Source organism: Geospiza fortis, unplaced genomic scaffold (assembly GCF_000277835.1).
Source record: "Geospiza fortis unplaced genomic scaffold, GeoFor_1.0 scaffold34, whole genome shotgun sequence".
In the NCBI taxonomy this organism is placed as follows: Eukaryota; Metazoa; Chordata; class Aves; order Passeriformes; family Thraupidae; genus Geospiza; species Geospiza fortis.
This window is the reverse complement of record NW_005054474.1, coordinates 338,164-473,045: the sequence shown is the minus strand read 5'-3', so window position 1 is coordinate 473,045 and position 134,882 is coordinate 338,164. Positions and strand designations below refer to the sequence as shown.

Sequence of the window (134,882 nt, the reverse complement as noted above, 5' to 3'; positions counted from 1 at the left end):
GTGCCAAGGGAAATACAGGCTGGATTTCAGGGAAAAGATTTTACAGAAATGTGATAAAGTTCTGGAATGTTCTGCCCAGGGAGGTGGTGGAGTCCCCATCCCTGGGTGTGTTTAACAAAGCCTGGATGTGGCACTGGGTGCCAGGGTTGAGTTGAGCTGTTGGGGCTGGGTTGGACTGCATGATCTTGAAGGTCTCTTCCAACCTGGTCATTCTGGGAATTTTGTGAGGATGTGCCTGGGAAGGTTTAGGTTGGATATTTAGGAAAAATTCTTCACAGAAAGGGTGGTCAGGCATTGGAACAGGCTGCCCAGGGAAGTGGTGCAGTCACCAGCCTGGGAGGGATTGAAAAGATTCTGAGATTTGGAACTTGAGGACGTGATTTAGAGGTGAACATGGTGATGGTTCTGGCTTGATTCTTGGACTTGATAAGGTCTTTTCCAGCCTTAAGGATTCCAAGGTGGTGGCCATGCCCATGAGGATGCTGCCTGCAGGTGAGAATAAGGTGGGAATTAAAACCCTCCCAGATTTTCCAAGGCTTGGAATGCTGAGCTGTCAAACCAACAATGGATTAACTCAGGATTATTTCCAATAGGGCTGATTCCTTGAATTCAAGGAGCAAGAGATTGCTCTGCACCTTTTTCCCTAACAAAAAAATCACTTGCAAAATTCAGCTTAATTGCAGAGCAGCTGGATTGGTTATTTCATCACGAAAGAGTCATGACAATACATAATCATGGACAGCAGGATATTTACAAAGACATAAAAAAAGAGACCTTTTCCAGTGAATAACAGAGGGCAGGGATACATAGGAAATTATTCTGCCTTTCTTTAAATATGTACTTGAAAGAATCAGCTTTATCCCAGCTCCTTCAGTGTTCATTTTTTCAGGGGAAAATCAGGGTTTTGCTCAGGTTTCTTGAATACAGAACTGTTTCTAACACTTGCATATTGATGCCTGCAGCATTGCAAATTTAATAGATGCACCTCATTTGCATAAATCATTGAAGAGCACAGCTCCATGGGGGAACAGAGAAAAAATTAGCCTCAATATTTGATCCAAATCTTAATGAGGTCAATGGAGAGACTCATCAGGGCCCCCCACTCCATTCCTGCCTCAGCTGGGAAGCCCAGTGGCTGCAGTGGCTGGATTGGGGTGGCAAATTCTCACCTTGGACTTCTGGATGACCTGTAACTATCTGTGCTCTTTCTTTATGTCTCTAATTCCTCTGTCTGATAAAGGAGAGAACTGTTAAAGAGATTCTTGGGAAATTATTTGGGGTTGGTTCTCAACGCATCAGATTTGTTAATTTATCCTGAAACTGGGGTCTTCAAAATTAATGCTTAACCCTTGCTGGCTACAATCAGGTGCTGAGGAAAGCCCAGACTATTTCAGCTGCCTCATTCCAAGTTAACTTTGCTGCCTGCAGGACACAGCAATTTGCCATAGAACCTTGCTCCCAATTCCATGGAGAAGCTCTTTTTCTGGGGCATTTTCCTTCCTTCACCTTGCAATCTGTTTGAAGGATTCCAACCCTGTTCCCCTTTTTTTTTTTATGGGGTATTACCCACTGAAGTTGCATTTCAAAAGCACTTTTAAAACTGCAAAGCCAAACCTTCAAAAATTGGGCAACACCAATGGGACTTGGGCAATGCTAAAGAGAAGGATTAGGTGAAAAATCCTCTCCCATCTGCCTGCTCATGCTGCCCCCGAGGTGAAATCCCAATAAACAAGTTACAAACCAGACCAATTCATTTACATGGCTTGTCTGCCTTGAGGAGATACTCACAGAAAAGAGGAATTACAGAGGGCTGGAATGAGTCACTGCACTGCCTGCAAGGCTGAAGGGAGATGTGATCATTGAGCCTGTGAAATATCTGCTGCTAAAAGTAGATAATAGGAATATAAATATCTAAGCATCAATTTAAATATAAATATAAATATGAAATAAGCATAAATATAGATATATTTCTTATAAATAAAACATAGAAATAGAAATATCCTATAAATTCAAAGCTGTACCAGGAGTAGAACATCCACGGTCACCTCATCAATCCTACATGGAGCAATACATGAATTTTAATGCCCATTTATGAAAAGTTTGGGGAGAGGAGAAAGAAAATCATAATCCATGGAGAGCAGGGGTTGCCCTGAGGTCAGGTTTCTTCCTCATGAGTGGTTTTGGTGGCACTTCAGACACCCTAAAGCCAGCTCAGGGATGCTGTTCATGCCATCCTGCTGCCCCAGCAATGCCCTTATGACCTGTAAGGTCTGACAGTGCAAAGGGACCCAGAAAAAATGTGGAATAAACACTAAGGATACAGCTACTGCAGTGGGTGAAATAGGTTTGGGATCCTTCTCTGGTATTGAGCCTGGCTGGAATGGCCCACTTCTATTTTATTAAACTCTGGCTTTCCAAAATGTTTCCACCCAAAATGTTCATCAGCAATGACCCACTCCACCTTCCCCCATGAGACACTCCCACAAATCCTTTGGGAATGTGCCATTTATCTTCGGCACAAGGCACACCAAGGAGTATTGGAGCAATATCACTACAGGATTGATCAATTTGGGTGTCTGGAAGCGTTCCTTGACACTTTGTGGACAATAAATTCAATGATGATGATGATGATGATGATGATGATGATAATAATAATAATAATAATAATAATAATAATAATAATTTCAATTGTTAACAGGACTGCCTATGTGGTTAAATCCAATTTTAATCAAACCTGGTCTTATGGTAGCAGGGTCACAGGGCAATGCACCAATGTCACTGTGGTCCTTCACAGAGCCACAGAATGGTTTGGGTTGGAAAAGACCTTAAAGATGACCTCATTCCACCCCTTCCATGAGCAGGGGCACCTTCCACCATCCCAGGCTGCTCCAAGCCCCATCCAGCCAGGCCTTGGGCACTGCCAGGGATCCAGGGGCAGCCACAGCTGCTCTGGGCATCCTGTGCCAGGGCCTCTCCACCCTCACAGGGAATAATTTCTTCCAAATATCTCATCTAAACCTGACCTCCTCAAATCAAAGCCATTTCCTTGTAAATGTGACAAAAGTCCAGCAAACTGTCCTTGGATAAAAAGAGAGTCTTTGCTGCAATAGCAGAAGATGTTTTGGAGAAGGAGCTGTAGCACCTGAGTGAAACCCCTTGATTCTCTGTTTATTTCTGCTCTACCAGCACTCAGCTGCTCCTCAGGTTTAATGCAGGGATACAGCAGAGCTTCCAGACCAGAAATCACCCATTGCTCCTTGAGGGAGGGCAGGAATCAATGCAGCCCCTCCTTTTCCACAGCCTGGTGCAGAGATGTGGAAAAAGCTCATCTGAACCACATCCAAACCTGCTCCTCCTGCTGTGTCTCCATCATGGCAAAGCCCAGAGACAAAGATTCAGAGAATTAAGGAGTGATTTGTGTTGAAAGTGACCTTAGGGATCATTCCTGCACTCAGGAACAGTTGCTTGAGGTATCATTCACAGGAAAGAAAGAGAAAGATTTTTCTTCCTGCTGTGGAAATGGGGAATGGGAGAAGGACAATGAGTTAATATGCTTTGATCTCTCTTTCAAGTGCCTCCAACAGCTGCCAGGCCCTTCTCCCTCCTCCTTTTGGGCTCCCTGCCAGTGCACTGCACCTCTTGAGCGAGGAGAGAGCAGCTCCTGTGCATGTTAATGTCTCACAGCTCCTACAGGGGCCAGGCTGGGCGAGGACGCCCCTCTCACAGAGTTCTTTTGATTTCTGGCATGCAGGAAGGGCAACGTGCTGTGCAACCCTCTGGGACACTGTCATTATCACCCCCAATAATGAAGGGATGGGGCTATTTTTGGGCTAAGAATGATTTATTGCTCAGATAAACAGCAGTCTCAGAGGCTGTGAGATTTTAGAGGAGCAAGCAGTCGGCCATAGCTCAAAGTAGTCACAATTTCTTTGTTACAAGACAACATAGAACTTTCTAATCCAATGGACAGTTGTCCCAGGGTTTATTTTGCTTTTCTAACCTATCACCTTTACTTCTCCTGCCCTGTGGATACTTTTATCCAGTGGGCTTTTGTCTCACATGCATAAATATATTTCTATTGTAACTTCTAAACTCTTAGCTCACTCCATACAACACCACCCCTACATTATAAACCCTTCACCATTTTTTCAGTACAGTTTCTCACTTACTTAAAGCATATTCCTACTTACAACTACAGAAACATAAATTGATGATTTTTCTGCTTAGTATCTGTGTTTTGTACTTCTACATCAATCCAAGCTTCTCCCAAGGCTGCAAATCAAACCTTTCCATGTCTGTGGAAGTTTCTGTTTTTCTGATACGCACAGGACACCCCTGTGGTGCATCCCCCTGCACAAAGGCTCCAACACAGCCCGCAGGAAAGTGCAAAGCTGCAGCACACCCTGCATGTCCGAGCCCAGGACATTGCTCTGGCTGCCCTGGAGGACTCGAGACCCTGGCAGGGGCTCAGAGACCTTGGCATGAAGTCACAAACACCTGTGCCTTTGATTTTAGCCATGGAAACAATTACCAACATAATTCAGCATATTTTGGTCAATCTTTGTGGTGCTGCAAAGTCCTCCTTGGGCATTTTGTCTTGGCTGCACCCCTAATTCCAGCTCTCATCTTGCTCAATTAGCACAAGTCATTCTCTGGAAGATAATGCTGTGATTCTGTGGCAGGATTTCTTGCAGCAGAGGTCCTCCTCTGCTTGTCAAGCTCTTCTTTCTCTGCTTTAATTCACCTTCTAGGCAGAAAAAAAACCCCTCACTATTGAATGGTTTTATTTCAACAAAACTTACCAATATAGCCCATTTCAGTGAATGAAAAAGGATGGCTTTGCCTGTTTCTGTGTACTGAGATCATCCCAGTGTCATTGGATCAGAAGGCTTCATTATTAAAAGATGTAAATAAATTAATAAGGAAGCCTTCAAGTGCAGCTTTGTGACTGTTCCAAGGGTGAGAGTGCTGTGTTTCTCAGAGTAAACCAGGTGTGGCACAAGAGCTCAGGAAAATTAAAACCACATACACAAAACCAAACCTCCCCTTTAAAAGGCTGCCTGATATGTTTTCACACAAGGTCATGTTAACCAAGCTGCCATGACTTAGAAAAATGGTCTCATTTGTTCAGATTTTGCACAGAAAACAACGCTGGTCTGGCCAGTGGGCAGAAATGACGGTGTCTGGAAGAGGACAAATCAAAACAGCTTTTTTGCCTCAAACACAGAGCCACTCATGGTTATTTTGTGGGTGAATGGAGATCTGTGAGTGCCTCTTCAACGTCCTCGTTTCTCTGTGGTTTTTGCTTGGTAGACAAATATCAGGCATTCCCAAATGATGCTGTGAGGAGATATCCCATGGTAAAGGAGATATCCCATGGTAAAGGAGATATCCCATGGTCAAGGAGACATAATTGCACCAAGACAATAAGGTCAGGGGATGAGTGAGAACAGGGACAAAAAGAGGTGAAATGTGTTTGGCCTTTTTTACTTACTCTGTACTTGGAGTGTCTTTGTAATTCTTTTTTACGTTGGATTTCAAGCTTAGCTCTACCAGCAGCTGTGAGTCAGCCACTCCTTCCTACCACTGACTCAAGCCTTTAACAGCACTCCTTGAATTTCTGCATGCTCTAGAAGCTGCTCTAAATCCCATCAGTGGCTGGGAAACTAAATCTCAATTACCTGATTTCCAGTTGGATTTTGTGGGGGAAGTGTTTGTGAAAACGCTTCTGGGAGCCAGTATGGAAAATGTGCCTTTTCCCTCCAGAGTCAGAAAGTTTATCTGTGAGGACACAAGCTGTCCTAATTTCTCTTAGGGCCAGAGAAAATGAGTCTTTCACCTTTCTATTAGGGCTCTGGTGAGGTTGTTCAGTCAGCTTCTTCCTCAGCAAGACCATCTTTTCCCACTTTTACTTCCTTCTTTGTCATCCTACAATGTGGATGCTGAGAGTCTGGCCAGAAAAAGAGTCAGATAAACTTTCCCAGACTGTGAAATTTTAGGAAAGTTCAGAGAAAAAATTAAAACAATTCCCAATCTTTACAACTAGTGTTGTTTTTTTGTAAGATGTTTACAAGAAGGGTGTTACTCCTAATTATATTCTATATTCAATAGAGTGAAGAGTGTTAATTGAGGACCAGTCAGGTCCAGCTTTATTTTAATTGTCTGTAAAAAAATGTGTGGTGTCTAATAAACTTTACATTTACCTTCTGACTTAGAGTTTTTATGTCACTTTATTCACTCTTCCTCAGTACAACAGTGACGCTACAACTCTATGGACGACTTGCAGCTACTGTGATGTATTTTTGGAGCCCAAAGCTAGTTTGGAGAAGCATCATCAGCACCAGCACAGGCTGCTGTGAGGACAAGGAGCAGCAGGGAAAAGCAAAAGAGGATTCTGGCCATTTTTAAAATTCAAAGACATTGAGGTGGGTGACCCTTTTGCATACCATGCTCCTAGATGGTGCGAGGAACTGAGCCAGGACAAAATCTCCCAGCAGCAAACCCTTCTTCTTGCATGAAGTTCTTGGTGTTTTGATGGCTGGTGTTTGCAAGGTCACCCTGTCTGGGAGCAGCCCCTTTCCTCCCCCTCGTGCCATCTCTCATGGTCGTGGGCAGTGACATAACGTGCAAAAGCATTTACATCCTCCTGGAGAGCACGAAACTGGAAATAAAACATGGGAAAAATGCAATTCCAGCTCAGTCACTGAAGTGCTTTGATAAAAATGAGCAAAGATATCAGGTAAATATATTCCTAAGTCACCAGGGAGGGATGAAGTGCTCTGAAAGCCACATTGGGTAATGGAATGATATAATTCCCTATGATATCCAGTGGTTGTCCATTCCATTGCTGTCAGTTGCCTTTTCCAGACATTTAGAAAGTGCAGGGAAACAGTTTTAAACCTTCCTGGGGGAGCTGAGAGCAGGCTGCTCTTCATGTGCAGGAAGAGGGAGGAAATGGAGAAGGTGGAGGAAAGCAGCTGTGTGAACATCCTGGAGGCCACAGATCTTGGCTCCATCTTCAGCCACAGCCTCGTTTCTCCCACACTGGCAGCTTTATCCAAAGGTTTTTTTTCTGTTTGGGAACTTGGAAGTCATAGTGCTGCCATTGGACTGTACTGGCTTGCCCAAAACTGTCCCAAACTGAATTAAAATGCAGATTAATAGATTTTGCACCCAAAGAAAAAAAAGGCTCCTTGTTTTGTATAATTTAGAGTAAAAAAAAAAATCACAATATGCAACAGTGGGTGGATTGTCCTGGCCAGGCATCAGACATTGCCACTGCTGACATCTCCAGCTGACATAGTCCCAAGGAATCCTTTGTTCAAGGAAAAGAAATGGGCACTTTGGGTGAGGTTTTCAACTGCCCAAAACCAGGCTTGGAGAGTTGTAGCAGATGCTGCGGGGCTTGAAAAGAGAGTAGATTTAGATTGGATATCATGAAGAAATTCTCCCTTGTGAGGGTGGTGAGGCCCTGGCACAGGATGTCCAGGGAATCTGGGGCTGCCTCTGGATCCATGGAAGTGTCCAAGGCCAGGTTGGACAGAATTTGGAGCACCCTGGGACAGTGGAAGGTGTCCCTGCCCATGGCAGGGGTTGGAATGAGATGAGCTTTGAGCTCCCTTCCAACCCAAACCATTCAGTGATTCCATGGTGCTGACCAAATCTCCCATGATTATAAAGAGATTTGCTGTAAAAATGCAACCCAGCAAATGAAAACACGATTTCAACTTGAACAGATTCGTGACAAAAAGGAAAATTAGGCCTGAGAAGTTTTTCTGAGCTGGTTTCATGGATGCTGAGCTGTTTTTTGTAGCCACAAAATGAACCTGTGGAAAAATGCCTCGATGTAATCGTGCATTGGAGAGACACAGAGTCAGCAGAGAGCAACACACAGCTCTTGTCACACGTGCAGCAGGATAAATGGAACAAGCAAAGGTCTGGTCCGTTATTGCTCCCATCTGGAGGGTAAACCTGACATTTCTATCTGCCAATAGCAATTTATTGTGAAGCAGAGCTGCAGGGAAGGTTTCCTCGCGCTAAATCAACGAGCAGGAGAAATGAACCTTGCGTTACAACCAAATGAGAAGCTTAATCACAGCCTACATGTCTGGCTGCATAAATAATTCAACTACATACAGCTGCAATTTCAATATATTAAACCCCAACCTCCCAAACAGCCCTGTGAAAAACAAAAATTAATATTCCATTAGTAAAGAAATGGAATAAATTGAAGTTTGGGTTTGTTCTCATTTTGTCTTTGGGGAAGAAAGGACTTTTTACAACCCACAAGGAAAATAACTGTATTAATGATCATCTGGGGGTTACTCCCTCCCAGTTAATCTCTCTTTCCTGGAGCCACAGTCAAATTCTCTCTGTTGAGCCCACAGTGCCCCAAAGAATTATTCCTGTCACTGAGCCAAGGTCATGAGTTTTAGGTGTATTAATGGAGGTAGAAAATGTTTACTTTTTTTAAAAGTTCTGAATTTATGTTTTTCTTACAAATGGGAACATTTACTAAGTGTCAATGTAGTAAAGATAATTATGTTCTTAACAACAGCAGTGTCCTTTTGGTGACAAGTGTTTTTTAATCCTTTAATTCAAGGTTTCTTTATGCATTGCTCACCAAAAAATTCTTATTATAAGAATTTGATTTTGATATTAATGTAGAGCAGAAGCAAAATCCAATTATTTCTTTAAGGAGAGGGAGAGAGTACTGGATATCCTCTGAGGTGTGCAGGTGTGTATTTCAAACAAAACTATAATTGTTGTCAGTTTCCTCCCCTGGCTCTGAAGTGAAATGGGTTTGTGCAACATCTTCTTCATCACACCAACACAAGATGTGGTGTTGTTTCCCACATATTTCTTCACAAGAACTTGTTAGCAATTTCTGTATTCACTAACCTGACAGGAAGCAGAGGAGCTGTGCCTCAGAAGGCCAAGGACAGCTGTGGATGCTGGTGGTCCATCCATTCCTTGGATGTCCAGTTGGAACCCTGGCTGCAGAGAATTTCAGATTTCTGTGCTGCCAGGCACTGACCCCCAAGAGAACACTACATTGTCCTGAGGCTGTGGAGAAGCTTCCAAAATGGAATGATAGAACTGGGATTGTGGGTGTGGAGTTTGGATAGAAGTGTGTGAGATCACAGGGTGGGAAATTCAGAGTTTAAGGGTTTAGAATCTAGTAATAGATAGAGAGCAAGATGGAGCTTTTAGGGTGCTTCTTCTTCACCTTCTTCTTCTTCTTCTTCTTCTTCTTCTTCTTCTTCTTCTTCTGCTTCTACTCCTCCTCCATGAGTTTGGGTGGTTTTGTGTAACTGGATAAAAAGTCCCCATTGCAGCCATGGGTGGTTGGTTATTGGGTTAAAAGTAAAAATAATTGAGGTGTCATTTCTTAATTGGACAGTTTATCCTTCAAAGGCCTTGTAGAGAGAGAGATGAGGCTCCATTTTTAGTTTGTGAGAGTGAAGTGCTGCAGAACTCAGGGTTTGTGAGACTGTGACAGAGATAAGAACTGATGAACATCTGAGTCTGAACACAAAATATCATCTTGAGAGCTTTCAATCCCAACCCTGACAGAGGCAGAAAAGAAGATAAAGACCTGACAGTCCAGGTTCTCCTTGGCAGCACCTCTGTAGTCATCACCTTAGACCTTTGCAGAGGAGCTCACATCCATCAGGAATCCCTAACCCCCTCCTTTATGGTTTCCATGCAATGCATTCAGCAAGAGGAGGACTTTGTGTGGGGCACATTTTGCCCCTTGAAAGAGAAAAATTGGGAAATTTCAGTGTCTTCTCTGTCTTTTAGTTTCCAGAGTCTTAAATCAGACAACCCAGGGTTATTTAAGTATATTTAAATTGAGGATAAATTTATCTGCTGCACCTGCACAGATGAATTTCACCCTAAACTGAATTAACTACATTGACAAGAGCTTCCTAGAAATGAGTTCCAATGAGTGGCTCTGGCATTAATAGCTGCTTAATAAACACCTAAAACCAGGTGAGAAGATTTTCCCCCAGAAAGTCAATACTAAAGTAACAAATATGTAAAAATAAAACAACCATTCTCTTTGTGTTTATAAAGCTGACAATAGTTTTTCACACCCTGTCCCACCCAGCAGAGGGACACCAGCATTGCTCTATATGCAATGAAATGTACTTTTTCAGCTTCTCTCTGTAGAGACACATTGTTTTTCTGTAGAGAAACACTGGGTGGAAGTTTTGTCCACGTTCTATGGCTGAATTCTGCCTGTGGGATCTATTTCTGAAGTGAGGAATTTGTTCTCACCCTGCTAAGACTGGATGAGGAAAGCAAACCTATCCAACTGAAGCGCTCACACCTGGAGAAGGTCAGAACAGCTTTAAATCAGGGTTCAGAATTAACAGGAATTCAGAATAAGGGAAATTTTCACTGTCCACCTCACCAAGCTGTGCTGTGTTCATTTTAATTTGTTTTTTTTTTTATTCCTGAGATGTAAAAGCTTTGGTAGTGAGCTTCTGCAGCCAGATGACAACAGTGAGGACTCTCATTTATCTTCATTGCAGAAGTGCTTCAAGCCTGTGTGTCAGCCTGCACTTCTCCAGCACCCTGCCAGCCCTTGGCTCCTCAAGGACTTCTTTACCTCCTGACAAGAGATGTGTCCAGCTGTGTGTGTGGGACCCCATCTCAAAAGCTCCCTGGAAATTTCTGCTTTAAACTTTGCCTTAATGACGCCTGAAATGCTTTTTCTCTGTGAACAGATCATAGCACTTGATGTTGAATCTGAAGAATTTCACTCTTGTTCAAGGCTTGGGCAGCTTCCAGAGCTGGCATATTACTATGGATGTGAGCAGCTCTCCAAAGAACCTTGCATTAATTTACATTTTGCACTGTAATTAGACTGGATTTGAATGATGAGAGTTGCTGAGTTCTATACATGGTTTTTTGGTGTTAGAAAAGGTGCTCATTGACTCTTGCTGCTCCTGAGCTCCACAGAACAACCCTTGTCTTTCTCACCTGCCACGGGAATGATGTGTATTATAACTACAGACAAATAAATCATTGTGTACATAGAATAAACGAACTGATGCAGTTGGATATTAAATACTAGAATGGTTTGGGTTGGAAGGGGCCTTAAAAACCACCTTGTTCCGCCCCCTGTCATGGGCAGGGGCACCTTCCACTAGAACAGGTTGTCCAAAGCAAGGACTCAGTCTTGATCTGAATTGTTCTCACTTTATTTAGTTGGCCTGACTAAGATGAGTCAGTGGGAGGGAGGCAGTGCCATCCTCTTTTCTTTTCTTTTTCTTTTCTTTTTCTTTTCTTTTTCTTTTCTTTTTCTTTTCTTTTTCTTTTCTTTTTCTTTTTCTTTTTCTTTCCCTTCCCTTCCCTTCCCTTCCCTTCCCTTCCCTTCCCTTCCCTTCCCTTCCCTTCCCTTCCCTTCCCTTCCCTTTTCCCCCCAGCAGCCAAACAAATGCAATCAGTTGTTCACACAAGCCCTAATCACTGATCCAGCTGATGAATTCCAAATCTTTCCTTGGAGATGGGGGAGCTGTTGAGAGCCCAGAATTGAGTTGTACTCTATAATTTTGATTCCAAGCTTAATCCTTGCACAGTTCTGGCCAAAATTACAGTAATTGTCTCAGACACTGAGGGTTCCTGGCCAGTAATGGAAGCAGGGAGAGGATAAAACCATCCAGTCTTCTCCAAATCAGGTAATTTGCAAAGATATCCTTGGAAATGTGACCATCACCAGCTGGGAAAGGGCTGAGTTCCCACCAAGCCGAGAGGGACCTTCTCCCATCATGGACCAACGTGTTTGGAATTATCTCAAAAGCCACAGAATTCCTGGAGCTCCCTGTTTAGACCCCTACCTGTGAAGTAAACAGGACACGAGGAGAGCTGGAATTTAGTGGCCAGCTAGATCACACATGATGGGAAATACTTGATGGGATGGAATGAAAGCCTGCATGCATTCCAACCCAAAAAATCACATTACACGCATAAATCTATTCCACGTAATAAATTCCTTCATCACTGCCAACTGAGATCATATTTCTTCCAGATCCCCGTATTTTTTTTAGCTGGGAGCAGATAGGACATAATGAAATATTATGGGTTTTAATGGCTTTATGCCAAAGAGCTCAGGATTAAGTGGCTGATAAGGAACAGCCATTGAATTAGGTATCCCAGAGCAGTAAATCTGCAAGAGCTGGGGGAGGCAGACTCTTGGCAGCAGTGCCCAACTCAGTGTTGGGGTCTTGCTGCTGGTATTTTACTTCCTTTGTAAAATGAATTTCATAAGTGGATTCAGGTAAAAAAAAAAAGATGATTGGGTGCAGCCACTTTTCAGGAGAGAAAGACAAATCTGTGGGTGTTGGTTCAACCCTAGTTTATTTCACATCAAATATTGGCATCCCTGTGCTTTAAAAGCCACTTCCTTGATTTGGAGCTGATATTAAGTGACAGAATTCCCGTTTGTCACCCAGGACAATTCAACCCAATTGAATTAATAGTCCCATCCCTGGACATTCATGACTGCAATGACCAATCTTTCATTGGTCTCATGGGGTCGTTTTTAGTTAATGGCCAGGTTGGATGGAGCTTGCAGCCACTTGGTCCACTCACCGGCCTTTGTTCTTCTGATCCAACAAAGGAGTAAATGCATGAGGGGCTCTACAGGAGGAATGATTTCCCTGTGAGCACTGCCAGTGTCAGAAGAGGTTTTTAGGCTTTCAGAAAGTGTTACACCTGTGACACCATGCCTGGGCTCTTTGTGCCACATGTCCTTGGGGTCCTTGGACAACCCTCTGAGCTGATGACAGCCAAATTCCCTCTGTAGGTTGTACTGAGGCACAATTCAGTTTATATCCCCAGTGTGAGGGTGTAGATACAACTGATTGCATGTGGAGGGGAGATGATTTCACCACTAGGATTGATCCACTACATGGGAAATTGCTTTAATGTCATGGAGATCACAAAATTCCTCATCCTGGTGTTTTGCCAAGGAAACCACGGGGGATCAAAGGAAGAGGATGTCATTTGCCATCTTTAAACATGATTCTTTCTAATAGAGAAAGATGCTTTTGCAGTCATGAAAACTGAACTTGCACAGAGAGGCCCCAAAAGCCAAGCTCAAAACCTTCCAGAGGTTGTGATGGCATGTTCCATCAAATTCAGAATAATGGAGTGTGCCTAAGAAAAGCTATGCTTTGTTCTTTGCCAGCCAGGAAGGACACAGAGGGGACCAAAGAGGCTTGGGCTGATTTTTTTTTCCAGACTTCTCAGGTGACCTTCATCAAACCCACCTATATTAATTTCTGAGCAGTGATTGGAGTTCCTCATGTGGATGATGTTTTTTGGTGGATTTGGGATTATCCTCACCTCTACAGACACAGAATAAATGTAATTGTCTGCTTTTCCCTTTCCCCAGCCCTCACAAGCTGTTTGCCTGATTTCTGCCTTAACCCACAGAGAGATCCAGCGGAAGTCAGCACAAACAGCTTCACTTCTCAGAACAGCCCAGAGCATCAGACCCCTTGATTTTAAATTAAAATGGTTAATCCATGTAGAAAGAGGGACAAATATAGCCTAGACCTGTCATTTCCAGTTGTAGGTTTGGCCTTTATCAGCAGTGTCAGCACTGGGTGTAAATCAGTTTAAGGAGGGGGTGAGTGGCCAAACTGGCCCTATGGACATGGAAAAGCTCACTGACCTCTTGCTGAGATCTATTTTCACTGCCTGATATTCGTGTGCACCAAATAATGTCTTTGATATGAACAATTATGGTTCACTCGTGGTTGCCTGCTGGGCTTTTCTCCAGCACAGAGGAAGGCTCGTGCTTTGTTCTGAGCAACAAAGATGTTTGCTGGAGGATATTCCAGCAACAATCTGTATTTGTGTGGGGGGTTGTACATTGCTGTGAATGCAGGAATCATCTCACACCTGTGGATTGTGACAAAATGACCACAATGTGTTCATGATTTCATGGTTGCCACCTCCACGCATCAGCCCTGCCTCCAAAGCACCATCCATGCACCCAGCTCGTGCAGTGGAGGTGGTTTTGGGGTCGATTATGTTGGATTTGGTACTGGTCCTTCTGCTGGCACAGATGTTCTCAAATAAGGTCTCCTCAGAACTCCCATTTACTTGAAGATGTCACTGCTCACTGCAAGGATTAAATGGCCTTTAAAGGTCCCTTCCAACCCAAATATTTCTATGATTCTCTGATTTTAAGAGTGATTTGGTCTATCTGGTTAACCTTTCAAAGAATGAAGTCATTATGCTTAACTCTAAGCAAGAACCTCCCCAGTTTAAAACTTCTTTCTTAGTTTTCCTTCACTGTGTCTTCTCCAGGAACAAATTAAAATATCAGGTGGAACACCTCAGACACAATGTCTTCACAATGGTTTTATTGCTTTTTTTTTCAGCAGTGTCAACCACAGAGAAGAACCCCCTCTGAAGCAAGGAGGTGAACCAAATACAAAGGAAAAAAAAATTAAAAGAAAAAAAAAATTAGCCATTTCATTGCATATGTACAGAGTCAGACCAAAAATAAATAACATCAGGCAAAAGGCCATGGAACAAGGCAGAGATTTCACCTGTGCTGAGCAAGCAGGCCTGTTCTTGCTGGCATGGAGGGTACATCACAAGCACCTGGTACAGAGGAGCCCACAGAGACAGAGATTCTCTGCTCACAGCCCGTGCCCATCACCCTCTGCTGCCAAAGCCTATTTACAGGAGGGCAGAGCAGAGGAGTTCACAGCTGGAGTGAGAAGGGTCAGTTGGCACCAGCTGCTGACCCACAGCTTGAGGTGTTTGAAACAGGCTCTGAAAAATGCACTTTTGAGTTCAAAACTGCCTTTTCGAACTCGATTTATCATCATCATCACCTGGGTATCAAAAATGTGGTGTTTGTTTAATTTTTTTTTTCTTTTTAAATGTGCTCTTCAGATTTCCTCTATGTACAAAATGTACAATATCCACAAAACTTGGGTATAAAACACTGGCGCTCTGCTGCTGCCAATGTGTGTGTCCATAAGGTCTGGTCCTCAGAACACAAGTGGGCATTATTTTCCTTACAGACCTGTCCCAAATGTTTGCTTTCTCCCCTGTGATTTCACAGTATTCTAGAAACAACCAGAATTTCAAACCCAGGGCTCTTCAAGATATAGAACATCATGCAGGTTGGGACATTCAGGAAGAGTTGGAAAAGATCTGTGCTCCCAAGAAACTCCAGATTAAAAGCCACATTTGCATCTGCACAGGTCTCCAGGGGAAATAACAAGGTCAGTCACTGTAATTATACATAATAACATGGTCAGTCACTGTAATTGTACCTCATCAGACTCAAATGCAAATATTGATTTAGAGAGGGGGTGAAAAGCTGACTGACTGAAAGGAAATGGATTGAAATCCACATTTTGGGACATCTCACTCCATTTGCTGTCATGGACGTATTTTCTGAAAAATACTTTTGCTGGGATTTTTCTCCTGAGAAGCCTCAGAGGAAAAGAAAAACAATAATTATCTGCTGCTGTGGCATGCGGCAGATGCATCTTTGATTGGTCTCATGTGGTTGTTTTTAATTAATGGCCAATCACAGTCCAGCGGTCTCGGACTCTCTGGTCAGTCACAAGATTTTATTATTGTTCCTTTCCTTCCTTCTGATGAAATCCTTTTTTTCTATTCTTTAGTATAGCTTTAGTATATAATTTTCTTTTAATATAATATATATAATAAAATAATAAATCAGCTTCTGAAACATGGAGTCAAGATTTCCATCTCTTCCCTCATCCTGCGACCCCTGCAAACACCACCTGCCAGTCTGGGACTTGAATATTTTCCTTTTTACAGCAGTTTAGCGTCTGAATGATGCCAGCAGAGTCCTTCTGGATGGATGTGGGTGTGTGTGAGCCCCTGCTCTTTGAGGTTCATCTCCAGTGAAGCAGCTTTGTGGTGCTGGCCCCATCAGCACCGGGGTGGGAAAAGTGCAAATTTGCATTGTGAGCCGGGGAATTCAGGATTGCAATCCCTGTCCCCAGGAGTTTGGCACATTAAGGGTGCAGAGATGCCATGGGGGGAAGCCCAAGGCTGGGAGGGAGCCTGGGCTGTGCCAAACACCCAGTGGGACACAGCAGGAGGAATGTTTTATTGTGGGCTTTCCTGTTATAGCTGCACTCACCTGCCAGAGAAGGGACATTGCTTCTGGTCCCCCTGTGCTTCCACAGGCCATTTATCAAACCAAGATGCACCTGTGTGGTCAGAGTAAAATAACCTTCATGGAGACACACATTGGCACTGCCCAGTTTGAGAGATTCCCTTCTAGTCAGAAATTATTTTGTATTTCCTTTCCCTCTGTTTCCTTTCCCCTTGTTTAAACCCTGAGGTGAAGCTGGAAGGAATGGAGACAAAAAAAATCCCCCCAAACCCCTTTAATCCCTGCCATGGAGCCAAGTGGTGTTCATTCACTCCTGAGCTTTCTTTGGAACTTCATTTTGCTTTTGAAAAACTGCCATCAACCTTTCATTAATCAGCAGGTGCATTTCTCTCTGAAAGCATTTCCATCAGATTGGAGCAGAGATTTGGGTTTAATCCCTCTGCCCTGGGGCACAGACATGACCCTCATTGCTTTTGAGATGAATGGGAACCCAGTGGGATAGAGAGAAAAAAGGAAATAGGATGATTAGTTGATGTATAAAATATCTTTTCTCCAGCAACACCTTCCTGGAGAAAAACATGACTTTTTTCCTAGCAAAAAACCCCAAACAAACCAACAATAAAACAAAATGCTCAGATCTTTCATCTTCTGTCCTTTCCCCCTTTTTCATTCCACAACTGCAGTAACGCTGCTGCTCCTGCATACATAACTCTGATTTTAAAAACCTGTTTGATTTTAATGCCCCTAAAATTCTGCACCAGAATTTCTTTTCTAAACCCTAAACATGGTCATATTCTCATTTCTTGTGGTTTGTGAGAGGGTCATAAAGCAACACAGGTCCCAGCTGAACAGAAATATCTACAGTCTAATGTTAGCATTGAACCTGCTACCTCTAGACCTTGACAATAATTTGTTGTTTATATCTTAATTGTTCTATACTTATGAATGAATTTAATAATTCAATCCCTGAAGTATAGAACAGGAGGGGCTTATTCTATCCCTGATGTGAAAAGGGAGTAAACAGCTCCAGAATGAAGAAAAGGGAATTGTTTTGAAGGCCAATCCCAGTTTAGTGCTGGTGTAATTCAGGAGTCACTGCCATGAGCTGACTGGTGCAAGCAGGATCAGAATTTGCCTTTATTTCCATAAAGAGTTTTGGAGCCCAAATCCATGATCCTCAAACACATCTGTGCCTTTTGACAGAGACAGAAGAAGCTTTCACAGAATTCCCAGAATCACCAGGCTGGAAGAGACCTTCAAGATCATGGAGTCCAACCCAGCCCCAACAGCTCAACTGAACCCTGGCACCCAGTGCCACATCCAGGCTTTGTTAAACACACCCAGGGATGGGGACTGCCCCACCTCCCCGGGCAGCCATTCCAGAACTTTATCACTCTTTCTGTAAAAACTTTTTCCTGATATCCAACCTGTATTTCCCTTGGTGCAGCTGGAGGCTGTGTGCTCTGGTTGTGTCAGTGCTGCTAGAGAAAGAGCCCAGCCCCAGCTGAGCACAGGCACCTTTCAGGAGCTGTGCAGAGTGATGGGGGCAGCCCTGAGTCTCCTTTTCTCCTTTAATGCCTTTTAAGAGGCACACCTCTGATCTTTGATGCAGCAAATGGATGCAATTGCCCTGCTGGGGTCAGTTTTGGGGTCAGGCTGGAGCTGGGGAAGCAGCAAAAGTGATGAGCTCTGTTCTGTGCTCTGTGTGGGGCCAGGACAGCTCACTCCACGTTGTCATCTGCAGTGAAGTCCTTGAATTCCATTTTATTGATGAGCTGGATGTGAAACAGAGTGGAGCTGGATGTGAAACAAGTTATGGAGCCAAATTCCTGCACTGAGCCAGTCAAACAGGGCCCAATCCCAATGTCATCATTCACTCGATTGCTCACGTCCCCAGAGTGAGAAGATTTCTCTCTTTATGAAGTGATTTCACTCCCAGCTCCTCTGTTTTCCTGGAACACAGCTGGGCTGGCAGCTCTGCATTGCTGACACGGCCATGCCTGTCACAGCAGGTCCATTCAGCAGGTTCATTTAACCCCTCAAACACCCCTGAGAGCAGAAAGGAGGCGGGGTTGGATGTTCAGTGATGAAATAATTGTGAGTAGGGTGCCTGGGGGCACAGCTCTGGCATGCTGTGATGTACTCCACACTTTTTGAAGGAGCTCCCTCAGCTTAGGGAAGATCCCATCTCCAGGTTCCTGTGCAGAGCAGCCTGGTGGGGAACGTGACAGGCTGCAGAGGAGCCTGTGGTGAGGATAAATATCCAGCTGGGGTTTTTTCTCTGTCACATCTCCAAAAGGCAAACCCTTCCTGGCTGCCTTTGGCATATGGCTGGTGCTGGCATGGGTTAGCACAGGACTGGAGCACAAAAAAAGCTGCAAACACACAAATTTCCTCCTGCAAATGGAGAGGGAAAGGGAGCACAGGCAGAGGAAAGGGAAGGTGAAGAGCAGAGGGAAAATGCTCAGTGTGTCTCACAGGATGGCTCACAGTCTGTCCCCCCAGCAAGGCTGCCTGGAACAGATGGGAAGGGATTCCCTCACTCACATCCCACAAAGGAGGCTGCTGGCAGTGCTGCTGCACTTCTGCTCCACAGCTCTGTGCTCCAGCTCCTCTGCTGCTTGGCTGGGACCTGAAACTCCAGTTCACACCTCAGTGGATGCATTCCCAAGATTGGGCAGTGCTCCTCTGCAGCCCAGCAGTTTTGTTGGGTGTAAATATTTACCATGACAGATGAACAGGGAGAATGGCTTTGCAGCCTGATGAATCCAACCTTTCCCAGTCTGAAATTGCTGCAGAACTCTGAACCAGTGAGACAAAGCATTTTACACCAAGTGGAACAATTTGGAAGCTGAGACAGAATTTTCCTTTGCTTCTTCTTGGCTTCCTTGAAGTTAATCATTCACCTGGAAAAATGCAGGTCAAATCCTTGCTTTGAACCAGGCACAGCAGCAGAACTGGTGATACTGGTGGGATTTCTCCAGAATTTCCTGCGTGAGTCCTGATCCAGGTCTGAAAATGCTCAGCAGAGCAACACAAGTGCCAAACACAAAGAGAATCACAGAATATCCTGAGTTAAAAGGGACCCACAAGGACCATCGAGTCCAACTCCTGGTCCTGCACAGGACAACCCCAAAAATCACACCAAGTGCCTGAGAGCATTGTCCAAACTCTTCTTGAACTGACCAGGACCACTTCAAAGGTTCCTGCCTCTGAGAATACTGTGGGTTTCAATGGGATATTGTTTGAGGGGTGTCAAGGCATAAAGACTTCAATTGAAGAAAAGTGGGGAAAATTTGAGCATCTTCTTGTTTTCTCTGCATTTTGTGAATCAGGGAGCTGCATTTTGATGATCTTATGACACATCAGAGTTGGATCCTCACTGCTGATGTGGGCTCAGTGCAAAGTAGCCATAACAAAGCTGGCTTACACCTGGCCAGCCTGGGATCACCAGCACTATAATTCCAGGAATTTTCATGTCTTCCTAATGTTGTAGGACCTACAGGCTGGGTAGCCATGGCTGTACTGTGTGCTGGCTCCCTGCAAACTCAGGACTGCACGTTTGCCCTTTGTGGATCACAGTTCCTCATGGCCCTTTACTGACCCCAGCCCCCCACGCTGTTATCAGTCCCAGAGCTGCAGAAATACTTTGGGAGCATCCAGCTCAGCTGATAACAGGCTCTGGCAGTGATTATGGCATGGAACACTGTCCTGTCGGGACTCAGAAAGGAGCTGGAGCTGCAAGTCTCCTCCTGGGCTCAGCGTGGTTTGTTGGCATCCTTTGCTTAAGGCCAACAACCCCCAGCCCCACCAGGCTGCAGGTGCTTCCCTCCACTGAACTTTCATTTCATTGTGGAGAAATAAAGCAGGTAGAGAGATCTCTGAGCTCTAAAAGAGGAGCTCGCCTTCCTCTCCAGGTGCCTGTGTTGGTGACCCAGACATTCTTTTATGAGGACATGTTTTAGTAGGATGGCAGCAGCCCAATTGCTGAGGGTATTAATGAGCTGGGCAGGGATTTCTCACCCTCACCATAAAACTTTTTCAACCCCACTTGATGCAGTTGAGTGGAACACAAAAATGAGAATCTGTATCCCTGTATTTTGAGTTTGGGACTGTGGGGTTGCCTCAAATGAGCAGGACAAGGCTTTAGCATTTCTCCTTTGCCCCTCCACCACAAAAACAGGAATTAAAAAAACCATTCTCCCTTGGTTTTAATGGGATCCATGTGCATTCTTCAAGTAGGAATTGCCCCTGTATGGAAAGTAACAGGCCTTCAGAAAAGAGGTAAAATGCACAGACACATCTTAAATATCTAACAATGCCTTCTTATAGGTTGAAAGCACCCCAGAAAAGATGAAGAAGAATCCATTTAATAGCTCCTTCAGGCCTCCCTCCCTCCTGGAGTGCCAGTTGTGTGCTGAGACAACCTTGTCCTGACGAAAGCAATTTCACCTGCTGCTGTGACACTAATTTTTTTCATCTGGAGAGTGGCTCCTTACGGCAGCTCTGACTCAATTAAGGATTACAGGGCCCTATATTTCCCTTTCCTGACAGAATGTGCTAAGCAAGTGCAAATGAATTACAGCCCAATTATTTCCCCCAATCCCTAATGATCCTGAGTGCATCCATGCACCAAGATCTATGGGACAACTTAAAGAGAATGAAGAAAACACAGCCGTGCTCTGCTTTTGGCATCTGGCCCTGCTTTTTATACATGCAAATCGAGTTTCCTGTTCATGGAACACAACCAAGCAAAACCATGTCACCAACACAGTCCTCACACTGCTCCTTCTCAGTGATCTGCTCTTCCACAGGGTTCCTGGAAAGCTTCTGCTCCCAAGGGTGGTGGGGAAATAGCAGAACACACTGGGGCATCCTCTGAGGGGCTCTCCTGGTGCTGCAGCTTCACCTCCACCTGTGTAAAACGTGGGGGCCATGTGCTGGCCTCTCCCTTCCTGCTCATGTTCCTCCTGTCCCTTCTCCCCATGTCCCCAGCACCATCTTTGGTGCTGTATCATCACCTCTTATCCACAGGAATTTTGGCACATTCATATGTTTGGTGTTTTTTTTTCCTGCTTCCTGCCTCTGTCTCTTCTTACTGGCTCATTTTTTTTTTTAAAAGTGCAATTTGTCTGTTGGAGAGATGCCAGTTCTGGTAAAGCCACCAAGGACTGAGGCTCTCCCTCCCTTACCCCAGTACTTAATTATTTATGACACACCAGCATCTCCCAAGCTGTCCTCAAGCAAGTTGGACAATTCCTCAGAGTTATCAATTCCTGAGGGCTTGAAACTGAAGAGTGAAAGGCCTGAAAAGAGGAAGAGCAAAAGTGTTCCTCTGCCTCTTGGCACGTCCGATCTCATCCTGGATGCCAGCGGCTTTTCCAGTTGTGTGTCCTCCATTGGCTCATGTGGAGCAGGGCATTTCACAGGGGTTTGTCATGGGATCACTGATTCCTGGGGATCCTCATGTCTCAGTTTGGGATGCTCAGTGCCTGGGGAGCCTCTCACACCAGGGAGAACTCGGCCTGGAAGCCGGAGCAGCGGCGCGTCTTTGGCGAGCACTTGGTCAGCATGGAGATCTGGGTGCTGAAGTTGGTGCCGTTGCTGCCCAGGGAAGGGTGGTGGTACTTCATGTCCGAGCCCAGGAACCGCTCCAGGTGCCACCTCCGCCACTTCCTCTTGAGCTCAGCTTGCACCTGGGCATGGGAAAGAGAAAAGGCAGCACAGGGCATCACTTGGTGTTCACAGAATGACAGAATGACCAGGCTCTTCAAGATCATGGAGTCCAACCCAGCCCCAACAGCTCAACTCAACCCTGGCACCCAGTGCCACATCCAGGCTTTGTTAAACACACCCAGGGATGGGGGCTCCACCACCTCCCTGGGCAGCCATTCCAGAACTTTATCACTCTTTCTGTGAAAATTTTTTCCTGATACCCAACCTAAATTTCCCCTTGTGCAGCTTGAAACTGTGTGCGGCCACATTTCTCTACACAGAGAAAAGCAAGATACAACTTCCCAAGGATATTTCTGGGAATCGCAGCAAGCAACCTCAGAGAAAGAAAAAACAATTCTTATCTCAATTGCTGCTCCTCTTGCTCACAAGTGGAATGCATTGTGGAAGATTGTTTACCTGAAGGGAATTGGTAATTGGATTCTGGTGTGTTTTGATTCATTGAGCTATTGAATCCAGGTGTGTGTGTCGGGACTGTCACTGACAGTCCTGAGATTCTGTGCAATTGAGTTGAGCTGAGTGCTTGTGCAGATTCAGTTGAGGTGTAATGTAATATAGTATAGAATACTATAGTATAATAAAGTAATCAATTAATAATATAGTATAATAAAATAATTAATTAGCCTTCTGATATCAGTGGAGTCCTCCTTGTCATTTCTCCCTGCCACAGGGGTCGTTTTGATTTCCAATAACCGTGTGCTCTGGTTGTATCAGTGCTGCTGGAGAAAGAGCCCAGCCCCAGCTGAGCACAGGCACCTTTCAGGAGCTGCACAGAGTGATGGGGGCAGCCCTGGGTCTCCTTTTCTCCAGGCTGAGCACCCCCAGCTCCCTCAGGGGTTCCTCACAGGGTTTGTGTTCCCAGCCCCTCTCCAGCCTCGCTGTCCCCTCTGGATGTGCTCAGTGTCCCAAGGTCCTTCCCAAGCTGAGGGGCCAGAGCTGGGCACAGCACTCCAGGTGTGACCCCAGCAGTGCCCAGGGCAGGGGCACAATGACCTCCCTGCTCCTGCTGCCCACTCCATTCCTGACCCAGGCCAGGAGCCATTGGCCTTCTTGGCCACCAGGGCACTCTGCTGGCTCATGGTCAGTCACTGCTGACCAGCACCCCCAGGTCCCTTTGTGTCTGGGCACTCTCCAGCCACACCATCCCCAGCCTAGAGCATTGCAGGGGTTATTGTGACCAAAATGCAGGACTGGGCACTTGGATTTATTAAACTTCACCTTGTTAGACTCTGCCCATCCACCCAACCATTCCCAGCCCATTCTGACCTGATTATGTGAGCAGCCTTGAATAACCCACCCACCCCAGGGCCAAGAATTACTTTAAAAAGGCCACTGAACTTGACTTGGCCAGAACTTTTAATCACATAAAGGGGATACTCCAGTCATTAAATTACTGGAGCAGAAATCCCTGAGCTTCATCAGAAAGGAAATTCTTATTGATACAGTCAAGGTGCCAGACTACTTCAATGACAACCCTTGGTGAGTATAATTAAGATGCTTTCTTTTTCACTGCCCTGTTTTTGGTCCAAATAGAAATGATTTAACTACAGCTTGTTTGTAAAGCTGTCAGTACAGCTGTGCTTTTTTTTGACAGAAGCTGCTTGTTGCTGCTCAGAGTGTTTACAGAAATAACCTGGTTTATACTGTCCCAATTCAAATCCTGAACAAACCTGGCCACTCTCCTTGTCCCCTCCTGCAGCATTTTATTTTCCTCCCCTCCAGTGCAAATTTTTAGGTAACACCTGCTGAAGGTGGTGCTTTGGGATTAGGGATTGTGCAAGTTCACACAGGAGTTCTGCTGATGCTGTCTCATGAGGAGAAGGTGGGCTCAGCAGCAACGCTACAGTGCAAGCTCAAGTCCTGATGTGTTTATTAATTGTTGTTATTAATTGTGCTGAAAACTGTCAGGCAAATGGTTGAATTGTTTTCCTGGAGAGAGATGTGATGTGGATGCTTCCCCCCAGTATTGTAACATCAGGATCAGGAATGGGACACTTCTCAATCCACTCTCCACATGCATTCATTCTGTCCTAGCTGCAAACATTAACCAAAAAAAACCCTGATGGTCTGGTCTTACCTCTCCATTGAGAAAGCAGTACAGAACAGCCACCACAAACCCCTGGGGAAAGGAGAAAACAGGATTTTAGCACTACAGACAAGGACAGAGTGCAGATCCATTCAGCTCCCAAAGGAGAGATCACACAACCACAGAAGTGTTCAGGCTGGAAAAGACCTCTAATGTCATCAAGCCCAACCATTCCCCCAGCACAGCCAAGTCCACCACTGACCCATGTCCCCAAGTGCCACATCTGCAGTTTTTGAACACTTCCAGATGCCAGATGTGCAGTGATGATGATGATGATGCAGGCAGGGTTGTTAATAATTCACCACTGAATGAAACTTGCTGCTCAGAGCCCCATCCACCCTGGCCTTGGACACATCAGTGATACAAAATCTGAACTGAGCTGTTTATTTTTCTCCCTTAAATATGAAAAAACAGAGACACCAATGTACAGAGGAACATTTTCTTTTCATTTCCTAAAATGAGGGAAGAGAATCTCCTTCTGGAAGGCGAAATATAAATTTATCTTTCATCCTGGCCAGGCTGGAGTGAGTAGATTTTCCACAAAGGTACAAGAGCAGTATGGGGCATGACTAGAAAAAAACCATGTACAGTTTGTTGCATTTCTCCCTGGTGACAAACCTGGTGACCCAAATGGTGGCTTACCTGGAACGACCCCACCACGAGCTCAAAGACCAGCTTCACTTCTGCTTTGAAATTGTCAGGGAAGAAAGCAAACATGATGTAGTGAATGCCAAAGAGAGGGATCAGCAGCAGAGTGGACTTGGCCAGCCTCCTGTTGGAAAGACAAACATGAGCAACGAGGGGAGAGGGGAAAGGGTAAGAGGCTGAGGAATCCTGCAGCTGAGCCCTGAAATAAACCCTGAAAATTTATTATTTCTCCTTGTCCCACAGACTGCAGATGGCTGGTGATTTCAGACCTGGTGGCACCATAAAATGTCACATTTTTATTCCCAGTAGCTCCACTGGAGGTATTTCTTCCTCCCTCCTCTCTTCTTCCCCTCCCACCAGAGATCTTTTTTTCATATCCACAAGCTAAATCATCATCTACCAATGTCTTTGTTTGCCTGGGATTTCTGAAAATTACAGCTTCTGGGAGAGAAATGGTATGTTTAGCTCGGAATAATGACAGGCTACTGCACAATGAATGTCTCCAAAGGAAGGGGATGAACAGTATTAGTGCTTAATGGCATCATGCTGGGTAATCAGGGGTCTAATTAGGAAGAGATGATAATGTATTAAATGTAATCATTATGTAAAAAGTAGCTGGCAGAAAGAAAATGAAATCAAGGGTCTAAGGATGCTTGTGGGGGTTTTGTCTCCCTTGGTCACTCCTATCTTGTGACATCTCCCCCTCCCTCAGAGGCTTCTAGAGGGAATAAAGCTAAGGCTGGGATGTTGGAAACATTCATTTTTCTACCTGCAACCCCTCCACCTTCAAAGCCTCATCAGGCTCAGACCTCTCAGACCATCTTCATTTATTTGGCACCTGCAGGAGCCGACTGGGAGGCTGATGTGGCAGCTTTGTGCAGAGGATGCTCATCCCTGGGCCTCCCAGAGCTCATCTGTAGCTCTCCCTGGGCCTGGCCCCGAGACAGCTCAACATTAAGGCTGTGATTGGAGGTTGTGGCTCATCCCAGGCAAAATGAGAGCCTGCAGAAAGATGAGGAACTTTACAGGAGTTTGCCTTTCTCACATCCCTCACTAGCAGGCACATCCCTGCTCATGGAGATCCAAAATCAGAGTTCTCTGAGGAACATCAGCCTAGAGGAGGAGATGTGGTGCTAAATGTGTCCCACATTGACAGAGATGCTGTTTGCAACTTCCAGTGGATTAGAAAATTTTATCTTATCATTGCAGACCACACTGGGGCCTTAATAACAATATTTCCTCTCCTGGCTGGACTGTGGTGATAAAAACGACATAAATGACAAGACTTGAGCCCCCTCCTCCAATTTGCACACCTCACACCAGTCTCCTGCTCCCAACACTGAGCTTCACCAACTACTGAGTTTTAGATTTTATTTTGGCATCAAGGCAAGGGCCCTGTGATTTTTTCTTTAAAGACTCCACCACCTAAACACTGCACTCGGGAAAATCATCACCCAGTCCCAGTGTCATTTCTCCCAGGAAGCTCAAGCCTGGCTGTGCAGGAGGCAGAACTGCTTGGGGGATTGTCTGAAGCTGGTTAAATCTGCTGGAACCATGGATTCTCAAAACCCTCATTACTCTGACTCCCAGCACATCCCAGACCTCCCCTCTCTGACATGTCACACCTGGTGACAGGTAATTTTGGGAGAACATGTGTCCATTAACCTGCATGAACCTGCTCCTGTCCTTGGGACTGGGCAAGAGTGAACCAACATTTCAGTCATGCTCCTTGAAATCATAATGGAAAAGTTACTCAGAGGAATTTAATGACAATATTGATCCACAGACATGGACAGAATGGAGAGATGAATTTTGCTCAAGTTTTCTGTTGCAGAAGACAAATTCCATTTGCCTGAAATATTGCTGTCCCATTCTTGCACACGTCCCTGTCATTTCCAGAAAACTGTTTTGGGAGACTTGTTTTTACAGCTTCCAGTACATGAAAGCCCAGTTCCCTGCCTGCAGCATTAATGAGGGAGTCAGCAGCACACCTGAACTTCCAGCCTGCAGCTAAGCTCAGACCTTTTGGAGTTGAACAATGCTGTCAGCAGGCTGTGTGTGTAGAAAATAAACAATATGAAATACACATGAGAAGGAGGGAGAAATGCAAATGAGATATCCAGGATGCTGTTAGTTTAAAACAGATTTGTCTCAGATTTGGCAGGAGGGATGCACAGAGAATCACAGAGGAATTTGGCTGGGAAAGACCTCCCAGCCCATGGAGTCCAACTGTGCCTGATCCCCACCTTGTCCCCAGCCCAGAGCTCTGAGTGCCACCTCCAGGCCTTCCCTGGACACCTCCAGGGATGGGGAGCCCACAACCTCCCTGGGCAGCCCCTTCCAATGCTTCACAACCCTTTTGGTGAAGAAATTCCTCCTGACGTCCAAACTGAACATCTCCAGGCACAACTTGAGGCCATTTCCTCTCATCCTGTCGCTTGTTGTCTGGGAGAAGAGTCCGATCCCCATCTGGCTCCAACCTCCTTTCAGGGAGTTATGGAGAGCAATAGGGTCACCCTGAGCCTCCTCTTCTCCAGGCTAAACACCCCCAGCTCCCTCAGCATTTCAGCAGCAGTTTTCTGCTAAGAACTGTTGGGTCCTGCAGTCAAACCCCAGAAGTCTCCACAGATTTCTGTCTAAAAGTAAAAATCTTGGGACCATGTTGAGAACTCGTCTTGGTGGGGTCCAGCCTTCAGTTTCAGACAATTAATATTTGTTTTCCTAGGAAAGTGTGGTGTCTTGTACCTACTGCAGTGAATTCAGTCAACAGAGTTTTCCAGATGTGGCTGGTGGCCAGGTGCCACTGTACAAGGGGACAAGTGTCCCATAGGTCCTATGTCCTGTGTGACAGGTCTGTGCAAGGACTGGAAGTGTCCTACAGCACCTCATGTGCCTTCCTAAAATTTTAGGGCCAGGTTGGAAAGAGCTCTGAGCAACCTGGGATGGAGGAAGGTGTCCCTGCCCATGGCAGTTGGTTGGAACTGGAGGAGCTTTAAGGTCCTTCCCAACCCAAAATGTTGTAGGATTCTATGACTCTGTGAAGTGAGCAACTGATTCATTCCCTGGTGGAACTGAGCCATCTTTCCAGGTGGTGAAGGAAGGTGAGGATCTGTGGATGTCAGGATCAGCTGTCCTTCAGCAGAACCCCCTGTTGAGCAGGTCAGTGAGGGGAACTCTGTGTTTTACCAACATGCCCTATGTTTGTTTACAAGGCAAAAAGAGCTTTCCTGGCAGCTCCACCTCACTGGAAAATGTGTCCTGAACCCAAAGGCCAGCATGATCTCTGAGATAATGTGGGCATAACTCATCAGGTGCATGCTGGCAGCACTTTTGCTGAGGGGAACAGGAGCCAGCAGTGCCAGGACAATGCTCAGTACTAGAAATTATTTAAATATGCTGATTTAATCTATGCACCTGCTGCAAACCTGGGGTGCAAAGATAAAATTCCCAATTGGAAATCCAGAAGGGCAGGTGGTAGAAAGCACAGGGTCTGCTAAGGTAGGTGTGTTGTGATGACAGAAAAATAGGTAATTGGCTTTGGCTGCTGCCAGGAAAATTAAGGTCAAAAACTGGCATTTCCTTTCATAAATCTGAGAATCTCTTGAGGTAGATGAAATGAATAATTCACCATCACCAGAGAGAAAGTCTCAGTGCTGTGGCTGGGAATGATTTAAGGAACATATTGTTACTTTTTTCCATTGTGCAGGAAGATGAACTGAGATTTTTCAGGGTACCCAAAAGCACAGCTCCCTCAGAAGATGAAGATTTACAAGCAGTGGCCATGCAGACACTGGACTCTTTTATTGAATTCTTTTCTAGGAAACATTTAATAAATATCTAGGATAGCTGAAAAGTGGAGCCAGAACAGTGGGAAGAGTCAAAAATAACCTGGTCTGGACTTTTATTTTATTTGTATTGAAGCCAGAATAAATCTATGCAGATAGACATTTCTTTCACTCTTAAAATACTGCAGCTGAGACCAGCCTTGGCCACTGAGAGAGATGCTGATCTCTCTTGCATGTTGTTCATTACATAAAGCCCCATTAAGGTCAACCTCATATCCCTGGAATAAAAGTATTAAGTCAAGTAAAACTTCTAAGACAGTGATCCTTCTCAACAGAGAAATGTATTGAGTTAATCCAATCTTGTTTAGAGATCTCTTTTAGGATGAGGAAAATTTGTCACAGATGCTACTGAATGGTAATTTTCTAGATCTCTCCTTTGTTAAAACTGAGGGTCAGGAAAATAAGCTTGTACACTGTGAAGAGCAACTTCTTGTTTTCCATCAGGGTCTTTCTGCCTTCAGAATCCAATAAATATTAAATATTCAAAGAAAAACTATATTTGGCTTCATCATCATTATTATTACTCTCATTTCTTCATCATTAATCCCAGGAGAAATCTCTCTCACCTGCCACAAACTGATGACCAGCTCTTTTAGCAAATGCTCCATCTCCTGATTTCTAATCTGCTTTAAGCAATTAAAATTAATTGATTTGGATCAGTGCAGACAGTCACAATCATGAATCGAGGTGCAATAATGAACTATCAAGCAGCCAGGCAGGTTTCCCAAAAAGCACTTTTAGGGTAGGGTCGGGAAGGTCTGGGACTTACGAATATTGACTGGTTTCGTTGTGCCCAACATCTGGGGAATGCAGCTTCTGGACTAAGATACGGATGATGCAGATGAAGAGGATGAAGTTCACCTGTGGAGGTGGGAAGAGAGGGGTAAAACATCAGCATTTTCCTCCAGGGAAAAGAGCCCATCACTAGAGGGGAACTCCTCTCACTGGAATGGCTTTTGCCATGGAAGGAGCTGCCGTTTAACAAGCCATGAGCAGAGAGAGCCCCTTCTCGGGGGCGGGGAGCACATGGAAAACCGACACAGGATGATGGCATCTTGGGCCTGACATCAGCCTGCTTGGGACTTCGTGTCATACATCCCAAGTATGATGATGTCAAGCCCATAGAGCACAGCTTTGCACGACGTCCTGGAGCGCGCGCGGGAGGAGCCGCGCGTGGCGCCCGGCGGCTCGCCAGGCGGTGTAGCAGGCCCTGGGTCTGCAAGGGCCCCGTGGCGTGCAGAAGCCTGAAGATAGGAAATGCCAAGTCATGGTGAATGGGCTAGAAAGACCCTTTTTCGCCTTTTGGAACCCCTGTTTATCTCTCTGTAACCCTGCAGGTCACTCGCCAGGCGGTGTAGCAGGCCCTGGGTCTGCAAGGGCCCCTTGGTGTGCAGAAACCTAAAGATAGGAAATGCCAAGTCATGGTGAATGGGCTAGGAAGACCCTTTTTCGCCTTTTGGAGCCCCTGTTTATCTCTATGTAAGCCTATAGGTCACATTCCTTTAACCCCTGCCATTGGACCATTTCTGATCCCCCTGTACCCTATATAAAGAGCTGTTTTAGCCTGGTTTTGGCAGAAGAGCTGTCACTGGAACCCTTCTCAGAAGATTCAATAAAGACATGGCTGTGGAACTCTAAACAGCCTTCTCCTATCTCTCTCCCTGCAGGACGCCCTGGAGCGCGCGGAAGACCCTTTTTCGCCTTTTGGAGCCCCTGTTTATCTCTATGTAAGCCTATAGGTCACATTCCTTTAACCTTTGCCATTGGACCATTTCTGATCTCCCTGTACCTTATATAAAGTGCTGTTTTAGCCTGGTTCTGGCAGAAGAGCTGTCACTGGAACCCTTCTCAGAAGATTCAATAAAGACATGGCTGTGGAACCCCACACAGCCTTCTCCTCTCTCTCCCTGTGTCTGCCTGCCTAGGCACCTTGCAAGATGAAGGGCTGAAATCACAATGAGCTGATAATCTCTAAAGAGCTGATATCGCTTCAGCTTGTGTCCTAGGGTGACGTTATGATGCTTGTATCCCCATTCATGTGTTCTGTTTATGCTGGATATCATGTTCTGTGCCTTCAAGAGTGGCTCTGAAGAGTGAAAGTTTTGTTTTGGTTTTGTTATCAGCCGCTCCCCTACAGCTGGTGGGACACACAGACGGGGCAGTACATGGTGCTGCTTTTGCTTTTTTGCTTTTGCTTTTCACTTTGTTCTTGCTTCTGCTTTGCTCCTGCTTGCTCTTGCTTCTGCTCATTAGTTAGTTTAGCTAAACAGTCCAAATTTTTTCCTGGACTGTTTCTCCTTTCCCCTTTTTTGGATCTACTCGAACCTACTCCAGACTGGGGCCTGGGAACACCAAGAGTTTGCATCTTGTGGCTGCAGCAGCTGCCCCAGCGCCGGAGGGACTGAGAACAGAGTGACCACCCCCAGGAGAGACTTTCTGAATTTGTCATCTTTTTCAGAGTGGGGAAAGAGAGGTGTCATCTGGAATTGTTCATTTTGTGTGCTGGGGGGTGCTGTGCCTGTTAAATAAACAGGTTCTTTCCACTTCTCTCCAAGGAATCCTTCCCAACCTGGTTGGGGAGAGGGGCCCCCCTTTGGAAGTTTTCTCTCAAATTTGCCCTAAACCAGGACATCTTGCTAAGGTTGCCTGTGGCTGAGAACTGCCTGGGAACTCGACAGTCTGTCCTGAACAGGACTGTGTTATTTGGGACCCTGCAGCCTGCTGGGGACACCCTGAACCCAGCAAAGACTGATTTAAGGCAGTGACACAGGGCCAGCTGCTGAGTGTGGTGAGCCAGGGAAACCAAACCAAAGCACAAAGCAGGATCCACTCCAGTGGGCCTCTGCTCAATTCTATTTGATGCTGTAGGTTTTAGGTTTTATGTTTTTTCAGATCTTTTACTGCTTTAGGGTATAGGTCTGCAACTCCATGGACTGTCAACTGCTGTTCCCCTGTTTTATTCAGATAAAACAATTCCTCTCTGAGCCTGAAACTCAAGGGCATCTGACTGTCTCAGGCCCTGAAAAGTGTAAACAAGAGTGAGCAGACTGGGGGTATATGACTTCATTACCTGAAGCTGCAATTGGAGGATTTGATGCCTTGTGTTTTAGTTTTTTTGTGTTTTTTTTTTTTTTTTCCCAGGTTCTGTGCTGCTTTAGTGGGTGGGTCTGGGCTTCATATCAGGGGATGCTGAGCTCTGTGCACAGAGCAGGGAGACAAAACAATTCCTGCTCCAGCTGGGCACCAAGGACAAATGATCCAAATCTCAGCCCCAAGAGCACAAACACCATGGGCTGAAGAGAGAAAAAAAAGGAGGATGGGACTTCATGGGCTGGAGATGTGGCTGGACAATTAACTCCAATATACAAAATGAGCCAGAACTTATAAAAATGTGAGATCCTATGATCAAGCCCCCTTTTGCTTCCATCTTGGAGCCATCAGGCAGAGCCATAACTGTGGCTCTGGTATTGCCAGGGTGTGGCCTTTGAAGGCTCTTCAGTAAATATCCGCTTTATTCCCCTTTACTCTCTCTAGCCTCTGTTCCAGCTGCTTAGGGCATCAGTATAACCCCTGGTATGTAAATGGACCAAACCTTTAACTGTATGAAAAACTCATGACCATTGTCCATCCTGGGTGTAGCCCCTCTCAGAGGTTTCTGACTGCCCAAGGTGAACCTTTGAAGGTCTTTAGTAAATACCCACTTTTATTCTCTTAATCTTGTCTAGCCTCTGTTTCAGGTAGCCACTCCAAGGCATCATGTTGGCCATGTCCTGTCTTATGCAACAAGGGATAGACCTCACCAAGGCAGCAGGGGATGTTCCCTCCTGGGATGTTAGACCAGAGCAGCCTGGCTGATTTTAGGTGGTTCTTTTCACCCCAAAATCTCACAGTGCTCTACCAATGTACTCGAGCAATGTGAACCTTATTTAATAGCAAAGGTGAAGAGCTAGGAATAGGAATGTCCTAATGGCATGAACTGAATGCAAATCTGCTTCTTTCAAGGTCCTCTCTATTGAGTCATCCTGTTACTCATGCAACACAGACAACAAAAAAGCAATGACAGGTTTCTGGGGACTTAGTTCAGCTTTAGTTTGGCACACAACCCCTTTCTTTATCCTTTTATGGTCAGTGAATGTGCAAATGATTCTAGTTTTTAGAGGCTCAGCAGCTGGAAGGGATTGTGTTAAACCAGCCAATCTGATTCCCTGCAAAAATAGATGATAAGATTTCTTCCAGCAATTCCTACACTTATCACAACAATAGATGAATAAAACAGACTGAAGCCCATCTCTCAAATAGACACTCTTTTTTCAAAGCCTATGAGTGATTGGATATCCATTGCATTTCTTGGTTATGATGCATTGCTTAATCACTTCTCACCTATCTGAGCAATTTATCATAGTTTCTGTTTGTATTTATTTCCTTAAAAAATGGTTTGTGTGTCTGATTTGGTGAGAAGTGCAATTTATTAGTCCCAAACCAGCATTATCTAGATCAACTACACAAATGATCATTGATAACACAAACTGCTGCAAGGAAGGCAAGAATGGAGCCATTAAATTCTGACTGTGTTGGCTTGGAGAGGTCAAGAACAAAGACACAATGGAGTGTGTATATGGGCTTGGTATAACCTTGGAATTCCATGGCGGAAAATACAGGAATCAGGATATTGGAGAAGGGGTTTAGATTATTTTTTTAATCCCTAGAGTATAATCAAAGATAATCAATGTGTTCCCAGCGCTTAACACCTTGTACACAAGATATATCTCATGAACCTTAAAGATCTTACAGATCTTGTATATGTATTTCTTTCTTGTACACAAGATATATCTCATGTACTTAAAGATCCTATAGACCTTGTGTATGTATTTCTTCCTTACACTGAGATATCAGCTGTATTCCCATGGATTTGGAGGAAATGCTGCATTATCCCCTGGAGAAACCAGCTGTTCATCAGCCAGTGGCTATCATGCCTTTCCTTTAGGACAGATTTATAGGATATCTGTTGAAGGAAAATCAGGAATTGCTGGGTAAATTCTGTTCGGCAGTGAGGGAAATATTTATTGGCCAAAAGAAAATACAGACCCATTGATCTGAGGAGAATAAAAAGGTGTGTTTTTTGACTGAAAGCTTCTCTCAGGAAAGGGAAAATGCTATCTAGCTTTCCAGGATGATATAAATATTTGGAGATGTGTCATCTAGGTACTCTATTTCTTTCCAGTGAGGTAAACAGAGCAAGATGTCATTATTGAAACTTTCAGTCTAGAATCCCTGCATGATAAATGCCACAGAAAAAAAGTCTTCTTGTAAAAGTTATGATGTACATGGTATATGAAGGATGTCTAAGGAAAAAGTTCTGTTTAAAAGACATATATTTGATTTGATTTCTGTTGCAATTTTTACTTTTTGCTTCCCTTGCCACATCGTTGGCTTCATTTAAGAAAACTCAAAACTAAGTTTAACTCCAGTTTATTTGATTTTAAGGCTTGGATCCATGTCCAACAAAACAATGTTCAACAAGTATGGAAGGACCCAGAGTTCCTGAGAAGTGCCCTGGTTCCTATGGCCAGGATTGATCATATCCAGAGAATTAAAATAAAACACTTCTGATGATTTTTCTGGAAATTAGCCAAACTTCTCCAGAACTTACTCCAAAAATACACAGCTGGAATGCAACTCTGTGCTGCATGAAAGAGGCAAATTCCTGAGGGAATTCATCTACTCCCTTTTTATCTAAGTGGAAATTCATGGTAGGACTCATGTTAATTTATAGTGTTGACATCTACAACTGAACAAGTCATCCTGGTCAGCTCAGAGAAACAAAACCCCTCCTAGCATGGGTCATCTAATGGAATTCACTGATTCCTGGGTCAAAATGAGCCTTTCCTGGATGTCCAACCACATTCCTCCACCTCCCATGGCCACCCCACCAAGGAGATGGAGGTGGTCAAGGCTACATCAAGTCAGCTCCACCCTGGTGGCCTGGCCACTGAAATTCCTCCTGTGGTCAATGCTGCAGTTGAGGGTGTTTATCTGGAGGTGGAATTTCATCATCCTAAAGCAAATGCTCAATGTACAGTGGGATTTTACCTGTCAGTGCATTTTCCATGGACATTTATGGGACATTTCTCAACACCCCTTCACCCCTCCCCAGTTAGGACTAAAGATGGCTTTGCAGCCAGCAGAACGTGCTGATACTTTACCAAAATAGACACCAAAATAGGAGTTTTAATGATCCACCAGAATGGGGATTCCACTATTTCCTCCCAGCACCTAAAAAGAAACAAAGCCAGACTTAAAACATCAAGCAAGAAAGCAAGCAGGTCTGTAACCTCCTCAGTTTTCCTTTAAATCTAAGTTTTGCTAGGGTGCGTTGTGGAAAAGGACTAAACCTCATGTGTATGGACTGGGAATGGCCAAAACTTGCTTTGCATTGGCTGTGAGCACTGGTAGGTACCAAATATCCCAGAGGTGATGCCAATTTTTTTCCCCTTGGCCATGGAATGGGCTGGAGGATGTTAGGCAGGGTGAACGTGGGGGAGGATGGTGATTTTTCTTAATTTCTCCTACACTGAGCTCTGCTGCAGGGAAATTCTATGGAAACCATGAAAATCTATCAAAATCTATGAAAAGATTCACCAGGGCTCCAATGCTGTCCATCATCCTGGATGGAGGGGGTTTGATAAGCACAGAGCAATTGGCACCAGCAGAAAAATAAAACGAAAAACCATCACATCCTTCTGAAAAAAAATACCAGCCAGTGGTGGGCTTAGTCCCATAAATCCAGCAAGCTGCACCTGAGCTATGGATGGAGTTAGAAAAGTTAAAAAGGGTCCAGGGTCGGATTTATTTCATCCTGAAGCCAGAGCTGTCTGCACACAGCACCCCTCACCTGGGACTGCATTTTAAAGCCAAGAAGGAAATGAGAGGAAAGGACAGATGTGGAAATGCCTGATATTGCTTGGGACACCTTTATCTGCACAGTCAGGTGATAGAAAGTGCATTTTTAGGAAAGCATTCATGGAAATTGGGCTGCTTTCATGTAAGAACAGATTAGTGGTGCCTACTGTAGACAATTTCACCCAGATTCAGCTCCTCTAATTCCAAATGTTGGCAGGGAAGGCAGGAGGAGATGAAGAGGCACTTTTAGGGCACAGTTCCTGAGACCTATTTTAAGCATCAACTTCAGGGTGATAAAAATTGCACTCTGTGGACTACACTGACTAAATCTGCCCTAACTCTGCAGGGAGATGGAGCAAATTTCTCACATGCAGATGCTTCCAGTTAGGTGTGTGCTGCCCTTTCATTTAGAAGTAAAGTGGCCCTAATTTTGTCTAGTGCACTTCATTTTTGAAATAAATTGAGACAGCCTGAAGGTCACTTGCACTTGGAGTTAGAATGTTTAAATAAAGTCTTAGTGTTGTTTAGCCAATCTTACCTAATTAGGGTTTATTTAATCTGGATTAATTTCCTGTATTTTTTCTCTGCAGGTAATGAAAAAAAAAAAGTCTGTATTAGGTATTAATATATTCTGTAAATTCATTCTCTGTTTCACTCAGCACAAAAATGTAGGGCTTTAAAGCCCCCAGAAAATGCAAAGAATTCTGTATTTTATTAAGAATTTTTGGAGCTGAATGGGAATATATAGTAAGAAAAACTGGTATCCAGAATGGTTAAATGCTCCTGTCTGTGTCTCATTGTAGAGGCTATTTATTAACAGAGTAAATAAGGTCAGCTTTATGCAGATAGAGTGAAACCATAAAGGAAGTGAGTAGCCCTCAGGAAATGTGCTGGCATGACTATAAATCAAAAATGCAGTGAGAAATCTGAGCTGCTTCTTGTAGTGAAAAAGGGGCAAATCAGGACACATTTGGAGGGGAAGAATGCATGGGAGAAAATGGATTTAACTGCAGGATGCAAATGCAAGAAGTGAGGGAATGCACACTGAGGACAGAATAAGCACTTGATTCTGCCTCTCTCTGGGGTGTTTTCCTATAAACCCCTTTCCAATTACTGCAGTCTGACTGCTTGAATAAAAGCAAGAATGAGGATTTCAGGATCAAATCCTCTTTACTTGCACATATCCTTGGATAACTCTGGTGTCTGCCTCATTTTCTTAGCTGCATTCTATCTGCTTCTTATACAAAATATCAAAGGCTGCTGCTAGGTTAAAAAGGATGAAGAATAGATTCTAAAATCTGCTTGAGAAAAAAGAAAAAAAAAAAGAATTTTTAGCCTTTTCCTGTGGGAGAGAATTGGGTGTGTGTATAAATTCCCTGCTGCATGTTTAGGGTCAATTCTGCATGGTGCAAAGCTCTGCTCTGAGCATGGGGCCAAATGCAACCATCAAGGTCTGCTCACAAATGCCCTGCAGATATCCTGGCCAAGGCACTGGGAAGTAAAGAGGGAGAATGATTGGCCTAAAATGACATTTCAGGGAGACCTTGGAGAGTTTCTTGGTTCCTGGTGGCAGGAGAGAGGTGCCACTGCTGGTGTTTTTTTGGGTTGCTAAGGCTGCAGGACTTTCCTTGGCCATATAAGGGATTTATAAAGGAAAATATAACTGATATAATTTCCTTATAAAGGAAATATAACTGAGTGCACAGGCTTACCCAACATCGAAAAAGTAAATCCTGACAATTGTCCAGGCAGTGATGAGAACGGAGGGGGCACCTGAGGAGAGAAGAGATGGTGCTGCTGTCAGAAACCATGATCAAATGCTTCCCTGATTTCATTACCAGATTATTTAAAATCTGCCTCGTTTCTCAGGGCTGCTCTCCCTCGCTCTCCACCTCTCCTGACTGACTGAGGGGATGCCTTCCCTCAGGGGTGGGAAAATTCTTCACATTTTCAACCCTCACATGCCAAACTGGCAACGTTGCCTTTCCCTCCCTGTGGCCATGCCAGATCAGCTCTCTGGAACTGCTCCCAGCCCGCTGAAATTCCTGTTGAAGTGCCTGGAGAAACCTTCCAGGGGTGAAAGGCAAGGAATAGGGGTCACTTGAGCCACCTACAGTGTGGACACCTGTACCTAAGGAGGTCACCACAGGCTCTCCTCAGCATCAAGGGGCAGAATTGTGTGTTTCTCACACACAGGTCATCCAGCTACATTAAATGTTTGATTTAGGACAATAAAAATGAAATATCCCTGGACTCTTTTCCCCTCTAAATGCCAGGTTCACACACAGCTGTCTGTAGCTGCCTCTGCTCCTCACTCCATGATCTGCCACATGTGTGGTTTGAGTGGTTTTGTCCCATCCTTGTGCTGGCTCTTTTCTCTCTCTTCTGTTTGGCTGGATTTAGGTTGGAAATACTCCAGGAAGGACATGTCTCTTTGCTCTGTGTTACTCACAGATTGTGTACACTTTATTACCAGTGACTTCCAAGTGCAATCATAGTAAAACCAGTAAAAACTGTAATTAGTGCATATAAATTATTAATTCATGCATAATCCATTCCAGACCCATCCCTGATGTTCTTGCAAATGATGGATGACTGAAAGGCCAAAAGTTCCCTCAAGCACTTGCCATGTTCTGGAATTGCCCTTCTGCACCCAAGCAACCTCAGGACACATTAGGAGTGCAAGAAATTTCCTTTGATTTAAATCATTACCTCCATGCATTTTTCTTTAAAACCTGCCAGCTCTCCAGTGCTGAAATAAAGACTATCTGGAGCACAAGGTGAGTTTAACAAAGGTCTAACCTGAGGAACTGAAACAAGACCTGCTCCCATCATCCCTCCTTCTGCCCAGAGCATGGAGAATCATCTCTGCTTTGCAGTGTGAAGTCAAGCATAGTTCCTGCCCCTTTCAATGGGAGCTGCTCCATGGATAATTGAGCAAATCCTGAGTCCTGGCATGTCCCTGGACATGGCACAATTTTATTTTACTTTTTCTTCTCAAGATTCTTCCCTGCTCTTATTATTTCTCAGTTTCAGCTATTGAAAGCAGGCAGTAGAAAGTTATTTGCTTACTTAAACATAAATTTTCAGCTAAATAGAATGAAAGGAGAAAAAAGATCTCTGTTTGCTTTTTGGAGAAATAAAAGAAGTTGATCTGGTAGGATTAATTTGCATAAGTCAGCAATTCAGTTGTGAGTTACTTTGTGAAGAGCTTAATTCTCTCTTCTTTACCATTTCTCTAATTTTATTTTGTTTTGCCTTTTTTCTTTTAATTTTCATTATATGATTTTAATTTAATTTTATTTGATGCGTTTGAGACCAGATTTGCATTAAGGCTGGAGAAATCACCAATGCAGTGAGCAGAAGGTTATCAGCATTAGCACACAGGTGATGGGATCTCAAGGCAGCTGGCTGGCCTGAATTCAGTGTCTGGTTCAGTCCAAGAGTTCTGCTTTGCTGGGATCCATCCTTACAATTTAACGTCAATCCATGATATCAAACTTGGAATTCCTTCCCAATATCCAATCTAAACCTACTCCCTTTCAGTTTGAAGCCATTCCCTGTGTCCTGTCCCTCCATCCCTTGTCCCCAGTCCCTCTGCAGCTCTCCTGGAGCCCCTTCAGGCCCTGCAAGGGGCTCTGAGCTCTCCCTGGAGCCTTCTCCTCTCCAGATGAACATCCCCAGCTCTCCCAGACTGGCTCCAGCCCTGGAGCAGCTCCGTGACCTCCTCTAGAGTTGCTCCAACTGCTCCACAACCTTTTTATTTTGGGGACCCCATGGCTGGCTGCATCTCTGCAGGTGGATCTCAGATGAGGAGAGCAGAAGGACAGAATCACCTCCCTCAGCCTGCTGGTCACGTTTCTTTTGATGCAGCCCAGGACTCAGTTGGGTTTTTGGGCACATTTTGAACTCATGTCCAACCTCTCACCCACCAACCATCCCAAATCCTTCTCGGGACTTAGAAGGGCTGGGTGCTGTCTACAACATCTGTCCTAGGGTGATGTTATGATGCTTGTATCCCCATTCATGTGTTCTGTTCATGCTGATATCTTGTTCTGTGCCTTCAAGAGTGGCTCTGAAGAGTGAATGTTTTGTTTTGGTTTTGCTATCAGCCGCTCCCCCACAGCTGGCGGGACACACAGATAGGGCAGTACATAGTGCTGCTTTTGCTTTTTGCTCTTGCTTTCGCTTTGCTCTTGCTCCTGCTTTGCCCTTGCTTTTTGCTTCTGCTCATGAGCTAGTTTAGCTAAGCAATCTGAATTTTCCCTGGACTGGTTTTCTTTCCCATTCTTGGAACCACTCGAGCCTGCTCCGGGCTAGGACCTGGGAACACAAGAGTTTGCACCTTGTGGCTGCAGCAGTGCTGGAGGGACTGAGAACAGAGCAACCACCCCCAAGAGAGACTTTCTGAATTTGTCATCTTTTTCAGAGTGGTGTCATCTGGTATTGTTCATTCTGTGTGCTGGGGGTGCTGTGCCTGTTAAATAAACAGGTTCTTTCCACTTCTCTCCAAGGAATCCTTCCCAAACTGCTGGGGAGAGGGGCCATATGGGTTTGCTTTCTGCAGGGGCCCCCTTTGGAGGTTTTCTCCCAAATTTGCCCTAAACCAGGACAACATCTCTGCCCCACCTGAGTGCCCAGGTATCTGTGCTAAATTCCTGCTACAAACACCAGTCAGGATCCCCTCCTGGAGGAGCCGCGTACCCCAGCCGATCAGGATGTACCACCAGAAGTATTTCCTCTCCGAGAAGAAGGAGATGACCAGCAGGGTGTGAAGGTACAACCCCTCCACCAGCAACCAGAAGAAGTTGGCCATGACACAGTACTGGAAGAAAACCATCATGGCCTTGCAGCCCACCTGGAAGAGAAGAAATGAGCAGTGGTGAACTGTTGGAGCCCTGGCTGCTGAGAATTTCAGATTTCTGTGCTGACCCCCAAGAGAACACTGCATCGACCTGAGGCTGTGGAGAAGCTTCCAAAATGGAATGATAGAACTGGGATTGTGGGCGTGGAGTTTGAATAGAAGTGTGTGAGATCACAGGGTGGGAAACTCGGAGCTTAAGGGTTTAGAATATAGTAATGGATATAAAGCAAGATGGAGGTTTTAAAGCAGAAGCTGGTCCTTCTTCACCTTTTCCTTCATGAGGATAAATAATAATGTGCAATTAGATAAAAAATCTGCATTACAGACCACGAGTAGTTATTAGGTTAAAAGTAAAAATAACTTGTGTAATTTCTTAATTAGACAATTTATCCTTAAAAAAACCTTATAAAGAAAAAGATACAGCTCCATTTTTAACTTATTAGAAAGAAGTACTATTTAACTCACACTTCATGAGACTGTAATATAAATAAGAACTAATAAACATCTGAGTCCAAACAAGAAATAACATCTCACACATTTGATCCCAACCTTAACAAAGAAAAAGACCAAACCAAACCAAAACAACAACAACAACAACAACGAAACACAAGAAAAAATCCACACAGTGGTGCCCTGTGTTAGGAACTGCAGCACATGCCCACAGGAAAGAAATTTCCACCAAATTACCAGTGACCCTTGGTCTGGATGTATCTTTGTGATTGCTTTATGCAGTGCCTGAACGCCTCATGGAATGAATTCTGTGGTGAAAAGTCTACAAGAAGTTGCTCCTCTTTAGGAAAAGAAGGACTGGGATATGTATTTTTAAAATAAAGGATAGGCAGGAGAAGCAGGGCAAGCACACAAAAGCATGCAGAGGTTTTATTGCTCTGGAAGGGGAGAGATTTGGAAAGGGAAGGTGACTTGTTTACCTTCAGGAAATGAATAATTAAACACAGTAACTTGCTGTGTGGAGATTTCACTGCAGCTCAGGTAATGGGAACAGTTCCCTTAGCAAAGAAATAAATACAAATGGAAATTTCTGACACTTAAGAGAAATTTCTGACACTTGGCACCCACTGCATCATGTCACATCCTCGAGATGCTGTCAGCAATTGCCCTGCTGCTTTCAGTGGGTCTGGCTGGGTGACACCCTGCATTTTCTGGGGCAAGTGTTTGCTCTCACTCCCTGCTTGGTGGCACTTCCCTGGTGTCCTGCACGTGTAGAATGTTTAATTTAGAGCAACAATTTTAATTTAGAGCACCAGTGACAAGACCCCATTTCCCCCTCCACTCCTCCGCTGCTGAAAGCAGTTGCTATGAAACACTGGTTAAAAGGAGAAGTGTGGAAAGAGTTTTTTCAGTGCCACGTGTTTTGGGGGGGACTGTCCCCACCCTCACCCCCAAACCCATCAGTGTGTGACCCTGGGGACCCTGCTGGGCCCCTGATAACCAACTTCTGTGCACAGCAGCTCCCTCCTGTGAGGCACAGCATAGACACAGGCTTGCTGAGGGGTGCTTATGGGGGAAGGTGGAGGCAGAGCAGGAGGTGAGCTCCCTTCCAACTCAGAATATTCTGTGTGTGACTCCAGGGGCTGCCAGGGACGAAAGGTGGCACAGGGCTGGGCTGGCAAAGCTGGGGATGCAGCAACTTCATCCCAATGGCATCACTGTGGCATTCACATTCTCTGAAAAATCCCTTCCCCCAGGATTTTTCTCCTGGGAAGCTAAGAAGCCTCAGAGAAAAAGGAAAACAATTTTTATCTCATTTGCTTCTCCTGTGTTGTGCTCATGTGGAATGTGTTTGGAGATTGTTTACCCACAGGTGATTGTTTCATTGGATTCTGGTGTGAGTTGTTTTCACTCATTGGCCAATCAGGGCCAAGCTGTGTCAGGACTCTGGAAAGAGTCAGGAGTTTTCATTATTATCTTTTTAGCCTTCTGTCTGTATCCTTTCTGTATTCTTTAATATAGTTTAGCATAGCATTCTTTAATATATTATAGTATCATAAAAGAATAAATTAGCCTTCTGAGAACATGGAGTCAGATTCATCATTCCTTCCTTTGTCGGGGATCCCTGCAAATACAATACACCACCACACCTTTGGTTTCTCTCTTATTTTGTCTGCACATGGTGGCTGTGTGACATTGCCACCCCTCCTTCCTTTCCCCCAAAGCCTGCTTGGTGTGTCTGCAGCCAGCAGGGATCCGTGTGTGAGTGAATTCCTTCATGGTTTCACTCTGTGGGTGTTTGGCCCTAATTCAGCAGCTCCCAGATGAGACACTGTCAGAACCCAGGGCATCCCTCTGGCTGCCCTGGAGGACTCGAGACCCTGGCAGGGGGCTCAGAGACCTTGGCACGGAGTCAAAAACACCTGTGCCTTTGATTTTAGCCCATGGAAACAATTACCAACTTTGTGTGAAGATGTACAAGCCACAAGAGTTTGAGAAGAATGATAGTGAATTTGTCACAGGGTGAAAAAGTAGAATTTTGGGGTTTAGAATGGGGGTTCAAGAGGCAAGATGGAGGAATCTGAGCATGTCCTGTCCTTCTTCTTCTTCTTCTTCTTCTTGTCCTCCATCTTCTGCTGTGATGGTGACACTTCTGGATTGGTTTAGAGTAGAGACAGACTGTCTAACATAGGTGATAGGTATTGGAAAATTATTGTAAATAAAGTACATGTAGTTTTTAGTATAAAAAAGTTAACACCACCCCAAGGGGGTCACTGTGCCACAACCCAACCTGCCAGACAGACCTCAGCAGGTCAGAGAAAGAATGTCATAGATAAGAGAAAATAAACAACCTTGAAAAGCAAAGCCAAAGAACCTCGGTCGTGGGGCTGGGAAAAAAGACTTTTCAATACCTTGGGAGCCATTTCAATCACAGAAAACCTGAGAAGACACGAGGTTTGAGGGAGCAGATCTGATGCATCTCAACCACCTGCCTGTAAGCCAAGGATTTCCTTTGGGGATTGTGCACCAGGGGATCACTTCTGGATGGTTGCACTGAACTCATGGCAGAGGCAGGAGGCTGGAGCACAGCACAAGGGGCTGCAAGGCTTCACAGGACAAGAGAAGGCTGCTCACAAATAGTGCACGTGGTTTCTGCCCAGCAGTAAAGAAAAGGAAATCCCTCAGGAAAGGGATTTCCAGCCTTACTTTGCAGAGCTATGGCTGTACAGAGAGAAAGCCGTGCTGAACTCAGGCTGTGGCAGCAGAAATTGCAGATCCAAATCCATCTCCTCTTGTCCCAGCACTGGCAAACATCAATTTTGTGGCAGTCTCTGGGCCTAATCCCTCCCTAAAAGGGATATGGGCTTCTCACAAAGCTGAGGTGGATCATGGTTAGCAGTTAGATCTGATAATCTCTGACGTCTTTCCAACCTTAATGATTCCATGGTTTTATTAAATTCCTTTTTTTATGGTTTTATTTTTCCATGCACATGGGCAGCAGCTGGGTTTTGGCAACTTCTTCTTCTCTTCCTGGGTAGCAGATCAATTCTTTGCTCTAGGCTGAGAGGATATTTGCTTATTTGAGCAGTTCCTACCACTCCTGGAATTTTTGATTTTACCTGGAGAAAAGACCTTTTTGTGCAGCATTTTGAGTGCATGGCAGTAATGTCCTGCAACCACCCCCTGTGGCACTGAACAGAGGTGGATGCACTGTCCTTAAAATTAAATAATGACATTTTTCCACTGCCTGGGCTGGCTAGTGCTGCCTAAAGTGGGTAAGTTTAAAAGAGGTGCAGTTTGATTGTTGATGATCCAATTGGTCCTCTTTGACAGTGGCACATTTGGAAAACAGCCCTTCCTGGCTTTTGGGAGACCTTATTCCATGCAGCACTTGGTAATGGGTCTCCAGCTTCCTGACTTATTAAATTCAGCCTCAGAGAGGCTGGTTTAATGCTGGGGAATAAAATCCTCTTTTATGTAAGATATCTTACCCTTTAGATGACAGGCACAGGGCAGAGATGAGCCATTACATCTCTAGAATTTATTTTTCTCCATAAAGAGCAGACCTCATGATGTGTCACTGTTGAAAGACTAACATGGGCTATTTTTAGATCAGACATTTTCAAGAGAAAAAGCTGAATTACATCACTGATTTTGCTACTCTCTCTTCTCCCACAGGCTCATTTACAGATTATTTCCTTGTCTTTCCTCAGGGATCTTGCTCTGCTCATGTCCACAGCAGATGTGGCAGTGAGATGGTTTCTCCCTTGGTTTTCTGGCTCCTCTCTTGTTCCTCTCTTTAGAGTTCCATCAGGGATGTGCCATTTGCTTTTCCCATGAAAATCCCTCCCTTTCCACATGTGTTTCCAATGGCTGAGCTCTGGGAAGGGCTCTGCCTCCAGCCAACAAGGCATAGGACTCGACTCCTCCTGACAAACTCCTGGACCCCAACACATTTGTGCTTCTCTGCAGATTCCTCACAGCCAATAAGAAAATTTAATTTTGATTGTCGTAAAAGAAAAGATTATTTGTATTGTAAAAAAAAAAAAAGATTATTTGCTTGAGGATGGGGCCTGTCTTAGACCTGCTTGAGGGCTTTCAAGAGGAAGAACCAAAGAGAAGGGACACAAGGGTGGGGACAAGAAGGCTGAGTGAGAAACAACCCTGCCAGGCTTTTTCCTTGTGCCCATATTTTACTTTTGGATAATGTTAGCCCTGAGAAAAATATCTTTCTTTTCATTTTTTAGGTGAGTCAACTGGTCACTACATCAGTTTTATGACCCACCTATAAAAGTACAGTTCAGGTGCTGGAGGCAGTAATTAGCTCAGAGCTGAATCTGCACTAAATATACATTTATCATTCTCCTAAGTGGCAGTAGCTCATTCATAGCTCCTGAAATTTGTCAATGTGGACCAGCTGATGAATTTATCAAGCTCAATAAGAGCAGCTTAGTTGGACAGGAATTGTTCTGAGTTTTTGAGGTACACACATGCCCAACACGCATCCATCATCAGCCTCCTGTGAATGCAACAAAACTCTATAAAAAAGGCAATTAACTTCACAGAAATGCCAGCACAAGCCTCCCTTGCCTTCTTTAGCAGGGATATGGTTTGTTACAGATTTAGGATTTGGGTTCAGGAAGGATTTAGGCCAAAGAAGTAGAAAGGAGCATGAGAGTGATCGATACCCCACAATCTGCCACAGCTGGACTGGGAACTCTGCAATCTCATTGCCCCAGTCACAAGAATCCCCATCTCCTTTACAGAATCATGGAATAGTTTGAGTTGGAAGGGACCTTTTAAAGGTCCCATGCTGTATGGCCTGTCCTGTCTATGGACACAACCCCTGTGCAGACCCCATGTTCATCCCTCGTACCCATAAACAGTGGTTTCCTGAGGTGTGGAAGGTTTGGGGCAGGACACCAAGACTTCTTTAAGTCAGATTAAAGATATATTGAAGACATCCCATACAATCCTGGTCAGTGATGCAGCTCCTGGCATTATTTATGGAGTTGGGAAGGTGCATCCAGCAAAAAAATGTGGGTCCAAATTTGCCTCAATCCACCAATCATGAAACCTTGAGACCTCAAAAGTCTCCTTTAAGGTTCTTTGATGCTGTTACCTGGGCTACCACCAGCACTGCAGCAGGAAGAGATTTACACTGAGATTCCTGCAGGTATCTTCCATAGAAGACTGATAAAAACTCATTTTCCCAGTGACAGATTTACCCAGCACTTTTGCTTTATGTTGCCCAGACACGAGCTGTGGAAGGGCTGCTGACTGACTGGTGCTGCATTTGCACACAGCAAGAGCTGATCTTCTTCCCAGCCTGGTCAAAGAGGATTCCTTGACCTTATTTAAAAGCTTTTCATAGATCCCACTCATGACGTGGAAGAGGGGACTGCACTGGGCAGGTATTGCCTGCTTTGGAGATGCTGAAATTAAGAATTTCCAGCACAGGGACTGGCCCAAGCCTGCATGTCCATATCTATAGTTCCACTTTAGACACTCATAATCATAATTAAATTCAGGAATCACTTTTGAGCTGTTCCTACCCCACCTCTCCTTTTGAGACATCCATTTTAACCAAAGCATAATGAAATCTTTAATAATGATTCAATAACCAAATAATTGCTCTGCTCGTAAGGCTACACAACATGGTTAATTCCCCATCTCACTATCATGGCACTGGAACTCATATAGGTGTGAAATTCCCAATAATTTTATAATCTAACTGCTCTGTCCATGGCTTAACATGGTCCATTAATTTCTGTGCATGTGGCATGGAGATGTCAGGATGGACTCGGCTTCCAAACACATTTTTTCAATTTTCACAGGGGATTTTTCTCTGCTCTTAACTTTTAGTTCACAGAACCAGAGAATCATTTGGTTTAGAAAAGACTTTTATTACCATAGAGTCCTACTGTAAATCCAGCACTGCCAAGGACACCGCTAAAATATGTCCCCAAGAGAGGGAGAGAAAGAGAAAGAAAAACAGAAAGAAAAATAGAAAGAAAAATTAGAGGAAAAGAGAAAAAAGAAAAAGAAAAAAAAAAAAGAAAAAGAGAAAGAGAAAGAAAAAGTGAAAGAGAAAGAAAAGGAATGAAAAATAGAAAGAAAAATTAGAAAAAAAGAAAAAGAGAAAGAGAACGAAAAATAGAAAGAAAAATTAGAGAAAAAGAGAAAAAAGAAAGAAAAAAAAGGAAAAAAGAGAAAGAGAAAGAAAAAGAGATAAAGAAAAGTAAACTAACTTATGCTAACTTGTGTAACAACAGCAAAAAAGCAAATTAAAAACAAACAAGCCGGACTGCCTGGCAAAAAGCCATCACTTTAATTTCTTCCCTCAGTTTAATTGCACTTGTAGACTGGGTTCAAACAGGTGGGCTATAAAAAAGCCCCACAACGTTTATGTTTGATAATCAAAGTGAATTGTCTTCAAAAACTCAAACGAGAAAACTCCTTCTAAATCAATTTGTTACCTTTGACTCCTTCCCTTCCTCCCTATCACAGGCTGTGACAAGCAGGGAATTTCCAACAATAAATTGCTGCACTAGCGGGTGGCTCTGCAGCTTCTCCTGGGAGATGCACAGAAACTTAGGATGTTAGGAACAATATCTATGAATGAAGAAATGTGATTGAAGAAATTCTTAAAATGCCATCTTGACAGAAGCAAAGTGGCTCACGATGGACTCCACTGTGAAAGTCTCTGTGAAAGCAATTTATGATCTATCAGGACTTATGAAAAATAAAAGACTTCCATGGGAATAGTAATCTTATGTCTTGATGATGAACCTTTCAGAGGCTTCAACTCTAAGTGTAAAAATGTGTTATTAACAGCACAGGCAGATCAGTTTAACTGGATTCATGGCCACTGCCTGCCTCAGGCACAGGAAGAAGAGGTCCCAAACCCACATTTTCCCTGTTAGCTTCCTGCTCCGCACCCATGGTGCCTCAGAAACATTATGCAGGAGCATTCTAAAGCCTTATCAATGGCTAATTAATTCCATTTATCTTAACCTGCTTTTCTTCAGGTCACAATCCATTACATTTTCATGCACCCATCGTTGCCCTGAGAGCATGCCCTGCAATCCTTGCCTCATGTCAGCTGTCACTGGGCAATTTATGAAGCCATTATAACCTGGATTTGTGTCTGGGCTCGTGGATTTGTTACCACTTCATAAAGCAGAAATGCCATTCCCAGATGGATGAGCTGGGCTGTACAGCCTGACCCAAGCACACCCCCCTGCCTCAGCCAGGTAAGGCTTTCCTGCTCCCATCAAAATGTGGAGCAATGGAGACATCAGGAAGAAGCTTTTGGATCAGTTTCTATCTATTTCTATTTCTATTTCTATTTCTATTTCTATTTCTATTTCTATTTCTATTTCTATTTCTATTTCTATTTCTATTTCTATTTCTATTTCTATTTCTATTTCTATTTCTATTTCTATTTCTATTTCTATTTCTATTTCTATTTCTATTTCTATTTCTATTTCTATTTCTATTTCTATTTCTATTTCTATTTCTATTTCTATTTCTATTTCTATTTCTATTTCTATTTCTATTTCTATTTCTATTTCTATTTTTCTATTTCTATTTCTTTCCTATGCCTACCTGCAATAAAAGTTGGGCTACTAATGAACCCGTATGGAGCATTGTACCCCTCATTAGGGAATTATTTCTGCAGAAGGAGCTCAATCCAAAGTCCTAAGACTTAATTTAAAGCTCATTTAAACTTGGTTTTTCTCTGTATTTTTACCTCCTCAGTGCCAGCTGAAAATGGCAAGGCATTTATAGAAACAGAATCCCAGAGTGTTTTGGGTTGGAAACCTTAAATATCAACCAGTGCCACCTCCTGCTATGGTCAGGGACACCTTTTACTGCCCCAGGGTGCTCCAAGCCCTGTCCAACCTGGCTTTGGACACTTCCAGGGATGAGGTGAGGATTTACAAGGAAATTACACGAGACAGCCTCTAATTCATGTGCAAAGCATGGCAGGGGTAGATCCTGCAGTGATTAAAATAAATGGAGTTGCACCAGTAAATTTTGTCTTGAAACAAATTGAGTTGCACCTGTGAATTCTGTATTAAAATAAATGGAGTTGCACCTGTAAATTTTGTATGAAAATAAATGGACTTGTACCACTTTACACTGATGAAAAATGTGGTGCACATGGCTGGTCTTCATGCCTTGCCCACTTCCCATGCAGGCTTCCTCAAATCCAACACTGGATTCAGGATTCAGGAAGAAACTCTTTTGTCTGCTTTCCTTCACTCAAGAAGCAGCTTTAAGCCCCATGACTGTGATCCTCGAGGCTATTTAAGAATTTCTCTTTGCTGATTTTAACAGAGGTTATGTAACTGCCAGTCTTGAAGGACTCAGCCTTTCTATTTTATCTCTCAGGAATTCCTGTTTGATTTTTGGGAGCTGTCTTGTGAGTATTTCTAAGATGCTGATTTGCTCTGGCTAGTCTAACCTGGGTGTCAGATGACTCAGAGTTGAGTTCAGGTGTAAAAATAGAATTATTTTGGTAAATGGGTTAACTGTGCCTGTTTTGTGCTCATCAATCACAGGATAAAGGCACTCATAAGCACACCTGCCAAGTCAACCACAAGGCAGCAACTAAAAAGAGAAGGTGATCAGGGCTTTAATAAAGCCCTTCCTCTCATTTTTTTCATTTTCCCTCTTTTTTGGTGTGTTGGTGCCAGCCCACGATGGTGGCACTGCTGTGTCCAGGATTACAGAAACACTTAAGTAAGGAAAATTCCTCCTCCAGAGCTCTGCCAGTCTCACCTTCATTCCTGGGTTATTTCCTTCTGCCTCCGTTCCTGGGTTATTTCTTTCTGCCTCCATTCCTGTTTTATTTCCTTCATCCTCCATTTCTGGGTTATTCCCTTCTGCCTCAATTCCTGGCTTATTTCCTTCTGCCTCCATTCCTGGGTTATTCCCTTCTTCCTCCATCCCTGGGCTTTTTCCTTCTGCCTCCATTCCTATTTTTTTCCCTTCTGCCTCCATTCCTTCCCTTTGCTTTCTTTCTGTTGTTTTGCATGATTTACAGGACCTTTCTCTAGGGCTTGTTTGGGTTTTTTTGTTTCGTTTTGTTCTTTTTTTCCCTTCCCCTCTGTTTTGCTGTAAACCTTAAGATTGTAGCAGTGATCATCAGATATCACCCAAGGAAACAGCTGACTCTCTAATATTTGTTTTGCTTTAACACAAGTGCATAAAAAAACTTCTACTGTTCCATTTCTCCATCAGCCTGCAAATTGTGGTGCTCCCACATGGATCTGAGTGGCCTCACTACTGGAAATGAAAATGTATCTGTCTTCAACTTCCATAAATAAAATTCATTTAGGGGCCTGTAGCTGTTCTCAGTTTGTCCTGAGGGAATTACAGTAAAAAACCACCAATTTTTCACTCTGAAAATATGAGATATGCATGCAAATTCTCAACTGGTGAACTCCCACTCTCTTTTGCAAAGAATGATTTTTGTGTTGGATTTTTTTTTGTTTTACTGGAATAACACAAAAGGGAAAAGATAAATGATGTGATCTCCCTTGGCTGAATCTCCAGCAAGGGCAAACTTGCAAAGCTCAGAAAAAAATGTCAGCTTGAATTTAATCTGTAGAATCTGATCTTTGTTTACAGCAAACTGTTGGCTTTGTCTTCAGCAGGGCTGGAAATGTAAGTGGTTCATCATTATTATGCCATCCAGATATGGCAGTAATGAAACTATATCAAAACCTATCCCTAAACCCACAAAAAATTAAATAAAACGACTATTGAAGTGTTCAGTTCAATCCTTCTGCCACATTTGTTGTTTTGACTGTTGTTTTTTACAGGGTGTACCCCAGGGAGAGAATGAAAGGGGAAGATAAATTGTGGGAATGCCAAGAGGGAAGGGCACTAAACCTAAGGAAATCAGGGAGAAAAACTGAAACTTCTAAGGAGGCCTCTTGAGCCTGGCAGGAAAAAACCAACCAACCAACCAAACAACAACAACAAAAAAACCAGCCAAAAACCAAACCAACAAACAAAACAACAACAACAACAACAACAAGAACAACAACAAAACAAACAAAAAAACCCCAACAAAACACAACAAACCAACCAACCAAACAAACAAAAAAACCAAAAAACCCAACAAAACAAAACAAAAAAAAACACCCCAAAAACCAAACCAGAAAAAAAATGAAGGCAAGTCCAGACTGTAAAAATTTTTCACACGCAATGAACAATTTGCAGATGTAACAAAGCCACGTGTGGTGAGTTGTCCATCAGAAATGACCAATTAGTGAGACAGAACATAACCTGAGTGAGTCAAAACCAATACTGAGGATGCTGAATTGAAGAATTATTGAAGAACTCAGGGTGGGTGATTCCACAGAACCCTCTGAGCCTCATCATCTCCACATCCAAGTGCTTAAAGCCCCAGCTGACAAACACACTCGAGCAGATGCCTGCTTTAATCCATTGAAGCCAACAGGATGATTCAGTTACACATAATTACAATTCAAAAGCTACATAAGTACTTTATGAGAAAGAGGGAGGAAGTAGGTTTGTTCTCCCCATGGTACCTCGAGCAGAATGTTGTGTCTGTGCATGGCCATCACACCTCTGTAGAAAATTCCCTGCAGGGTTTTGTTTCTTGCTGGAAAATCCCCCAGAAATCCACTTTTGGAAGAGGTCACTCTAAGGATTCCCCATGAGCTTTAGCATAAGTCTCTGTTAAGTTGGTGAGAGTTCTTCTCTACTTGACTTCTTATAGTATGTGTTGTGAATCTGTTAAGATTGTGGTGGTAATATATTTGCAGTCATAAGGTACTAGATCATAATAATATAAAATATTATATTATTAATACAATATAGTCCATTAATATAATATATTAATATATGATATATAAATATATTACATATTAATATATATTATTAATATAATAATTATTAAAAGTGTTTTTTAATATTAGGGAGAGCTTAAGCTGATCTCTTTAATTGTTTCTCTCAAGTCTTTAATTAATTTCATGTGTCAGTGGTACATAATTGAGATTTGTGTTTTGTTTGCCATATTTATTGGTATGGCTATTGTTTGTGTTGATGTAATGTCAAATCTCCTTCCTTTCATGTTTTTTTTTCCTAATCTATGCTTAATTGGTAGAATTTGGAATGTCTCTTGAAGGATCTTTTGTATTATTACTTGAGCTGACTCTTGGTATACGAGGAAATGGGACTAATTCTCTGTTTCTATTCTGTGGGTTTGTGTCTCGCAAAGATGCTCCTTCTTCAGGCTTTGAGGCTGTATTCATTCCTTCATTCACTGTGCCTAGGCACAAATCTAACAGATTGGGATGCCTAGGAGGAGGAGAAGGAGTGAGAGACATTTACAAAGCCACCAGTGCTGAGTTCCCTTGGTGTGGGACAAGGGGCCTTGTGCACGTTCTGGGTTTAAAGATCATTTAAACCTGCTCCATTTAAAAACAAGCCCTGCTTGTCAGCTCAGGATTTCTGACTTATGAAAACAGGTTGATTTTTTCACTCAAGCAGCAAAACTTTCTTTCTCCAAGGAGAGAGTTTATCCATAAAGTAGGACCAAGGACCAGACATCACTCTGCAAACATCACCCAGTGCTGTCTCACACCATCACTCAGTGATGCTCATCACATATATTTTCTATTTTGGCTGCACTGGCCCTGAAATGCTTACAGCCACATTCTCAGGCCCTGCGGCCCGTACAAATGCTCAATAAAATAATTTTTTGTGGTGTTTGTTCATGCTGAACTCAGTAGCAATCCAATTCTCTTTGAGTTTAAAGTGGTGGAGAGTTTACACCACACCTGAAGTGTCCTAAACTAGGTAAAATGAAATAAAAATGCAGTAAAGCCTATTAAAAAAGGGTTTTTTATTACACATACATCTTTCTGTGGTGGAGTTTCTACTTGATTAAAGCATTGACACATTTGTTGGTGGAGAGTTGAATGTATTTTTGTGTGGCTGGAGCACAAAACATAATTTAAAGTCTTCTTACTGCAGCAGGTAATATCAAATTGAGGACTTTGGTGCCTTCATCAGAAATGCTGGGAGAGGTTTCTGCTCATTTGGATTTTATAGCCCTTAATCTGTTCTGTCTTAACCCTTTCATTCCCTAAAGGAACAGAGTCTGGTGTTTCTCTTCTAACGAAACACTTTTATTGCTTTGGGTTTGCCCTGTTCTAAACCAGAGTAGCAGTGAGAGCATTCAGCAAATTGCTTGTTCAAATCTCTCCCCAGACTGAAGGAGCTCAAGGCCACATCCATTACACACACAACTGCAGTGAATTGTGTATAAACATTACACACACAGCCTGCAGCGAATTGTGTAAAAAAATCCTGACTATATGAATTAGTACCAGGTCTCCCAAGCCCAGCTTTATCCTGCAAATTTAACGCACAAACTTAGCTCAAGCCAACCTAACCTAACCCAACCAACCCCACAGGAACACAATAGATTTTATAACAATTTTTCCTAACAGATTAATGTTAGGAGAGGCATTTTGTGTCAGTGTTTTTAGACTGTGACCTAAAAAGTTGCCGAAAATGCTGGTTCAAGACTGCAAGGGGTATGCTCAGCCTAACGTGGTGGAGACAGATTTGTCCCACATAATTTTATAACTGGTATTTATCATGCAGCCATTCACCCTGAGCTGGCAATTAACTGAAAAAATCCTCTGATAGGGAGAAACACAAAAATGTTGTAGCCATGGGGCCACCTGAAAGTGCAGGTATTTTAGGTTTTGCAGGAAAATTCTGTATTTACACCCAGAAATGTTTCTGCATGGATGAGAATCAAACACTTTTAACCCAGCTCTCTGCAGCTGTGCCTCAGTCCTGATCCAGCAGAATCCAGTGCAAACTCCCACAGGGATGAGAGGTGGATTCACACTTCATGGCCTCTCCTGGCACTCCTTGGCTCCTCTGCCAATTGGCATTGACAATTAATCTGTGGCAATTTATTCCAGTTTCCATGTCTTTCTACCCATTCATGGACCTTCACAAGAAAATCCCATTCCAAGAATCCAGGTCCTAGTGAATCACAGGGAGGAAGGAGCACACAGGGAAAGGAATCATGCTGCACACAGTTCTTGGGAAAAGCTGAGAGGAGGCTGCACTGGGTTTCAACTCAGACATGCTCAAGCAGAAAGGTCTTTATAACAGCAGGGACAGGACTCAGGGTAAGGATAAAGGAAAGCCAGCAAATGAGGAAAAAAAATGGGTAGATGGTATATGGAAAAGAAAAGAAAATCTTTTTTTCTGGTGGTGTATGACAAAAAAAAGGTCCAGAGGTCTCAGCAAGCAGCTCATCTAATGCTCTGAATTTACTATGGAGGGTTCCTGCTTTTTCCTTTTTTTTTTTTTTTCCCTGGATAACTTCTGATCACATATCTTCATTTTGGTGATTTCCATTTCCTGCCTAAATTTATTCATGACTGGTGTCCTCTTGCGTCAGCGTGGCCTTTAGATAAACAGCCCTTCTCCCTCCTTAATGTTTGCTCCAGCTGATAACACTGAGTTTGAAAGGCAAAAAAATAACCCAACTCCTTTATTCCCCTTATTTATCATCCCAGTAGGGCAATCTCACAGTTGCAGACAGCGAGCGTGGGATACTGATTCAGATGAAAAATGGATGATGATGGTGTCTGCACAGAGATTTCCTGCCTGAAATCCTGCAGGGATCTGGTCACTGGAGCCCAGAGAATTATCCACATGCAGGGGCCTTCTCCCAAAGGGCTGAACAGCATTCCAGACTCCAGGGAACAGATTAATCAGAGCCCACTATCTGTGGATGCACATAACACACACAGCTCATGTGGAAGTACTTATCCCATAGATAACTAAAATTTGTTATGTGAATTTGGATCTGACTCCCATCCTCATGGAAGGAAAAGGTTTTATTGAATCCCTAAACACCTCTGACCAGGATATACAAGAAATTAGCATTTGGCTGGGAGATGGACACAGGACTGACAGGAGCCCCACAATCCTGTACAACCTCATTGTGGGTTCGACCTGATAAAATCCTTAAGGTTTGAAAACACCTCTAAGACCATCAAGTCCAACTTCAGAAAGGACCAGATATAAAATATAAATATATATATTATGGACTCTGATAATCAATTTATTCCTTCTCCATAGAAGTCAAATGGCAGTAATCACGGATTTCTTTTTCCTTTCAAATGAGAAGAGGATTTGAAATCTTCTCAAAGTACCACCTCACATGCATTTGCAAGGTAATTATTGGTGCATTGCTTAAGAGAGGCAACAAAATGAGGTGGAAATTTCGAGGCTACTTACTGAACTCACAAAGCAGTGCTCAGGCTCCCCACTTTCAAACAGGATGACATCCTTGATGAAGACTGCGATGGCTCTCATGATGAAGGACATGAAGAGGTGCATGTGAATGTAATTTCGAGTACAGTGTAGTTTTCTGTTGGGAGGAAATGAAACATTTCTGAATAGCAAATCTTCTCAAAAGCATTCTTTTTATATTTACGCATTTCTTCTACTATGACATAGAGTCCCAATTAAACATTAGAAACCCTGAGACAGGCTCTGGTCTGATGAACATCACCACAAATCCACTTAAGCCTCTTTAATTCCACAGAATGTGGCAATCCTTGTTTTTCAATCCTCAGAAAAATAGGAAAAAATACAGGATGACAGAAAACAGGTCCATCCCACTGCTCTCCACTGGAAAAGAAATGTTTTTGACTGAGCAGACTGTGCTCATAATAAAGGGCTTTTTTTTCTACAGAATGTTTCTGCTGCAATAATTCTTTTCAAAGTGAAATGTCTTTTCAAGCAGGCAAATAAATTCTTAGCATCTGTTGCCAGAATTAACACATATTACAGACTTTCTGGAATAATATGAACTATATTTTCACTTAAAAATTACTGGTTGTTAACGATACTGAGAACTACACCAGAGTTTTTCTATCCCTTGCCTGCTAATATTTTGAAGATGAATTCTGATCAAGTAGGACATTTTTTTCAAAAGAGAATTTACACCAGCTAAAGTGAAAGGCCTAATAGTCTGGAAATGGGTGCTTTGTACAGACACCAGAACCACACCAGACCTCGCTCAGCAGCACAATGAAATTACCACCTCTTAATGAGCCACTGTGCACTGGCAGAGGTTGTGCTGCTAATCTCTGATGATGGCAAAATAATGGGGCTGAGCTGAGTCCTCTGTGCCTGCAGACCAAGGAAAGTCAAGTTAAGCTGTTTCCCACCAAGGATAAACAGGATCCTCAATGGTTTCGCCAGCCTGGCTGGCACTTTGTACCTTGTGGAGGTTGTTGGCATGTGTCTGATTGACTCCTCCATTGTAAGAGGAGTGGAGAGAGCACTTGGGAAGAGAAGTGCTGAGTTTCTGAAGGGTGAGGCCAGCCTTGGTGTGAGTTACCCTAGAAAATGTGCTCTGTCCTTAGTGAGGAGATGGAACCTCATCCAAAGGGTTCTTCCATCCCAGCTTTTTGCTGATCTCCCTTTACATAAATTAATTTATAATAAGAGATGACATATATGCAGACTTCTTCAGTGGAAGAATCCAAATTTAGATGCCTGAATCTATTGCAAAAATATAGAGAGCAAGAATTAATCCATTTGCTGCAGTCTGGGATTCCAATGCCACTTGGTGAGCTGCCCATCCATCCATGAGGCCCTGGGAATCCTGCAGGCCCTGCATCCTATCTGCCACACTTGTGCACATCTCAGGGACACCATCAAGTTTAAATGGCCCTGGGTGTCTCTGTCTTGCCAAAGAGTGACAGCAGGAAGTGTTTTTGGAAAAGACTTTGGGAGGAAATGGGCTGCCCAGAGAAACTGCGGATGTTCCATCCCTGGAAGTGTCCAAGGCCAGGTTGGATGGAGCTTGGAGCAACCTGGGACAGCGGAAGGTGTCCCTGCTCATGGCAGGGGATGGAATGGGATGATCATTAAGGTCTCTTCCAACCCAAACCATTCTGGGATTTTGTGATCCTGGATATTTTTGGATGCAATTTTGGATACCATTTTGAATACCTACTTTAGGTAGAAATTCCCTGGTATCCATATACAGCACTCTATGGACTGTAACCCTCTAACAGAGATCCATCATAGAACAATCTGCCTTTGGTGAGATGAATCCACTTAAAGGATTGGATTTGGGTTACAACTCCCACACAAACGTCACAAATCACACACAAAAACACAGTGACATTGAAAGATGGAGGAATCTTCATCCCCTATCCAAAACAGACAGAAATCTTGGGCATCTTCCTGTGACACTCAAAACCTGCACAGCTGTTGCCCTGTTCTTCCAAGTTCTTCTGAGCCTTCTGATGTTTACATTCTTGTAATGAAGATTCTCACACACTTTTCTGTAAATAATTACTGTTTTACATTCTTTTCTGGAAGAGGAGAAATTTGATGGACTGTTGGTTTGCCCAGCGTCCCTGGAGAGGTGGCACTTTCCTCCTCCAATCCACTGTCACTTTTGGAAATCTATAAATATTGGAGTCAGAAATGAAATTTCCCTTCTTTTTACCTTGGAGGTTTCAGCGTGCGTGTCGTTTTATTTCGTGTCCTATTGTGACACAGCCTTATTTCGTGTCCTATATCCACACAGCCTGTAAATCACCAGCCTTTGAGCCCTTTCCCTGTTTTTTTTCTGCTGGTGGCCTTACCTGAAGAGACACAGGATGATCATGGCAGCTGTGAGGGCGATGAGGGACAGGGTGTGTCCGATGGTGTAGCCAGTCTTGACCGTTCCGTAGAACGCCGTTTGCTGGCGTGAAAGAAAGAAAACAGAGCTTTCAAAGAGGTCAAAAAAAAAAATCCTAAAAGCATCACTGACTGCTGGGACAAGGAAATCATCCTTCTCCTTTCTCTTAGAACACCTCTGTCTCCTTCACCCTTTAAAATCCCATCCAGTAATGAATGTGACTCAAACACCGCCGGTGTGAGCGTGGAGCACTCATCAGATTGCAGCAGGGCTTGGACCACTCCAAACCTGAGTTAAAAGTTACACAAGGGAAAGGTTCCTGCTGGAAGGAGGCTGATTTGACACCTGCTCCAGCCTAAAACCTCTTGGAACAGGAGTGATCAATGTTCAGCTAAAGAGTGCATGACACCGGGTCTGACACAGTGAGAGCAGTGAGATTAATTTTATTGAGGAAGTCTGAGGGCAGAACTGTCTGGGAAATTGGTTTGCTTTTGTGGGATTTGCACTGCTGTTTAGGCAAGTAAAACGTTCTCACTGTTAACTCAGAAATATGTGTTAAGTTGGAAATTGGTTCATGGTTTTTCTCTTTGACAGCACACAGTGGGAATCTCTGAGCATGGCACACCACAGGGCTTGGATTCAACAGGGAATCCCAGTCTAAATAAAACGGGCAAATAAGCTCTCCAAAGCTCTCTAGCAACACTCCAAATCAGCAAATTTTCATTTCCAGCTTAAAAAAAAAAAAGAAGAAAAATACAAGAGGTAAAATTTTTTTTGATATTTATCAATTAAAAAAATAATCAAAGTTTTTATGAGAATCTAACTCAGTTTATGGAAAATTTTATTTTTTCCAGCTCTTGATTGACCCTCCTCTGCTCACCTTGTCACCATCTTCTATAAACAACCCAAACAACCAAAATCACAAAGAGCAGGTTAGGCAGAAAATCAAAACCCAACCTTGTTTGGAGAAATACTCTTCCATAACATTCAGAGTTGACATTTTTATGTGCTATTTTCCCAGGCTTTGACAAGAATTTGGTACTTTACAGAAGCAGGGAGGTTGGGATGAGTTGCAATCCTTTAGCATTTGCACAAGCCAGCTTGGAGGGGGGTTAAACAAGAGATTTTTCAGAGATAGCACTGGTCATATCTTTGACCACAGATATCAGAGATGGTTGAAGCACCATGTCCTTCCAGCCACATCGCTGAGAGCTTTGGGTCACTCTGAATAGATAATTCGAGGGTTTCAGGACAATTGATCTGCCTGGTCTTGCCCAGATAAAGCTCTGCAGGTGAGGCCTCACCTGAGGGGGGCAGAGGGGCAGAATCCCCCCTTTCCCTGTGGGATCAGCCCAGGATACAACTGGATTTCAGGGCTACAGGTGCACATGGTCAGCACGTGTCCAGCCTCTCATCCACCAGCACCCCCAACATAAAGTCTTCTTTCCGGCCTTCCTGGAGCTTGGGATCCCAAAAGTAGCTCTGACTTTTCTAATTAAAGCAGTCAGCCTCCCTCATGTTTAATCTTTCTCTATTATCTCTATTTTTGATGGCACTAGAGCAGAACTATTCCAGGAGAGACTTGGCCACCAGAAGGAAGGAGCTCTTGGCAGGGGACCGTAGGAGGAAGAGGTTGTCCCACACTTCATTTAGGAGGGCAAAGTAGCCATTCCGCTTCTTAGAGTTATTCCCAGGAGCAAGTTATGCACAGAAAGTTCCTGGTGTTATTCAACAAGCAATTCCTTGCTTTCCCCTCCATATTTTATAGTGATTAATCTTTCTTGTGCAGAGAGGGATGGTTCTGCATGCAGCTTTAATGCAGGATGTGGGGTCATCTCTGCTCTGGAAACAGCACATAATGGCTTCTCACTCTTCACTGCACTTACTAATGACAGTTGGTTCCTATTTCAGAGATATCAAAGCAGAGAATTTGACCCAAGATCATAAATGAAATTGAAATTTCACTCAGGGTCCAGACTGTAAAATATTCTTATTAGAAAAGAAAGGGATGTACATAAATGGAGGCAATGCATGCCAGGATGCCTGGCTGTTTTACAGAATGAAATCAGGCAAATTCATCATTGTCTCTTTGACTTCTAAAAGCTTCTGCTTAATTTCACAGGAGTGTGATAATAACAATTATTCGAGTTAGGTGCTAAATTGAGATTAACTGAGATTTATTTTCCTTGGTTTCTATTCAGTAACCTCAACATTTGTCCCTTGGTTGACAATGGGAAATATTTACAATTTTGAGAGAAAAAAAGAGAAATACTGATATGAAGTCTTTCAGGAGCCAAGTGTTTTGGGGTTCATGTCATCCAGCCCAAAGTCGCTGGGGTTCCCTTGAGAGTAAATGAAAAGGAATTTCTTTGGAGAGAAATGTGGGCTGAACTGACCTCTGGAGGTGTCTTTTTATTTCACCATTTTCAGGCAGAACCTACAGATAACCAGGGTTGGAACCCTGGATACTGAGAATTTTAGAGAATTTTAGAGAATTTTAGACTGTGTTGAAAGGCACTGACCCCCAAGAGAACACTGCATTGACCTGAGGCCGTGAAGAAGCTTCCAAAATGGAATGACAGAACTGGGATTGTGGGTGTGGAGTTTGAATAGAAGTGTGTGAGATCACAGGGTGGGAAACTTAGTGTTTAAAGTTTTAGAATATAATAATAGATATAAGGCAAGATAGAAGTTCTAAAGCAGTAGCTAATCCTTCTTCTTCACCTTCTTCTTCATGAGTTTAAGTAGTAATTTATAATTAGATACAAGAGTCCACATTGCGGAACACAAGTAGTTATTAAGTTAAAATAAAGAAAATTTAATTTCTTATTAGATAGTTTTTCCTTAAAAGACCTTATAGAGATAAATACAAAGCCATTTTGTAACTTATTAGTGACATACTGTAAAACTCACAACTTATAATACCACAATAAGAATAAGAATTAATAAACATCTGAATCCAAACATAAAATACCATCCCTACACATTTAATCCAAACCCTGACCAAAGCAAAAAACAAAATGAAACCACAATACCTCTGGGGTGGCCCCTCTGAGCAGATGGAAACACAGCAGGGAGAAGAGCATCACATCTGACAGAGGAGCAGGATAACAACCCCGCTCCCCATTTGCTAATGCACCACTTTTAAAGGTCAGCTTGGAGAAGGGCTCATCATCCCTGCATGGACCCCAAGAGCAGCATTTTGGTGCCTCCATCATCTGCTGCTGTAGGGACTGCCAGAATTCACAGCTAAAACCTCACACACTGCCCTTATTTATTTTTCATATTTTTTTTTCTTGCTGTTTCTGACCTGGGACCAAAAGTTCATGAAGTTTTTAACTCCTGGAAGCTTATCAGTCTTTCCTGGACCTCATGTCCTGTACAGCCTGCTGGTTTTTTTCTCTTCCCTTCATTCTTGCTCCCCAAACTCACTGCCAATTCAACAACAAGAAAACAAAAATCTATTCTTCTTCACAGGCTGCTACTGCATGTTCACCCCCCCTCAGCCACCTTTCACACAAATTGGAAGAAAAAAAGCAAGAAAAAACTGTGGAAATCAAGGGAAAATAATTAAGAAAGAATTAAAAGAACACAATAGAGGTTGTCCTGGTAACGCTGCACTCTGGCAGCGCCGCAAGCTGTTGGGTGGCAGGGGCATGTCCCAGGAATTCCCAAATCCCTGTGCAGCAGGAACACTCTTGTGGTCTCTCACTGCTCAGAATGACCCCGAGATGTGTTAGAAAGTCTCTTTTCCCAGCCTGGTGGTCAAAGAAGGAGTCAGAGCTCTTCATTTCTTGGTCTCAAGGTTGTTTATTGTATCTTATCTATAAAATTCTTTCTCCTGTCCAGCTGAGGTCCACTCAGCAGGACAGACAGAGGCACTCTGCCTGCCCTGGGCAGTGTTATCTTTTTATACTAAAAACTGCCCATGTACAATATTTACAATTACTTTCCAATACCTATCACCTATGTTAGACAGTGAGCTTCTACTCTAAACCAATCTAAAGATGCCAACATCACAGCAGGAGATGGAAGCCAAGAAGAAGAAAGGCTGGACATGCCCAGATTCCTCCATTTTGCCCCCTGAACCCCCATTCTAAAAACCCCAAAAAATCTATTATTCACCCCGTCATAAATTCACTATCATTCTACTTAAACTGTCATGGCTTGTAATCCTTCATGAAAGGTTGGTGATTGTTTTTTCCAAGGGCTCAATCAAAGGCACAGGGGTCTTGGGCTCTGTGCCAAGGTCTCTGAGCCCCCTGGGCAGGGGCTCGAGTCCTCCACGCCAGCCAGAGGAATTTCCTGGGTTCCTACAGAACACCAACCAGAGCTCTGGGCGAGGGCCCTTGCACAGCAGAGCTGGAGCAGTGGTTTCTGCAAGAACACAGCTCAGCCTGAGGGAAGGACTCTTGAGGATGTGAAGTGCTGGCTGACCCTGCAGGCAGACTAAGGCTCTCTTCAGCACAGCCCTCAAGTTCTTTGTGCACCTCTGCCTTTGCTCTTTGCTGTTTTCTTTCCTACTCAGAGCTGGCTCAGTTCTGCTCGGATCCCCTGTTAACTCTTGGAGTGCCTTGGCAATGTGTGACCATGCACAGAGACCTCTCACTGTACTGAGTCACAGAATCCCAGAATGGACTGGGTCAGAAAGGACCTTAAAAATCATCTCATTCCACCCTTGTCCTGGGCAGCGACACCTTTCACTATCCCAGGCTGCTCCAAGCCCTCTCCTACCTGACCTTGGACACTTCCAGGATGGAACAGCCACAGCTTCTCTGGGTAACCTGTGCTGGGGCCTCCCAATCCTCTCAGCGAAGAATTTCTTCCCAATATCTCATCTAAACCTGCCCTCCTTCAGCTCAACACCATCCCCCCTTGTCCCATCACTCAATGCTCTTGTGAAAAATCCCTCTCCAGCCTTTTTGTAAGCCCCCTTTAAATACTGGGAACACATATTAATTAATTCTTGAGATTCCTATGTCCAACATTCACTAACACCGAGGTATGTTTTAAACAGCAACAACAACAAAAAAAAAGCATGAGCAGAGGTTTAATATCAACACATTAACCTATTATATAAAAACATAAATACTGCAACATGTGATTGCAGTGAAGTATAACTTTCCATGCATAAGCTTTTTCTTGTTGACTGTGGGGCTGCTTCAGGTGATTAGTTTAGATTAGATGCTGAACTTTGAGTTAGGTGAGGTGAATCTTGCTTCTAACATTTGTTATCCTCTTTAGACTTTACCCTTCATGTCTCAGCATGCAGCAAACCAGTAACAAACTCCTTCCCGTGGAATGACAATACTCTGCAAAGCTAATTATACCTAGGTCAGTGATTGCTAATTTATACACAAACAATATCCCAGAGAACTTTGAGATTTTCTATCAAAATTTAGTAAAATTTCATGAAAATATGTGTTCTCTACAGTGATGTACATATTTAGCTGGTTGAGATGTGCAGAGCAGCAAAAAATAATTTTTATCCCTTTAGAGTTTTTGATGCTTTTGTTGCCATAGAAAGACTGGAACCACAACATCTACTTAAGCATAAATATAAATGTGGAGGGCTTGTTTCAAAGTGCACTGTGGAAAATAAAACACCTGAAGTTATGTGAGGGCATCACATAGACAATGGTCTGATCTTCTCAGGTCTTGACATCCTGGAAGTTTTGGATGTCCCATCCCTGGGAGTGTTCAAGGCCAGGTTTGGAACAGCCTGGTCTAGTGGAAGGTGTCCCCGCCCATGGCAGGGGGTGGAATGGGATGATCCTGAAGTTCCCCTCCATCCCAAGCTGTGGAAATCCAGGGCACTGGGAATATTTCTCTGCTCTGGGGTGCCCTGACCCCCAGGGCAGCACTGACTTTCACCCTCATTCATGGAGAAAGTTTCCCAGACTTCAAGACAGACTGGAATCCATAAAAGTGTGAAATAGATTATAGAGAGCAGTGTAGGTGTGTCACTGGGTGAGAAATTGAGGGTTTGGGATTTTTAGTGTGTTGTGGATGGAAGCAAGATGGAGGGCACAGGGTGTCATCCTGGGTTTCTTCTTCATGCTTCTTCTTCCTCCTTCTCCATGGGTTTGGGTGGCATTTTGTAATTGGGCAGAAAAGTCCCCATTGCAGCTCTGTGGGATCAGTTATTGGGTTAAAAGGGAAAATAATCCAGGGGTCAGTTCTTAATTGGATAGTTTAGTCTCAAAAGCCCTTGGAACAAGAGATTGTTGGCCATTTTGTGCCTTCTAATGAAAAGCTGCTGAACTCCCAGTAGTGAGACTGTTTTACTGATAAGAAATAATAAACACCTGAGTGTGAACATGAACTACTGTCTCAAGTGCCTTCAATCCAGACCCAGAGAAACCCACAGCTGGAACCACCACCCCAAGCCATTCCATAATTCCATGAGTCTATGACATCAAAGGGAAGATGATTTCCTTGACCAAACATTTGAACTCTGCTTCCAAGGATCCTCAAGAGGATTGAGGATTCTTTGAAGGATCCTCAATGAGCAATCAGAGGGGGAATGGGAAAAATTGGGCATGGGAGGATCATACAATTTGGATATTGATTGCTGTTAAATCTTCATGTTCACCCACCCAAGTTTACAAACCTCTTCCCCTGGAGTGCTGTTGGAATCATATCCACAGGCTACAGTGTAGGGTGCAGGGTACACATCTGACCAGCCCTGGCTTGTACAATTCCTGGTCACATTCCCTGGAAGAAAAGAGAAAAAAAAAAAGATTTAAAAAGAAATCTTCAGCTCACTGTTAAAACAACTTCTGCCTGTTGTGGTATAAATGCCAAAACACAATTTTGTAACACTTAGAGAAAAACTTTCATGCTTTTCCCCTGTTATTAATTTTTCATATTACAAAGAGCTCATAAATGGGAGTCATCTATTCTGTTTTAAAGTCCAGACCTCAGTAAAATGTCCATTTTAATACAGAGGTGCACACAAAACATCCCTTCAAGTGGTACCATGCTGCCAGTTGTACCCAGACCTTTGGTTCCTGGCACTGCACCAGTATTGTTTGAATGTTTTATTGTCACATTGACTTTGTTCCTGGAAAATTTTTATCTAAACAGAGCAGTGAAGTATTTATGCCTTTCACTGTGCCTGTGAGAAGCCAGGACAGGGATAGATAAAGGGCTCATTTCACACCATGCAGATAAGGCTGGGGGTCTGGGAACTAAATCCAGCACTCCACACCCAGACCTTGCCTACAACTGAGCCCTGAGCAAATGTGATTCCTGGAAAATGTACTGCACTCTGGTTTGTGAACAAAACACTTCAAAATTTGGCTGTGAAGGGAGAAAATCCACACACTGACAACCTGTATTGCCTGTTTCAACTTGCATACTCCAGGGCAGGAAGATTTCCTGGACTGTCAAGCTCGCTGAGTGCCTGGGGCCTCTGACCAGCTAAAAAGAGCTTTAATTAACACAAGAACATCTCACTCCCTTCAGCCAAACTGTCAAAACTGAAGTTCACGTGGCTCTTTGGTACTCAGAGCTGCCTGATCCATCCAGGATTGTAAGAGCAAAGCACTTCTCACTTTGTAAAGCATCTCTGCTCCCTGTCCCAGCTGGATCTCAAACCACAGCAGCTTAATCCAGGCAAAGGAGGAGAGAGCAGCACTCAGGCTAAGCCTTACCCCAAGAGGTTTGTAGGTTAAAAGGCCAAGATATGGGTTTGTCAAAAATAACAAAGCAGAAATGCACCCAACAGCACATTGTGAATTCCCCCAGCACCTTCCCTGACCACCAGTGCCCACCCAGCCCACCTCACTAAAATCCCATTACTGGGGCATTCCACTGGCGCCATTCACCTCACAAAACTGGAAAACTGGTCAATACATCAGAATGAACAGAGAGAAGTCAAACTTTGCTTCTTAAGGTGAAAAATGACACCAGTGAAGCTCAAAGAGCTTTGCAAACATTTCCAACAATTGAGCTCTTTGCACACAAGAGTAAGAAAACTCCTGCAAATGGGACCAAATCAATTATGCAGCTGTGAGTCACAAAAATATTTGAGTATCACCTCCAGCAATTTCTGACACTTGAGTCATCTGAGCATCTTCCCAACCACGGGCCTGTTCTGCACTGAGAACAATCCCCAGCCTGAAGTCACTTCTCCAGTCCCTGTCGCAGATGGATTTTGACGTTAAACTTGCCCCTCTAATCTGTCTTTGCAGCAGACCTGAATCTGGAGGGTATCATAAAAGCAGGGCCCCCAACACAGGGAAGAATGGTGAGGAGGACTCCATTAATATCAGAAGGCTAATTAATTACTTTATTATATTATTATTCCGTACTATATTACACTGCATCTAAACTGAAACTGCACAAACACCCAACTCAACCAAATCTCCTGACCAACCAACAGGACACAGTTTGCAGAGATTGGTCAAGAAAACAAAACAATCACACCAGAATCCAATCAAGCAAATTCCTTCAAGTAAACAATCTTCCAACGTGTTCCAAAACACAGGAGCAGTAAATGAGATAAGAATTTATTTTTGATCATTCTTGTCTCTGCTTCTCTCAGGTTCAGAGAATGTGAATCCCACAGGGAGGGCTCTCAAAGGTGCTTTTTTTTCATTTTCACAGAAGCAGCAAGTTCAGCCCAGCTCTGTGGGCTGCTGGCCCAGGCTTTCCCTGCATGGCCACTGTTTGCAGTTCCTTCCACCAGGGTTCATATCAGGATCATAAAGGATCTTGTGCAAACAAATCAAGGACATGACTGGTGCTTTCAGCTTTCTTGAGTTATGCAATTTCTGTTATTTCTTCTTTGTTACAATGGATCCCATTATCTGAACTTCACTGCTTCCCACTTCCTGCTCAAAACTCTGTTTGGGGAAGGCTTAAGATTTCACGGTGGTTTTAAATCTCTGTTTCTTACTCTCAGCGAGCTAAGGTGTGTTTCTTTCAGTTTATTTTTCTCCTATTTCTTCTTTTCAATTGCACTTCCTCACAATTTTATGATTATTTAAAAACTCTCACCTCTGTCAATACTTTCAAATGTTGTCCCAATGCTTTAGCAGATGTGGAAACCAAGGTAGAGGGAAGATAAATGACAAAGCATCAGTGGGATTAAAAAAATAATAATAAAAATTACTCTGATTTTAGGGAAACTCACTTCCCAGAGAAATTTTTCTGCCACCCTTTGCAGCTCATGTCACTTTTAGATGTGGAAATTCACACACATGTTGTGACACAAGACACCTTTCTAAAACCTCTCATGTTCACCTGACGTCTGAGAGGCACAAAAAGTACAAGGTTAGAAAACAAAGATTTCATCACACCACAATTTGCCTTAAAGTAATGGATGATGTCTTTCCTCAGGCAAAATAACATTTCTAATTACTACTAAATGTCCCTTTTTATACTGAAAATGAGCATAAAATTTGGGAAAGTGCCCCACAAGCTTGGCTTTCCTCTGAGGTTTACAGGCTCAGGTTAGGCTGAAGTATCACACAGATTTTCATGTTCTGCTGTCAAATCCCAGCTCTGCCACACATCCCTGATGAAAATGAGACATTTTTTGTGGTCTCACTGGCTCTTGTTTTTTTCAGACTTCGGTCATAAAGTCTAATTATTTGTCAATGGACAGGCAAATTTTTAAAGCACCAAAAGTTGTATTTGCCCTTTTCCAGAGCTGTTTCTCAGTAATTTGTGTAACACAAGTTCTCCCTAAAATGAGCACCAATGGAGTACATTGAAATCTGGAGTACATTGAAAATGACAGTATCAGAAAACACAAACTTTCTGTACTTGGAATTTATCTCCAGCCTTTCAAACTTCACTAGATTTCCCAAATGTTCCCATTTCCTATCAGACTGGAGCTAAAATTTTCAAACTGTACTCCTGGAGATTTAATGAGAAAGGAGACCAGGGGTTTATAACTATATGTAATTAGTAATGCAGAGTGGAGGAGATTCACTGAGAGATGGGAAGCATCCCAGTGCCTGAAGTTTGTGCTCCAGGCTCTCCTCTGTGTTATGGAAAAAGAAGAGGAAAGTCCCTGGTGAGAACAGAGTCCCCTCATTCTCATGGTATTAGTTAAAGCCATGAATTAATCTGGGTTTTTTTGTGGGGTTTGTATTTAATTTTATCAATGTTACCACTGTCAAACTGGTGTGTCTGTTCCTAAAAGCAATGAGGTGAGGTTTTCCACTAAAAAAAATAAATCGAAAAAGACACAACTAACTCTCATTTATTTTAATAATAACCTCATAATGCCCTGCAAGAGCTCAGTTCCTGCTTTTGTAGCATCCCAGAATGGCTGAGGTTGGAAGGGACCTCTGGAGATCATCTGGCCCCAAACCCCTGCTCAGGTGTGGTCACCTAAAATTTAAGCATGACCAGATATGGATATTCTTGGAATCCTTCAAGGATGAAGGCTGCACAAGCAAATCTTGTCTCAGAATTCAGAATCATGAAATCATCAAGGAATGAATTGGGTTGGAAGGGGCCCTAAAACCCAGCTCCAACCTCCCACGAGACCTCCTTGTTGTCACTGAGAGGAATTTCCTTCCATTTAATGTGATTTATTCATGACACAGCAGAAGAGGACGGAGGAGTTTGTGGAGCAGTGATAAAGCCAGAACATTTTCTTTATCAGAGGTGTTTGATCTGGGTGGGAGTCAAACACTGAACAGATGAACTGAATAAATGCACAGAGCTGCTGTCTTGCTCTCATTTTTTTTCTCCTACTTAATTTCTTTCTGCATCTGTTTCAAACACATCCTTCAAACTCTGAGACATGTCTGAAAATTCATATTACAGGTGAAGTTTTACCCCTTTGATCTTCTTGGAAAAAACCTTTATTGGCTTTTAATGGGAGTTTGAATTCAGACAAAGAGATCTGAGGTCAATCATGGCTCAGAGGTGTTGGGTTTTGCCCCCCTCTTGCTTTCCTTGCCCTTTTCTGTAACAACTTCTAAAGCAGAGGGGAAGGTGTGCTCCGCCAGCAATCAGTGCTGCTTCTCTAGCACCAGGTTCCATGGACATAAATCGATTTTTTCAAGCAGAAACTATTAAAGCAGTAACACTTCTATTATTTACCATTCCTGAGACACTGCTGAGCCCACTGGCACATCTCTACTTTCATTTTTATTATTGATCTGCCCCACTGCTCCTGGGAAACACTTGAAACTTGCAGACAGCTTTCACTTAGCTGGATGCTGTAGTGCTTGGGCCTGGGAATAACTTGTGGGAAAAGTCATGACAGGATAATTTCCCAATTTGCTTCCTCTGCCTCAGTCGTGGTCTCACAATTTCACTCCTTCAGTGCAATTTCTGCCCACTGTTTAATGTTGTTTTATACTTTTGTATTTCATAACTTCATGTCATTGTAGAACCTGTGGCATTGGGTCAGCACATCAAACCAGATTAATTAAAATTAACTGAATATTCTTCCTTTGTTGATTTTCACATCACTTGGCCTGTAGAGATTGCTGCCACATGTCCAGTGCCCTGAAACTTCCTGCACCCCGTTTTTGTAGCAAAACTCAATTTTCCCTTATTTTCCTTTGCCCTTCCTGCACATTTCACTCCTAAGAGTGAAGATCCTGATCCTAAAGATAATTCCCCCTTTATTAACAATAGCAATGTTCCCCTTGATTAGACATGTTTTGGAAACCATTTTTCTCATCCTAAAAACAGAGCTGTCAAATTTTAGGACAAAATTCTCATTAGATCTTTTGATCCTGCAATTACAGAATTCCTGGAAACATTCAGGAAAAAAAGATGCACATTTTTGGGTAGAGGGGGAAGTGTAGCCCCAATCCTTCAGAGGAGTGGGGCACAAGCATTGCGACACCTCAAGTGCAAATAAATAATGGAATCATAGAATGGTTTAGGTTGGAAAAGCCCTCTAAGATCATCAAATCCAATAATTAACCCCACACTGCCAAGGCCACCATCAAACCTGTCCCAAGTGCCACATGCAGATGTTTTTGAGCACTGCCAGAGATGGCAATGCCCTCTCTGAGCCTCCTTTTCTGCCAGGAATTTTGTATGAAGACACATGTGGACAGCAAGGCACCTGAGCAGGTCAAGGGTTCTCAGTGAAGAGAACTCCACAAAAACCACACTCAACTTCTTGGGTATTTTAATGACCATTTGTAGCAAATAAATAATGGGTATGGTCAATTTGGGGGTTCTTTAGAGAGGTGGTGTTGTCTTCTTCTCATCTGCTGCTCTCTGCTCATCCCTATCCTCATTTTATTCAATTTTTGCTCCAGTTTCAGAAGTGATGCAGAATAAAGAGTGTTCATGAAGGAGGGGGAAGGAGAGGGGAAATAAATTTAGAACGCCCGAGGAAAAAAGGAGTTTGGCAAGCCCAAAACTCAGATGGATCTCACCTCTCTGAGTGGGATTCCAGAGCTTGGCTGTGCCCATCCCCACCCGCTTCGGTCAATTAATCTCAGAGCTGAAGCTTAAAAACTGTCAGTGCTAATTTAACTTGTGCATGGTGGACAATTTGCTTTTGGAGAAACTGTGGGACATAAATCCCAATTACAAATGTCATCTTCCACGTATGGAAAGAGAGCTGGAACACCGTGGTCAAGGGGTGGAAAGCGATGCACTTTAATAATGAAAGGTGCTAAAAATATTTTCATCCATCTCCCGCACGTGGCACTGATGAACGTCATGAAATAATGAAAATTCTCTGGATCTGTGAATGCCATAAAAAATTAATGTCAAATGACATCAGGACAGTTTAAAGTTTTAAAATGCCACAAGACATTTTATCCTTTATTAACCATGAGATGGGATATTAGTCATTTGAACAGCTTATTCTCCATGAGGAAGGAAAATCACATTAACTCTTTGTTCCCTGGTATTTCACTCTTTTCCTGCTATAAACACATTAAAAAGATTTTCTCTGGCTCACAGCTTGATAAAAGCTTTCCTGTTTCTGCAAAGGGATCAAAGAATAAGACACAAACATTACCCAGATGATTGAGGTCCTTGAAAGCTGCTCAATGACACTCACTGCTACAAAGGAAGAGCTGCTTCACAACATTTAATGGCATTAATTTTGCAGCAAATCCTATAAAACAGGAGGCAATCTTCCCCTCCCTTTATTTAAGACCATCACTGCTTTCCCTGTTTGTTGATGGTTGTGTACAAAGTGTCTGACTCAGAGAGAATCAAAGCTGCTGCTTCTGCTTTGGGAATGGCATCAGTTGTTCTGTTGGTGCTCTGCTGAGGTGGAATTCAATCCTGTTGGAAGACATTCCTGTCTGCCAGAGCCACTCTGCAATATTTTGATTGCAAATGGAGAGAAATATGTGGTTTATGGGTGGTATTAAACTCATCCTGGAGTGGGAATCTAAAAACCAGCTGAACTGTACCTCTAAAGGAGCCTGTTCCTCACCTCTGGCTGTAAAACCAGCACAGAGTCCTTGAGGTTTAAAAAGATCTCTAACAATGTCAAGTCCAACCATTAACCCAGCACTGCCAGGTCCACACTAACCCATGTTCCTATTTTTGAGCCCTTCCCTGGACAGTGAATCCAGCACTTCCCTGGGCAGCCTGTTCCAGTGCTTGACCTCTATATATAATCAAATATACACAATATTCTCCTCATGGCTCAGCTCTGGTGGGATGATGTACTAAAAAGCATTTTTAAGAGATTTTTCTTGGTGTTTTACTAACTCTGCTGCTATATAAAACCCAGTGAGTGAATGCTGTGCTCAGGGGAGGGCAGAGAGGAGGAACAGCAGGAAATTATTACACACAACTGACCCCATGCACAAGGCCTTGTCCTGCAAGATGTGATACCACAGCAGCTTCTGCCTCTTCTCCCTGGGTGTTGAGACAGGAGTGAGGAGCTACCAGGGAATTTTGGAAATGAGGAAGTCAGGGCTAGGATAGTGTTGGAACCCTGGCTGCTGAGAATTTCAGATTTCTGTGCTGCCAGGCACTGACCCCCAAGAGAACACTGCATTGACCTGAGGCTGTGGAGAAGCTTCCAAAATGAAATGAGAGAACTGGGATTGTGGGTGTGGAGTTTGGATAGAAGTGTGTGAGATCACAGGGTGGGAAACTCAGAGTTTAAGGGTTTAGAATATAGGAATGGATATAAAGCAAGATGGAGGGTTTTGGATGGAGGCTGGTCGTTCTTCTTCTTCTTCTTCTTCTTCTTCTTCTTCTTCTTCTTCTTCTTCTTCTTCTTCTTCTTCTTCTTCTTCTTCTTCTTCTTCTTCTTCTTCTTCCTCTTCATCTTTGTCTTCTTCTTCTCCATGGGTTTGGGTGGTTTTGTGTAATTGGATAAAAAAGTCCCCATTGAGGGGCATGGGTGGTTGGTTATTGGGTTAAAAGTAAAAATAATTGAGGTGTCATTTCTTAATTGGACAGTTTATCCTTAAAATGCCTTGTAGAGAGAGAGATGGGGCTCCATGTTTAGTTTGTTGGAGTGAAGTGCTGCAGAACTCAGGGTTTGTGAGAGTGTGACATAGATAAGAACTGATAAACATCTGAATCCCAACAAGAAATTCCATCTCACACATTTAGTCCTGACAGAAAAAAAGAAGCAAAGAATCTGCAGGATAGGACTCAAAGGATTTTGAATTTCCTTTCTGTGCCTGCAAAGAATTTTGGTGTGGCCTTGGGCAAGTCATGTAATCAGCATGTGCTGGTTAATGAGTGCAGTGCCCAGGCCAGTTAAACAGGGATGATATTGTGCCCCTACCCCCATTCCTAATTTATTCTGTGTGTTTACACTACAGGCTTTAAAAATGGAAGGTCAGCTCAATGCAGGATCTCCAGTGCAAAAGAACTTAATTCTCTGTTAAGGCCTTCAGGGCTTCTATTATAAAAATAGTGAAAAATAACTGTACACTACCAGGAGGCATAATCAGCCCTGTTGCTCCATGGCCCCTTGAGACCTGAGTTTTAAACTAAAGCTTCTCAGAGCATCCTGAGCAGTGAGTTAAGCTACCTCCTCCATTAACCTCCCCTACCCATTATTTGTCAGGTTAATTCCTTGGCCTGTGGTCAGATTTGCCATTCCAGCAGAAAAAAAAACCAACCCAAATTTATTACATCCAGTTCCAGCTTGTTCATTTTCTGTCAGAGACTTAATTAATGATTGTCCTAAACTGCTTATTTTGCACAACAAACACAACTGTTCCACAGGTTGATTCAATTTTCACTGCACAACATCCATATTATTGGATTTCACCAGGAGCCATTTTTTGCATCCCTGTGGTGCACAGCAGTGCTGCTGCAAGTGCAGGGAGATGTTTTTGATGTTTGGGAATTCATGAATGGCTTGGAAATCTCCTTCACTTCATATCCAAACAGGACAACCCCCGTGGCAGGGGAATGATGAGGAGGACTCCAGTGATATCAGAAGGCTAATTAATTATTTTATTATACTATATTATTCTATATTATGTTACATTACATCTAAACTGAATCTGCCAAGCGCTCAACTCTGCACACACTGCACAGAATCTCGTGGCTGTCACCAACAGTCCTGACACACACACACCCCTGGCTCTGACAGGCCAAGGAACCAAACCACCATCGCTCTGGGTAAACAATCTCCATATTGCATTCTACTTTGGCACAAACACAGGCACAGCAAATGAGATAACAATATTCTTGGGGAGAATTGTGCCTCGCTTCTCTCTGAGAAGAGAAATGTGGGGCTACACACCTGGCCCTGACAGGCCAAGGAACCAAAACACCATCACTGTGGGTAAACAATCTCCATATTACATTCTACTTTGGCACAAACACAGGCACAGAAAATGAGATAAATATTGTTTTTCCTTTCTCTGAGGTTCAGTGAATGCGAAACCCAGAAATATTCTTGGGGAGAATTGTGCCTTGCTTTTCTCTGTGAAGAGAAATGTGGCGACAAGCTCATGCTAAGAGCTGGTTTCTCCCCCTTTATTGAGATGTTCCCCCCGTGGGATGATGAGAAACATCCCTGGGAGTGAAGCTGTGGAGCAGATTTGGGATTTGCTTACCCAGGTAGGAGGTCAGGAATCTGAAGTACTTGGGGCATGGCCGTACCACGACTTCTCCCACCTCTGCTTCAGGCCAGCACGTGATGTTGTCCCACTGCCTCCTGCAGCCTGGGGAAGACACAAAAGCAGATGGTGGGGCACTCATGAGTGCTGGATGCAGCAGAGCAGCTCTGCAAAGGTGTGCAGAGCCCCCCACCTCAGCACAGACACTTTTTGGAACGAAACCCCATTGAATATTTCCTTTAAACACTCAGCTTTTGGCTCCCCCAGTCCCTAAAATTCAGCACTGTAATTTTCCAGAGATCAGTATGGATAGAACAGCAGATGAGAGCAAAAAAAAAAAAAAAAAGAAAAAAAATGGCAAATCGGGCTTGATACAGGAACAGTGTCTTCTCCTAGATTAAAAAGGCAGAATTTCCTAATTAAATATCTCTCTTCCTTGCCTTTGTCACTCCCTGTTGCATTAAAACACCTGATCTGAACCTGTGAGACATTATCCCCTTCCTTTTGTGTTTCCCCTAAATGCCATCATCTTTTCCTCCCCATTGCAGTGATTGTGCAGCTCTCACAGAAGGAAGGGGACACAGATGACAATCAAGGGGTCAAGGACCAAAATCCCTTCAGCAGAAGGAATTTTCTTCTTAAAAAGGGAAAAGGCACAAAACACTGCTGGAGGCTGAGCAGGGACAGTGCTGTGGCCAGGAAAGGAGTGAGGGAAGGTGGCACATCCAAGCTGGGAATGAAGGAATAACCAACACAGGGAGAAAACACAGGGCTTTGTCAAAATGAGGCATTGCTGAAGATTTTCTGGGGAGAATCAAAAGAAAAAATACCATGTCCTTTCCACAGATTTTTAATGTTTTGATTTTGCCCTTTTATTTCTCAGAAGGCATTAATAACACCCCATGCATGCTGCATTGTTGGATCCTGTAATGTTAATGCTGAAGCCAAAAGGAGTTGGCAGGTTTGAATTAAAAAAAAAATAAAAGGACTCAAACACATTTTTACATTGATATGTCACCATTTTAGAGTTCTTAGCAGAATTTTGACATTTTCCCCCCTGCTTTATATTTCCAAGAGCCAGGCACTGCTGCCTGGGTGAGATGGATGGGTTGTCAGCAGAGCTCCCTGCTTCCAGCATCTCTGCTCTCAGTTGTTTGTCCCATAATAAATGTTATTTAACATTTCACAGCCCATCAGATGGAAACACTCCCCCAAATGTGACTCAGAGCTGTTGAGGTCACCAGCCCCACAGGAGAGAGTCTGGGTTGTGAGGAACAAAGTGGTGACAAAATGTTGAGGAAATACTCCTCATGTGCCAGCAAAGGGAGCTATGAAAACCCCTGTCAGGCTGCACTTGTTGGTAATTACACCCAAATTCCTCCTTTAAATCATCTTTTACTCCTTGAGCTAAGGAAAGGGCTGGTGTCATCACCAGGCAGATCTGTCTCAGATCAATAGAGAGCACACAGAAATGCTTTGAAGCTGAGAAAAGAACCCTTAGCTGGCTTTCAAAGTGATTTTACAGGTTTTTCCTCCCCTCTCCTTTCCTGAACAAACGGAACTTTTCAAATAATGAAGTCCTGAGCTGAGTTTATCAGAGCCTGAAAAAGGGAATAACTGATGGTATCTCCTTCATGCAGAGCTCATTAAAAGTCAGGTTTCAGGTCCTTGTATCAGGTGCCCAGCTCAGCTCTCACAGCCTCACACTTTATCTCCCACCAAACAGCCAGCAGCTCCAACAGGGGCAGGATATTAAAGATTCCATGGAAAATGATTCCATGGTGGAATATTTCACGTTCTACAATCTTTCCCTCCACCAAGTGCAATAAATTAGAGTGCAGCCATTACCTCATGATAGGTTATAATACAAAATAAAAGCCATCTGATAGCATCAGATGGCTTTTTAAATGCCCTGAATTGTGCACTCTGAGAGTTTTGGTGATCTGTATCTTTTTCTCTGTTGACATTTTTCAGCACCACCTGTGATGTGTGAAGAAAGCTTTTAGGTGCTCACTTTTGTATAAAAAGCTTTTTTTTTTTTCTGATAAAAGGAAAGTGAAACTGGCCTTGCAAGACACATAAAGTGTATTTTTACAAATTATTGCTTCTGTAAACACACCCTGTACCTGCCTGATAGCTCTTACCACACCAATCTTCCTCATTGCTGTCCCAGACATGCTGAAAATATTTCTGCAATAAATAAAGAAGGGAATGGAAAGCAGAACTCTGGCTGGCATTGCATGCGAGGATCAGTGAATCTTGGGATGGTTTGGGTTGGAATGGACCCTAAAAATAACCTAATTCCAAATCCCTGCCACTGTCCCAGGCTGCTCCAAGCCCTGTCCAGCCCGGCCTTGGACGCTTCCAGGATCCAGGGGCAGCCACAGCTTCTCTGGGCATCCTGTTCTGTGTCTTTCTTGTGCTAACTATCTGCAGTTCAGGAAAATCAGTAATTTTTAGTGAGTAGAAGAGAATAACTGGAGTTTAAAGAATAGGAACAATCGAAGATTGATACCTGCAAAGTGCTTTGCATGCACAGTGCAGTGCTGTAATAATCCCATCACAAGTTCAGGTAAAACTTTGTGCCCTTTCATCTGACCCAGCACACAGACAACGTTTACCAAAGAGCCTTCCAGAAAATGCTTTTCTTCCTCCTAAACTGATAGACTTTTGTGGTGGTGTTTGCAGGGGTCCCAGGATGAGGGAAGAGATGAGAATCTTGACTCCATGTTTCAGAAGGCTGATTTATTATTTTATGATATATATTATATTAAAAGGAAATGATATATTATAACTATACTAAAAAAATAGAAGAAAGGACTTCATCAGAAGGCTTGAAAAGAAAGGAATGATAATAAAATCTTGTGACTGACCAGAGAGTCCAAGCCAGCTGACTGTGATTGGCCATTAATTAAAAACAACCAACATGAGACCAATCAAAGATGCACCTGTTGCATTCCACAGCAGCAGATAATTATTGTTTTTCTTTTCCTCTGAGGCTTCTCAGCTTCTCAGGAAAAAAATCCTGGCAAAGGGATTTTTTCAGAAAATATCATGGCAACAGACTTTATCTTGGAAAAAAACTGCTGGAATTTGGGGCTTGGCAGGCAAAAATCCATCTGAGAGCAGAAAGAGCTGCACTGTGCCTTGAAGGAAGGAAATCCCTCTCTTCCCTGTGGCATCACTTGGATGCAGCAAAGAGAACAAGTCTGGCCTGATCACATCGTGTTTGGGGATTGATAAGTGCTTTCCCATTAATTAATTGATTAATATAATAATTAATTTTATTTAAATAGTTAATTATAATTTAATATAATTTATTTTAATAGAATAGAATACAATTAATTAATTATAAATGTTGTGTTCTACCTTGCACTCAGTGTCTGCAGGGAGCATACAAATGTGTTTTTCCATCCTCACCCAGTGCAGCAAGTGCCAATGAGTTAAAAACACACCTTCTCTCCATTTCCATCAAGAGAACTGCTCTGCTCACATGCCTGTCCCAAAAACGAGGGGATGCACGCTGCCAGGGGCTGTGCTTTGCTTTGGGAAGGATCCCAGGTGAACCTGGAGGAGCTGTACAAAAACAAGTGTGTGGCTTTTCCAAGTCAGCAGCATTTCCCACCTCTCTGGGTGCAGTCTCTAAAGTCAGGGCTAGGATAGTGCTGGAACCTGGTTACTGAGAGTTTCAGATTGCTGTGCTGCCAGGCACTGACCCCCAAGAGAACACTGCATTGACCTGAGGCCGTGGAGAAGCTTCCAAAATGGAATGAGACAACTGGGATTGTGGGTGTGGAGTTTGGATAGAAGTGTGTGAGATCACAGGGTGGGAAACTCAGAGTTTACGGGTTTAGAATAGAGTAATAGATATAAAGCAAGATGGAGGTTTTAGGGTGGAGGCTGCTCCTTCTTCACCTTTTTCTCCATGGGTTTGGGTGATTTTGTGTAATTGGATAAAAAAGTCCCCATTGCAGGGCATGGTTATTGGGTTAAACGTAAAAATAATTTAGGGGTCATTAGTTTATCCAATTAAGGATAGTTTATTTTTTATAATGACTTGTCATTATAAAAATAAACTTTAAAAATTAAATATTTTTAAAAAGAAGAGGGTTCTTTTTCTCCATTTTAATTATTTTAACTGTGACTCCCACAGCCTCAGCTTTGCCCTGCCCTCCCTTGCCAGACCCTGAAGTGCTCTCTGGAGCTGAATATCTTCTGGAGGGCTTCAGGGAGAAATCCTTCATGCTTCTAAAGAAGCTGGAGCTCAGATCCCTCTATCCAGCAGCTCAGCCTTCCTCTCTGCACGCCAAATACCCCATCAGCAAGCCAAGGGCTGCACCAGCCTCACTCAGAGCCCTCCTCTGGGAGGTTCTGGCTCAGAAGTAGCTGCAAGAAACACAGTGGCACAAGAGCTCTCATTTCCTCTCCCTTTGAAAGGTTAATAAACAGAAAACAGGTCAATTCTCACACTGGTTTGCAGAACTGGCAGACTGGAGCATTAAAAACCCATTTATTGGATTCGTATCTACACTCACAGCAAATTGTGGTCAAAGCTTATCTAGGAAGCAGCAGAGAAATAACTTTCCCTCATGAATAAACATGAATTCCAGAGCTTTGGCACAGCCCTGAGATGGGACTTGGTGTGGCTGAGGAAAGAGATGAATGGCAGCAGCCTGGCACTCTCTGAAGCCAGGAGAACTCCCAGTTCAGGGAAAAACCCTTTGAGTGCATCAGTCTTTCACTAAATCAAGGAATAATTAAGGCTGGAAAAGACCTCCAAGGGCATCAAGCCCAACCCCATCCTCCAAACCCTCACACCAAATTCTCCCTAATGCTTGGGGTCACTCCAGGTCTCTTCTGGAAGACATTCCCCCACATTTTGCTCTGGAATCCCTGTTCAGATGCAGAGATGCCCATCTGACCCCTGGGGTGTCTCAGGAGCTCTCAGCACCCTCAGGGACAGCAGCAAGGCCAAGGCACAGCTCAGTGAAGCCAGGCTGAGCTATCCCAGGGCACCCTCACAGCCTGGTGTGCTGCAATAAAATCTCATTTTCACTCCAATTTCATACCAGCAGGCAGTTTCCAAACTCTCAGGACTGTAAACAGCCACAGGGTGACATTTATTGTCCCCCTGACAGACCCAGCCTTGTGGTTTGCCTCGTTAAAAGCATCTCATTACAACCAATTATCACAGCATCAATCTCCCTGTCCCAGCTGAGCTCTGATCTCTCCCTGACTGAAGGGAACAGCCCCCAAAAGATGGTGCCTGCACCAATCCATAACTCAGCACCACCCATGAGTTTGAATTTAATCTCAGTGGAGGAAAACTCACCATGAGCCCTGGGTCACCTCTGCCACCACAGACTCCAGAGACCTCCCAAATGAGGGATGATTTTCTATTTCAAAGTTGTATGTAATAATAAAAAATGCCATAGATAGATTCTTTTTCTCCCATAAATCTTGTAAATTAATGCAATTGGATTTTGATTCTGAAGTCAGGAAAATTTTTAGAATTCACAACCTCCTGTGCCAAGGCATGGCACAATTTAAGTGTCCAGTGCCAGAAAAATTATATATTTTTCTGAATTCACTTTGAACCTGTAAACAGCCATGGGAGGACATTTATTGTCCCCCTGACCAGCCCAGCCATGGTGCTCACCTGTGGTTTGCCTCATTAACAGCATCTCATTACAACCAATTATCACAACATCAAACTCCCTGTCCCAGCTGAGCTCTGATCTCTCCCTGACTGAAGGGAACAGCCCCCAAAAGATGGTGCCTGCACCAACCCATAACTCAGCACCACCCATGAGTTTGAATTTAATCTCAGGGGAGGAAAACTCACCATGAGCCCTGGGTCACCTCTGCCACCACAGACTCCAGAGACCTCTCAAACAAGAGATTATTTTCTATTTAAAATTTGTATGAAATAATAAAAAAATGCCACAGATAGATCCTTTTCTCCCATAAGTAATGTAAATTAAATGCATTTGAATTTTGATTCTGAACTCAGGAAAATTTTTAGAATTCAGAACTTCCTGTGCCAGGGCATTGCACAATTTGAGTGTCCGCTGACAGAAAAATTCTATCTTTTTCTGAATTCATTTTGAACCTGTAAATAGCCACGGGGTGACATTTGTCAATTTTCTATTTAAAAGTTGTATGAAATAATAAAAAATACAGTGGATAGATTGTTTTCCCATAAATTTTGGAAATTAATGCAATTGAATTTTGATTCTGAACCTAGGAAAATTTTTAGAATTCACAACCTCCTGTGCTCACCACCCAGGAAAACCCCTGGGTCACCACAGCCACCACAGACTCCAGAGAGCAGAGACCTCCCAAATAAGGGATCATTTTCTATTTAAAAGTTGTATGAAATAATAAAAAATACTTTAGATCGATTCTTTTTTCTGCCATAAATTTTGTAAATTAAATGCAGTTGAATTTTGATCCTGAACCTAGGAAAATTTTTAGAATTCACAACCTCCTGTGCCAAGGTGTTGCATGCTTTAAGTGTCCACTGACAGAAAAATTCTATCCTTTTCTGAATTCACTTGGAACCTGCTCATTGCTGCTTTCACTAGGAACTGCTCGGTTCTTTTACAAAGACAGAAATATTCACAGCCTGACCACAATATCCCTTTCCCTGGGGAGAAAACCCATAAAATCCTCTTTAACATCCCTCCTTGGGCATCTCATTTTCAAGCTGAAGTGTCCCAGCCTATTCAGTAGCTTCCAGCATGGAGACAGCTCCCTGCCATTTCTCCCTGGTATCTTTGGTGGGTTTAATTCTACTCCATCCTGCCCTGGGCTTGCAGAGTATGGTTTTACCTTATTTTTCTGTGACAGATTGGGTTTACTTGGGTTAGTTTGGCTCTGAGGTTTCACTAAATGAATCCTCCCTCCTTTCCCTGAAAAAAGTCACTGCTGTGCCCTGCTGTCCCCAATCCCACTTACACTCCAGCATCCTTTGGGCATCTCTCCTTCCCCCAGCTCCAGCTCATCACATTTTTTATTTATTTGTATCACCACTGGCAGAGTGCTCTGCAGCAACCCCATCCGAGCTCCCCTTCCAGCTTTCCACAGCTTTGGGTTTAATTTGGGTATTTTTTGCCTGTTGTGCTGCCTGCTCTGCCTCCAGCCCTGCAGGCAGGATGTGACAGAGAATCCAAGCAGCTGAAGGAAAATCACAATCCTGCCAGGGCTGTGACCCCTGGCATGGTGGCATCTCCTTCCATCAGCTCTGCTGGTGCTCTGGTGCTCCTTTGCTCATCACTCACTGAGGGATTTGCAGCTCCAGTTCAGCAGAAAAGCAACCACAGAAAGCAAAAAGGATCCCAAAATTCAGGATAAGTGAAAAGAGTTTGCTTTGGATTTTCCTCAATATCTGTGGCAAGTCTGAAATTTCATTTTTCCCACAAGCTGGACTTGATGATCTTAAAGGTCTTTTCCACCTTAACAACTCCATGGTTCTATAACAAGAACAGCATTAATTACTATAAAACATGGTTTATACTTCTGCAAGTAGAAGCTGTCCAAGCACTCCACAGGAATATATTAAAAAATAAATTTCTTCCTAATTGTTTGGAGAAATTTCACCCAAAGACATAAGAAGGAAACCTCACCTTAAAGCCCCCAGACTGAGTCAGTCTAAGCAACATGAAAGAAATCACCAGTGACTGTTGCTGGAGGGTGATTTTTAAGCATGAAAATCCTGAGATTTTCCATCAACAACATCTATTGGGAAATAATTTCATTTAAAAAAAAAGTTTGTAATCTTTCAGCCTTTTTTAACCAACAAACTAAATAAACACTCGGCTTTTTTAATCCCCCCTTTTCATAAATCAAATTTCTGAGCTGATCCCTTCTGCCTAACTCCAGAACATGTAAACTGAAAGAAAAGATCCAAGATTTAAGAAGGTTTACACAGGGTGTTGCCAAAAGCATGACTTATCTCCTCAGCAGCCTCTAAACAAGATCTGCAGTGCTCTGAGACAGACCATGATTAAAGGATTATTCCAGGGTTTCCTCACTCAAATCCCTCTGCTCTTCCAGCAGTTGTAGACAACTGGATTTATAGAGAATCAGACTTTGAATTTAGGGACCTTCCTAGATGGTTTTCCCCATATTGGCATCTCCAGAGAGAAATTCAGAGCAAAGACGAGTGGCTGAACACCTCTTGGCTTTTCCCAACTTGGCTTTTGGTGTGTGCAATATTTCCCAGGTAGAAAGGGTGGACACCATCATAGAAGGGCTCTGATAAAGTCAATATTAATAGAAAAACTAAAAGAAAATATGAGGAAGGAAAGTATTTTTTAACCAGAAATCTCATGGGATTTGAGAGGGACAAACACAGGCTGCTGTCAGAAACAAAAACTCTGCATAGATGGATTTAATCTGAGCTCCAGATTAAATTATTAATTTAACCACCCAGAGCTTTGAAAATACTTGGAATTTATTTTCCATTGCACCAATGCCACTTCCTCTTTATTTCTAAAACCTCTGCATGGCTGTGTGCATTTATCTATTATCCCATGCTAAAAAAAAAAAAAAAAGAAAAATGAACCAAAACTTCTGCTGGCATTTAAGTGTGGCACATTCTCCAAACTAAAATGCCTTTTCCAACATAAATTTATGTCCACTAAGTGGCTGCTAATCCTGACAAACCCAAGACAGCTGTTCCCAAATCAAACAAACCCTGCTGCTTGTTCGAGACCTTCCAGCTGAGAATCAGCAACAGCAAAACCAAGGCAAAGCCTCCACCCCTGCTGTGTTTTAAGGCAGAAAACAGATGTTGGAACATCTTAATATCTGTGGAAAGGTGAAGTCAAGGTTAAAAGTAGAGAGGAGTGATGAGGTGCTGTGTAGGTCTGTGCTGGAATTTCATCCTGGTTTTGGTGGGTGTTTGCACTTGAAGAGGGTGAATGGGGTTAGTGAAGCAACTGAGGGACCACTGTTGGAAACATGGAATTGTTGAGGTTGGAAAAATATTTTAAAGCCATTGAGGCCAAGAGTTAACCAAGCATCACCATGTTTACCACTAAATCACCAAAATTCAACTGGGAATCAGCAGTGCTCACTGGAGAGACGGAGCTAAATCCCAATCCCAAGTACCTGGTGATAAATCCCAATTTTCAGTGAGGCTGGGATTGCATTCTTCCCTTCTGAAATACAGAATCGTGGAATAGTTTGGGTTGAAAGGGACCTCTAAAGGTCATCTTGTTCCACCCCCTTGCCATGATTTCACCTGATCTGGCCAAATCCCCTCCAAGCCACTGAACACCAGCACAGAGATTTTCTGTGAAATGTGGTTGTTTTTTTCCTACACATTTGAGCTGCTCATTAAGATTTTAAATATTTAAATATCCCCTCATTTTAAATATTTTGACCACAGGCAAGACAATCTGAACAGGATTCATCACATCCTGAAAGAGCTGCCTACACCTGGCCAGAACACACCAGAGATACGCAAAACCAAGTGAAAATCCCTCACCAAAAGTCATTCCCATGCCATGGGTGTGTGTCCATGGAGCAAGGATGGACAGAAAAAGAACGATTTTTAGGGAAAATTTTGCTGATTACTGTTTCTTCAGAAAGAAATTCCTGGTCTGGAAGAACAGCTTCAGGCTGGATCAGCCAACACCAAAGTCTGGGGCTGGTTTTACCCCTGTGACAATGCTGCTCCTTCCTTTCAGGGGCCAGATTTCACAGCAGAGTCTGCAAAAGTTCTCTTTTGAAAAACCCAGATTTCTTTCCTTTGAGTTTCCAGGGAGTGGGTTCCACCTCTGCAACAGCTGCAGCATGAAAGTGTTTGGGAAGATTGAGGGAATGGTGAAGGAAGACCACTTGGAAGGACCTGTCCTATTGCGTATTGCGATCATCGCCAAAGAACTGGGAGAAAAATTCCTGATAAATAAAAGGAAGCTTGACTTTGGTACTGATCCCACACGAGGGTCTGGGGTTTAAGGTTTTCAAGTCCCATGGCTGAATTTTCTACTGTTGTAGGAGAGGCCACCCTGTCAAGGAATGGAGGGGACTTGTCACATCTGGGAGTTGCCCAGTGCTGCTGGTCAGAGCAAGAATGAAGCTGAGAGACCCTTTGTATCACCTAGGCTGGAGTAATAGGAAAAAATTTAATTGAAAATTAATAAAAGATAATGTGGCAAAAAGTCAGGCAGGTTCTTTTGCCTTTAGAGAGACCACCAAGATCAAGCACATTTTAGACTGAGCTAAACTGGTTTTTTTGAGTATATTGATAGAGGTTTGATTGAGGGTTTGATTTAGCAGACCAGCAGCTGCCATTTAATGCCATTCCTGTTGTCCCAGGATTTTTTAAGAGGCTGATGAATGTGGTACAAGACTTATGAGAGCTCTACACAGCTCTGAAATGACAGAATCACAGAACTGTTGAGGTTGGGAAAGACCCCTAAGGTCACCAAATCCAACCACCAGCCCAGCACCACCACGCTCACCACTGATGCACGTCCTCAAGTGCCACATCCACAGATTTCCCCACCCTGCTTTCGGCACTTTCTGGAATTTTTGAGCTGGATCAGCCTTCTCCAGCACCTGGAAAGCTGCTGATAACAGGATTGTCCCACAAATCCCACTGACACCTCATCTGCTCCAAAGAGGGCTTGTGCAACAGGGAGGTGAGAATTCACTTGAACTTTTCCAAGCAAGGAACTATTAATTATTTCTTATCTTGCTGCACTATAAACAGATGGTGATGAATAAACAGGCTCCTAATTTAAACTTCATCAATGTTTTTTTCCAGCTTGATTTTTAATTTCCATATGTTCCTTGCTTCTCCTCCCATCAAACTTGATTTGACTTCTTTAGGGGGGGACTGACAGAGACAGAGACCAGGCTCCAAATTTGGCTTTTTTAGACAGCCTCCACTGTGGAACAGCAAAAGCAATATTCAGAATTTAACCAGCATGGGCCATTTCCCACCTGGATTTTTTTTGCATGTCACAATGGTGATGATGATCTTGCAGAACTCATCTCTATCTCACAGGTGTGAGGCATGTTCAAGGTAGCAGATGTGAACAGGTATTGGGAGGGGGAATGCCACTATTTTTTCCTGTGTTTTCCATTTTTCAGGCTTTTTTTATTGGGTTTTGTTATGTTTCCAAGACAGATAGGCTTAGAGAGTGAACAAAAAAGTGCAGTGTTGAGGGACTAGGGGTATCAGGCCAGGTTGGATGGGGCTTGGAGCAATCTGGGATAGTGGAAGGTGTCCCTGACATGGAAGGAGGTTGGAAGGAGATGATCTTTAAGGTCCCTTCCAACCCAAAGCACTCCATGATTCTGTGATTCCACAAAGGCCGTGCTCCCTGCACAGCTCTTGGTCTCCAGAGCTGCTCATCCCACCCAGACTCAAGTCATGGTTCCTTATTCAGCTGTTATCCCTAAATAACTCTCCTGCTTCTGAAAGAGTATCTGATTGCAGAGCAAATTAATTAGCAATAATGGGATAAACAGATAATGAGCTGAGCCAGCCGACCTAGACCTGATTGATTTTCCTGCCTTTTTGAAAAAGAGATGGCTACTTTTTAAAATTTATTATCATTTAATTTGTGGGCTTCAGTTTAAGCTGAACTGTTTGTAAATTAAAACCGTGGAGAAGTGAAGCTTTCTCCAAAAAAAAAACAACAAAAACAAACAAACAAAAAAAAACCAAAACAGAAATACTCCTTTGCGCATGACATAAAAGAGGCAAGTGAAAGTGAGCAGGAAGCAGTGCAGAGGTGATTCCTGCCTTGCAGCCACCAGGAGCTCCACAGAGAGAGGGATTTTCCTCTGTCTGTGAGGCTGGGAAGGAAATCCTCTTCTTCCAGCCCTTGGCAGAGCTTCCCTCCTGCTGCTCAGTGCATTGTCAGCTGAGCTGTCACTGTGCTGCACACATATATCCTGCAAAAAGCACCTGGTGATAAATCCCAGTTTTCAGTGAGGCTGGGATTGCATTCCTCCTTTCTGAAATACAGAATCATGGAATAGTTTGGGTTGAAAGGGACCTTTAAAGGTCATCTTGTTCCACCCCCTTGCCATGATTTCACCTGATCTGGCCAAATCCCCTCCAAGCCACTGAGCACCAGCACACAGATTTTCTGTGAAATGTGTTGGTTTTTTTTCCTACGCATTTGAGCTGCTCATTAAGATTTTAATATTTAAATATCCCCTCATTTTAAATATTTTGACAAAAGGCAAACAGGATTCATCACATCCTGAAAGAACTGCCTACACTTGGCCAGAACACACCAGAGATACGCAAAACCAAGTGAAAATCCCTCACCAAAAGTCATTCCCATGCCATGGCTGTGTGCCCATGGGAATCTGGTCTCTGTCTACCTATTCCTGATTTTAATGGCAAAGAACCCACTCCTGTGTTGAATCACATATTGCATTTGTGATAGACGAGTCATGCGATGACTGACTCTCACAATTAATAGACAAATATAATGTACATAAGTTAAGAAAAGTTTCTAGATTTATTTTTATGTTGTACCCCCTCATGTGGTTATCAAGGGACAGCTGGAGTTGGGACATCTGGGAGGGCTGGCTTGTCACTGTGAGACACCTGACCTCCAAATCAGGATTTGAGGAAGAGATCTCCACCACTGGACAGAGAAGAGGGGGTTGATGGACAGAACGTTGGGAGGGTTTAAAGGGTTAAAAAGGGAAAACCTCCATTGTGAGGGGGCTGAGCATATGGCGGGGGAAAACTTTTGCTCCCAGCGCCTTTTTCTTTATTCAGTTTTCTGTTGTAATTTTGATAAGGTTTAATAAACCTTCCTAAACTATGAAAAGTGAGCAGCTATTTCTCACACATTTGATGTCTTTGCCAGTTATTTCAGAACACCAGGGCAGGGGAGTGCAAGGCCAGTCCTGCTCACCAAATCCAGCCCTGTGCTGCAACACAACTGCACCCCACACACCCTTCCAGAAACTGGGCAAGCTCTGCCACCAAATCCATAAAACTCTCCTTCCTGCAGACCTGCAGAGAGGCTGCTGGGCGTCCTTTGATGGTTACAAACTTCCTTAAATGCCCAGACTTTGATCTTGGTGCTGTTTGGTTCTCCTCTGTACACACTGCCAGCTTCAACTGCGTTTCCCTGTGGATTTCCCCCTCGCTGCATCCTTTGCAGCCTTTCCTGTGCTGGAAAACTCTGGGAACCCAGGAAATTCCTCTGGCTGCTCTGGAGGACTCGAGCCCCTGCCCAGGGGGTTCAGAGACCTGGGCACAGAGCCCAAGACCCCTGTGCCTTTGATTGAGCCCTTGGAAAAAACAATTACCAACCTTTATATGAAGAATTACAAGCCATGAAAGTTTAAGTAGAATGATAGTGAATTTATCATGGGGTGAATAATAGATTTTTGGGGTTTTTAGAATGGGGGTTCAGGGGGCAAGATGGAGGAATTGGGGCGTGTCCAGCCTTTCTCCTCCTTCTTGGCCTCCATCTCCTGCTGTGATGGTGGCACTTACAGATTGGTTTAGAGTAGAAGCTCACTGCCTAACACAGGTGATAGGTATTGGGAAGTAATTGTAAATATTGTACACGTAGTTTTTAGTATAAAAAGATAACACTGCCCCGGGAGCAGGCAGAGTGCCTCTGCTGTCCTGCTGAGCGGACCTCGGCTGGACAGGAGAAAGAATTTTATAGATAAGATACAGTAAACAACCTTGAGACCAACAAATGAAGAGTTGTGACTCCTTCTTCAGCTGCTGGGAAAAGAGACTTTCTAACACAACTTGGGGTCACTCTGAGCAGTGAGAGACCCCGAGAGAAAACAAATTAAATAAACTTCTCCTCATCAGAGTTAGGCAATATTTAGTGAGCACTGGGCTGTAGAATCACAGAATCATCAGAATTGGAAGACACCTTTAAAATTATCAAGTCCAATTGTCAAACTTCCTAAAATATGGGTAAATCCACAGATAATGAATCATGCTCCTAAAAGGGAATAGATTTACATGGATCATCTCCTTCTAGCCCCTTGCCATGGGACAAGTATCCTAGGTATATCCCTTCCAGTATCCCAGGGTGCTCCAAGCCTCATCCAACATGGCTTTGGACACTTCCAGGGATGGCAGAAATTTAATCTGAAAAGAAACCAGGATTTCATGCATATTCAGCCCCTGTGAGGAAGGAGTGGGTGTTTGAAGACAAAAAAAAAAAGAGGGTTAAGAAGGACATTGTTGTTTATCAGTGGAAATCCACCAGCTCAACCCCAGCCAGTGATCAACCTCAGCACCATCAAGTGCTCTCAACAAGTGACTAATCTGCCTGACACATCAAATTACAGCTGTGATTAAGCCCCTCTGATCAATACAATTGATAATGGCTCCTAAACAAAGCTTTCTTTCCAGAATATACCAAGACACTGTGTTTATTTCCACTCCTTTGATTAGAAAGGATAATAAAACACTCGTTAAACCTCAAGTCATTCTCCTTTTCCTGAAAAGCTGTGGGAAGTGCAGAAGGCAACACAACCACCTGGCCATAAATCAAAGCTGAACACGGCAGATCACAGGGAGTTTCAATTTTCCAGGAAAAACATGATTTTAACCCTGTTCCATCCCGCTGAACAGGAGGATGGAACTGGATTAAAATCATGTTTTCCCTCTGAGTTTTACTAGGATTTCTCTTTCCAGCAACACTCCGATGAAAGTGTCATCACCTTCACAGGATCTCATATCATCACCTTCATGAGATTTCTCTCCAGCAAACTCCCCCCTTGCCCCCACCCATCAAAGTTCAAAGTTTGATTTTACAGCTCAGGCACATTTATTGAATTATGGGGCCCCAGTCCAGAAAAAACACCTTCTTTGACTTGTGCTCACATGCTGTGAACACACTGAAGGGGAAACACATCCTGTGTAGGCACTTGGAAATTGTCTGTCCACACAGCACATGGCAGAGTTCTCACACACTCATCCACAGCACCCATTTAAGAGCCAACAATTCTGTTTTTTTCTGTTGCCTCCAGGGCAGTTGTGGCTGTCTGGATAATAAATTCAGGTATTTAGCTCCTAAATACCTGCTGATGCTTTGGGGTAAATGGATGCCAAATGCTTTCCACAAAGGAAGGGACCTGAAAATCATCTCCTTCCACCCCCCTTCCATGGGCAGGGACATCTTCCACTATTCCAGATTGTTCCAAGCTCCATCCAGCCTGGTCTTGGGCACTTCCAGGGATGGAGCAGCCATAGCTTCTCTGTGAGAGGAATGATGGATTTGTCTTTACAAACAAGATGTGGGGGTCTGCTGGTGGATAAAACCAGCACTGAGATACAAAAGAAACACTGGGAAGGATTCCACTGATTGAGGAATGGAAAAAGAGCTTTGCTTTTACAAATAAACTTTAGGTTTGCTGATAAACGAAGCTGGACATTGAAAGATGAAAGAAACAATGGGGAAGAAAAACGCCTAAATTCCATAAGAATTAAAAATTAAAAGGAAGGGTTGTACATTAGAGGGGAATCTCTGGTATCGGGCATATCAGAAAGTCTGAACCTCCCAAGTGCCTCAGCCTATGGGGAAAGAGAGAAGGGAAATGCAGCTGGGAAATTGGGATAAAAAGGAGGCTGCATCCTCCAAAACTGTGAGAGACCCCAGGGGAATGCCCCATGGCCTCTCCCTTTATTGGAATAAAGCCAAAAATGACTCCTCTGTCTCCTTTTTGGACATAAACCTCTGATGCTTGTGAATTAATTTTCCTGACATCTGGAAACCTGTGTCAGGCCTCACCACCCTCCCAGGAAAGAATTTCTTCCTAATACCCAATCTAAACCTGCTCTCTTTCAGTTTGAAGCCATTCCCCACTGTCCTGTCACTCCAGTTCCAGCACTGTGTCCATGGACAAAACCATTTTCCTGTGCTTAAATCTGCAATTTCTGAATCAATCCAATTCATCAGTAGTGACTGGTGGAAATGCAGATTTATCCCAATATTTCAGCATTCCATCAGGGAATAAAAACCTCCAAAGGATTTCTATATACTTGCTTTGGGCATTAATGACTTGCAATATGGCTGTGTGTCTTCAGAACTGGGAAAAATATTCCCAATAATTTAATTCTGTTGTTACAGAAAAAAAAAAAAAGAAAGAAAGAAAAAAGAGCTGTTTTGGATTAAACTTTCCAATGAGAAAAATCATTTTGGAAAAGCAGAAAAAGTATCACCACTTCAACTATTTATTCTCCTTTTAATGTATTGCATTTAATTTAATTTCTTTAAATATCCATGAAAACGAAATTAAGCATTTAGCTGGCTTTCAGATGAAGGTTTTTATCCACCCTGAATTCTCCCTTTACTGGATTCCAGAAGAACATTTCTTCAAAAGACTCCATTTAAATGTACAAGGACACTTGAAACAGCTTCCTAATCAAAGACAAGCATCCCTTGGGAGATAAAAGCAGGGGCCAAAAGCCTTCCTGGCATCCAGGAAGCTCCTCCTGGGATCAGCTTGTCCCAGGATTCTGCTCCATCAGGGCAGACCTTCACTCTGTGGCCTGGCTGCAAGCATTGCCAGTGGAGACTTTCCTCTTCCACTTTTCCCTCTTTTGGGAGGAGGGATGCAAATCTCAACCAGGATTTCAGATTCATCTTCCCAGCCTTTTCCATGTTTTTTGGATCCTGGCAGTCTCACCTGGATTCCTGCACACTTTTTACTGACAGACATGGGGCTGGTAACTTGAGAGAGGCATTTGGAGGGGGAGAGATCCAACTGGATGCCTTAATTTGGGGTTCTGACAGCTCTGCTGCAGAACAGAGTGGGGTGGGATGGGATGGGATGGGATGGGATGGGATGGGATGGGATGGGGCAGCACCAAAACCTTGCTCCTTTCCTGACCATTGGAGCAGGAAGAGGGTTAAGGAGACTGGAGACTCTTCCAGGGGGATTTCTCAGTGTGGTGAGTGCTCCATGAACAAGGAGAGGATCTCAGCTGCCTGTCCCAACTCCAGAAATACTTCACAGCCTTGGAGCACCATCTGCTCCACCATGAGGACAGGAGCAATTTTGGCACATCAATCAAAGGAGATGGTGGTCACAATGACTTCTCTTGAAGTTATCCAAGAAGAACTGGAAGAACTTCAGGCTTTCAGTTCTTAAGGAAAAACTGGAAAAATTCCAGTTCAAGGTGGTGGGCAACTGTGATTAAACCCTCTGAAACACCTCAGCCAGGCATTCCCAGCCAGGAGCTGCAAGGGAACCTGCAGAGCTGCTGGAACTCTTGGCTGACTTTGGAAGCACCAATTTCTCTCCCTCCTGAAAAGCAACTGGAGGAGTCCTTTTTCCAGCAGCAGAAGGGCTGGGAAATAGCCAGGACAAGGCAGCTGTGAGGCTGAGGGCCCTGGATTTGCTGGCCAGGGAGGGACAGAAGCGTTGCCATACCTGAGGTCTGGTTGTCCCAGGTCAGCTCTGCCAGGCACTGGCTGCGCTCCTCCTCGATCTCCTGCATGATGCTGCACTCTGGCCGCGTGCTGGACGCCTGCAGGGAGGGCACAGAAGGAGACAGTGAGCAAAGCCCACACTCAGGGAGGCATTCCCAGGCATTCATGGCCTTGTGGGGCAAGCTGGAGCTCTCCAGGACCATTGCACACATGTGCACCCAGCCTTATTCTGTGTTCGCTCAAGAGGAGGGAGAGCAACCCAGAGTTGCTGAAAAAATCAGCATTTCTCTCCATTTCCTTAGAAAAAAAACCCCACCACCTATTTTTTTTTTCTGATGATCAGTATGATAATTCACTTGTGGGGAATTTTGGAAGGATTTGAGACGGGACCTCTGAATTGTTTTTGATGGTGCAGTTTATTTTCTTATTTTCTACATGGGCAGGAAGGGTGAGTTCAGCTCACATCTTCACAGCATGATTCAGAAGGTCACCAGACCCTTAGTTACAAGACCTTTTAAGGAGTTATTGACCAATAAAACACTGCCAACAAGGATATTTATGTTTTTGACCCAATCCTTAAATATTTAGTCTTATGGACACATGCTACAGTGTAAGCTTTCTTAACTAATCATGTTATAACACACAAACCTATGGTAATACATTCTAAACTCCTTGTTTACATCTGTAACTACTTTTGTCCTTTCTATATCTTAAACTCTAAAACTCTAAACTTTACTTAGCTTAATGTATGTGTGTAACTTTCCTTTACTTAGCTTAATGTGTAACTTTAAACTACAAATCCACATTCTCGTTTCTAGCACCTCAGTTTTGAAGCCTTTTCCAAGGTCTCAGATCAAATCCTGGGTTTAATTCTAAGCTTTGGCTTACAAGCCCAAAGTTCTGAGAGTTCCTTGCATTTTGGGCTCCAACAGATGAGGAGCAATTCTGCTGCTCTATGCTCTGGAAACCCTGCCTGGCTAACCAGCACCACCAGCTATGTAGGGCAGGGCAGATTTAATATTTATGCCAGGAGCAGTGGGACCTGTGCTTCGTGGTTTATTCCCTGGCTCTCACACTAATTCAAAGCACAACAAACCCCAAATCAAATAAGAACAGAATCTCTGATGCAGATTAGGAGATCAAGGAGCTAAAAAGGAGGAAATTCCCAGTGAAAAGGCTTTTCCCCCTCAAGTGGTTTCTCGCCAGTCAGCCCTAATCTAGTTGTGTTTGTAATACAACAATGGCCATAAATGTTCAGGTAATTAATTGTGGACTCCTCACAACGTGCAATTCATGAACTGCCTCAATCATAAAATGTGGAAATGGTGATTTTTTTACTCCAAAAAAAGGAACTCACACATATCTCAGGGTCCTCTTATCACCAACACACTCTAAGCTTGGAGGGGACACCTTGACCATTGCCATGGCCAGAAACTCAGGCTGCTCCCAACCCAAAGGGCATTCAACAGGGAGAAAAATGGATCTGGAGAAAAATGGAGATGGATTTTCAGAAATCCAGCTGCAAAGAGGTGGAGAGAAGGGAATGATGTCAAGAGAGCCAAGCCTTGGCTTGAGTTCATGCTGTCCCTGTTAAATGTAATGTGGGAAAAAACATCAGTGGGGTGAACTTCAGGAACAGATCATGAGGACACAGGAGAAGTGATTGATTCACTGCTCCCTCTTGAGGGTTTTGGGTTAACCATGTATTTTAACCAGAAATAGGCAGAGAAAATAAATTAAGAAAACAAAAATAATTTCCTGTCTCGTTTCAAAATGCATTGAGTTATTGCTCTGTTGATATATTTGCCATTCAAGGTTTTAAGACAAAAAAAGTCCAGCAATCCTTTGAAGGAACAATTGTTTGATGTAGATTTGGGTTAGGATTATAAAATAATTTAACACACTAAATTAATCTCACCATTTCCTATTAACCTATCCTGCTCTCTTCCCTGTTTCATGCCATGCCTGGTTTAGATTTTAATTTCCTTTAGGTTGGGAGTGGGCCTTGATTAGTAGTGTATAAACAAATAATTGTGGTTTTCTAGTCAAATTAAAAATAAATAAAAATACAAACACCAGAAGAAGGGGAATCATTTGGAGTTGTCTTCGTTCCCAAATATTTCTTTTCCCCAAAGGGAAACAGATCTTTGGAAATTTCATCTTGGCTCATCTGAAAAACCATAGAGTTATTTTGTTTTGATTTACAGTTCTTCTTGCCATTTTATTTTAACCTTAAAAAAGCACAAGGGGAAGCGTGAGAGATTTGCAGAACACTTGCTGGAAAAAGAAAGATTGAAATGTTTTCAAAACATTCTGACTTTTTCAAGGGGAAGTTTTAACTCTCTGGACTTAAACATTTGCCAAATTCATCTCACATCTATAAATACGTCTGATTTTCACTTTATAAATTAATTAATTCATACTACTCTAACTTTGATCAGGGCTGGCAAAGCACTCTGTAATCCTACAATAGATCTGAATTTTTTTTAGGCTGTAGATTTTACACCAAGCCCATTAGCAAGTACTTCACTGCCACTTCTTCCCTTCACCAAAATCTCATGCCTGAGTTGGATAATTGTATATTCACCTCAAGGGTCCAATATTTACTTCTGAGTAACCGGTTTTATCACCTTTAAAAAACAAATGAGGCTCTGTTTTGAAAAGTGGGCTTGTGACAGGCTCAGGTGAATTTGATTATGCATAGAATCTTTAAAATCGCATTTTTTGCCATACAATCCAAAAGAAAATATATCTATATTAGGCAAAACTCTGAAAAAAGTGTCCAGCAGCTAAACACCAAAATACAGAAGAACTTGGATTTGTGGTGCTGGTGCTGACTTCTTGTGAGCCTTTAGGGAAGGTGGGTGCTCACAACAACCCCAAGCTAAACTGCAGGTCGAGGGCAGAGGGGCTGGAAAAGGTCCTGGGGGTGCTGGTGACAGCAGCTGAACATGAGCCCAAGTGTGCCCAGGTGGGCAGGAAGGGCAGTGGCGCTTGGATTGGATCAGGAATTGGACCAGAGTGAGGACTGTCCCCTGTGCTGGGCACTCGTGAGGCCACACCTCCAACCCTGGGGTCAGTTTTGGGCTCCTCATGACAAGAAGGACATTGAGGGGCTGGAGCGAGTCCAGGGTAGGGAATGGAGATGGGGAAGGATCTGAAGCACCAGGAGAGGCTGAGGGAGCTCAGGCTGGAGAAAAGGAGGCTCAGGGGGGACCTTGTGGCTCTGCACAGCTCCTGACAGGAGGGGACAGCCAGGTGTGGCTCTGCTCCCGTGTAACAAGTGACAGGACAAGAGGGAACAACCTCAATTAGCACCAGGGGATGTTTAGCTTGGATATTAGGGACAATTTCTTCACTGAAAGGGTTAACCCTGGTACAGGCTGCCCAGGGCAGTGGTTGAGTCACCATCCTCTGGAGATACTTAAAAGCCATGTAGATGTGGCCCTTGGGGACATGAGCGAGTGGTGGCCTTGGCAGTGCTGGGCTAATGACTCCTCTTGATGATCTTGGAGATCTTCCCCAACCTTAATGATTTTATGATCCCATAAAGAAGGAGTGGGATGTATCTCAGCTTCTCTGTCAGTGGGACACATCACCCTCAGTTTTAGCTGAGTCAGAGCTCTATGTTTAGTCTGACCTGATTTTTTTACCATTCCTCCAAGTCCACAGAGAGCAAGCAAACCCCAGCTCTGAAGGCTTTCATCCCACTCCACTGCCTGTGCTTGGATGGCTTCAAACTTAAACACCCAGCACTCAGCTGGAAAAGGTCAGTGATGTGTGAATTTAATGTCCACAGACCTTTAATTCAATCAAGGTCAACAAACAGATTCACACTGGAGGACTTGGAGCTTATGGTTCATTTTGCACATTAACTAAAGGAGTAAATAAATAACTCTATCACTCCTCCTTCCTCCTCCTCAGTGATAACAGCAATAACCCTCACATGTCACAGCAGTCACTGATACAGGCTGACAAAGGCCGATGGAATGAAAAATAACACAAAAATATCAAAGTTTTGGGCACCATTAGGAAACAAAGTGTGGGGTTTTTTGCTGGGGGCATCATCAGGGAACAAGATCTGCCTTAATTCCCCTCCAGGTGACAAAATGCTCATGTGGTTTAAAAGAGCCCTGAAGAGCTGTCAGTCCTGCCTGGCAAAGGGGATATCCCCTGGAGGAGGGGCTAAGTAATTATCTTTCTTTGGTCTATTCCTCCTGGAAAAGTTAAATTAGACTTTATAGACAGCTTTGTACCAACTCACTTTACTAATTCTCCATTTCCAGGCTGTTTATTACTATGTTGTGTTGTTCTGTTTGGGTTTTTTTCCTATGGAAAAGGCAGAGATTTTGGGCTTTGGCCTCTTTCACAGCAGTGGGCAACTGGCCACACAGACAAAGGGCTGGGGAGCATACAAGTTCCCTTTTCCCATCCAAAAAGTAAATATAAATCAAAAAACACAACAAACTCTGGTTAGCTCATGTTAACATCAGAGGGTGAGCTGTAATCCAGTTTCTTGGGAATATCCATTATGGGTGAGGCTGAAATGTGGTAACCAACCCCTCAAATCCCTCCTGGCATGCCCCAAACACCCTGTAAAGGTGTGGTGGGCTTGTCAGGGGTTTTCCCACCCTGATCCCTGAGCAGAAAGATAAAGGGAATGTTTTTCTGGATGTGATTTCCTGCAGCCCTGAGCTCTGCAGCAACTCTCACATAACAAGGAGTTGTAACCAAAGTCTTTATTAATGAGAGTTTTCCTTCCCAACAGATCCCAGGAATTGTTAGAGGATTACTGTGCAGTCTGCTGCTGCTGCAAATAAAGCCTTTGTGTACACTCCTTAATTAAATACAATTCCAAAGATTGCCAAGACTTGGAGGAGTTGCAGAAATGTTTAGTCTCATCTGCAGGGCCAGAATATCCAAGGGACACGTGGCAGCTCCTCGGAGACAGGTGGGAGTCACAGGAGAAGTGCTGTGAGCTCAGTGTGCCCCTTTCTCCTGATCCCAGGTGTGGGGAGTGGATTTGTAGGGAATTCTCCAAGCCTGGCAGAAGGCTCACACAGTGTGTGCATCTGTGTGCAAACCTTGAGATCAGAAATACTGATTTAGAAATACCATAGAATAAGACAGTGTTGAGAGAGAAAAACTACAAACTAGTTTCAAAAGATAACCTTACAAATAAGACTGGATACTTTGGAGAAATAGAACTATAAAAGATGCGCTGTAGTAAGACCCACAAAGAGTAATTTTAGATGCTTGGCTTTAAAGCATTTACAACATGGTGTGGCTAAAGCTGATAGGCCAAGAAACACTTATAACGTATTGTAATTAAATAATAGTTAGCTTCTAATTATAATAATGTAAATTATAACATCTGTATTGACTCACCCTTCACATAAAACTAAGAAAAATTTAAAACATCTCAATTATTCCATCTCTAAAGCAAAAAAAAAAAAAAAAGGCAAAAAAAAAATTTAAAAAAATCCAACACCCAGGATGTTCCTGGGCTCACCTGGAGCTCACCAGTTGGAGACTCCAGAGTTGAGAACCAGGGTGACCACAAAGATAACAGGATTTCAGGTCAAACCAAGGAGGAGTGGAACTGAGAAGTTTCAGATGATGAAATCCCAACCCTCACCCATTTCTGTTCAGCTCAGTGGAAGTGGACACGGGTTCACTTCCAGCTAAGTGACAATTTCTCCCCATCCCCACCTTCCCAGAACTTCTGTGAAAATAGGAATGCAAAAAGAGCAAGTTGCCTTCCTTGAGTTTCTGTAACTTGACTTCAGTCACTGCTCGAGGTGGAGATGAAGTTTCTTAACCCTTTCTCATGTGAACCACAAAGGAAAGGAAAGATTTTAGCAGGCAGGTCTTATTCAAGCATCAGAAATAAAACCTCCCCCTGCCTTTCATCCATACTCTTTATTTGTAGGAACACAGGACTGAAGGGACTTCTCTCAAAACAACCCTGGCTTTGATTTCTTCCCTAACTTCATTCAGCTCTGTCCTAAAACTAGATTTTCAGATCCTTTTTTGGTTTTGGGTTTTTTTTTTCCTTTTAGACATTCTCAGGAAAATACAGCTTTATTCCTAAAACCCCTCTGAGTCAGCCAAAAAATACAGTGTAAAAGGGCAAGAATGAGAAAAGGAAGACACCAAGGATTTTTTTCCTATAGTGATGAGTGACACAATTTCCAACAATAAGTCTGTCAAAAGCTGCAAAATCTCCAATGGCCTGGGGAAAATAATTTTTTAAAAGGGAGTATTTATGAAGTATTATAATTGTTTGCTCTTCTGAAGGACCTTTGTGTAAGAATCCAAAAACATGTTACAAATGTCACGAAGTAAATTTCAAATATCAGTAATATAGACAGAATGGGAGATAAATCCAACCCAAACCTCCTGTGTGCCCTTTGTAGGATCAATCCAAGAGGATTTGCAAACCCAGGGATTTTTAAACAGAGAAAAGTTATTTTCTCTTGTGTAATAAATAAATTTCTCTGTGACCCACCAGCAGTGAGGGACCATGGGCAGCAGCACATGTCCCTGGGAGACTTTCCCAAATAAAAGAGGCCCAGGCAAATTCCCAAATCTCCTGAGTCCCACTTAGCTGCTCAAACCACTGCACTTCATCTTCCTGCCAAACATAATCCTGCCAATGGCAGATCCATCATCTGACAAGGAAGGCAGATGTCTTTTCCCAGCTCATCCAAGCAGGCCCTGTCAAACAAAGGCAACTTGGCCAAATCCATCCAGCAGCTTGGAGGCTCAGAGCCTCCTTTTAGTCAGATTCTCCCATTTCTGTGGAAGATTTCAGGGAAAAAGGAGTGTTCTGCAAAGGGCTTGGAGAGCCCCAGGGAAAGGGAAGCTGAGCAGCTGTGTTCCTTAACTCCTTAGGGACAAGCTTGCAAATGCCTCTGCTGGGAAAAAGAGATGAGTTGGGGTTTTTAAGGAAGAAGAGAATGTCGCAGACATCTTTTATGAAAAATCCTTTCCTTAGGATTTTTCCTCCTGAGAAGCTGAGAGGCCTCAGGAACAAAATGTAAACATTGATTATCTGCTGCTGTGGAATGCAACAGGTGGATCTGTGATTGGTCTCATGTGGTTGTTTCTAATTAATGGCCAATCACAGCCCAGCTGGCTCAGACAGAGAGTCCGAGCCACAAACCTTTGTTATCATTCCTTCCTGTTCTATTCTTAGCTAGCCTTCTGATGAAATCCTTCCTTCTATTCTTTTAGCATAGTTTTAATGTAATATATATAATAAAATAATAAATCAGCCTTCTGAAACATGGAGTCAGATCCTCGTCTCTTCTCTCAGCCTGAGATCCCTGTGAACACTGTCACAAAGAGAACCCTGCAAATTCAGTTATGACACACAACCAAAAGAGAGGCAGCACCTGAGTGAATTAAAACGAGCAGGAGACAGCTCTGATGGGTGGGTAAGAACCTTCTGCTCCTTGAATTACCAGCTGGAGTAGCCAAGGATGAGTTTCCTCTCCAGGAAGCTCAGAGTGAGGATCTGAATCCAGGCTGGAATAGAGGAATAGAGAGATGCTGCAACACTGGGATCAGCAGTGCTTAGATCTGTAATTAAAGTGCTGCAATATCCCTCATGGATGAGGGAAAATAAGAGAGGAACAACAATAATTATCCCAAAAAGAGTAGGGACAGAAAGGAGGAAAAGAAGCGGGCTCCACTACCTGGAGTGCAAATTATCTTGTACTTTTCCCTGAACTACCGATCATTGACTACTTTTAATTTATTTCCTTTTCCCTTTGGGTTGAGGGAAGTCTGTTCTTTTTAATGAAAATGTTCCAAAATTTATTCATAAAACTATTTAAACCTTCTGGATGAAATTCATCTCCAAAGCATCTGCTCAATTACAGGAACAGCAGGAAGACAAAAGAAAATGCAGATCCAGACCTGCCTGACCCCCAGGGCTTCAGGAACAGGATTTGGGGATCTCTGGGAAAAAATCATGTGTTTGTTATGTAAACATCTACATCTATCTTCACACTGATTGTCCTTCCTCACTTGAAGAGAGAAGCAGGAGCTTTCAGGGCAGGAGTCACTCCAAACTGAAGGAACTGTCTAAAATAGGCAAAAGAAAACTGTACTGCTCCATCCAGGGAGCCTGAGGCTGGGTGGGTGGGTGCCTACTCTGCCAATATCTGAAGTTATATCAAACCCCACAGACCTGGGGTCATCTATACAAAATCATTCCCCTCCAGACAGCCCCATCCTCCCCAAGTGTGATGGTGTTCACAGGGGTCTTAGGATGAGGGAAGAGACGAGGATCTGACTCCATGTTTCAGAAGGCTGATTTATTATTTTATGATCTATATTACATTAAAACTATGCTAAAAGAATAGAAGGAAGGATTTCATCAGAAGGTTAGCTAAGAATAGAATAGGAAGGAATGATAACAAAGGTTTGTGGCTCGGACTCTCTGTCCAAGCCAGCTGGGCTGTGATTGGCCATTAATTAGAAACAACCACATGAGACCAATCACAGATCCACCTGCTGCATTCCACAGCAGCAGATAATCATTGTTTACATTTTGTTCTTGAGGCCTCTCAGCTTCTCAGGAGGAAAAATCCTAAGGCAAGGATTTTTCATAAAAGATGTCTGCGACACCCCAGTGTTCTCCAAGAGCCTGTGGAGATGGTACCTGGCAGAATCCCTATAAAGGAGTTAAGTGAATACTTGTGAGTGCTCTAATTTGTTCACAGGCTGGGTTTTTACTCCAAGATACAATAACTCTGACATGCTGCTGTTCAGGAAAGGCCCCAGGCTCCAGCAGAATGTGCAGGTAAGCTGTTAATGCTGTCCTGAATTTCTGCTCATCCAGCCCTGAGTCATCTCCTGAGCAGCCACCTCTTCACTGCTGTGCACAGGAGAAACGTTTCCTAATTCAGAAGGGACTGAAAAACCTCAGATGCCAATTCCTGACAGTCTCCATCCATCCATCCATCCATCCATCCATCCATCCATCCATCCATGATTCTTCCCCTGGGCAACCCCAGAGTGCCCCCACTGTAGCCATGATATTTTATGAAAAATCCTTTCCTTAGGATTTTTTCTCCTGAGAAGCTGAGAGGCCTCAGGAACAAAATGTAAACATTGATTATCTGCTGCTGTAGAATGCAACAGGTGGAGCTTTGATTGGTGTCATGTGGTTGTTTCTAATTAATGGCCAATCACAGTCAGCTGGCTTGGACTCTGAGACCCAAGCTTTTGTTACCACTCCATTCTTTTTCTATTCTTAGCCAGCCTTCTGATGAAATCCTTTCTTCTATTCTTTTAGTATAGTTTTAATGTAATATATATCATAAAATAATAAATCAGCCTTCTGAAACATGGAGTCAGATCTTCATCTCTTCCCTCATCCTTGGGCCCCTGTGAGCACTGTCACACCCCCACCCAGCCCTGCCTGCTCTCCACTCCTGTCCATTCCAGCTGTGCCACCTGAGTCTTGTTTTCCTCCTGAACCCAACCTTAATGCCACCCTCCAGCAGGTCCACCTGCTATGACATTCAGCCCTGGAGCTGAACTCGGATCTGGCCAGCTTCCCCAGAGAGCTGGGAGGCTTTTTTGGGTGGGGTATTGCAGGGGGGATCCCAAATGCAGAGGAGCTGAGTCTGGCAGGTTGTTCAGAAGAATCCTTAACCCGGCAGGTGGGAGGTCAGTGCAGAGCCTGGCACAAAATTAGAGCTTGATCTGAACCACAGTGAAGTCCCTGAGGTTTTCTCTTCTCTCCTCTTCCCTTCCCCAGACCTCTCCCACTGCCTGGGATTGGTGCACACACATCTCATCCACAAAACCTCTGGAAAACAGGACCCCAGAGGCCTCCTGCAAGGCTGGATATTGGGGATCCCTTATAACCAGGGAGCTGGACAGAGCAAACTGGGCATTCTCCAGCTGTCAGAAAAGCTGCAGTGGCTTGGTTTGAGGAAGAGCAGTTGTGGTCACAAACAGGCAGCTCCTGTAAAGTTTTAGGGGAAGTGAAAGCCCTGAGGTTGTCTAGAAATCCAGTGTGAACCCAGTGTGACCACACCAGCAGGAAAGGAAGGGCTGGGGTGACAGACACCAGGCTTGCCCTGCGTTCCTGCTGGAAACCCTCAGAGCTGGAATAAGAACCAGCTCCACCTGGAGCTCTGGGGCTGTTTGGAGAGGAGGCAAATCCTGTCCACAGCTTCTCACTGTTTATTTCTTTTTCTTGCACTCATTTAAGGACAGCAAAGGGAAATGTTACAGACCAGCTTTAAACTGAAACAGAGTGGGTTTTGATTGGACATTAGGAAGGAAATGATTCCCTGGGGAGTCCCTGGCACAGGTTGTCCGGGGAATTTGTGGCTGCCCCATCCCTGGAAGTGTCCAAGGCCAGGTTGGATGGGGCTTGGAGCAGCCTGGGACAGTGGAAGGTTTAGTGTCAGTATCTCATCCTGGAGAAAGAAACAAGAAATAGAGAAAACAAGAAAATGGGAATGCATAAAATAATCCTTCCTATTGGCTGTGTTATCCAGCAGTCACCACAGTGCCCTTCCAGAACACAGTTTGGGATAAGTTTTTAATCTCCTTGGCTATCAGCACCTTCCACATCTTTTATCAAACCAACCTAAGAGAAATTCCAGGATGATTTTACTATTTGTACATCACTTCCATTCTAAGCTGGTGGCCCTAAACAGGGCTTGTTTGTGCCACTATTCAGAGCTTTCTATGAAAATCCAGGTAAGATCCTGGAACAATCCATAAGCACATCTCATTTCAAAGAACTCACTCTCAGAGGGCTGCTTCCCCACAAAGGGGAGCACAAAAACCACAAAGGTGTTGGCACAAGAGGAGTTTGGCTCATTCAGACATTGGGCAAAAAAAGGAATGTTCCCTCTTTCAAATGGAGCAGAAGAGGCTCAGTCAAGGCTCTGGATGAGTACATTACTCATGGCTTTATAAAGCATTTTTGCTAGAGCCCTCTAGTGAATGGTTCCTCACAGATGGTCTGAAGCATCCAGGTGTGCCTTCCAGGAAGGAGGGCATGCTGGGATGAGCTCTCAGCCTCAGGACAAAGGAAAAAGTCATTGTTCCTAAAAATGAGGGAGTCAAGAGTGCTCCAGAGGTTTGGAGCCACTCCAGGCTCAAGACCTTCTCTGACAAAAATCTGGACAGGGCCACCTCTCCTCCCTTGGCTGGGGAGGGTGGGAAACAAAAAGGCCAAGTCATTTCTAAAATGAGTGAAGCAGAGCAAGGTTACGACAACTACAGGGAGCAATGCTGCCACTGGGAAAAAAAAAAGACTCAAAAAAGTGGGGAAAACCATGCAGAGAGGAAGTGAAAATTTCCTGACCTAAGGAATGTTCCTCAAAATGAGGGAGTCAAGAGTGCCCCAGAGGTTTGGAGCCACTCCAAGCTCCAGAGCTCCTCTGACAAAAATCTGGACAGGGCCACCTCTCCTCTCTTGGCTGAGGAGGGTGGGAAACAAAAAGGACAAATCATTTGTGAAGCAGAGTGAGGTTAGGACAACTACAGGGAGCAATGCTGCCATGGGGAAAAAGGATTCAGAAAAATGGGGAAAACCACACAGAGAGCAAGTGAAGAGATCCTGACCTAAGCCAGCACAGGATGGACACATGGACAGAGCTGAATCAGAAGAACAGAACATGCTGGAGGGCACTGATTGCCCAGGGGTCTCCTAGAGGAAAGTTTCTAATTACATTTAAGTTTGTCAGCTTTGAGTAAAGACATTTTTGATAACCCTCCTGTGCCCAATGGCCAGTGCACGTAGAGGACATCATGTGTCTGAGCAATTGCTGAAGAGGGACATTCTCACCAGGACTTAGCAGCCTGATTACAGATTTTAGGAGGAATTTAACAGTCCTGGAGGAGTAAACAATAAACAAAACTATCAGCACTCCCCCTGCACAGTGAGGGTCAGTATGAAGACATGGGAATAATTCAAAATGTGGTTCCACTCCTGACGCCTGAAAAGGGAATTAAAGCCACAGGTTGGACAGGTTATAACACGAGCCTAAGAGCCTGAAAAGGTGACAAATGGGACATGACACACAGGACATGACACACACTCGCCCACACTGTCTAAACCAGGCATGCACACAGCACTTCCACCTGAGGAGAGCTCTGACATCTCCCCAGGAGCCTGAGGGCCACATTTAATTCTTCTGACAGCTCCCACCATCTTCCTGCTCACAGAGGTGCTGTGACAGGGCTGCATCTCTGCCATCAACACTTCTGAGCACACAGCTGAGTGCCAGGTGGGACAGGTGATCCCAGTGCAGGGCCAGATGATGGAAATATCCACATTCCAAACCCAAACAACCCCAGCAGCTTCCATGTTTTAAACACAGAATCCTGGAATGGTTTGGGTTGGGAGGCACCTTGGAGATCATCTCATCCCAACCCTCTGCCATGGGCAGGACACCTTCCACTACCCCAGGCTGGTCCAAGTCTCATCCAACCTGACCTTGGACATTCCCATGGTGAGGCTTGACCAGGGAAGTGATTTCCAATAGTTTTAAAGAAGAAATTATCAAACCCTCTTGCTTCCTGCAGGGATTCACCACGCCAGCCTGGCTGTTGGGTGAGAGCTTTGCTGCCCATCCATCCCCAAACACAACCAACTTCCAGCACCCCCAAACTGTGCACCAGCCCGTGGTGAACCTGATGCTCAGGAAGATGATTAATTCTGCTTTATTCCCCCAGGCATTTCCTTTTGTAATTCCTTGCCTGCTAACAGCACAGATGGGGGAGAGAGATTAGAGGGAAGATGTTTCTGCTTTGTCTGGTTAAAAGGGCCCTAAACAGGGCTTGTTTGTGCCACTATTCAGAGCTTTCTATGAAAATCCAGGTAAGATCCTGGAACAATCCATAAGCACATCTCATTTCAAAGAACTCACTCTCAGAGGGCTGCTTCCCCACAAAGGGGAGCACAAAAACCACAAAGGTGTTGGCACAAGAGGAGTTTGGCTCATTCAGACATTGGGCAAAAAAAGGAATGTTCCCTCTTTCAAATGGAGCAGAAGAGGCTCAGTCAAGGCTCTGGATGAGTACATTACTCATGGCTTTATAAAGCATTTTTGCTAGAGCCCTCTAGTGAATGGTTCCTCACAGATGGTCTGAAGCATCCAGGTGTGCCTTCCAGGAAGGAGGGCATGCTGGGATGAGCTCTCAGCCTCAGGACAAAGGAAAAAGTCATTGTTCCTAAAAATGAGGGAGTCAAGAGTGCTCCAGAGGTTTGGAGCCACTCCAAGCTCCAGAGCTCCTCTGACAAAAATCTGGACAGGGCCACCTCTCCTCCCTTGGCTGGGGAGGGTGGGAAACAAAAAGGCCAAGTCATTTCTAAAATGAGTGAAGCAGAGCAAGGTTACGACAACTACAGGGAGCAATGCTGCCACTGGGAAAAAAAAAAGACTCAAAAAAGTGGGGAAAACCATGCAGAGAGGAAGTGAAAATTTCCTGACCTAAGGAATGTTCCTCAAAATGAGGGAGTCAAGAGTGCCCCAGAGGTTTGGAGCCACTCCAAGCTCCAGAGCTCCTCTGACAAAAATCTGGACAGGGCCACCTCTCCTCTCTTGGCTGAGGAGGGTGGGAAACAAAAAGGACAAATCATTTGTAAAGCAGAGTGAGGTTAGGACAACTACAGGGAGCAATGCTGCCATGGGGAAAAAGGATTCAGAAAAATGGGGAAAACCACACAGAGAGCAAGTGAAGAGATCCTGACCTAAGCCAGCACAGGATGGACACATGGACAGAGCTGAATCAGAAGAACAGAACATGCTGGAGGGCACTGATTGCCCAGGGGTCTCCTAGAGGAAAGTTTCTAATTACATTTAAGTTTGTCAGCTTTGAGTAAAGACATTTTTGATAACCCTCCTGTGCCCAATGGCCAGTGCACGTAGAGGACATCATGTGTCTGAGCAATTGCTGAAGAGGGACATTCTCACCAGGACTTAGCAGCCTGATTACAGATTTTAGGAGGAATTTAACAGTCCTGGAGGAGTAAACAATAAACAAAACTATCAGCACTCCCCCTGCACAGTGAGGGTCAGTATGAAGACATGGGAATAATTCAAAATGTGGTTCCACTCCTGACGCCTGAAAAGGGAATTAAAGCCACAGGTTGGACAGGTTATAACACGAGCCTAAGAGCCTGAAAAGGTGACAAATGGGACATGACACACAGGACATGACACACACTCGCCCACACTGTCTAAACCAGGCATGCACACAGCACTTCCACCTGAGGAGAGCTCTGACATCTCCCCAGGAGCCTGAGGGCCACATTTAATTCTTCTGACAGCTCCCACCATCTTCCTGCTCACAGAGGTGCTGTGACAGGGCTGCATCTCTGCCATCAACACTTCTGAGCACACAGCTGAGTGCCAGGTGGGACAGGTGATCCCAGTGCAGGGCCAGATGATGGAAATATCCACATTCCAAACCCAAACAACCCCAGCAGCTTCCATGTTTTAAACACAGAATCCTGGAATGGTTTGGGTTGGGAGGCACCTTGGAGATCATCTCATCCCAACCCTCTGCCATGGGCAGGACACCTTCCACTACCCCAGGCTGGTCCAAGTCTCATCCAACCTGACCTTGGACATTCCCATGGTGAGGCTTGACCAGGGAAGTGATTTCCAATAGTTTTAAAGAAGAAATTATCAAACCCTCTTGCTTCCTGCAGGGATTCACCACGCCAGCCTGGCTGTTGGGTGAGAGCTTTGCTGCCCATCCATCCCCAAACACAACCAACTTCCAGCACCCCCAAACTGTGCACCAGCCCGTGGTGAACCTGATGCTCAGGAAGATGATTAATTCTGCTTTATTCCCCCAGGCATTTCCTTTTGTAATTCCTTGCCTGCTAACAGCACAGATGGGGGAGAGAGATTAGAGGGAAGATGTTTCTGCTTTGTCTGGTTAAAAGGGAAAATGTACAAGAGCACAAATGACACAGAAAATCAGTGCTTTGATGACAAAACCAAATCTTAGTGGTACACCAGACCTCTCTCAGGTGATGCCACTGATCCCAGTGTTTTACAAAAGGTAGTGTCTTTAATGTCTTTTGACAAGTGGAGAAACCAAAGCAGAAAACCCCAAAACAAAACAAAACAAAACAAACCCCACATAAAACCAACCAGAAAAACCCCAACAAAACAACCCCAAACTCAAAAGAACATAAGGAAACCCCAAGCCACAAAAACCCCACCCAAAACCCCACAATAAAACTGTCAGTTGGCCTCTCTGCCTCCAAAAACTCCTTCCTTATAGAAAAAAAAATAGATAAAGCAGTAACAAACCCCCTCTAAATACTTCACACTCTCTGAATGTCTCTAAAAGATCTTTCCATGTGCCAGTGTACATTGATATCCACATCTGTCAGAGATATGAAATACTGAAATGTTCTCCTCAAAATACCCTGGTCTGCCAGCAAAGAGTCAACAGAAAAAGGGAGAATTTGTGTGGAAAAAGGAGTGGGAAAGAAAATAATTGGGTCCTTCTTCCATGGGAACAAGGGAAAGACTTCAAATCTCAATTTAAGAATATTGGATATGAGGAAAACAACAGATTAGGCAATTAGGAAGGTAAAACCTGAGATGGGCATCAGTGATCAGGACACCTGGGAGGAGGATCTTGGAAAGAAAACAATGTTTAGAGCAGCAGGAGGAGCAGAAAACCTCTGAGCATTGCTAGAAGTCTCAGCTCTGGCTGTCAGGATCAACTCAGCTGAGCAGAAAATGCCTTTGAGCAACAGGGCTAAAAAGAGAACAACAGGAAAAGAAACCAAATGAGATTACTATGCAAAGAGCTGAAATTCAAGAGAAAGCCAAATATAGCACCAAGAAAAGGAGAACTCACAGGGAGCCCCACCCCAGCTTCTGTTCACTGGCTTCTCCAAAGAACCGGAGGTGAAAATAGAGTTTTACTAAAGCAAACTGGAATAGTTACACATGAAAATGATTGAGCTTGAATAATTGAGAAAAACAACAGGGCTGGGTGTGAAGGGGTTTGGAAACTGATGTGAGGGGGAAGCCACTCAGACAGGAAAAACGTGCTCAGATGGGATGGTAGGAGTGGCACCATCTGGCTGAAAGTCAACAAATGTAAAGCTTTTTTATATGTAGGAAGGAGAGGGGGGAAAAAAGACCCAGACAGCTCCCAGTAGGTTAATCTGGGTTAAATACACAGGACTTTTGAACAGGACTTGAAAGGAAGAGTGATGGAAAGTGGCAGCAAATGGAGATGGGGACAAAATAGAAAATGTGGTTTATTGAGAGTAAATCATGGCAAGGTAACTTATAAGGTTGTTTTATAATGTAATTGGTTGGTTTTGGTTTTTTTTTTGAGGGGGGAGAGATGAAAGTCAGTGCATTAAAACTTTCTGAACCTTGGTAAAAAGTCTGATTTTGTGCTAAAAGGAATAACTGCCATAACAACGGGCACAAGGATTAATAAAACTGGGAGGAAACTAAAGGAGATGGCCCAGTGAGGCTGTGAACTCCTCATCCCTGGACGTGCCCAAGGCCAGGCTGGATGGGGTTTGGAGCAACCTGGGATGGGGGAAGGTGTCCCTGCCATGGGTGGAATGAGCTATTTTTTAATCTCTTGTGCGCACACACCTGAAAATGGCCAATCCAGATCTGCCTAAGACTCAAGATGGGGCAAATATCCTAAAAAAGGGACAGAGAGGGGTAATTTAAAGGATGCTGTTGGTGCCTTTGGAGTAATCAGCCCTTCACAGCCACCTCCTCCTTGCTTTAGCAGCCCCTACCTGCCTGGCACCTTTTCCACCAGGAGTTGGATCTTTCCTGGTTCTACCCCAGCATCCCTTGGTCCCATCAAATCAGGACAGCAACAACACTTGACAGCTCCCCCAGAAACTGCAACTCCTGCAGCAGGGCTACAGTTTCCTGACTGGAAAGAGAAGGGGGAAAAAAAGTAAAAGTAAAATTAAAATTAAAAAAAAAAATGATAACTAAATTTAACTTTGGTTCTAAGGAAGAAAGCATGAAACTAAGGCAAAAACATTTTTCTAGGATAAAAATAAAAAGTTAGGATAAAAAATAATAATAAAACAAATAAAAAAAAAGCTCATCTAAACTTAGGGAGACAGAAAGCAAATGTGTAATCAATCACAACCAGCAAGAGCCTAAACAATAAGATTTCTTCCCAAGGATATCTATTTAATGTGGAAAAAAGGGTTTAAATTCCAGGGACTGAACTCTCTAATGAGACAAATGAGGATTAGAAGCAAAGCTTTGCTTGGAGATGGTTTAACACTGCCAGAAGAGCCTCTCTGGAGTGTCTCTCCCAAATAATTTGGGGTGTGCTTGTACTGCAGGTCCAAGGAAGAACCTGATGGTTGGAGTTATGCAGGTGGTAAAATTAAATTTCACAGAGGCAAACAGGTGAGCTCCAGAGGTCCCTTCCAAACCCAGCTGACCTGGGTCTGCATGAAAGTGATGTTGAGTTTGCTAAGAGTAAAGGAAGAAGGTGTAATTCTTGGGATTTTTATTTTAACCATCAGAAAAAAAAAAAAAACAACAAAGATTAGGACAGTCCATAAGAGCCTGACTATTTTATTCCTGCTTAAAAGTAAGAAATCCCAGAAATGGTTTCTAGAGCCTTTTTCTCCATACTTTATCAGAGTCCCCATAGAGCCTAACCCATTCCTGGGCTCCCCTCTGCTGACCATTAAAAAGACTTGACCTATATTCTGAAACTCTAAATTTCTGTGGCTGCAACCTGAGATTTGTAGTTCTACCCTACCAAATCTATGGTTCTGACCAGACTGGTTATGGAACTTTTTTTTCTTCCTGCTTTCTGTTTGCAGAAGTTTAATCAAGTTGTGGGTTGTCCCTGTTTCATTTTCTAGAATAAACATCCCCAATACTTTAATTTTTTTTTCCTTCAACAGCATTTTTCAGACCTTTTATCATTTTCCTGGCCCTGCCTGGACTCCAGTTTCAAGTGTTTTTACTCCAGAACAGATACACGTGCTCCAGTTTAAAGTCTGTCAGGGATTATTTGCTTTTTTTTCCTTGTCCAAAACAAAAGTTTGGTTCCAGTTTATTGTTTATCTTACTTGCAGCCCAACATAGGCAGCAGCCAAAAGCAAAACAGGTTGTCTATGAACTCAGCCCAACCTCTGTAGAAAATGAACTAAGACAAAAAACTTCAGAAATTCTGATTGTTCAGGTGGAGAAGTTCATAAATCTGGGGAGGACAAAAAGTTCTGTCAGGAACAGAAACCCAGGGTAATTTTTTCAGGCCCTGCACATCTCAGCAAATTAAAATATCAGTGCACCAGATGAACTCTGTGTTCCAGAGTCACAGCTGAACAGGGAAGAGGAACTGCAAGGAATAACATCAACCCCAAGGAAAGGCAGAAAAAAATCCCAGAAAAAGGCATCCCCCCTCTATCCCCTGAAGTGGCACCACATATTCCAACAGCTTTTGGAGATGTATTCATGTCAAAACAGAAGGGTAAAAATACAGCCTTATCCTGCAAAAATCAACACCAAATGATAAAAATACGAATTCTTAAAAAACAAACCCCAACACTTCCTCATTTTAGTCCCTTCCATTCACACAGCGCAGCAGATCACATGCACGTGAGCGAAGCTCATTGAGGACTATCCAGTTTCACAAATTCCTGGGAATTCCCTTTTTAACAAGGACTGTCTCGTCTTCAAACACCAGGAAGTTTGGACATTGCAGGAATGAAGGTAATCAGGGAATCACAGGATCAGTCCTCTGTGGCTTTACTTTTCTCTGAGGGTTTGTACAGCTGACAGGACCAGTCAAACCACAGACCCTGACATCACAGAATCATTTAGGTTGGAAAAGACCTTTCAGACCATTGAATCCAATCATTATTGAGTCTTTCATCAGTAAATTTGAGGATGACATTAAGCTGGGAGCATGTGTCCATCTGTTGGAAGATAGGAGGGCTCTACAAGGAGACCTGGAATGGCTGGATGAATAGGCAGAGTCCAGTGAGATAAAGTTTAATAAATCCAAGTTCCAAGTCCTGCATTTTGGCCACAATAACTCCCTGCAATGTTATAGGCTGTCACAGCATATGGCACAGTTGAGACAGCCACAATACACAGAATACCAACATACAGTTTCAGAAGGATTTAAGCATTCACCCAAAGTAACACCAGACCTTATCAGAAGGCTTCAGGCGTCTGCCCATGCAGACCATCACATCACTTCAGAAGGCTGCAAGTATCCACCCTTGTTGTTCTTTAGCCCAACCTTTTATCCCCCCATGTTCATGCACTGCATCTGTGTGCCCTCTGTTCCCTCTGTGATGGCTCAGCACACCTGGGCACTCCATGGCTCATTGCTGTTCACCTGCTTCTCACAGCCGGAGCCATTGGGGATGAGGCTCAGCCACAGCCCCACTCCCAATGACCACAAACTGTCTGCCCACGATAGGCTGGGGATGGTGTGGCTGGAGAGTGGCACAAAGGGACCTGGGGGTGCTGGTCAGCAGTGACTGACCATGAGCCAGCAGAGTGCCCTGGTGGCCAAGAAGGCCCATGGCTCCTGGCCTGGGTCAGGTATGGAGTGGGCAGCAGGAGCAGGGAGGTCATTGTGCCCCTGCCCTGGGCACTGCTGGGGTCACACCTGGAGTGCTGTGCCCAGCTCTGGCCCCTCAGCTTGGGAAGGACCTTGGGACACTGAGCACATCCAGAGGGGACAACGAGGCTGGAGAGGGGCTGGGAACACAAACCCTGTGAGGAACCCCTGAGGGAGCTGGGGGTGCTCAGCCTGGAGAAAAGCAGACTCAGGGCTGCCCCCATCACTCTGTGCAGCTCCTGAAAGGTGCCTGTGCTCAGCTGGGGCTGGGCTCTTTCTCCAGCAGCACTGACACAACCAGAGCACACAGCCTCAAGCTGCACCAAGGGAAATACAGGTTGGATAGCAGGAAAAAGTTTTTTACAGAAAGAGTGATAAAGTTCTGGAATGGCTGCCCGGGGAGGGGGTGGAGTCCCCATCCCTGGGTGTGTTTAACAAAGCCTGGATGTGGCACTGGGTGCCAGGGTTGAGTTGAGCTGTTGGGGCTGGGTTGGACTTGATGATCTTGAGGGTCTCTTCCAGCCTGGTGATTCTGTGTGGTTCTGTGTGATCAACCCAGCCCTGTGAAATTCACCACCAAACCATGTCCCCATGGCACCTGAAGAGCAACCAGTGTAAAATCTTCACCTGCAATCCCCAACCAGCAGCAATGACCTGTCAGGATTTTAATTCAGGATGCAACTGGAAATGACACCTGCAAAGCCACATAATGGATAACACACAATGAATCCAGCCAAGTTTACCCATTCAAGAAGGATAGATCTCAGGGCTTGCAAATGGTCTGGACTGGCCCATGGGTGAGGGGTGGAGCTGGCAGGGTTAAGGGTTGATGATCTTTGAGGTCTTTTCCAATCTAAACATTTTTATGAGTCTGTGGATGCAGAGGTGAAATTGCACAAGCAGATTAAAAACTCCTTCAAAACTCCTTCTGCAACAGCTTGAGCTGCCATCAAAGCTTCTAATCACAAAATGCCTTAGCGGAAATTACCACAAAAAACATCCTAAAGGATTAAGGTGCTTCATTAAAAATAAAAATAATAATGATTAAGAAATCCAGCCCTCTTCCCTCCAGAGTTTGATCTTGAGCAGATTTTCTCTTGGCCACATCACACACTCCTGGATATCCCAGATTTCCCACAGAAGGCATCCACCACAAGAACACTTCAAGCATGGACATGAAAATTCAGAGAATTTTCTGAAAACATTAACTGACAAAACCCAGCCAAGCTCTTAAGCTGCCATCCATGCCCCATGAATATATATATAACATATATATCTATGTTCTATAAACAGAGATATCTCCACAAACAGTGATACCAAGCAGGAGATCCCCCTTTCCTGTGTTCTACTGACTGGAAGCTGAGTTTCATATGCAGCACATTCTTTTTTCTTCTCTGGTTTTATTAATTGTACCAAGTGTGAATCTGTTGATGAAATAGCACTTAAATTGTTCATAATAACACTAAAACCACCTCCCTGTGAAATGAATGAGGTTCCCCTATCAGGTCCTCTCTGTGGACTGTGGGAAATTTCCCTGTGCTGATTAGAGTGTTTATTAAGGTTGGGTTTTGAATAAACAATTGTTTAGGGAATGGATCACTGCTCTGTTGATCCTCTGCATCTTTCCCGGGAACTCCATCCCAACAATGCCATTAGGATGATATTGTCCTACTCCCACTGCCAAACTGCCATCCCTGACTGCCAGACAGCAACACCAGAATGTTGTGGGAGCCTATTAAAATATCCCTGCTGTCCCACAAAATGATGCTTCTGTAATAAAACCCATCTTCCTCTCATGATCTCTGCATCCTGACAAAAAATTTCCTCCTCCTGATGACCAGACGCCAGTTTGAGGATGGGGAACCTCCTTCAAAATGGTGACTGGGCCATGGGTGAGGGGTGGAGCTGGCAGGGTTAAGGGTTGGGCTCGATGATCTTTGAGGTCTTTTCCAATCTAAACATTTCTATGATTCTGTGGATGCAGAGGCGAAAGGAAGTAGAGGAGCTCTGCATCCTTCTGGATGCCCTCAGATTATCTCAGTAGCCACTACCTCTTGGTTGTCCTGTTTATGAAATCATGGAATCATGGAATGGTTTGGGTTGGAAGGGACCTTAAAGCTCCTCTCATTCCAGCCCCTGCCATGGGCAGGGACATCTTCCACCAGACCAGGTTATTTTTTGCACACAGGTCATAGTTCTCCTGGAAGGAAGGGCCAGGCCACCAAAGACACGATGGTGATCCAAGCCAGGCACAGTTTTCCAATGGAAATTATTAACTTGGAGTAAAAACTTCATCGCAGCTCAGGCATGAATTGAACAGGGGGGAATCGGAAGTGAAAATAAATAAGTGAACCAACAACCCAGTGTTTACTAAACTAAGGCAAACAGAGATGAAGAAATACAAACAAAAGCAGCATGAAATTTAGAATCATTATATGAGAACCTGAAGACATCAGGAAAACTCTGCAGCTGGTAAAGATAAGAGTTTAATGAGAAGTTAATATTTTTAGATTTTTTTTGGTTTGGGTTCTTTTGTTTTTTTTAATTTGATTTGTTTTGAGTTTTGTTTCCTTGCAGTTTTTTGAGTTTGGAATTTTTTTAACAAAAAAAAATTACAACAAACAGAATTTTACAGACCGTGCACACTCCAGTAGAGGAAAGTTCAACATGTAATAATTTTGATCTGCATTTGGAAAGCAGCAGGGCAACAGGCATGGCTCTGCTGATGACAGAGAAGCTTTTTCCAGCTCATTAGTAACAAAGGCAGATGTTAAACAGCATCCACGAGAGATAAACATTTAAAATTAGCCGGCCTGGACAACTTGCACCTAAGAGCATTTGTAAAAGCTGGCTGAGATCTGTTTGAACCCAGCCAAGCGCAAAACCTGGACTCGAGAAAGAGCAGACTCAGTGCAGATCTCCAGTACAGCAGCCCAGATTTTGGGAAAGAAGTGATGTGGCAGAGAATTTGGGGATTAAAAGAGGTAAATAACTCCACTTTAACTCCCAGTGAGTGCTGCTGGGAAAAGGCAAACACGAGTGTTTGCTGGATGAACTGAGCAGAGAGGAAGGACTAGAAGAAAATTCTCCTTTTTTGCACGGCACTGGAAGATCTGTCCCATGACACCACGTCAAGGATTTTAAAAGGCCAATAAAAACCAAAGGAGGGTGTGGAAAGGAAGCACAAAAGGAAGTGGAGGGGCTCTGCATCCTTCTGGATGCCCTCAGGTTATCTCAGGAGCCACTGGGAGCACGTTCAGGCAACTTAACCAGGTGTTGAATGTGCTCAGAGGCCCTTTGCTATCAGAAAATTCAATCCAGCAGAGTAAATTGCAGTGGGACATGAACTGAAAACCTCTGAAAATCCATAACCCTCCCCAGATTATCTCCAATAATAGCAAGGGCCAGGGGAAATGTCTTGGGTGGCTCATCTCAGCCCCTTGAAAAGCAGAGTTCAGCAGAGCACGAGTTACATTTTATCAGAAACAGGTTGTTGGACTCGTCTTACTGGAGGTAACTGGTGAAAATTAGCTGCTTTTAATAACTTGCCAAATAAAATAATCTGTCCTTCCCATCAGGGATTACTCTAATCTTAATATAGTTCCAACTGCACAGACTTCCTGGGTTTTGATGTCAGATTTTGGCCCAGACAGCGAGATGTTACATTTTCCTTGGACTTTCCCAAGTAGCTGTTGGCCTCCACTCATGAAAGCCCACTTGCTCTTGTTTGGGAAAAAACCCCACATTTAAATATTGAAATAATATTTCAATAATGTTCTCAACTGCAAGAGGAGGAAATGCTGCTCAGATGTCCTTGAAAACTCCACTTCAGGGGCATTTCTCTTTGATTAACACCTTTGGGTTGGAAAAAGCCGGATCAAGGTCTAAATATCCATGCCATGGAGCAAGAAGAGGCAAAGAAAAATCATATTGATCCTGCTGGAGCCATGGGTGCTGTCAGTTCCCAAAGTTTCATCAGGAAACTTGCAATATCTTCTTTTTTTTTTCCATATTCAGTACATCCTGGTCTAGTGGAAGGTGCCCCTGCTGAGAGCAGCAGCTTGGAATGGGATGAACTCTAAGATTCCTTCCCACCAAAGCCATTCCATGATTCTGTGGTCCCAGTCAAGAGAGAAGCAGCAGCAGCAGAGCAGAAAGATGCCGAACAGCTGATAAATAAATGAGAAATTTATTTATCTCCTTTTCTTTTTTTTCTTTTTTTTTTTCCTGAATAATTTAATGATTTTTTGCTGTTGGTCTTTGGAGTTGCCAAAAGTGACCAGGAGCTACTGGTATTTCACCAGTGCAGACAGAGACATGGAGCTGGTCCCTGTGCATGCAGGAACAGACAGAGAAATTACACCCCAAGGCAGAATCCCTTTGCCTGAGGTTTGCTGCCCAAATTCCAGGTGAAATTCTCAAGAGTTGGGAGAGCCCATGGTCCAAGAAAAGGTGTCTGAGGGACCTGTCCCCTCTGCTGCCCTCAGCTTCCTGAACTGGCACAAGGCCCTACCTGGGAGCAGATAAATCCAACATCAAAGCTCCAGTGACCACAAAAGCAGAGTTTGATATCTTAGTCTGCAATCCAGTCTTACCCTGAGGATGTTTTTACAGGACAAAAGCAGGATCTGAGCCTATTCTTGATAAAAAAGAAGAATGCCTGGAGTCTCCCTGTCCTCTGCATAACATCTCCCTCTGTCCCATGTGTGGGAGAAAGAAATCTATCTTGAATGAAGGAGATGCTCTGCAATTCCAGGGAAGATAAACCATTCCTACTCTTTTATTTTTTTCTGCTGTTTTCTGTTCTTCAAAGCAAGAACATCCATGTCATCAGTTCTGGGCTTGCTGGACCCCACAAACCCAGCCTGGGGCTGGGGACACAGTGAACTCTGGCTGCAGGAGCTATTTGGATGTTACAAAAGAGAACTGATTGTGCAATCCCTCAATCCCTGTGCCTGCAGATGTACTGTGGGATTCCACTTTAACCCTCTTGCTATCTGTGAATGCCTCATTGTGGCATTCACATTCTCTGAAAAATCCCTTCACCCAGGATTTTTCTCCTGGGAAGCTGAGAAGCCTCAGAGAAAAAGGAAAACAATAATTTTCTGATTTGCTTCTCCTGCGTTTTGCTCCTTTGGAATGTGTTTGGAGATTGTTTACCCACAGGTGATTGTTTCATTGGATTCTGCTGTGAGTTGTTTTGACTCAATGGCCAGTCAGGGCAAAGCTGGAAAGAGTCACAAGTTTTCATTATTATCTTTTTAGCATTCTGTAAGCATCCTTTCTGTATTCTTTAGTATAGTTTAGTCTAACATTCTTTAATATAATATAGTATCATAAAATAATAAATTAGCCTTCAAAGAACACGGAGTCAGATCCATCATTCCTTCCTCCTGCCACACAGCATTCCCAGCAAATACAATACCCCATTCCAGAAAGGAAGATTGCACTGCTCGTGGTTTATCAGACTCATCTGGGTCTTAACCTGGGAGCAGGGACCTAAAAAGCATCTTCAGGGCTGGGATTTCACAACCCAATTGTTTCACTCTTCTGGCACAGTTCAGCCTTTCCCCTGAGGATCCTCAGAGCTGAAAATGCCTCTCAGTGGCTCAAGCTCACACTGCCATGGCAGAGGTTGGTCCAGCAAGGGAAGCTCTTCCAGACAAGAAATCCAGGCTATTGCCAAGAGGAAAACCATGCTTAAGGTCAGGAGCCCTTCAGAAACTCCAGCCAGCCCCATGAAAAATGAGAATTTTCTGTTCCACAGCCTGTGCTTTGCTCACTGCAGTGAACTTTGTGTCCACCATCATCTGGTTCCTACCATTAACTTCCTGCACACATTACTGAGGGCCAGTTTTTGTAGAGGAGAATTTATGGCACTTTTAAATCACAGCCAAACCAGCACCAGGATCCAGCTGTGCCCCGTGCATGCACCACAGGTTTATCAGGCTGTGAGCGTTTCCGGCAGACATTGGCTTCTCCAAGTGTGGAAATGCAGCTTTGCCTCTTAATTTCACATCTGAATTCCCAGTTTTGGGCTTCAGGGAATCACACAGAAGGGAATCACACACTCCTACTGTCACCTGGCTGAAAGTCAAACCCAGATACAACTCCAAACTGCACCATTCCTGCCCTGCCAGGTAGATCCACAACTGCACTTATGCTTTGTTCCTGCTAAAGGTGGTCCTGCCTTGCTCAGTTTTTCCTGACAGGAAAATTGGCTTCTCCAAGTGTGGAAATGCAGCTTTTCCCCTTAATTTCACTCCCAAATTCCCAGTTTTGGGTTTCAGAGAATCACACAGAAGGCACAGCAGCAGCAGAACAGGGCGAGGAAAGAGAAGAAGCACCAAAGCCTAAAATCAAAAGCCTGAAATCATTAGTACCTTTTCATGTGTGCTGATGTAAAGGCTGCTATTGCTGTAATTATAGCCGTGCTTACTGTCACTGCTAATGGATGCACCTTCCATGCTCTCAGGGCTGCAGGCAGGGAAGGAACCTTCTCCTTGCACAGCTTTCCCATGGATGGGCATGGAGCCATCCATCCACAGCACCCAGCACGCCCAGAGCTGAGCCTTGCCAAGAGCTGGAGGAAAACCAAACTCAGTAACCCTGCCCCAGTGATTTACAGTGACACTCCAGACCACAGTTGTGGTTATATACGGCCTGGAAAGATTCTTGTGGGCGAATAAACAAAAAATAAATAATTTTTTAGTTTTTTTTTTTTTTTATTCTGCAAGAGATTTCAGAGTTCTGGATTGAGTTTGTAGGCATCACCTTGCTGCGTTTCTGCTCTTTTCTGTGTATCAGCCTTCTTCAGGGGGAGATTTGTGTCATTCATCTCCTTGGTGACACAATTTGATATCAGACAGTTGTTTCTGGAGGTATTTGACAGCAGCATCTCGTGCCACAGCTAAACTTGGACTAGGTAAGACTGAGCAATATAAGAAGCAAAATAACATCTTTATTTGCTCCTAGGTGAACACACATTTTTTTTACCAAGCATGGCCAGAAATCCCCTAGATTCAGCCAAGCACCAGATCCAGGCTTTGCTCCACAAAATTAAATACAGGATAGGAAATAGAGGGAAGTGCTCTCCTCGGCATCAAAGTACAGCAAAATGTGCAGATTTTCACTGAAAATCCCTCATCTAAAAGCAAAAAAAAAATCAAGGCTGGCTCCCCAGAGTGCAACATCCCCCTGGGATGAACTCCTTAACACGTGGAATCAGAGCAAGGATGTCCTGAAGATGGGAGAGGAAAAAAAAAAATCACATTTCTTCCGAGAAGCAGAGAAATTATCCCTGCCCTGGGATCCAAGCCACTGAGGATTAAAACTCTTTGGAACAAGAAGACAATCACACTTTTTTTTCTCCTTACACACAAAGCAATTTGCTTCTTCAATGGCATAAGAATTAAATCCAGCTGGAATGGCTTTTTAATTAAAATCATACTTTGCTTATCAGAGTGAGAGCACTTAGCTGATTACAGAGGGAATGTGGCAAACTCTGGCATCCCATTCCCTGTGCCAAACCCTGTGTAACCCTTTGCAGCTGCCTCATCTGAGCTCTCCTCACCCCACCTATGGATCAGAAAAAGTCATGTAGGGCACACAGAGTCTCTATAAAAGACAAAAGTTCCTTCCCTGAATCTCCTGGAGTTCAGTTTCCTGAATCCTGGGAATTTCCTAAGAATCTCCATATATTTAATTTCATCTCCTGGGCTGGTTTCCTTTTGTTCATAGACAACTGAAATGTTTCTGGAAGGGCCCTGAGGCCAAAGGCTGAGCCCATTCCTGGCAGGTTCCCCCCACTCCAATGGTTAGGGAGCCCTTTCTTGCCAAGCATCATCACCTACACTTGCTGCCAGATGGGGAGCACAAAATTCCCAGCTCAGGATAGGGACCAGGCAGGGTCACACTCCCTCCAGGTGTCCCCTGAGGAACTCCCCACATCCCTGGGGGCGCTGGGAGGTCTCAGCCCCCTGGGGTTGTTCCTGTCACAGCTTCCAGGAGCATTAATGTGGCACAACCAGGCTCAGGTCAGCCCAGCTAAGCTGATTTATCCTGGTGGCTGCAGGGCAGGATTTTCCCAAGCACAGCCAGGAGTTAAATTCCAAGGGCCCAATGAATTTGTGACCAAATTCCTGAGGGCTTTCATCTCCCTGTGTCCTTTGCCTGCTCCTGTGAGGGGAAGGGATGCTGGGGGAGATGCTGGAGCTGAGGTCTGGGACTTTGTGCTGTTTGCAGTGATCCTTTGGGAATTGCCTTGAAATAGCCACAGGAACTCAGCAGCACTTTCCTTACAGACAGAAAGGGGATCTGATGCTACTTGCGTCAGGAAAGGCACAGGTTTTAGCTCCAGTAAAATGATTTCAGCCACAAGGGGCTGATTTAGGCTGAGCTAACCATCTCCAGGTCAAACCCAAGAATACACGTGTTGCTCTTCATGTGCCTCCCACATAATGAAGAAAATGCAGCTTTTCCCTTGCACTCCTCCTGTCCTCTCCCTCCTGACATCCAGGAGTGCTGCTTTCCATCACACCACTCCAATGCCACCATTCTGCAGGGAAACAAAACCCACTGATAAACCCCACGAGAGATGCCTGATTGTGGTGTTGGGAAGTCCCCAGGACGAGGTGAGAGATGAGAATTTGACTGCATGTTCTCAGAAGGCTGATTATTATATTATTATTATTATTATATTATATTATATTATATTATATTATATTATATTATATTATATTATATTATTTATATCATATTATATTCTAAAACTATACTAAAGAAAGAGAAAGGATACATCCAAAGGCTAAAAAAGAATGAATAAGAAAATATAATGAAAAGAATGAATAATGAAAGAATGAGTAATAAAAACCTGTGACAGACTCAGAGAGGCCGACACAGCTGGCTGTGATTGGCCATTAATTAAAAATAATTTGCATGCTTGGATAAACAGCTCTTCAAATCACATTCCAGAGGAGCAAAACACGGAGAAGATGGAGCTTCTCATCTTGCCCGGAGAAGAAATCCTGGCAAAGGGATTTTTCAGATAATATCACAGTGACACCTGATCTCAGTGGCCAGAATTTCTCAGATTCCTAAATACTTTTAAACTCCAGACTTAGCCCAATATTACATTTCTAAGCCTGAAAACGTTCTCCCCCAATTAAGTCTGCTGCTATTCAAGGGAGTTAAGAGAACCCCAGACTCCAAGGCTCAATAGGATTGAAACTGATAATTGTGATAGAACTTCCAAAAGCGAAACTCTTCCACTCTCTGATCTGTGGCACAGGTCATGATCCCTTCTCTGAGTGGGTCAGACTGACAGCCTGAGAATCAGGAAAGTGGCATCTCCCTCCTTCCCAGAAATGGCTCTGCCATCAAATAATGATGTGGCCATCCTGGCCTGAAAAGAAAGTTCAAAAGCAAGACTTTTTCCTTATTTATTAACCCCTCTGTTTAGAAAAGTAACTTAGGACTTCTGAACATATCCAGTCTCTTGATGGGAAGAAAAGGGGGAAAGGCTATTCTGTTTTTTCTTCCTCATGAACTAAGAATGAAAATGATAAATCCCTTCATCCTCTCTCAACCTCACAAAATAACCACCTTGGTGAGATTATTACTCAAGTGATGGTTAGAGAGTTTTTGTTGAGGGAAAATATCTTTGGAAGGCAGAGTCAGCAAGGTCTAAAGTGAAGAGACCACTCATCAATCCTCATATCTTGGCCTTAAAATCAATTAAATCTCATTTCCCAGTGTCCACATGCCCCAGTCTCAGAGGGCAGCTCTGGTCACTCACTGGTGAGCTCTGCAGAATTTTAATGGGTTCCCCAGTGCAGACCTCACTGCTGGGGTACAAATTCAATTTTAGATCTCTCTCCCTCCTGCCCCTTGTAAGCAGCTCATGTCCCTGTGCATGTGGAGCTGGAGGTGCTCACTGCATCTTTCCTGGTGAGAAGCACAATTTTTAACTTTTGCTGTTGTTATTTTAGCACAGCGTGAAGAGTCTGGGTGAGACTCTCTATTGCTCACACGAGGACAATCAAAAACATTAATCTTCCTCTCCATTCCAGTTATTTTACAGGAAATGGGCCACATCTGCTGGGTGAAACACCCTGCTGGGACTGTCACCCAAGCCCTGTGAGACCACTGAGCACATGGCCTGTGGCATCCTGATGGAAACCATTCCCTGGCTCTGCTCCCTGACAAAACACTCCTTTCCCTTCATGGCCACGATCCCCAGGACACTTGGCTGGCCCAGGAAGGCCAGATGGATGGATGGATCCCTCAGAACAAGGGGTGATGTTGGCAGAGGGCAGCGAGCCCTGTCACACCTAGAGCAAAGCTGCCCAGTTGGTTTTGAGCTTCTGCCACACACACATCCCCAGCAGGTTCACACACAGTCATAAATTCCAAAATAAAGAGCCTGGAGGAAGATTGTCAAAAGAGGGATCATCAGTGGGACCCTTCCACCAGGAATCTGGCAGATCCTCAGCACTGGTGGGACTGGGGCTCTGAGGAGACACCATTGAAGTCTCACAGTAATTAAAAGAGGTTTATAAAAGGTATAGGGCAGGGGAAGGGTTCTAAACTAAGAGGAGAGATTTATTAGATGTCAAGAAGAAATTCTCCACTGTGACAACAGTGAAACACTGGCACAGGTGCCCAGAGAAGCTGTGGATGCTCCTTAGACCTGGAAGTGTCCAAGGCCAGGTTGGATGGGTTGGAGCACCTTGGGAAAGTGGAAGATGTCCCTGTCCATGGCAGGGGGTGGAACTAGATGATTTTAAGATCCTTTCCAAGCCAAACCATCCCATGACTCTGTGCTGACTCCACAAACCCCCTGAGAGATCCTGCCCATCCCTCAACAAACCACACTGGATTTCTGCACTGGATTTTAATTTCTAAGCCAGAGGAAATGTTCCTCTTTCCAGGATGACCTGTTCCATCTCCTCCTCTCACCTGGCTGAAAGTCAAACTCAGACACAGCTCCAAGCTTCACCAAGCTCCCATTCCTGCACTGCCAGGTAGATCCATAACTGCTTTGTTCCTGCCTTGCTCAGTTTTTCCTGACAGGAGAGCAGGAGGGTGAGCACAGCACTGGGAACAGGATCACATCTCACTCCCTCACTGCTGCAAACCTTCCCACACCCAGATAAATCCAATTCCATCGAGTATACAACACTCCTGCACCAGCACTGGCTCCTTACTTTAGAATCATAAAACCCTTAAAGTTGGGAAAGGCCTCTGAGATCACTGACCCCAGCCATAAACCCAGCACTGCCATGTCCACCACTAAACCATGTCCCCAAACACCACCTTTACACATTTTTTGGACATTCAGGGAGGGTGATTCCACCACCAACAGGAGCAGCCTGTTCCAAAGCTTGACAACACCTTCAGAGAAGGAATTTTTCCAAAAATTTCCATAAAGAAAAAGATGCTTCTATTCCCCCATGTCACCACGAGTCCATGTCATCCCCATGACATCAATTAGCAATGCTGATCTAGCCAAACATTAATTACAATGCCTTTAGGATGTAGGCAGGAAAAAAGTGAAAAGAAACAAGGCAAAAGGAAGTCTCATTTCCAGGTTGAGTTTTAGGCATTCAGCCACAAGACCACCCCCAACAGAAAGTTCATTTTCAGAGCCTGGAACTGAGCTGAGCTTCCCAGCTTTATCCTGAACTCTTCATCTGTGGCTGAATTTGTTGGTTCATCTCCTTCTCCTGCTGGTTGCCCCAGTGGATGCTGTTCCTTGCCTGTGCTTTTCCCCAGGCTACTCTGCAAGGGAAATCAGCATTTATTTTTAGGTCCATTGCTCTCTGACTGCTTGGGCTCTCCTCCCAGGGATGCAATATATATTTAATACTTGTTTTCAGAGCTGACAGCCCAGGAAGTTTGAGTGGTGAACTGGCACAGGCAAGAAATCATTAAAAAGGAGAGGGGCATCAACCTGCCAAACATTTTAACTCCCCTTTTGGAAAGAGAGACTTGAACAATTCAATTGTTCATGGGATTCAGCAATCCCATGGTGGGGAAAGAAGCAAGAATCAAAGACACAGTTGCTGTTTGATGAGGATGATGATGGTGATGATGAAGGCTTCACTGTGCAATAACAAATCCTGTCAGATCTGCAGCACAGCAACATGAGGGGGATACACGATCAGAGCAATTTGCAGAGGAAAAAAAAGTCCATACAAATAAGGCAGTAAAGGAGAGAGAAGTGCCCCTGGGCTGCTCAGCATTCCCAACACAGGGAATGTCCCTGGGAGTGCTGGAGCTTCTGGACATTGGTGATCCAGGTGGGACCAGCAGAGCCAGGGTGTTGTATTTGCAGGAAATGCCCTGATGAAGGCAGGAATGATGAATCTGATTCTATGTTGTCAGAAAGCTAATTTATTGCTTTATAATACTATATTATATCAAACAATGCTGTACTAAACCATACTAAAGAATACAGACAGGATACTTACAGAATGTTATAAAGATAATAATGAAAATTCCTGACTCTCTCCAGAATCCTGACACAGCTTGGCCCTGATTGGCCAAAGAGTGAAAACAACTCACAGCAGAATCCAATGAAACAATCACCTGTGGGTAAACAATCTCCAAACACATTCCACATGAGCACAACACAGGAGAAGCAAATGAGATAAGAATTGTTTTCCTTTTTCTGAGGCTTCTCAGCTTCCCAGGAGAAAAATCCTGGGTGAAGGGATTTTTCAGAGAATGTGAATGCCACACCTGGGCTCATCCCACACGAGGGATCCAGCTCAGATCTGTGATCACTCCACAGTGGATCTCCCCAAGGGCTGTGCTTCCCAACCCTCTGCAGCTGGGCTCAGGACGCCTGCTCATGGTCACCACAACCTCCATCCTCTCCCTCATCCCATCTCCCCAGGGAATTCCATGCTGGGATCACAACTCCTGGCCAGACCCTGAGCTCTCCACCACAGCCTGCAGCAATCCCATGAGTTCTTTTCCCTTCCCATTTCTTTCCAAAGAGCAGGGACAGCGCTGGTGAGTTACATGAGGTGTCACCATCATATTTTCTGAAAAATCCTTTCACCAGGATTTCTTCTCCTGGGAAGCTGGGAAACCTCAGAGAAAAATGAAAACAATATTGTCTGATTGCTTCTCCTGTGGTTTGCTACTTTGGAATGTGGTTTGAACAATTGTTTACCAATGACAATTGTTTACCAACTGGTCATTGTTTGATTGGTTTCATGTGAATTGTTTTAACTTAATGACCAATCACAGTCCAGCTGTGTCAAGGCTCTGGAGAGTCACAAGTTTTTCATTAGTATCTTGTTAAGCCTTTTGTAAGTATCCTTTCTCTATTCTTTCGTTTTAGTATAGTATTCTTTAATATAATGTAATATCATAAAATAATAAATTAGCCTTCTAAGAACATGGAGTCAGATTCTCCATTCCTCCTTCATCCTGGGAACCCAGCAAATATCACACATGAGGGGTCTTCCCTTCAGGAAAACACCACCTTTCCTCAGCCCTTTACTTTGCTCCTCTTCCACAACTCAATTATGGTTTTTGGAAGATGTCCCCTCAACAAATCCCTGCCTTTGTTCCACCTCCCTGTAACAACAACACTCAGCAAACAAATTTGCACAGACAACCAAAGCTTCAGCTTTGTAGCTGGGTTTAAAATGTTTTCCAGATATTTGCTTGGTCCCTTAAGGCTCAGGTCAAGTAGACCCAAGGCAGTGAGCTCCAACTCCAATTTCCTTTTCTGTCTACAAAACCATCAGGGCTTGGCTAACACAGATTAACCACCAGACATGTCTGGCTCTGGGAACAACTTTCCAGTGAAAGCAGCACAGCAAAAAGGTGGATTTTAAGAAAATTAACGTAAATAACTGTACAGATAAAATGGGAGCCCTGTGTTGGCAGACAATTTAAGGAGAAAAGTTGTTCCTCTTATTTAATATAATAAAATTATACTTGTTATTTAATTTAATAAGTATTTATTTTAATAATTTAATATTTATTTTAATAGTTTTAATAGAATGAGGTAACTTTAATTTTTTAACTTTAATAGTTATTTTCTTTTTAAAAGTATTATAATAAATAATAACTATTATTAATAGTACATAAATATTTTAAAAATATTACCTTAACTTCCTCATTTACTACTAATATATTAATTATATAATGTAAAAACACAAAATTTTATAACAAAAATTATTTATAAAATAATTTTTGAAAAAAAATATTTATCAAATATTATTATATCCCCAAGTCTGTAAGATCCAAATGAAAACAACAGCTGAGGTGGCAGGCACAAATACACACACCAATACCAGCAGTCCCTTCCTCAAGATGTATAAATTTAATTATAGTGTAGATCACACACTTCCAGAGCACCTTCAGCCTCTGGCAGACACCAGTGAAGCATCTCCAAAAGAAGTAGGGACCAAGATGAATGGATCTCTAAAAGCAACATCTTAAAGCAGAGTTTTATTAAGTGCTCTTCCAGCCATGATTGACTGCTGATATATGACCCAAAGTATTTTTTATTTGACTGACTAGCGCAGCCAGAGGCAGAAAAAAGCTTTTAAAGCTCTTTACCCCTGGAACACAGCGAGCAAATTTCCAGCTATGCATTTCATGGGACTGAAAAAACTGTTCTGAGTTCTGTCAAGGTTATTAATTACAGAAATGAAAATCAAAAAAAGAGCAATTAGCACCTGCAGGGACTAAATCAGCCAGGCAGGAGGAGCTGGTGGGACCAGCAGCCCTTCGTGGCGATGTGAAGAGTTATCACCTCTGGGGCAGCCTGGAGTGAGCAGGTGGGAAGGAAATTGTGGCATGACATAAAAATCCACATCTCCACGGACTTTAAGGGGTTTAGTGCCCACAAGAGCCAGGAACGTTAATTTGGGAGCTTGGCTGTAAATCTGTGGCTGTCATGAAGGATGGGAGCGATGGTTTTGCCACAGGACACCCTCCTCAACCAGCATTCTGATTTCATAATGATTTTTTTTGCTTCTGTATACAATATTTTATATTTTCCCTCCATTATTTTAGTACTCTGCACCCTCATTTATCCTTTTTACAGAAATTAAACATTCTTTTAACACCTGGGTATCCAAAACTTGTATAGACTTACAGTTTTACAGAAAAAGAAAAAATCCAGTTGGATCATACATGAATCTAGGTATTCTACCTTCTTAGTAAGCACTGATTTTCAGGCTAAATCCACAGCAATGGCTTTATTCCTGTTTTATCCCTCAGGAAGTGTTGCTACACCTGAAAGCACCCATTTTTATAAGCATAATATATACACATATATATATAAATATCCATTTTGTTCCAATGGAAGCTGTTATTTCTCTCGATAAAAGCTTTCCTCATCTGCATTGCACACAAAGAGGCAAAGATAAGCCTCTGATACACCCTGTGCTGTGTGAATTCCCTGCAAAGGGAGGAGAGAGAGGGGCAAGGAGGAACAAAGCTTAATTTTGCTGGAGATGCTGCTGAAAACAAAACTGTTGGAACAGCTCCTGTGCCCCAACCACAAAGCATCACCTCCAGCAGGTGAAAAATAAAGCTTTGCACAGAGAAACTCTGCAAAAAACCAAACTGTCCAAGGAGAGTCAGGGAGCAAAGAGCAGAAGGGGTGGAAAATTTACTTGAGAGGGATCACTGGAATGAAGTGCATGGCTGAGACCCCAATTACAGAGATGTTTAACGTCATATCCCCCCCCAAAAAATGCACTCAACCTTGCAGCCAACATTTGAGCATGTCAGAAATCAAAAATTCCTGGTGTAGTGGCTTGGACTCCTCTTGGTGCCCTGGAAAGCTGGGAGATCTCTCAACAGCAGTGTTTTAATCTGCCTTTGAGGATGTCAAGCAAAAAACCAGCCTCTTCTTCTTATGAAAACGGGCTGGAAAAGCCCAATAGTTCTTAAAAAGCAGGATGAAAATGGTAAAAAAAAAATACATGGATGGAAGTGTGGAAGGAAAGAAGTGAAAAGCCCAAATGTTCTTAAAAAGCAGGATGAAATTGGTAAAAAACCCAATAGATGGATGGAGGTGTGGATGGAAACAAGTAAATTGACTCTTCTGCCATTTGCATTTTGCTTTGGAATGATCCCAGGGCAACAGGCAAACCCTAGGAGCTCTCAAGAAGGGGATCCCAAAACTCATCACCCCTCCACAGAACTCCCAGCACACGCTCAGCAAGGGCAGCAAAGCAGCCACATCATTCCTTGCTGAATTATCCGAAATTACATGAGGAAAAAAGCAGCCAAAAGTGTCAGGGACAGCTCAGGAGCGAGCCGAGCCACTGATGGTGAAGAGGATGAAGTGACTTTAGCTACTTTAAACCAGGCACAGGTTTAATCTCCACTCAGGAAACTCCTGAGTGCAGTGAACGTAGACTTAAAAAAATTAAAAAAAGAAGAAAAAATTTTAAAAAAGAAAAAAAGAAAGAAGAAAAAAGAGGAAAAAAAGAATAAAAGAAAGAGGAAAAGAAAGAGGAAGAGAAAAAAGAGGAGGAAAAGAGGAAGAAAGGAAGAGGAAAGGAAGAGGAAAGGAAGAGGAAAGGAAGAAGAAAGGAAGAGGAAAGGAAGAGGAAAGGAAGAGGAAAGGAAGAGGAAAGGAAGAGGAAAGGAAGAGGAAAGGAAGAGGAAAGGAAGAGGAAAGGAAGAGGAAAGGAAGAGGAAAGGAAGAGGAAAAGAAGAGGAAAAGAAGAGGAAGAAGAAGAACAAGAAGAAGAAAAGAAAAAGAAGAAAAAGAAGAAAAAGAAGAAGAAAAAGAAAAAGAAGAAAAAAAGAAAAAGAAGAAAAAAAGAAGAAAAAAAGCAAGTACATGTGTCCCACACACATGTGCAGGATGAATGAGTTCCCCTCTCCCCTGACAAATGGATGGGGTAGAAGGTACAACAATAATCACCACATTCACTAAAAATGAGAGGTGGATGTGGCAAAACAAAGGTGCAGAGGTGTAATCCCCAGCAGAGGTTGGATCCTGCCCATTTCCAAGTGCATAAAGATGCTGAGGGTCAGCCTTGAGGCTGCTTTTCATTTTGGTGCAGATGTGCAGAGCTGTACGTTATGTCCTTTTTCTCAGGGGTGGTGGTGATCACAAGCAGGACATTTAATTTGATTTCATTTCCTTCCTGCCTGGCAAGGGGATGTGTGCTCCTCAAAGTATGAGCTGCCACTTGGGAGAGATGAAATAAAACCTGGTTTTGGGTAAGGAATAAAGCAGGCTGCAGGGAAGAGCTCAGCATGGAGGAAATTTCCTTCATTTTTTTTTCACTCTTACACCACACAAGAAACCAGTTTGAGGCTTAAGATCTCCACAGAGAGGTGTCTGCCAAAGGAATGAAGTGCCACTGTATCTGTGCAAGGTGCAGAATGAGGAAACTTTAATTTTGGTGTTCACAGCATCCCAGAGCCCCAGAATCCTACAATGGTTTGGGTTGAGAGGGACCTTCAAGATCATTTCCTTCCAACCCCACAGAGCATCTGCATTTTCCCTCTCTGCCAAGGGATGATGTGGGGATATTTTTTTATCCCTCCAGGGGCCTGGAAGTGGTCAGCAGCGCTGACCCTGCCCTCACTGCTCACCCCACAGGAGCTCAGTGACCATCCTGGTCACTCAGACAGCCAAAATGCCAAAATTGGGCTGTCCTGATCTGCCAGGAGAATCCCACCTGCAAGGGAGCTGCCAAGCTGAGCATCTGTGACAGCCAGTGACATCTGGGAGAGCCCTGGGGACACTGCTCAGATGTTGGTGGGGATGTTCCAGATCACCAGGGATTAATTGGAACATCTGTTAAACACAGAATCCAGGCTGGAGCCTCAAATATGCCTGTTCAGAAGACACCCAATGGATTTCAGCTGTCAAAAGGAGACACCAGGTATCGATATTCTACCCTCCAGACAAGAATTGTGTTTAAATGGATTTTTTTTTCCCTATAACTCCTGATGAGATGACAGGGATAAGGATAAAAAAACCTGTGGAGCTGATCCAGGAGGAGGAACACCCCTACTGAAAAAATAACAGGATCATGGGGGTGGTGGCTCAACAAACAGAGTTGGGATCTCTGTATTCAATTCCTTTGGCCTCTTCTCCACTCTAAATTGATGCAAAGCAATGGAGCCAGGCCATGGAACCAGCAGAGTTTATCAAAACCACATCACCCAGCTCATTAGTGAAATGTATCAAAAAATAACACAAGTTTGGTTCTGAAATAGAAAATAATCACAATTCTGTGCAAACACCAGAATTTAAGTGCCAAGCAGATTTACAGAAGTGTAAATCTCCAGCTCCCAATGCAAACAGTGAAATGGAGAGTTAGTGACTGCCCTGCTGGGGGAAGAAATCCACCTAATGCCACTAATGGAGGAATTCAAAGCTGTTAATATCCACTGGTGCAGCTGACTGAAAAAGTGACTGTGTTAATTTAAAATACATCAGGGTCTCTATCTAAAATTCCTGTAGAGGAATAGGGCTTTACATCCTAGAAATCCTAGATATATATATAAATAAATAAAATAAAGTAAAAATAAATAAATAAATAAATAAAAAATAGATAACACTATATATATACACACAAATATATATACACATATATTTATATATGCACATATATATACATATATACACAGTTATACACACATATATATGGGCATATATATACAAATATAAATATTAAAATTTATAAATGCATATTAAAATATATAAATATACCTATAAACATACCTATAAATATAAATATATAGCTAGATATATGTATACACACTATATATACACATACACATATATACATATATTTATATATACACATATATATACATATATACACATATATACATATACACACAGATATACACATATATATGGGCATATATATACAAATATAAATATTAAAATTTATAAATGTATATTAAAATATATAAATATAAATATATAACTATATATATGTATATATCTACACACTATATATATACACATACACACACATATATATACATATATATACAAATATATACATATGCACACAGATATACACATATATATGGGTATATATATAGAAATATAAATATTACAATTTATAAATGTATACTAAAATATATAAAGTATAAATATATAGGAAATATATAAAATATAAAATATAGATATATTTATACTTATAAAAATGTAAGTATAAATATAACTATAACTATAAATATATAAGTATATATATCTCTGTAACAGTCAGTGCTGGAGATAAGATCTGCCCCAATAAAGTGCCAGCAAAGCAGCACTAATGCGAGCTCTGCAGCCTCGAGCAACCCACAGCACACATCCCTGCTCACAGAAACCTCCCAAAATTCACTCCACAAACCAACCAGCTCCAAATGGCCCAGCTGGGGGCTGATGCCACCCCCACCAGCCTCCAGCCAGGGCTGCACTGACCTCGGGGCTCTGCATCTGCCTGGCACCCACAGCACTGGGGGGCAAAAATAGCAGAGGCCAGGGCTGGAAGAGCAAGGAAATCTCACACCTGCTTGCTCCTCTTCACCTCACCTGCTTGCTCCCAGCAGCTCTGGCCTTGCTCACAGAGAATATTTATTTTTGTGCGGCTTGGCAAGTATTAATCAGAGGTTCTTTGCTATTATAGCTCTCCCCACATTAAGGTTTATTCATGAGGCTGAGCTGGTTCAAAGCCCCAGGCAAGGGGATACTCCTAAGAAAGCTGAAGTTTTGGGGTGGAAAGTATTTGTGCTGTGTTAACAGCATCCTCATCAGAAGGAAAGTTACTGGTTCATCCTCAGAAAGTTGCAATTCTTAATTAAAACTCTTTATCCTTAAAAAACCTTACAAAAATACAACTCCATTTTTAAAATTATTTTAATAATATAAAACTATAAAACTCGCCATTTATTAAACTATAATAGAAATAAAAACTAATAAACATCTATATACAAACAAAAAAATACCATCTCACACATTTAATCCCAACCCTAACCAAAAAAAATCCCCAAAAACCTCAACATGCAACTTTTCTTTTACATCTTCAGGAGCTTTTGGGTTTTCTAGCAGTGCTGAAGCAGCCTGGTATTGCCCCATTTAACAAATAAATGGGTTTCATAATGATGCAAGGAGCATCCAATGTCTCTGGGAGCTCATTCCCTCCTCGAAAATCTCCTTAAAACCTTCCTCTGGGCACTTCCTGAGTGCTGATGAATGAACTCTCCCTATGTCAGAGTTCTGGATACTGAGAATTTTAGATTTCCTGTGCTGACAGACTCTAACCCCCAGGAGAACACTGCATTTGACCCAAAGCCGTGGAAAAAACTTCCAAAATTGATTGATAACATTAAAATTACAGCCGTGTAGTCAATTAGAAGTGTGTAATATCACAAAATAGAAAACTTTAGAGTTTCAAGTTTTTGAATACAGTAATAGATATGGGACAAGATAGAAGTTTTAAAGGTACTTGTAGAACAAGTAGCTCCTTGTTCTTCTTTACCTTCTTCAAGAGTCTGAGTAGTATTTTGTAATTAAACAGAAAAGTCTGCATGGTGGGCTTTGAGTGATTAGTTATTAAGTTAAAAGTGAAAATTATTTAAGTATAATTTCTTAATTAAATAGTTTAGCCTTAAAAAAAACTTGTAGTGAAAGATTGTGAACCGTTTTGTGCCTTGTTAGCGAAAGAATACAAGACTCCCTGCTGTCAGACTGTATCATAGATAAGAAATAATAAACATCTAAATAAAAAGAATAAAAATAATAAATTATTACCTGATGATAAATAATCTAATAATTAGATAACAATAAATTATCTGAATAAAAAACATCTACTTAATAAACTATCCTCTCAAGTGCCTTCAATCCCAACCTCAAGAGAAGTAGAAAAAAATCCCAGGAAAGGTGAAGGATGTGCCCAGAGAGATGAATCAGCCCAGAGAAATCCCTGGTGCTTGTTCTGTAAAAAGGAATGGTGACAAAAAGGCTGCTCAGGTGGGGAGCAGCCTTCTCCAGCCGTGCCCAGGACCTCCCTGCCATGGCAGGAGCTCTGGAGCTCTGGGTGGATTCCACTCTGAGGGTCAGCATCACATCCCTGACCCCTCTCACAGACCCAAATGTTTGGGTTTTCTGCCCCTGCAGCCCTCTGAGATCTCATTTTCAGAGGCAAAAGCGTCTCCCCTCTTGGCTGAGGTCCCACCCAGCTGAAGCTGTGACTTCTGGAGAACATCTGGGAGAGTGGAGAAGCTGCACCCACAGAGGGAAACCTGCACAGGGCAGCACAGGGGGACAAACCCCTGCCTTGGAACAGGTCAGTCTGTGTGTCTGTCCATCCTGCTGGGGCACAGCTCCAGCCCCTCCTGCTCTGGGCTCTCCAGTCACCTCCAGCTCCTTCAGTCTGTGCTTTTGGCCCCTGACCTGGGATGTTTTCTTGGCTGCATTTCCTAGAGTTTGATTCTCGCAAAGCTCTTTCCTCTTCTTTCCAACACAGAACAGAGAAAGTTGATGAGAGCAGGGAGTGGGGCTATATTTAATCCCACAGCCTTTCCCAGGCATTGGAAAACCACAAATCCATGTCCCCTGAGGCAGGGTGATGCAGCAGGGTAAGTGACAGCAGTACAAAAGTGACACTGCCACACTGGTGCTGACCTGGTCTGAGGGCAGGGTGTCACCTCCTGCATTCCTAAAACCCAGCTGAATCCTGCTCCCCACCAAAGCCTGGCTTAGATTTTTTTATTCTGCACAGAGAATCTGAGCCCTTTCCTGAATTTCAGCCACTCAGGGTGTGACAAATCTCCTCCAAGTGCACTCAGGTCAGACTTAAAAAAAGGATCATCAATTCTCAGGTCTCGTTTTCCACAGTGTCTGGTGCCCTTCCCCAGGCTGCCAAGAAATGGGACACTTGATGCTGAACAGGGAGATCTCCCTCCTGTCCCTCTTCCCTCTGTTCCAAAAGATTTGTGTCTACACAAATTCTAGCCCAAACACCAGAAAATTCCCAGTCCTCCCAGACTATCAGCAGATCATGTGGAAGATTGATTTTGACAAGTCACCAGTCTCCCCAGTTGTTTCTGCTGGAGACCATCTGGTAAGGGCAAAAACCTCTCTATTTTTTTCTCCTTTTTTTCCCTCCTGAAAATGAATATAAACTCTGCATGTTTGCCATTTCTAAAGCAGCCTTGCAGCTGAAACCTCTCTCCTGACATTACTCACTCAGTCTCCACTTGCAATTTGCCAAATGTGCAGAGCATCCCCCACTTCTGCATCCCCTGCCCTGAACCCTCCTTGGAAAGCCAAGTGTGAGAGGCAAAAAACCACTCAAAAACTCACTGTGAAACACTGAGAACAAAACGATTTGTCAGCCTCAGGAGCCACCACGGGATGAAAAGCAACTCACCTGTATTTGCATTTGTATCTGGACCAGCCCCTCTGGCTCTCACACCTCTCACTGAGGGGCTGGAACCAGAGGATTTTTAAAGTGTTGTAAAAACGGGGAAAATGCACCTCCACACCCAAAATTCACAACCCAGGCAGCTTTCCCTGTCCATGGTCCCACCTGGCTCCTGCTGCTGAGTGTGTGGTAAAAATCCCTTTTTAAATAGCACCCTGGTGAACTTTCTGCTTTTACAGCCCATCCCAATTCCTGGCTGGCTGTCCTGAGTTTCCCTGCTGGACACAAACCCCTGGGCTGCAGGGAGAGTGTGATAATGATGCTGTGAATGCCCCTGCTGTCGTGCTGGTGAGTAAAACACAGCTTGAAACAGCTCTAAGTATTTCCCCTAGCACGTTTTTTCCCCTCAAGATACTGTTCCCCCCCCACTATTTTACAATTTTGCCTCCTTATGCCCTAAGTAAGAGCTCCCACAATATTACTCTTGCTGATTCTGTGTCCTCTCTGAAAACTTCATAGAGAGGCTTTCAGAGCTACCCAGACACAGGGTTGGGCAACTGGTTCTCCTGAATAAAGTCAGTCATGCATTTATACAAGCAAAAATGGAATAAATCATATACCCAGTGATACACACAGGGTTTGCGGCAAGGCCTTTGTTAAACACATATTGTTATTGCTAAAGGATCTTTGTGCTGGGTGCAGGAACTGGCCTGGAGGATTCCAGTGAGAACCTTGTCCTCTGGCCAAAACCAGTGGTTGTTTTGTTTGAAGCATATTTATGTCACTTCACAGATTCTCAATCAATGACAGGAGGAAAGAGACACAGACACAGCTGAAGTGGTTGTTCTGATTTCTGTGGAGCTCAGATTTCACTGATTTTCCACACTGATCACATCTCCTGATGAAGAATCAGATCTGAGTTGTTTTATTCTTTTCCATCACAAACCTACTTCAAGGCTGGAACAGAGCAAAGCTCTGAAGAAAAGCACAAATTACACCAGCTGGGCAGATTTGGCTAATTCAAGGAGCTTGAAGTCTGAAGGCACGTGGAATCCACCAACTGCTTCAAATTATCCACATCTCATGTTCTAGACACACACTGGGAGAAAAAAAGAAGTGTCTAATTTGTAGCTCTTCAGGCCAAATTATCTTAATTACACCCCTAAAAGCAACACAGAAGAACCTAAAAGGGATTATTGTGCATTTACACCACTTCACCACCATTAACACTTGAATTCCAATTTTTCCAAGCTGCCCCTGGTAGGAGGGCAGGACTTTGGTGAGCGTGGCCTGATGACCTCGGCAAATGAGATCTGCCCAATTCCCTCCTCTCCACAGCGTGCAGGATGAGAGGTGAAAGTTTATAACAGCAATTAGAAACCACATGGCTGCAAGAGTTTTATGGTGCTGAACTTGTTGATCAGCCACTTGTTCAGAGGTTTTTTTTTTCTCCAAGGACGTACCAATAAAAATTATCACAAGAAAATTAAACAAAATAAACCCAAACCAATCAAGCTCTGCTGAGCCATCACGGGTCCCAGAGCTGGGCTATGACTGCAGAGCTACTTTTGCTTTAAAAATCAGCACCAAATCCAGGTTTAAGCTGAGGAACAAACCAGGATTTTCTCCAGCACTGAGGCAGTTCAGTATTAGTCACCTTGCAGATCAGTGCTGATAAGGAGCATGTGAATCTTTTTAACCCACCAGCATGAACCAGATCCCAGGAACATTAACAACAACAACAGAATAATAAAAGGGTTGGAAAGGAAGCAGTGACAGGATTGCACCCAGTCTTGTGCTGCCCCAAAGCTTTAGGGGTTTGTGCTCATTGATGGCAGCCCAAGAGCATCACCCTTGCAGGGTGAACTTCAGCAGCCCTGTGACCTCACCCTCTGCAGGATCTGGCCCCAGAGGAGCCCCTCATGCCAACAATCTTTAAAGAAATGGGAATTTTGCCAAGGGTTTCAGTGGAAGCAAGAATTGGAGCAGCTCCAGCAGCTGATGAGAACGCTGCCCCCTTCTCCTTTCCCCAGCTCCAGCCCTGGACACTTGGGCTATTTTGGATCTTCCCTAAAGCAAGCTGTGTCAAATCCCAAGAACTGATCGCCTGGTCC

At 43.5% G+C, this 134,882-nt stretch overlaps 1 protein-coding gene across 1 annotated transcript; it reads right to left on the bottom strand.

Moving 5' to 3' along the window:
* Window positions 1-19,659: 19,659 nt before the first annotated feature.
* LOC102043323 (vasoactive intestinal polypeptide receptor) lies at window positions 19,660-90,882 on the bottom strand. Its single transcript, XM_031062947.1, has 12 exons — window positions 90,792-90,882; window positions 73,386-73,493; window positions 64,004-64,107; window positions 57,353-57,453; window positions 54,981-55,113; window positions 40,052-40,205; window positions 37,060-37,120; window positions 34,651-34,720; window positions 29,217-29,308; window positions 24,597-24,726; window positions 23,946-23,987; window positions 19,660-21,831 (listed from the first exon to the last, which is right to left on the bottom strand). The coding sequence occupies exons 1-12, from the start codon at window positions 90,856-90,858 to the stop codon at window positions 21,640-21,642; spliced, it is 1,254 nt and encodes a 417-aa protein (XP_030918807.1). The 5' UTR covers window positions 90,859-90,882; the 3' UTR covers window positions 19,660-21,639.
* Between the last annotated feature and the right edge of the window lie 44,000 nt (window positions 90,883-134,882).

Bases quoted from the DNA above. Each gene is read 5' to 3' on its own strand.
- LOC102043323 (XM_031062947.1), bottom strand. From the start codon at position 90,858: ATGCAGGAGATCGAGGAGGAGCGCAGCCAGTGCCTGGCAGAGCTGACC. The intron at 55,114-57,352 runs GTAAGGCCACCA...TCCTCCCAACAG, and splicing joins ATCATCCTGTGTCTCTTCAG to AAAACTACACTGTACTCGAA. The intron at 34,721-37,059 runs GTAAGCCTGTGC...GTTTCTTTTTAG, and splicing joins ATTTACTTTTTCGATGTTGG to GTGCTGGGAGGAAATAGTGG.